At 37.6% G+C, this 143,454-nt stretch overlaps 1 protein-coding gene and 1 pseudogene across 1 annotated transcript; one reads left to right on the forward strand and one right to left on the reverse strand.

Moving 5' to 3' along the window:
• The first annotated feature begins 2,803 nt into the window (after window positions 1-2,803).
• Window positions 2,804-97,408, forward strand: FZD3 (frizzled class receptor 3). The gene is made up of 7 exons (XM_061199461.1): window positions 2,804-2,930; window positions 11,822-12,350; window positions 36,071-36,267; window positions 42,372-43,389; window positions 86,756-86,904; window positions 90,754-90,987; window positions 97,128-97,408. Exons 2-7 carry the CDS (start codon window positions 12,162-12,164, stop codon window positions 97,339-97,341), a joined length of 2,001 nt encoding a protein of 666 aa, XP_061055444.1. The 5' UTR covers window positions 2,804-2,930; window positions 11,822-12,161; the 3' UTR covers window positions 97,342-97,408.
• A 14,061-nt stretch (window positions 97,409-111,469) lies between these two features.
• On the reverse strand, window positions 111,470-112,074 carry LOC133097544 (ubiquitin domain-containing protein 2-like; annotated as a pseudogene).
• Between the last annotated feature and the right edge of the window lie 31,380 nt (window positions 112,075-143,454).

A 143,454-nucleotide genomic window follows, 5' to 3' on the forward strand; every position in this document is an offset into this window, starting at 1 on the left:
GCCTTAATAAGAATCGCTCCAAATTTGGGAAATTTTAGGATCGGTCTAATTTAATTAATTAAATTTGTGGAGCATCCACCATGTAATGAGAGGCGGAGTGAGAATGCAAGGATAAAAAAAGAAATCTAATGAGGAAACCTGGAAAATACAATGTAGAAATAACTACCGTAAGGACCACAGTGATAACTACTGTGATAGAACTATAAACAAGTGTTAGAGGAAAACAGAACATTCAACATTTCAGAACGGAGCTCCTCTGGTAAATGTAAAGCAGTTCTTATCGGCAGCAGCTAAACAAATTAAAAAAACAAAAAAGACTTTCTCACTATCTAATATTTCCTAAAATAGATAAAAATGTACTCCTGTGCAAACAAATGTAAACTCTATGTTTGTATCGTTTCATAGTTTTGAAATAGGCAGCATTTGTGTATCTCCCATTTAAAAAGAAAATGAAAAGTGAAGCTCATAGAGGTTGTTGCTTTCCGTGAGTTGACAAAGGATCAGTAAGTGGCCAAACTGAAATTAGAACCTAGGTTGTCTGAATTCCAGCCTAGTGGTTTTTCCACATGATCAGGTTGTATGTAAAATGAATAAACAAAGCCTTTTCGCAGGGGCATAGGCCTGGGGGAGGTAGGTAGATGCAATAATAAATTACTGTGTATTACCAGTTAACATGTATGGTTTCAAGATGGGTTCATCCAGAAAGAGACCAGTTTTAACAACATGCTGGGAGAGTGCTGTGTCTCTGTGAAGTTCTCGCTCATTAAAGATTTTCTACTGGTGGTTACAGCATTGAATGAAAGAGAGATGGGTTTAAAGAGAGCAGAACATCTTATCCCTGTTAGAGCTGAATATTTTTATCCATGAAAATAAGGTCCCTTTCTTCGATCCTCTCAACCAGCACCCTCTAGACGTCTCCTCGATCAGCCCTTCATCAGTCTGACTGCTGACCCTCCAAGGCTGAACACCACCATTCACGCTGTGTTCATGGTGAGCGCATTGGCTCAATATCCTTGATAATTCAACATTACTTTTAAATGAAACATTTCAACATTTCAACCACAAAGAAAAGTTTAGAGACTTGCCTAAGAAACACCCTTGTCTCCCCACAGAGATTTTTAAAAATGTTAACATTTTTGCTTCGTGTGTGTGATTAACAGTTGAAGCTCCTTTTGCATGCTTCCCAGATCTCATTCCCCACCCTGCTTGCCTAGAGGCAACCACTATCGTGACATTAGTGCGTAGCTCATAGTCCACTTTTTATGCTTACTGTACATACATGGTTGACCTCATAAACAATACGGCGGTTTTAGAGAGCTATCATAATTTACATATCTTGTAGTTTGGTTTTTCCACTCAGTGTTCTATTTCTGAGATGTGATCATGTTGCTACATTCAGTGATAATTTCTACATCATTCCCACCTCCCGGTGTGAACCAAGATATGTTCTATGCCCGACAGCTTCAATGTGTCCGTGTGTAAATTGCATAAAAAATGTGCTAGCAGCACATCTCCAGAAGATCTGCAGGTACAAGGGATCTGGAAGTACATGAAGCAGGTCCACACAGATTTTCACAGACGCTCTTAGCTGCTTCACTCACCCTAAGTAGAGGCAGTGTTGGCTCCACAGGACACAATGACTTGCTAAGAATCAGCCTAAGGATCAATACTACTTTTTTTTTTTTTTTTTGATGTTACTGCACGAGTAGTTATTTGTTAACTAAATTGAAAATATCTCTACAGATCTCTTTTATGGCACTTTCCCATAGCTCATCTTCTGACGTTCAACTGTATTTATGGCTGTCTCAGCTCAACATTTATTTATCATTTAGGGAACACCTTTAAAAAGATTATGTTAAAATATACGAACCAAAATTTACCATCTTAACCAAGTGTACAGTTATGTTAAGTACATTCATATTGTGTGACAAGATCAAAATATTACTTTGTCCTGTGTGCTACCACAGATCAAAATGATGCCTGTGAAGTCTAGGTTGAAAACGGACGAAAAGGAAGAGAAAGGTAGGTAAAATAATGTAGGCAAAAAGAAGAACAGTTTTGGCTTGAAGTGAATCCAAACTCAGCCATTCAAACGCTGTGTGACTTTGGGTAAGTCATTTAACCTTTCTGGACCGTTCTTTTCCGCGTCTGAAAAATGAGAGATTGGGTTTAGATGACTTCTAAGAAATCTTTCAGTTCTAAAATTACTTATGTAGAAAAAGTGAGGAGAAACGTTTCCTAAGGAGCAAAAGATGGGGGAATGCCACCAATCAACCACAAACCCCACCTGCTCACTAAGGTGCTGGTAAAGAAGATATAAACTGTTCACAGGCAGGTATCCTGTCTGCTCTGTTGTTTCAGCCTGGAGCTCTGCAACAGGCCAGTTGACTACCTCCACCTGAACCCAGTGCCACCCTCAGCAGCTGGTGACCCGCCTCTTAACCATCTCCAATTCCCGGGTCCCCGGGGGCACACTGGTTCTCAAAACAGGTCCTGGTAGTCTCCCAATACTAGCATCCCAGGCTTGAGAGATGAGAGTCGGCGCGCTGTCTCAGCAGGGAAGAGAGGGATGGCTTTGCAAAGGGGTTTATTTAAGAAAAACGCTTCCAGAGCTCGGAACGACTCCGCGGGGGGGTTGGAAGCGCCAGGGATCACCCGCGGCTCGAAGCCGGGAAAAACGAGGCGAGCGGAGCGGGTTTCAGGCAGCTGGGCTCAAAATGGGAACGCTCGGCCGCGCGTGCGCAGCGCGCCTGCGCCGTGCGTGCGCGCGCGCGCTCGCTCCGCTGGCCGCGCGCCCCGGCGCTCGCGAAAGCTCGGGGTCGCTCCGAGGCGCGCGCCGGCGGTCCTCCTTCGCTCCGTTTACCTGAGGGACCCGCGGCCACGTACAGCCGGCGCCGCAGCCCCGCAGGAGCCCGGCCCCGAGGTGTGAGGTGAGTCCCGGAGCGTGCGGCTCCCCCGTCCGGCTCAGCGGGAAGAGGGCTCGGGGAGTGTGGGGACTGAGGAGGTGCCGCCGCGGCTGCCCGCTCCTCTGTCTAACCCTATGCCGAGGAGCCACCAGCAGCCCCGGCAGCTCCTCCTCAGGGATCGTTATTCTCGTCGCGGCCAAAACAAAAGCCTTGGGTGCCGGGCTGTGGCGGGGTGTCTCGGGGCTTCTCGGGGTGGGCGGCGGGGCGCGGGGGAGCGGGGTTTGGGGCTGGGGGTTGAGGCGGACAGATGCTCGCGGACAGGATTAACCCTCTCGGCCCCGAGCTCGCGCTGCGCAACCTGTGCGAGTGTGGCCCGCGTTCCCTCCGCGCCGCCCCCGGCCCAGCCCTCCGCCTCGGTGGGCGCCGCGGGGGCGTGTGGCGCTTCGGGGCCGCCTGGGGCGTGGGTGGAGGACGCGGCCGCCGGCGGGGAGGACAATGCACCGAGGGCTGCGCGTCGGGGCGCGGGGGTCCGCCCGAGACCCGCGTCGAGGCTTCCCCGGGCCCGGGCGGCGTCTCAGCATCTGACCGGCCTCCTGTTTCCAGTCCTAAAAGTTGTTCCCTCCCCTCCCTCCCGTCAGTTCGCAAAGTCTGCTGCTCCGTCCCCGAGGCTTCCCCCGCTGCCCGCTTTGATGCTCCGTGTGTTTGCCCTGGGGTACCGCGGGGCAGTTCATCCATAGCCTCTGAAATAAAGCTGCTGTTAAAATATTTCAAGACGTTTTAGCAGCTTCCTAGAGGCTTTTGAAGAGTTAGGTGCCTCCTCAATAAGAGAAAGACGGCTGCTTCTTTTTTTTTCTTTTCTTTCTTTCTTTCTTTTTTTTTTTTAGAACAAAAAAGCACATGCCACTAATTCAGGCATAGGAGTCAACTTAAAGTTGCAAAATATCTGCTGTAGGAAAGAGGTCCGGTTTTTGGCCCAGAATTAAAATGAGAATTTGAATTTTGGTTCCCTTCTAAATTTAAGCGGTTGGAGCAGCAGAGCAGACTAGCAGCTATGGAAATGAATAACTGCTATATAAAAACAGCCAAACAAGATCTTATTTTATAGACGTAGTTCTCATAGACCTGTCATGTTTATTTTCAGGAATTGGGTTACTTGGCAAAGCCAGTACCGCAAGAGCACGGAAACAAAGACCTGACTTTGGGGATGTTACCTCCCTCTTCAGCCTTCTTTTAGCCTTTAGTGGTGTGCTGACAGTCAAAGGAATAGATAAATCAGTTTTGTTATTAAGAAGCATTTACTCCTCAAGATAATGCTTTCCATCCGTACTTTTAAGCAAATCAATACCATCTTTTTCCTCCAGGGGAAAAAAAAAAAAAGCATTTACTTGAACTACCTACCAAACCACAACATAGAGGTAATAAGACAGGAAAGTGGTGTAAAAGCTTAAGGGGGCAGGCTTGCAAGGATAGAGCTGAAGATAAAAGATAATTGAGATGCAGCCCTTCTCTTACCTGGTTGCCTTTTATTTAGTGGAATAACGTGTTCCTCCTCTACCCCCCAAGAGCTTTGAAACTATCAGGAAAATAAGAAGGTAATTAGTAAAGCCTACCATCCTACCTTCTCTTTCCTCCTACTTCTTTTTTTTTGTTTGTTTTCTCATCCACTAATATTCTCTACCTCCACATCTCTCTTGAATCTACCAGTGTCCCATTAATAAAAGAAGAAAGGACCGTAGGCTCTTTCATTCCTTTTTTCATCTTAGCTACTGTATTCCTCTGAGCTTTATTCTGTGCTGTGAACATTTAGGTGGCTTTTTCTTGGGAGTCCCAAAATTGAGATATTTGAAGTAGGGAGGGTTGAGGGGAATATAATAGTAAAGTGCACATTCTTTCTTTGTATAGTACAATGTGAAAGCTTCATCATTGGGCAAAGAGAGGGGAGTTTTTAACTCACAATAAGTCCTCTGTTTCCCATTTGACAGGAAAAAATGTCTCTCCCCAACTTAAATTTCATATTTGTTAGTAAAACTATGAGATTTTATACTGAAAACGTATTCTGAGCATATTAGTTTGTTGATGTTAGGCTGCTATTGACTTTATTTTCTTTAAGAGACAGGTGGTAGGAAACAGTTCTTACCACATCTTTACCTTCTTTCGCAGGGGAGAGCAGTGTTGGCCTCAGGTTTGTTTTTTTTTTAACCCCTAAAACTCTAGAATTAGGGCTGCTTAAAGCTGCAGCTGCCCACATAAAGAGCAATAGTGCAAATGAAAAGCAAGACTTTGAAATATGTACGAGAGATTGTTCAGTGTAGGTTTGCGAAAAGATGTGTAACAGGATCTTGAGGAAAGAAATGAAGGTTTTTAATAGTGGCATTTCCATAAGGCTAGGAATAAATGTTTGAAGAGTAACAACTCTTCATTGGCTAGGAAGCAGTTTTAACTGACTATTGCATCAAAAATGATGGATCTCTCTTTGAATTCCAATTTGTTATACTGAGAACTAGCGACAGTTTTGGTGGATCCAAGGAATTCACTGCAAATGAAGGTTGAGATAAATATAACTAGGCTAGTCGGCTAAAAAAAAATCCTGGTCCCCAAATTTTATCTCACTGAACTAATTTTATAGTCAAAGCATACAACCATGCTAAAGGGGAAAAAAAAAATCAGGGGCTTGATATTAGAGCATTTTCTGAACAAATTTTAATTGAAAAGGGAAGCCAGGCTGGAATGTCACCTGATTTTTTTTTTTTTTTTTTTTAGTCCAGAATCTGGCCATCTTTTAACTTTCCAGTTTTGTTTTTAGATTAGTTTTAAAAGATCTTCTGCTTTCTCTAGTCTTAAAAGTAATGTATAATTTGTAAAATGGACTGGATTTGATGCCTACCATTCATTTTAATTTTGAACTTAGATGTATTTGTTTTTCCTGTGTTTGTTTTTCTTTCTAAGCCCTATCGCTCAGCACACTGGAAGATTAGATTATCTGTTGTAATCAGTAGATGACAAGATGAACTTTGAAAATTACAGAGATGAAGTAGGAAGGAGATACTCTGAGATTAATAGGAATCTAGGACCTATGAATTAAATATGGAGCTGTATAAATTTTCTTTTTGCAACCAGGAAACAGTATTTCGAGAATGAATTTATTTTTTAAGTAATAAGATATGGAAAACAAAAGGCCAAAAACCACATGGGTTTTAGGAAAAGGAACCTAACACTTAGAGCAGTGAGTATGCTCTGAATGTATATTTTGCTCTCCAACAAGCCAGTAATTTACTTGAGAGAAGAAACTCTTTAGAGGTAGTCATTGCTAATCCTTGTAATGCATTCTTGGAAAACTCCTCTGAAAGAAGACAAGGAATATTTCTCCTGTTCCCATTGTAGCCACTGTATTTGAGGCAACCTTTAGATGGTATTTCTGAATTGGAAATGCAAAATGTTATCTACATTTATAGAGTGTCAAGAAAATTAAATCTAAGCTGAGAATGATGAACCAGATCACTTTCTGTACAGAAAGTGTGAATTGGAATAGAATTGCTGAACATAATCTTTTGTTGCAGGACCCTCTTGACAAGCCCTCAGGGCCCACTGTTGTCATTGTTTCTTCTGGGATTCAGCCTGCTTTCCTCTTCACAGTTGCCATCTCCTGCTTTTCCCACTTGAGTTCTTTGGGTCTGGCTTTGTAGCCAGCCTGGGAAGACAGTCTTCCAAGATTGCATCCCCTTTATTGCTGTTCTTCAGGACAAATACTCAGCTTATTTTAAGGGCTTTTACTTTCTATCATCAAAAGAAAACTGGTAAATTGGGTAATACCAGATTCCTGATGTTACACATTGATAAAAATTGAAGTGTATGTTTAAATGTATCTATTCCTTTTTGTTTTGTGATGAAATGATAATCAAGTAGCTTAATCTGAAATCAGTTTTCCATGTTATCTTATATTGCTCTGTAGAGAAGGGAATGTGCCTCTTTTCTCAGGGTTAGGGCATGAACAACTGTTGCCATATCGCTCACTTTTTACTGGGCCCTGCCTCCTGAGGCTGTTCACTCCAGTTATGTTAATCCAGCAGTTCCCTTTATTCAGCGGAGATTCTGCAGATTCTTATAGTAAAAACATACAATATCAGTAAGAATGCCAGAAGGACTTTTAACCTTTATTTAATGAGTTGCTATATTTTGGCAGAATCTCTTGGGGTCCCGAATCTTCTCTGTGTCCTGCTGTCTGGAACTTCAACTTACAGCTTTTCCAAGGATGATTCTACCTTAGGAAAAATGACTGTTGCTAGCCATACTCACATGATCCTGATTAGAAGCAGGTATTTCATTATGTTATTTAAAAGCAGTTTAGAATACATATCAAAAGTTTTTTTTAAAACTGTGTATAACAACATTTGATTCAGCTGATAAGTGATCTGATTTTTTTCAATATTGAAAATCAGTTTTTGACTCATACTATGTTGATCATCAGTTTTTTGCTTTTCTTACTACCTACAGTAGGACAGTTTTGTGTCCCTTGGCTTGTTGCTTAATTAGCAGCCAATAAATCAGTGATTCAGCTAGTATTCTTGTCAGCTAGTCAGCACACATTTATAGATATAGCAGAGTTAAATTATCCCATACACAAATAATATACGACAGATTTTTAAATAAAATTTTAGCATTTATAATATTTTATTTATTTATTTTTTGTTTTCGTTTTTTGGCCACGTGGCATGCGAGATCTTAGTTCCCCAACTAGGGGTGGAACCCTGTGCCCCCTGCAGTGGAAGCGCGGACTCCTAACCACTGGACTGCCAGGGAATTCCCTATAATATTTTATTTTTAAACAACTGAAATAGTTTTATTCTGTTCTGTGTATGTATCTTTTTGACAAAAGTGGGAGATATATATATATATATATATATATATATATATATATATATATATGCTGTTTTGCAAACCATTTTTAAATTTTATTTTTTACTTATTGTTACTGTCTTACCATGTCAACATATACAGATCCTGCTCATCATTTTTAGTGAGTATATCATGTATTGGTTGTACCATAGTTTAACCAGTTACTTATTGGTAAACTTATAGGTTGCCGCTGGTTTTTATTTTATAAACAATGTTGCACTAACATTTTGGTTATACACCATGTGTACTTGTGTTTACTTTTTTTTTTTTTTGATTTATTTTTGGCTGCATGGGTCTTCGTTGCTGTGCGCGGGCTTTCTCTAGTTGTGGCGATCTGGGGGCTGCTCTTTTTTGCGGTGCGCGGGCTTCTCATTGTGGTGGCTTCTCTTGTTGCGGAGCACAGGCTCTAGGGCGCGCAGGCTCAGTAGTTGTGGTGCACGGGCTTAGTTGCTCTGCAGCATGTGGGTTCTTCCCAGACCAGGGATCAAACCCATGTCCCCTGCACTGACAGGCAGATTCTTAACCACTGCGCCACCAGGGAAGTCCCTGTGTTTACTTTCTTAGAATAAATTATAGAATAGGTTTGCTTTATCAGATTGTACACATTTTAAGGGCTTTTGATGTACGTAGCTGTTTTTTTTGAAATACCAACTAGTTTACATTCCCACCAGTAGTATTTGAAAGTGGGGAATTCCCTGGCAGTCCAGAGGTTAGGCACTTTCACTGCCATGGCCTGGGCTCAATCCCTGGTGGGGGAACTAAGATCCCGCAAGCCACACGGCCAAAAAAAAAACCATAGTGTTTGAAAGTGTTGGAATGTTGAAAATGTTCTTTTCCCTGCGCCCTCTCCTATACTGTGTTCTATTATTCTTATTTTGCCTATCTGATTGGCAAAAATGTTATATATCATGTTCACATGTTTTTAGTAGTAAAGTTGAATATCTTTTCATGTGTTTGTTGGCTATTTGTATTTCTTTTGTAAATTTATGTCTTTTTCCCATTTTTCTATTAAAGTATTCTTTATCTGCTTTTTAAAAAATTCATTTTATGTATTACTTTTGCTAAGCACACAATTACGTACAAATATCCTATACTCTTACTCTATTTTAGGATAGCATTTCTCAAAATATGACTTATAGATCACCTGTAACAGAACCTGAGATAATCATTAGAATGCATATCATTTTCCAGAGGTTCAGATTTCTTAGACTTATGGGGGAATCTATGAATCTGCTACACATTAAATTAGGGCACCTCTGATTTGGGGGAAATATAAATTCTTTAAGATTTTTACTGTTCCTATTTTCTTTTTGTCTCATGGCATTCCACTGTTTTTTTTTCTTATTTATTTTAATAATCATAAACTACTCTTGATGTGTTAAGATTATACCCCAGCCTAACATAATAATTTTACAAAAATGTTTTGATATGTGGAAATATTTTTTTTATTTTTTGGCTGCGTTGGGTCTTTGTTTCTGTGCGCGGGTTTTCTCTGGTTGTGGCGAGTAGGGGCTACTCTTCGTTGTGGTGCGCAGGCTTCTCATTGTGGTGGCTTCTCTTGTTGCAGAGCACGGGCTCTAGGCGCATGGGTTTCAGTAGTTGCAGCATGTGGGCTCAGTAGTTGGGGCACGCAGGCCCTAGAGTGCAGGCTCAGTAGTTGTGGCGCACGGGATAGTTGCTCAGTGGCATGTGGAATCTTCCCGGACCAGGGATCAAACCTGGTGTCCCCTGCATTGGCGGGTGGATTCTTAACCACTGTGCCACCAGGGAAGTCCTGATATATGGAAATTTGAATGTCGTAGTACATAAAGGAAAGCACTTTTGTAAGGTGGTGGGAAGCCTTGCTTGTAAATGAGGCAAAAGGATTAATTGAGAGAAAAACAAGTAAATAGAGTAGGCAGAAGTATAAGGGGGTTTCTCATCTAGTTTCAAAAACCCAATGAGCTATTGCTTAGTTTCTTCCTCAAGTTTTATGTGGTAGTCTTCTTTGAACCATATATTTGAAACCCATACTGCTTGAAAAATAGATAAGTCTAAATGAAATTTTTGAAATTCTTATTGTTATATACATATTCAGTAGGGAGCAATGTTCCCTTTAATTTTTTTTTTTTTTAGATGCAAGCAGATGAACATGCTGCATAAGCAGCAAACTACAAAGATGGAACTTACGTGGATGTTTTAATACTGTAACCAAATAAAACTTTCAGTGGTTATTTGACACATTTAATGATATGCATAATTGTTACTGTGCTGCATGGTAATTAAGCTTAAATATGAATGACTGTGTTTATTATCAGTTTTCTATAGCCAGACATCACATTTTTGGGACCAGCTTGAAGGAGGAAAATATATGGCAGGCCAAGAAGCTTTTGCAAATATTTCTTGTTTAGAGATTTCAGTATTAGAGAGATTAGATGTTTGGGGCCGGGATTGCTCGTATCTTTAGTGTTCCTAATTCTGGAGGCCACAAACTTTCCTTTTCCCTTCCACTACTCAAGACCATATACTAGGGGGAGAAATTGGGAAGATTCAGCCATTGCTTTACTTTCTCCAAATAGTTTTTCCTGCCTAGTAATTAAAGCTTGGGTTGCAGAGGTCCCAGTCATCGATAGTCAGTGCACAAAGGACAGTTTCCTTCCCTGCTTAAGCCAAACCAGTTCCAGGTCTCAAGGTCTAAGCTGTCACGGGCCGTAGTATATATTTAAGTTGTCTGTTAACCCGGGTCTCTGAGAATTTCTGAACGTTTCTTTTTCATGTTTTCCCAATCTAGGCTGTCTACCGCAAACAGAAATATCTAATATCTATGAAACAAAATGAAATAAAAGCAAATTTAACATCATTATGAAACCAAATGAAAGTATGATAGCTTAGAATATGCTTTTTTCCTGCCAGACCTGCCTTCCACTCCACCTATACCCTTCCAGCCCCAAATGAGACGCATATTTTTGCCCTGGAAAAGTAGTATCAAGTCAAAGATTCTAAAACTTGGAAGAAACTATAACTGGGAATCATTCCTGTTCCTGCTATAACTTTCTAGGGATGATTTCTATTCTCTGCAACTTGGCTGTGTGTAATGAAGCATTTGTTGGTCAAATGTTTCTACATCTATGGTACTAAATTTTTGTACTGTCTAAAAGGATGAAGTAATGTTGGGAAAATGTCCTGATACTACTTTTAGAATCTTCTATTTGCCAGTTCAGTATTGGTTGATAGTAGTCTTTGTATCAGCTGTTATTCAGCAATAAAACTACCTAATGTTTGATGTTGCTTTACCTTTATAGAGTACTTTTACATTCATTACTTCATAATTCACTCATAAATCATCTTTGTTTGGGAGGTGCTATTTTCAGGAAGGAAAGTTCTGAGTTCAGAGAAGTTAAGCGACTCAAAGAGCTATAAAGAGGCTTGAATCCATATCTTTCTATTTATTTATATTTTACATCTTTCACAGATACCATCTGCCAAATCATTTAATGTAAAAACTGCACTATTAATGATTAAAACACATATAATAAAATTTAAATTAAATAACTTAGGTTATAAGTGTGGCAGATATTTAAATAAAATTTAGGACAACAGCATACAGATTTTTCAAAATGGATCAATTATGTCTTGTGACAAATGAAAAATTGCCATCATAGATGGGAAATCTCCCATCATAGATGGGAAATTAAACTATATGTTATATAGGCAACTGAGGGAAGAAAATTTGCCTTGGTTATGTATTATGTTAGTATATCTATACCATAAATGATAAAGTAGAAAAACTATACTATATCTTTATGAAATACCCATGTATTTTATCTGTTAGGTCAGTATTATATCTCTCATCAAAGATTTTTTTTTTTTTTAATTTCTCTTTCTGGTAGTTCATTGTTAGTGTATAGAAACGCAACTGATTTTTGTGTACTGATCTTGTATCCTGCAACTTTACTGAGCTAATCAAAGATTTTAATATCAAGTCCATAATATTTTGAGAGGAAATGACTAATTTCTCCCATTTAAAAAAAATTTCTTTTCAGATATTTCAATCAAAGGAAGAAATAGCTCTTCTCCTAAGATGGAATCTGTTGTTTGGGAATGTGGTTGATCAACTTGATATGTTGGCCAAGTGGTGCCCTGTGTAATAAAATGAAAAGAAGAGGCAAGATGATGTCATTTTCCCATATTGTGAAACCAAAAACAAATGCCTTTTGTGAGACCAAGTTAACAAACCTCTGACGGTGCAAAGAGTATTTCTGTTTGAAGAACTTAACAGAAAGATAGAAGAAGTACTTTCAAGCTGAGACCTGCAAGTGTATAAAGATCTAAAATACATATTGAGAAGGCCTGATCATCTGAGTCTCATTCAGTCGAGGAAGCATGGCTATGAGTTGGATCGTCTTCATTCTGTGGCCCTTGACTATGTTTGTGGGGCATATAGGTGGGCACAGTTTGTTTTCTTGTGAACCTATTACCTTGAGGATGTGCCAAGATTTGCCTTATAATACTACCTTCATGCCTAATCTTCTGAATCATTATGACCAACAGACAGCAGCTTTGGCAATGGAGGTAAGACTTGATCTATTATTTGACATGTCATAGAAAATGATTCTTGTATTGCCCTGTTAAACCAATCTAATGAATGTGTCTGATAGACAAGAGGAAAATAATGTTGTTTTTAACTACATCTTGTACATTAAAAAGTTATGTATTTAGGTTCAAACTCTAATGGATTGAAAATTTCATATTTGGGGAATGTTACTCATCTTAGTTTTCAGACATTATTCTTTTATAAAGAAATTTGAAACACTGGAACTTGGGAGATAATAGCCATTCAGAAGTTTAAAATTGTCCAAGTTATGATATGATTACATCTTTTCTATTATTTGATAATAAAACATTAAAGAACAGACTATACTAATAGTAGTCGTAATTCAGTTACTAAACATTGAAGGTAACATGATTTTGAATATGGGTTCTTTTGTTCAGCCTTAAGGCTGGTGGTTTACAGTATCTGAATTTTCTTAAATACTTAAAATGATTTCCTGGTCTTAACATGTTCACATCAATTTAAGAACAGTAACTTCCGAGCAACGAAAAAGGTTTTCTTGTGTGAATTATCTGTTCTTGACCCATCAGGACTTTATGAAAATTGGTTGCCTTACTTGAATTTTTCTAATGATAATTCTTTAGGCACTTTTTAATTATTTTACTTTAGAAACTATGACAAATTAATGGATATAGTTAATAATAGGTTTAAGTAAGTACATATATGTTTCAGTAGTGGTTTTAGAATTATGGACAAAGATACGTTTACCAGATAAGAACTAGGAGGCAGTAAACTGTGGCAATAAGAGGTGAAGGCTTTGGTGTTGTACAAACCTGGGTCTGCATTCTAACTCTGCCACTTTCTATCTGTATTACTTTGGGCAGGTTATGTGAACTTCCTTACCATAGTACTTTGCTTGTAAAATAGAGTTAACACTTTGTAAGGTACAAAATGAAGCATGTATAACGTACTTGGCACAGTACTTCTGGAGTAAGTTCTCTTAAAAGTGATAACTTTTACCATTTTCCCATATTCTAATATTAATGTGGCTACATAATACATAGAATTTACAGAGAATGTTTTTTGTACTTTAGTCTTTAATCCATTGTTACAGTGCTTTTAACAAATTGAAGACTACGTGTTTTGGAATTCTTCATTTTATAGTAAAATTCAAAGGTTCATTACATCCAAGTAGAGTAACATAAATCTGTCTGGGAAATTTTGTAGAAAGATTATTATTCATAGATTTTGCAATGTGGAGGGCATCTTATATATTCCAAATATTTGAAAATATTATAGAGGTTGAATAAAACATTTCTGCTCTTCCTCTGACCACACAAAGTCTAACTGGTAAAGAGAGATTTGGTATAGACTGTCCGATTAGGATATATGAAAATGGGTATTGGTTTAATATAGTAATTCGGTTCCAGGCATGGTAGTCCCTGTTGGGTATTAAAGCTATCAGTTCTCTCACAAAAAAACTGAAGTAGGAATACCTTTGTTTCTAGTATCATTATCAGTCAGTAGAACTCCTTTGGAAGGCAAATAGAGTTGTAAGAAATAAGTCATAAAGATATATGTACTGATTTGGGTTTAACTTTTGGCTCTGCCATGTAGTAGCTTTCAGCCTTTGGGCTTAAGTCACCTAACATCCCTGTGAAAATCATTTGTGAAAAGGCACTAATAACAGAAATACTTTCAAGGGCTGTTAGGATTAAATGAGAGATTTAAGTAGCTAGCACAATGCATGACACACAATAGGTGATCCACAAATGTTAATTCTATTCCAAATTTCATTTCTAAGTGACCCTAGAGAGAAAGTACTAGAAAGATGATGTATTTGTTTCAGATGAACTTGCATCTCTAGTTGTGGGCTCCTGGGACATTCATAATGATGGCATGGTGAGCTGTCTCTGCTCTCTTCTCAAACATGCCCATATAGTCTAGATATTTTACTGGCAGTGAGATTGCATCTGTTTGAATTCCACACATTCTAGGGAGAGAGCCTAAATGAGTAATAATTTGTAAGAGAAGGCTCTAGTGATATGAAGTAATTAATGTCGGGGATAGTTACTTGGTTGTCACCTCAGGACAGTGATGCCACTGACAGAATCATCTGACAGTTTGAGAGTGTAAAGTTTCTGTAACTGCAAAGGATGTGGAAATTCAGTCAACACAGCATACTTCCAAATGGAAGGAAGGATTCTTGCGTCCTTACAAGGACTTATATCTGCTGATGACACCCTCCATCTCTGATCCAGGAAATTGGATCAGCTTGCCAACTTTTAGTGGGAGTGAGTAATTGGAACAAGTAATCCCAGCACATTCTTGAGTGTTTACTGTGGGAAAGGATGAATTGAAAGACAGTTTCCTAGGTGTAGCATCTTTCAGCAGACCTAGGCTTCAAGCCTGCCTAGCGTCCATTCCTTTACTGATGTTTGGTGAGTCAGAATGAGTGCTTGGAATGAGACAGCATATGGTATTGAGCTAGGGATGCCACAGATGAGAGAAACTGCATAATTTGGGTTATTTCAAATTTGCTTATTATTTTTCACAATCAACAAGTTAGATGTTCTTTCATTGTATACAGAGAATTCCTAGTCTGTACTTTCATTGAAATTGGGGCATGTTCAAATAAATGGGTTTATTAAGTTGTAAAAGAAGATCCTTGTTAGTATGTTTATTTCTCTACCCTACCTTACAAAACATGTACATCTGTACACAAACACACACATTAAATTTTTGTAAGTTCTTAACTTGATACCTCTCTTTTCCCTCTGAGTATTGTGGCTTTTGATAGAAAAAATATCTTCTCATTCCTGAGTTTCCCAAACCATTTTGAACTGTCCAAATGGCTAAGTAAATTTTTGGGAGCTGTCCAGCATGGACAACGAATTGTCAGCAGATTGTCAGTAACTATCTTTACGAACCTACACGTTACCAGGTATTTATGACTTTAGTGGTAATAAAAGAGATCTGAGCAGCTTTTTCTCCTATATTGAATAATTAAACCCAGTTGAATGGGAAAGAACAGTTTAGTGAAAGAAGCACTAAAACAGGGATAGAAGACTTGTATTCTGCCACTAACTAGTTTTGTAACTCCTTTGTGTTAGTTTCTTCTAGGAAGTGAATATTTTCCCTGTCCATTTCTCAAAGTTGTTTTAAGATCAGATGGTACAAGTGATGTGTATATTAAAGAACTTTGAAAAGTTAAAGTGCTGTGTGAATGCAGAGCATTTTTCTTTGTTGCTTGTCACCCTGTTTAATTTCAGTTAGATTGTGGAATAAGCAATCTTTAATTTCTTTGGGAGGGGTTGATTGCTTGTCTTTTTTTTTTTTTTAATTGAAACTAAACCGCTGTAGGATAATCAGAGGAAAAACTCCTGGATGGTTCTTGCTTGCCTCCATTTCCTGTTTTCTTTTGTAATTCTCATTAAAGATTTTCTTATAGCATGGGAAACTGGCAGGGGCATGGATCCTAGTGGGAACATACAGCCTAAAAGCCCGAACATTCTTGGTATCCTTTATGGCTCATTAAGAACAAAGCATGTTTGAACCATTCTCCCAGTTATCCAAGCTCAAATTTTAGCCTTTTGTTTCCCCCTAACATTTTTTTAAAAATATGTATTTATTTATTTTATTTTTGGCTGCATCAGGTCTTAGTTGCGGCATGCGGGATCTTCGTTGTGGCACGTGGGATCCTCCGCTTTGGCGCGCAGGCTCCTCCTTGTGGTGCGCGGGCTCTGTAGTTGTGCGTGGGCTCCAAAGTGCTTGGGCTCTCTAGTTGTGGCCCGTGTGCTCAGGAGTTGTGGCGCATGGGCTTAGTTGCCTCTCTGCATGTGGGATCTTAGTTCCCCGACCAGGGATCAAACCCGTGTCCCCTGCGTTGGAAGGCGGATTCTTAACCACTGGGCTGACCACCAGGGAAGTCCCTCCCCATAACTTTTTATTATGGAAAATTTCAGTTATATATTGATAGAAATGTATGGAGTGATATAATGAACACCATATACCCATCATCCAGCTTCAAAAATTATCAACACAAAGCTAGTCTTGTTTCATTTATGACTGCACACCCACCTGGGTTACTTTAAAGCAAATCCCAAACACCATAATTTCATCCATAAATATTTCCATATATATCTCTATAAAGTAAGGACTCTTTCAAAATATGTAAACATCATACCTGTATCAGTTCCTTGGTATCATCAAATATACAATTAATGTTTAAATTACTCTTAGAATTTCACAATTTTTTTTATAGTTGACTTTTCAAATCAGAGTTCATGCAATGCATTCAATTGATGTCTCAGTTTATAGTTTCTCCTTCCCTTACCCCTCTCCCTTTTTTCTTGTAATATGTTTGCCCTATTTCTCATAGTTTTTATTTTGCAGATTGCATCCCTGTGATGTTATTTACCATGTTCCTCTGTCTCTGTTTTTGTTTTTGTTTTTGTTTTTGTTTTGGAAGAATACTTCGTAGGCACATAATGTCTGCTTGTTACTCTTTGTAATTTTAGCAGCCATCGATCATTTCTTAGGTCAATAATTTTATTACGGGTTTGCAAAATGGTGATATTCTAATTCTGTCATTCTTTATTTCTCAGCCAGACTACTTTATAAACAGAAACTTCCTCTTTTTGACTATTGGACTATTAAGTTAACTCTTGTGTTCAGTTTTTATAAGAAAGACAGGATAAATATTTGATTGTTTTCCTTTGTTTATTAGTTTTTAGGATAATAAATTGATTCACAAGAATCTTTCAAAAGTGACTAATGAGGTCTTTTTTTTCTTTTTAAGTATCATTATGAACTCATGGATTTTTACCATATTTCATGTGTTTCAGTCCATTGCAATTATTATTTTATTAGAGCTCAAATTGTTCTGTCTTTGGTAGTGGGAGCCGCTTCAAGGTAGCTCCTAAGTGTATTTGACACTACCCTAGTGGTTTCTAATAGCTTCCTTGCTTTCTGGTATGATCCAACCTCATTTCATAAAATTCTGCCTTAGACCTTGAATTATCAGTTTTTTTAGGGAGCACTGGTTCCTTTTAGTTGGAAAGGATTTTCACGGACTGCTATCTGGGTGTTACGCTGATTGATACTAGGTTAGTCATTTTTAGGCCTTTTCATAGACAGAGCTAGGAAATACTTTTTTTAAAAAGAAAGTACAGGGCTTCCCTGGTGGCACAGTGGTTGAGAATCTGCCTGCTAATGCGGGGGACACGGGTTCGAGCCCTGGTCTGGGAGGATCCCACATGCCGCGGAGCGACTAGGCCCGTGAGCCACAACTACTGAGCCTGCGCATCTGGAGCCCGTGCTCCACAACAAGAGAGGCCACGATAGTGAGAGGCCCGCGCACCGCGATGAAGAGTGGCCCCCGCTTGCCGCAACTAGAGAAAGCCCTCGCACAGAAAATGAAGACCCAACACAGCCATAAATAAATAAATAAATAAATAAATAAATTAAAAAAAAAAAAAAAGTACGTCATGAGTTTATACTGATACTTGCAATTAAATAATATTGCAGAGTTTTTATTTAACAGTTTTAAATTTTATTTTTGTTTCTTCTCTTATACTGAAACCTTATTATATAGAGACATTGTATAATTTCAGAATAATAGCAATATTATTACTAACAGTGTAATTACTGAAACGAGTTTTAGATTTCTTTCTACTTCTTTTAGTCCTTAGGGATGTATTTCACCAAGGATGTACAGTCAAATTACTGTGTTTTAAGTTACTTAAGTACTTCTCTGTTTGGTTTAATTCAATGCGCAATTTAGGTTTGTGTTTCATTTTGATTTTAAAGAATGACTTAAAAAAATTTTTTTTGCCTAAGTTTGTTTTATAATTATGTTTCAGAACTTTATATATAGGACAAGGTACAATCAGAGAAGTCTAGTTTCTGGCCCTCTCCCCTCTACCTTATTCTTTCCTTCCCTTAGGGAGTAGTCTTTTTTTTAAAGATTTTTTTGTTTATCCTTCCATTAAAAATTATAAATATAACAATTATATAAAATGTTTATACAGTATCTGTCTATATTTATATATTCTTTCACTTTCCTTTGATATAGTGTCATACTGTTTGTTTTCTCTACCTTGCTTTTTTCACTTAACAATATATCCTGGATATTCCATAGTAGCGTTTATAGATATTCCTCAAAAAGATTTCTTTAATTATGACAAAATATACATAACATAAAATTTACCATTCTGATCTTTTTTGGTTTTTTTTGGCTGCACCATGTGGCCTGCGGGATCTTAGTTCCTGACCAGGGATTGAACCCCTGCCCTTGGCAGTGAAAGCACAGAGTCCTAACCACTGGACCGCCAGGGAATTCCCCCATCCCAACAATTTTTAAGTGTACAGTTCAGTGGCATTAAGTACAGTTGCCTTGGTATGGCATCACACTATCCTTCTCCAGCACTTTTTCAGCTTCCAAAACTAAAATTCTGTACCCATTAAACGATAATTTCCCATCCTCCCGTTCCCCAGTCCCTGGCAACCACCATTCTTCCTTTCTTTTTTTCTTTCTCTCTGAATTTGACTACTCCAGGGAACTCCCCAGGGGTCCAGTGGTTAGGACTTTGTGCTTTCACTGCTGCGAGCCCAGGTTCAGTCCCTGGTCGTGGAACTAAGATCCCACAAGCTGGGCCGCTTGGCCAAAAACAAAAAAAAATTGACTACTCCAGTACCTCATTTAAGTGGAATCATACAATATTCGTCCTTTTGTGATTGGCTTATTTCACTTAGCATGATGTCTTCAAGATTCATCCATGTTGTAGCATGTGTCAATTTCCTTCCCTTTTAAGGCTGAATAACATTTCATTGTATGTATATACAAAACATTTAGTTTAACCATTAATTCATCAGACACTTGGGTTGCTTCCACTTTCTTGGCTGTTGTGAATATAGCTGCTATGAATATGGATGTATAAATATCTGTTTCTCTGCTTTAAACTTTTTCTGGGTATACACCCAGAAGTGAAATTTCAGGATAATATGATAATTCTATGTTTAATTTTTTGAGGAACCACCACAGTTTTGCATAGCAGGTGCTCCATTTTACATTTCTACCAACAGTGCACGAGGGTTCCAATATCTCTATATCCTTACCAATGCTAGTTATTTTCTGGGTTTTTTGTTTGTTTGTTTTGTTTTGGAATAATAGCCATTCTAATGGGTACGAGATTGTCCTCATTTTTTTTTTTTATAAATTTATTTTATTTATTTATTTTATTTTTGGCTGCATTGGGTCTTCGTTGCTGCACACGGGCTTTCTTTAGTTGTGGCGAGCGGGGGCTACTCTTCATTGCGGTGCGTGGGCTTCTCATTGCAGTGGCTTCTCTTGTTGCAGAGCACGGGCTCTAGGTGCGTGGGCTCAGTAGTTGTGGCTCGCGGGCTCTAGAGCATAGGCTCAGTTAGTGTGGTGCATGGGCTTAGTTACTTCGCGGCATGTGGGATCTTGCCGGACCAAGAATCGAACTCGTGTCCCCTGCATTGGCAGGCGGATTCTTAACCACTGTGCCACCAGGGAAGCCCCTGTCCTCATTTTTTAAATTCAGTTCTTACTGAAGGACATTTGCTTTTGAAAGCAGAGCTTGCTGTTGATGTCCTTATTCATCTTTGTAGGGCCAGCAGCTAACATAGTGCCTAACACATAATAATTGCTAAAAAAATGTTTGAGTGAGTTAATGAACTTTATAAACTGTGTCTTCCGTAAGAGGTGTTGGTAGTCATGGTTGTGGTTATAGAGCTGTACCTAAGCACTTAATCTCTTGGAGTTGTAATTGATAAATAGTGATGGGCTTTTTGGTGATGGTAATGGTAATCCTCATACCAGTACCAAAGATACCACTTTCCTGTGAACACTAGTGTTTTACTTTGCCCTTCTTTGGCGGGGGAGTGGAGATCAAAATGACTTGAAGCTCTCAACATTGTGTTTACACTTATAAGTGGGGTAATTAAGAAAAAAATAAAGCAAACCAACTCTCTCATCTCTAGACCTCTCATGTTCTTTCTGCCTTAATAGTCTCATCTCCATCTTTGCCTGTCATATTCTAATGGTTGTACTTGATACATTAATAAGTACGAAAAAAAGGAGTGGATAACAAAACATTTCGTGTAGTATCATCCTGTTTTTGTTGAAGAAAAACATGTTCATGTAGAGTAAGTGATCTGGAGAGATTTTTTGCCAAGGCCAACAGTGATTATTCCTGAATTAGCACAATTTATTTGTGTTTTCTATGTTTTTCATTTAATGTTTGTATCAGTATTTTATGATTTTTCTGTAAGAAACACATTGTGTTTTCAAAATAGTAAAATTAGTACAGAAACTTTATTTTTAAAAATCTCAGCTGTCCTTTTTTGTCTAGCTCCCAGTTGCAGTGTCTAAGACTTAGTATTTATTAAGTGTATTTTGATTGAATGACTGAAACTTAAGGAAGAACTTGGCAAATGCCATAAATAGGCATAAAGTGCTAAGAGGATTCAAAAGAGAGAAGGATCATATGTGGAAGAGATTAGCTGCAGATCATATTTGAATTGACCTTGAAAGACAGGTGGATTTTTTGTTTGTTTTTAAGAGAATAATATACCCCTTTGTACCAATAATTAACATTTTGTGGATAGGCTTCTTAGGAAATGAAATTTCTTTGATTATGTTTATTCTTGAAATTCATTGCTTATATCTTTAGAATATATGCATTATCCAGCAGATTTACCTCTCTTATTATCTTTTGTTTAGGTTAATATTAATAAGGTGGTTTTCCCTAAGCAAACAACAATCTAGTGAAGTGGATTGAGAAGCCTATTGTGTGACAGGGAAACCAACCAGGAATTAAGAAACTTCTAAATTGAAAAATGTACACACAAGTAGTGGAGAGTTAATTGCATTTAGTTATTTCTGACTATAGCAAAAAAATAGCTTTTAAAATTTTAATTGATTTTCTTGTGTGACAAATCCCTTTAAAGGAATGCCTTAAAAATACTTATTTTAAATTAAATTACTAAGTGTGATGGAATTTGGTTTGTAAAGTTTTATCTTTTGAGACAGACGATAATTCACAACTGTTCATGATATTTGAAAAAAGTTTACTTCCTGAAGAAAAGTCAAATTTTATGGGCTGCTCTGGCAACTCCCCTTTGACTTAAGAAGATAAATATACGCCTGTGATAATGTCATCTTTCTGCAAACCAACGCACTGAAAGAGTATTGGAAAGTATTTAATGTGCTGTCATAAGACATTTAAAAAAAGTAAGATTTGTAAAAGAAAAGCAAATCTGTGGGATTAAAGGTATTTTATTGCAAACCTAGAATTTTTTTAATATGTATATATAAAGTATAATTCTTAAAGTTTTAGACCTTTTCTCATTAGGAATTTTATTGTTACAAAAAAGTTTTTAAAAGGTCTTATTTTTAATCACTTAAAATTATTCTAAAAAGTTTTTTTTTTTTTTAATTAATTTATTTATTTTTGGCTGTGTTGAGTCTTCGTTTCTGTGCGAGGGCTTTCTCCAGTTGTGGCGAGCGGGGGCCACTCTTCATCGCGGTGCGCGGGCCTCTCACTATCGTGGCCTCTCTTGTTGTGGAGCACGGGCTCCAGACGCGCAGGCTCAGTAGTTGTGGCTCACGGGCCCAGTTGCTCCGCGGCATGTGGGATCCTCCCAGACCAGGGCTCGAACCCGTGTCCCCTGCATTGGCAGGCAGACTCTCAACCACTGCGCCACCAGGGAAGTACCTAAAAAGTTGTTTTTTAATAGTTTCTCACTCTAATTTGGATCTGAAATAGAATGAATACCATTGTTGAATTTTCAATGCCATTCCACATTTGGTTTCACATTTAGTAAATTTAGTCATAATATTCCCAAACCTAGTAGGATACAGTTTCTATGGTTATCAGACCCTTTGTAGAGTGACAAAGATTGGAATTCTGATTCTCTTGAGTCAAATTTTGGCCTTTGACTCTGTCCCCTTTTCACACTCCTTGCTAAGCTTAGGCTGTTGCTATGCTTGAGGGCTTGTCAGCTAGCAGGTTCCTATGGTAACAGGAATGGAAATTTCAAGGAAGAAAGAGAATGAGAGCACAAAGGCTTGGTTGATTTGAATCTGAACAAAGAATAGAAGGTTCCATGTCTTGCACCTTTGTTGAAGAAAGCAGAAATTTAATTTTAGAAAGTTACTTTTCAGTTTGTAAACTTTGTATACCCTGGTCTTAATTTAGTGAATAAAAGTATTACTGCTTAGGAAAGTACTCAGTAAGAATCTTTTAAAAATTTAATCAGCTGTAGTTCCTTTTTTCTCCTTTAGAGAGCTTTGATAGTATTCCTTATCATAACATATTCTCAACTTTGCAGTATTCAGGCTAGCTCATTTAGTCTTGATTTTGCTGAGGTTAAAAATTGTTAGGGTTAAAATCAAGGCAGTTTGCTTATTTGAAAAATATTAATTTTTTTTGTTTTTACGTAACAGCTTTATTGAGGTATAATTTGTGTACAATAAATTGCACCCATTTAAAGTGTTCAATTTGATGAGTTTTGACAGATGTATATATCCATGAAACCATCACCACTATCAAGATATAAAACATTTCCATCACCTCAAAAGCTTCCTTGTGTCCCTTTGTAGTCCATCTCCCTGAGTTGGCTCCCTGCTCCAAGCAACCACTGATCTGCTTTCTGTCATTATGGATTAGTTTTCATTTTCTGAGTTTTATATAAATGTAATTAATATAGTATCTACTTTTTTATGTCTGGTTTCTTTCACCCAGCATAGTGATTTAGAGATTCATGCATGTTTTGTTTTGCTTTTTAAAAACACCATTCCAATTGACAATTGACTTTCTCACTTGGGAGTTGAGAATGGGAAATCAGCAGGGTTCCTCATGCCCATCAAATAGGCCTTCTGCAGCTTTATTAATTTGCGACTCTTTCCTAATCTCCTTTTAAAATGTCATTTACTGGGTTCTGTACTCTATTTTATATGTATATTTTAAAATTTAATTTAATTTTTAAAAAATTAAAAAAATTTTTGGCTGCATTGGGTCTTTATTGCTGCACGCGGGCTTCCTCTAGTTGCGGCGAGCGGGGGCTACTCTTCGTTGTGGTGCACGGGCTTCTCATTGCGGTGGCTTCTCTTTGTTGCAGAGCACGGGCTCTAGGCGCGCAGGCTTCAGTAGTTGTGGCACTGAGGCTCCATAGTTGTGGCTTGCAGGCTCCAGAGCGCAGGCTTAGTGGCGCACGGGCTTGGTTGCTCCACGGCATGTGGGATCTTCCCAGACCAGGGCTTGAACCCGTGTCCCCTGCATTGGCAGGCGGATTCTTAACCACTGCACCACCAAGGAAGTCCCTATTCTTATTTGTATGTAATAAGACCATTTTACAGAGGAAAAACCTGAAACTTACAGAGGTTACATAGAACAAATTGGTTAAGCTCAAGGGTTCTGGATAAGAATGCAGAGGTTTAACTCTTGGGACTGTCTTTGTAGTTATGTGATCTTGGGCAAGCTACTTAACTTTCTGTGTCTCATTGTTTTTCACGTGTATTATAAAATGGGATGACTAATGATAGTACCTACCTTATGGGATTGTTGAGAAGATTAAATAAGATGTGTGAGGCACTTACAACACTGCCTAGCCTGTAGTAAGTGTCAGTAAATGCTAGCTGAGATACAGCACAAGGTACTTATAGCTAACAAGTGGCAGAAGCATAAACTTATAGCTTTAGACTCAGTGCAAGCAGCACAAAATAGTCACTCAAGTCAATTTTATAATTCATGATGGGGCTCACAAATGGAGGTTTTACTAACATAGTAACATCACGATATTGGATTAGTTGGTATTGTATGCATTGCTGAAGACCAGGCAAGTTTGAGACTTACTTAAGGCATACATATGCATATATGTATGATGTATGTACATACATCAAAATAGTGCAGAGAGGTTCTTTGTACTGTACCTAGTTTTCCTCCAGTCTTCCTATCTTATATAACTATTATACAGTATCAAAACCTGGAAGTTAACATTGGTACAATCTATAGCCCTTATCATATTTCACCAGTTTTTTTTTTTTTAATCTTCTGCCTATTTTTTTTAAAACTTTATTTATTTATTTATTTATTTATTTATTTATGGCTGTGTTGGGTCTTAGTTTCTGCGTGAGGGCTTTCTCTAGTTGCGGCAAGTGGGGGCCACTCCTCATTGCGGTGCGCGGGCCTCTCACTATCGCGGCCTCTCTTGTTGCGGCGCACAGGCTCCAGGCGCGCAGGCTCAGCAATTGTGGCTCACGGGCCTAGTCGCTCCGCGGCATGTGGGATCCTCCCAGACCAGGGCTCAAACCCATGTCCCCTGCATTGGCAGGCAGACTCTCAACCACTGCACCACCAGGGAAGCCCCATATTTCACCAGTTTTTACATGTAGTCATTTTTGTGTCTGTGAATGCACATGTACTTGTGTGTATATTGTCTTTGCAGTTTCATCACACGTATAAATTCGTGTAGCCATCACTTTGGTTAAGATACAGAACTGTTTTAGCGCCACCGAGGAACTCTCTTGTGCTTCCTTTCTCCCTCCCCCCTTTCCTATTTCCAAGTAACCACTAACTTGTTCTCTAGCCCTATAATTTTGTCAGTTCAAGAATTTATATAAATAGAATCATACAGTGTATATAGTCTTCTGAGATTGGCTTTTTTTCATTTAGCATAATACCCTTGAGATCCATCCAAGTTGTTGCATGTATCAGTAGTCATTGTTTTGTTTTGTTTTGTTTTTTAAATTATTTATTTATTTATTTATGGCTGTGTTGGGTCTTCGTTTCTGTGCGAGGGCTTTCTCTAGTTGCGGCAAGCGGGGGCCACTCTTCATCGCGGTGCGCGGGCCTCTCACTATCGCGGCCTCTCTTGTTGCGGAGCACAGGCTCCAGACGCGCAGGCTCAGTAGTTGTGGCTCACGGGCCTAATTGCTCCGCGGCATGTGGGATCCTCCCAGACCAGGGCTCGAACCCGTGTTCCCTGCATTGGCAGGCAGATTCTCAACCACTGCGCCACCAGGGAAGCCCTGATATGTTTGGATTTTTAATAAACTGCTCAGCTATTTTCCATAACGGGTGTACCATTGTACATTCCCACCAGCAATGTATGAGAGATCTACTTTCTCAGCATTCTTAGCACCATTTGCTATTTTCACTATTTTTTGTTCAGCTTTTATAATGTGATGTATCTCATGTGGTTTTAATTTGTATTTCCCTCGTGGCTAATGATATTGAACATCTTTTCATGTGCCATTCATATATTCTCTTTGATAAAATGTTCATGTCTTTAGTTCATTTTTCAATTGATTTGTTTTTTACTTTTGAGTTTTGAGAGTTCTTTATAAATTCTAGATACAAATCTTTTGTTGGATATATGGTTTGTAAATAGTTTCTCCTAGTCTATAGCTTGCCTTTTCATCCTTTTAACAAGGTCTTTAGGAAAACAGAAGTCTTAAATTTTAATGAAGTCCTATTTACCAATTTCTTTTTCTTCTTATGGACTGTGCTTTTGGTGTCATTTCTAAGAACTCTTCAGCTTAGGTCTGGAAGATTCTCTCTCTCTTTAAAGTTTTATAGCTTTATGTCTTACGTTTAAATCCATGATCAATTTTGAGTTAATTTGTGTAAAGTAAGTTTCATTTTTTTGGCTGTGAATATCCACTGGCTTTAGCACTATTTGTTGAAAAGACTATCTATCCTTCCACCATTGAATTGCTTTTGCTTCTTTGTGAAAAATGAGTTGGCTATTCTTGTGTGGATTTTTATCTGTGTTCTCTATTCTGTCCTGTTTTATCTTTTTGTCTATTTTACCACCAAGACCACAGTGTCTTGATTACTGTTAGCTATATAGTAAGCCTTAAAATTGGAGAGCATGATTTTTCCCATTTTCTTTTTCAAAATTGTTTCAGTTATTCTACTTCTTTTGTTTTTTTAATATAAATTTTAGAATAAGCTTGTCTTTAGCTACTAAAAGCATGCTGGCTTTTGACGGAAATTTCATTAAGTCTAGGGATCATTTGGGGGAAGATTGACACCCTTACATGTTGAATCTCCAGTCCATGAACAGTGTTGTTATGGATTGACTTGAGTCCCCCTAATAAGCCCTAACCCCCAGTACCTCAGAATGTGACCTTGTTTGGAAATAGGGTCTGGAGTAGTGGAGTACTGAGGGACTCCTATTCCAGTATGACTGGTGTCCTTATAAAAGGGAATTTTGGACACAGGCACACATAGAGGAAAGATATGTGAAGAGGCACAGGGGGAATGCTGTGTGAAGATCGGATTTATGCTGCCACAAGCCAAGGAACTACTAGAAGCTAGGAGAGATACCTGGAACAGATCCTTCCCTAGCACCTTTAGAGGGAGCATGGCTCTGCCAACACCTTGATCTCAGACTTTTAGCTTCCAGAAATGTGACAATGAATTTCTGTTGTTTAAGCCACACAGTTTGTGGGACTTTGTTGCAGCAGCCCTAGCAAACCAGTATAACTGTGTATCTGTCCATTTATTTGTATCTTCCTTGATTTCATCAGCATTTTATAGTTTTCAGCATACAAGCCCTATATATGTCTTGTTGGATATATACCCAGGTGTTTCTTTTTTAAAAAATAAATGTGATTATAAATATATTGTTTTAATTTAGTTTCTACATGCTCATTATATATAAAAATGCAATTGTATATAGAAATACAATTTTTTGGTATGTTTTTTTTGTATTCTGCAACCTTGTTGAACTTATTAATTCTAGGACGAATACATTTTTTATTCTTTTTTTTTTTTTTTTACTAATTTAAAAGTGTTTTTTGGGATTCCTTGGGATATTCTATGTAGACAGTAATGTCATCTGCAAATAGGGACAGTTTTCTTTTTCCAATCTCTACACTTTTTATTTCCTTTTATTGTTTTATTGTGCTGATAGGACTTCCAGTACTATGCTGAGTAAGAGTGGTGAGAGCAGGCATTCTTCCCTTGTTTCCAATCTTAAAGGTAGGAATCCAGTGTTTCACCACAAAGTATGATGTTAACTGTAGGGTTTTTGTATATGTACTTTATCAAGTTGAGGCAGTTACTTTCTGTATGTAGTTTGCTGGAAACTTTTAAAAATCATGAATGCTTTTTCTGCATCATTTGGTATGATCATGTGATTTTTTTCTTTGTTATTAGCCTGTTGATTTGGTGGATTACATTGATTGATTTTTGAATATGGAACCAGCTTTGGATTTCTGGAACAAACCCTACTAGGTTGTGGTATATAATGCTTTTAATATATTTTTGGACTTGATTTGCTACTATTTTGTTAAGGATTTTTGCATTTTGTTCACTGAGGGTATTGGTCTGTAGTTTTCTTCCTTTGTATTATCTTTGGCTTTAATATTAAGTAATCCTGACTTCATAGAATTTGTTGGGATTAGTTCTCTGCTATTTTCTGGAAGAGATTGTGTAGAATTGGTATTCTTTTAAAATTGTTAGTTAGATTTTACCAGTGAAACCATCTGGCCTGGATATCTTTTTTAGGAGGTTTTAAACTACAGGTTCAATTTCTTGAATAGTTAGAAGACTATTCAGATTATCAGTTTCATCTTGGGTGAGTTTTGGTAGTCTGGCTTCTGAGGAATTGGTCCACTTCATCTAAATTGTCTAGTTTACGTGCATAGAGTTGTTTGTAATATTCCTTATTGTATTTTTAATGTCGGCAGTCTCTAGTGATATCCTCTTTCATTCTTGATATTGGTAAGTTGTGTTCCTTTCTCTCATTCTTTTTTTTAATCATTGTTACTAGAAGCCTATCAATTTTATTGATATTTTCAAAGAACCAGCTCTTGGGTTGAGTGATTTTATTTATTTTTTTCCTATTGCCCTTCTTTGTTTTCAGTGTCATTGATTTCTCTTCTTTATTATTTCCTTCCCTTTGCTTACTTTTGGTTTATTTTTCTCTTTTTGGTTATTATGAATAATGTTCCTCGGATACGAACATTCATATACAAATTTTTGCTTGAACATGATTTTAAATTATTTTGGGTATATTCCTAGGAGTGGAATTGCTGGATCATGTGGTAATTTTATGTTTAACTTCTTGAGGAATCGCCAAACTGTTTTCTCCAGTGGTTGCCTTATTTTACATTCCTATCAGCAAATGTATGGGGGTTCTGATTTCTTACCAACATTTGCTATTTTCTGTTTTTTAGATGGGGTTGTGGGTGTGATGTTGTATCTTATTGTGGTTTTGATTTGCATTTCCTAATGACTAATGACATGGATCATCTTTTCATGTGCTTATTTGGTCATTGCATGACTTCTTTGGAGAAATGTTTGTTCAAGTGTTTTTGCCCATCTAAAAAATTGGGTTGTTATTGTTGAGTTACAGGAATTCTTTATGTATTCTGGACACTAGACCCTTATCAGATATATGATTTGCAAATATTTTTCACTGTGTGGATTGTCTTGTTCACTCTCCTTCTGATAGTGTCCTTTAATACACAAGAGCTTTTAATTTTGATGAAGTCCAATTTATCTATTTTTTCTTTTGTGCTTGTGTTTTTGGTGTTTAAGAAACCATTGACAAATCAAGGTCATGAAGATTTACCCTTATGCTTTCTTCTGTAGGTTTCATAGATTTTGCTCTTACATTTAGGCCTTTGATCCATTTTGAGTTAATTTGGATATGATATGAGGCAATCAGCCAATTTTATTCTTCTGCATGTGAATACTCAGTTGTCTCAGCACCATTTGTTGAAGAGACTATTTTCCCCCCATTGAGTGGTCTTGGTACCTTTGTGAAAATTAATTGACACACATGTGAAGGTTTATTTCTGGATTCCCAGTTGTATTCCATTGGTCTGTATGTCTAGCATTATGCCAGTACCATACTGTTTTGGTTACTATATCTTTGTAATAAGTTTTAAAATGGGAACGTTTTGTTCTTTATTTTCAAGGTTGTTTTGGCTGTTCGGAGTTTCTTGCATTCCATATGAATTTCAGGATCAGCTTCTCCATTTTGGCAAAAAAAGACCATTGGGCGTTTTGAAGAGATTACATTGAATCTGTAGATCAGTTTATGGAGTATTGCCATTTTAACAACATTAAGTCTTCCAATCCATGAATATGGGAAGTTTTTATGTTTATTAGGTCTTCTTTGATTTCTTTCAACAGTATTTTGTAGTTTTCTGTTTTGCATCACATTGGTTAAATTTATTCCTAAGTATTTATTCTTTTTAATGCTCTTATAAATGGAATTGTTTTTTAATTTCCTCTTCTTTTGGCTTTTTTTGAAGTTTATTTTTAATATATTTACTCCTGGAATGTAGAAATACAGTTGATTTTTTTTTTCTATATTGACTTTGTATCCAGTGACTCTAAATTTATTTATTTGATGGTTTATAGATTACTTTAGATTTTCTTTGTAACAACCATGTTTTGTTAGTCTGGTTCAATTAGGAGACAGAACCACTCAGTGATTTAAACAAGGGAAGTGTAATATGAAGAATTAATAAACTATTAAAGAAGAATAATTATAAGATATGTAGAGAGCTCTACAGGGTTCTCTAGGGCTGAGGGACAGTCTTAGAAGGGGCCCCCACCCCAAGGCTAAGACCTTAGTTGTACAAGATATACTTACAGCTCACTAGGTAGCAGAGAACATCACAGGGTTGCTTGGGCCAGAGCTGGTCCACAGTTACCAGGCAAGCAGGATGCAACCCTTCAGGGCATAGGCAAGTATTGGGTAAATAGAGAGAGTCAGGGCACTGCTGCAGGCAGGAGGCCTTGAGCCTACAGTGTCTATTTTGGGGGGGCTACAGGAAGGTGTTTACTAGGCTGGGCTGGGACTGTGAGGTTGCTGAAGGATCATTCTAGGCACATGGGCATAGATTTCCTCACATTTACACTGCCGACTATGTAGCAGCCCCAACCAACAAGAGAAGCCCCCTTCATCCTGCAGTATTTCTCCAACACTCTATTGAGAAAGTTTAAAATCATGCTCACTGTAAAGAAGAAATGGTGAAAGGAATCCCATCCATTATCACAGAGCATGTGTTGAAGGGTGAGTTTGGAACTGAGAGATACAAATTTGGTAACTGGAGCACATGTCATCTGTGAATAATGACAGTTTCTTTCCAGTTCAAATACCTTTTATTTCTTCTTTCTTTCTTTCTTTTTTTTTTTTTCTCCTGACAAAGCAAGAGACGTTATTAGGAAGGGGCTCCCGGGTAGAGAACAGCAGGGTAAGGGAACCCAGGAAAACTGCTCTCTGTAGTTCTTTCCTTCTAATCCTTTACCTTTTATTTCTTCTTGATGCCCTAGCGAGGACCTCCAATACAGTGTTTAATAGGGTGGTGATAACAGGTACTTTTTGCCTCATCTTTGATCTCAGGGGACGCTTTCAGTCATTTACTACAAAGTATGAGGTTTGCTGTGGTTTGATGTATATGCTTTCTATAGGATTGAGGAAATTCCCTTCTTAGTCTGTTAAGAGTTTTCATAATAAATGGGTGTTGGATTTCATCAAATACTTTTATTGCCTCTGTTGAATAGATTGTGTGATTTCCCGCCCTTTTTCTGTGAATGCCATTAATTGCATTAACTGATTTTTCAAATGTTAACCAGCATTGTATCCTTGGAACAAAACTTTATTTGGTGTGGTATATTATTCTTTTTTATATTGTTCTGGATTAATTTACTAATTTGGGATATGATTTTTACATCTATGGTCATGAAATGTGATTTTCCTTTCTTATATAGTCCCTGTTGGGTTTTGTTATAAAAATTATGCTGGTTTTGTGAGGTGTGAGGTGAGTTGAGAAAGTTTCCTTTTTTGGGGAAGAGTTTGTATATAATTGCTGTAACTTCTTCCTTAAACGTTTGATAAATTTTTTCTAGTGAAACCGTCTTGGCTTGGAGTTTTTTTGGGGGGATAGTTTCTAATGGTGGCTTAAATTTCTTCATAAATGTTGATAGAAAACTAGATTTTATATTTTTTCTTTTATGATTTTTGGTAAATTGTGATCTTTTTCCAAGGAATTAGGTCATTTCATCCTAACACGTCGAATTTATTATAGTATCCTCATTATATTTATAGTAATTTTCTGTCCTTCATTCCTGATATTGGTAATTTGTGGGTTTTTTCCTCTTTTACTTGTTATTGCCTTTTTTCTACTTTCTCTAGGTTTGATTGGCCATTCTTTTTCCAGCTTCTTGAGATGGAGCTTACCATTGATTGTTTTTCAGGCTTTCTTATTTTCTGACATATGCATATCAGGTTATAAATTTCCTCTGAGTATAGCTTTTGCTGACATTTTATTTATTGTCTTTACTACTTAATTCTATATGTAGATTATACATATATGTATAAACATTAAAATGTAATACACATGGTATATAATTATATACAATTTAAATTTCAGTTATGATTTCCTTTGTTGATTATGGGTTATTTAGAAGTTTTTTTGTCTAATTTCCAAACAGCCAAACAGTTGGGGATTTTCTAGGGTTCTTTTTGTAATTGATATCTACCTTAATTCCATTTTAGTCATAGAACAGTCTGGTTTTAGTACTAAGAAGTTTTTTGTGGCTTATTTTAGGACTTACAATATGGCCAGTTTTGGTAAAGATTCCATGTGTATGTTAAATAGGTTCCACTCATTGTTGGGTGCCATGATTATAAATATGTTGTTTAGGTCAAGTTTGTAATTGACTTGTTTAGATTTTCTGTATTCTCATAGAATTTTTGTCTCACTCTTCTTATTGAGAGAAGTGTATCAAACTTACTCTGATTGTGGATTTGTGTATTTCCCCTTTTACTTATGTTTTTTATTAAAATAATTTAAATCTGTGTTAAGTGGTACATACATGTTTAGATTTACTTTTTAGTCGTGGTGAATTGATTCTTTTATTTTGTCTTTAAGAAATGACCTTCTTTATCTCTGGGAACACTCCTTATCAAAGTGTAGTCTTGTTTTCGGTTGGTTCTTTCATTGTTTATTTGCCATCTTTTTAGTTTTAATCTACCTCTGTCCTTATATTGAAAAACGTGTCTTTGTAAATGGCATAGGGTTTTTTTGTTTTGTTTTGTTTTTATTTGTACCTAGTCCAACAACCTTACTCTTTTACATAGTCTTTAGGCCATTTATATATAATGCAATTAGTGATGTACTTGGGTTAATATCTACTGTCTTATTACTTGATTTCAATTTTTCCAAACTGTTTTGCATTCTTTTTTCTCTCCTATCTTGACTTCTTTTGTATTATTCTATTTCTCTCTTTATTACCTTGTTAGTTGTGCATTCTTTTATTGCTTACCCTAGAAATTATATGTACCCTTGACTTATAATATTCTAGTAAAATAATAACTTTGATCACTCTCCCATTAGTGTTCCTCTGACCCCCATCTTTATCATTTTATTACACATATTAATTTACATGTATTTTGTATGTATTTTAAGACATTATTTTTGTTTGTTTTTTTAAACTTTTCATATTTTTGTCTCTGCATAGGGTTTTTTAAAAATTTTATTTATTTATTTATTTATTTTTGGCTGTGTTGGGTCTTTGTTGCTGCACGCGGGCTTTCTCTAGTTGCGGTGTGCAGGGACCATTCTTCGTTGCAGTGCATGGGCTTCTCATTGCAATGTGCGGGCTTCTCATTGCAGTGGCTTCTCTTGTTGCAGAGCACGGGTTCTAGGTGCACGGGCTTCAGTAGTTGTGGCTTGCAGGCTCTAGAGCGCAGGCTCAGTAGTTGTGGCGCATGGGCTTAGTTGCTCCGCGGCATGTGGGATCTTCCTGGGCCAGGGCTCGGACCCATGTCCCCTACATTGGCAGGCGGATTCTTAACCACTGCGCCACCAGGGAAGCCCCCATTATTTTTTGTTTATACAGAGAATATTTATTTATATTTTCCCACATATTCACCTCTTTTGTTGCTTTTAATTCCTTTTGAATTTTCATCTTAGATTATTTTTCTTTTGTCTTCTAGTACAGGTTTGCTAGTGACTAGTTTTCTCAGTTTTTTGTCTGTCTGAAAATGTCTTTACTTTGCTTTCACTTATAAAGGGTGTTTTTGCTGGCCGTAGAATTATGGTGAGCAGTTGTTTTCTCTCAGCTCTTTAAGTAAGTCATTCTATTGTTTTATAGTATTCAGAAGTCCAACAACAGTTGTTCTGTTGAAGGTAAGGTGTCTTTTTTTCCACTGGCTGCTTTTAAGAAGTTTTTCTTTGGTTTTCAGCAATTTAAATGAGATATGCTTAGGTGTGTTTTTTTAATTGTATTTATTCTTCTGGGGATTTGCAGAACTTTTTGAATCTGTGGGTTGTTGTCTTTAACCAGTTTTGACAAATCCTTGGCCATCATCTTTTTATATATTGCCTCTTCTCATTCCCTCTTTCCTCTTTTGAGGTTCCAGTTATGCATATTTTAGATTTTTTTCATGTGTTTTACATGTCTGTTATGCTCTTTTCTGTATTTTTTAGTATTTTTTGATCTGTGTGCTTCTGTTTGGATATTTCCTATTGCCTTGTTTTCCATTCTGCCAGTTCTATCTTCTGACATATCTAATAAGTTCTTAATTTCAGCATTTATGTATTTCACTTATAGAATTTCTCTTTGGTTCCTCTTATGATAGATTCCAATTTTCTGGAATTCTTCATCTTTTATTTTCTTGAACATATTTCTTATATACAGTCTTGTCTACTAAGTCCAATAGCTGGGATTACCAAAACACTGTAATTTTTTCTTTTGTTTTTCAGCCATATGGTCCTGTCTCTTGGAATGCCTGGTATTTTTTATTGAGTAGTAGACATTACAAAATATTGGTGAGGTTCTACATGATGTTATATTATTACTCCAGAGAAAGCTCACCCATTCTTCTGCTTAGCAGGTAAATGGGGGCTGATCACCTTAATTCAGTGAGGGACTGAGCTGAGTTGAGGCTGGGTTTCATTTTTCATAGGTCTCTGCCTCCCTGTCATTTGCCCCTGCTACTGAAGTGTAGTCACTCAGGGGCTTCCAGCTGAGAGTGTGGTATGTTCATTTCCCATTTCCCCTGGCAAGACTTGAACCTCTAATTCACGTTTCCTCATACTGATAAAACTTCCAAAATCTCCACTCTGCTTTTCAGAGGCTTTCTTCTTAGCTTCCTAGCCTCCTTCCCTGTGTAGCTTCAGAATTTTCAAATATCTTGAAGGGAAAACTGGCTCTTTGTCAGGCCCAATTCTAGGTACTTCCCCTTTCACCCATCTGTTCCTTTTGTTTCTGATTTTGTCTGTAGTCTTTTTTTTTTTTTTAATTGGAGCATGGTTGATTAACAATGTTGTGTTAGTTTCAGGTGTATAGCAAAGTGATTCAGTTACACATGTACATGTATTATCTCTAGTCTTGCAAGACTACCAGAGCTCTGCTGGTTTCTTGGTTCTCTAGCACCAGCCTAGGCAAAGCTTGATTCTCAGCCTCTTGCCTTATACCCAGATTCAACAGATACCTCCTTGGAAAAGTGGCTGCACTTATCAGGGCACCACTCCATGCTTCCGAGCTCTCTAGATTCTTGGTCTCTCTAGTTCTTTTCCTTCACTACTTCTTTAATAACTTTAAATAGGTATTTTTAAAACTTTCTTTCTTGTATTTTGAAGTTGTTCTTGATGGAAACATTGATTTAACACAAATTATCTCTTCATACTTGGAAGTGATAGTCACATATAGTTTATTGTTATATATCAGTTATCACATCCATTATAGTTAACTTCTTTGACACCAGTTTCTTTAAGAGACTTGGTTTTCTGACTGTGTTGTGTATAGAAGGACTCTGGAAAATGTTTTATATCGATGTAGAAATAAGTTGATTGAGTCTTAATGGAAAGGCCTGGTGGTGAGAACATCTGTTATCAGTTCAAAATCAGCAGTGACTCTGAAACTGTTATATAAACAAGTGGAAAAAATATTTGGTAGTCAAAAGCCCAAATGCACATTTCTTGGGATAACTGATCTATTCCTATGGTTATAATGATGATTTTAGTATGGTTTTATGTTTGGGGCCACTGTTTTTTCTTTTTGTTTCCTTAATATCAGCTTAACATTGTGAGCTCTGTTTACATCATGTGATTTCAGAGTTGAAAGAACTCCATTTTTTTTAAAAAAATTTTTTAATGTAAAAAGAAAAAGAAAATGTAAGACCAAAGTGAGATCTCTTCCCTACCTCCCACCCTCAAAATATGTACTACTGTGTATAACTACTTCTCTTCCTCCCCCACCCTTTCCTTTCACTTCTTGTCCTCTCTCTCCTATTGATACACGTTAATTGAAGAAAATATAGAAATTGAAATACATAAAAAGAAGAAAATTTAAATCTCTTGTAATCCCATCACCAAGCACTAATCACACTTCTGAGCGTTTGACACATATCTTTTGTGGATTTTTCTATGTAAAATGGATCATATTGTTGTTAGTGGTTCTCAGCCAGGCCTTTTCGTTAATATCACCTGTAACAATTAAGATATACGTGTAGATTCTGGGATACACCTCATACTTAACCAAATCAGAATCTCCAGGGATAGGGCTAAGAGGGTTTTGTTGAAAAAAACAAAAACTCCCCTTTAGAAAATTTTAATTGCCTTCAGAAATCTTTTAAAACAGATTTAAAAAAAAAAGAATATTGCCGTATTATATGTAGAAAACTTTAACTTGTATGCAACTCTTTATCTAATGATTTGATTTTAACTTTCTCCTAGCCATTCCACCCTATGGTGAATTTGGATTGTTCTCGGGATTTCCGGCCATTTCTTTGTGCACTCTACGCTCCTATTTGTATGGAATACGGACGTGTCACACTTCCCTGCCGTAGGCTCTGTCAGCGGGCTTACAGTGAGTGTTCGAAGCTCATGGAGATGTTTGGTGTTCCTTGGCCTGAAGATATGGAATGCAGTAGGTGCGAAAATCATAGATTTTCATGGACCATTAGTTATGTTGCAGTATATTTAAAATTATTTGTCTTCTAGTTCATCAGTTTTTAAGAACTTTTTTGAAGTGTGTATATTAGTCATAATTGTGAACAGCAGTTTCATGGCCTCAGAGCTGTTCATTTCCTTAGGAATTTGGAAGCACTAAATGAAAAAGGTGGGAAAAGAAAAACGTTCTGTGAAATTTTTTAAATAATCAAATTAAGAAAAACATAATCAAGATATTGATTGTTGATTTCTCTCCCTTACAGATTTTTTCTGGTTATAAAAGTAATGCCATTTATTAAAAAATTAGAAAATATAGAGAACATAATCGTTTGTTACCTCATTATTAAATATGTTTAATGATTTTAATGGGACTCAAATATCTTTATGATTTAAATGTGTTAATGAATACAGTAGTCCTGTCAGTTCCATTTTTGTCATGTATTAACATACCCAGACCCAGAAAATGTCAGATACTTTTCAAATCACTTCCAATATATAGATTGTAAGCATTTCCTAAAGGTTTGAGGATATTTACCAGACAGTGTTATAGATTTGTACGAGAGAACATTATTATTAGCAATAACATATACAGTAGTAATACTGCATTTCTTATATAATAATGTTGTGCCTTTTGTATTCTTAATGTTTCAAGGATAAAGAATTAGATGAACACTTATATAACTCTTATTACCTAGCTTTGTCCAATCTTAATTTTTTGCAATGTTTGCTTCAGATTTTCTTTTCTTTTTTTTTTTTTTTTTTGGCTGTGCCACATGGCTTTTGGGATCTTAGTTCCCCAACCAGAGATTGAACCCAGGGCCCTGTCAGTGAGAGCACCAAGTCCTAACCACTGGACTGCCAGGGAAGTCCCCAGATTTCTTTTTTTAAGAAATAAAACAATACAGGTAGAGTTGAAGGTTCCTTTCTTAGTACCCATCTTGATTTCATTTCCTCCTTTTCTCCCCAGAGATGAGATAATCATTATGTTGAATTTTTTGTTGATCATTCCTATCTTTGTTTTTATACTCTTACTACATATATACATATCCATAAACAACATTAAATTTTTTTTACATGTATCTGTGTTTATATCTGTAACTCTGGTTCATTCCTCTTAATTGCTATATAATGGCCAATTGTATTACCATCCTATAGTTATTTAGCCATCTCCTACTGATGGTCATTTAAGTTACTTCCAGGTTTTTGCTATTATGGGCAGTGCTGCACAGAACACTTTTTTCTCCTTCATGTTTAAAATTAATTTGTTTATCATATGACAGTAGCCCTTGGAGACAGGTGAAAGGCAGGTGTTGTTACTCTCATTTGACGGATGGAAGAACTTAATAAAACATGTATTAGTTACTTGTAGTCAGTTCACTGGCATTATGGCTTTCTCATATTTGTCTCCTCTATTTCCCACCTATTTAACATACTCTCTTATCTAGCCCCATCAAACCATTCATCCACTTTCTCCCAAAACCTGGTAATATTTATAGTCCCTCTTTCAGAAGTTTGTAAATTTCTTGGTATTTATAACAACAGTTATGAATTACCTGGGCAGGAACCCTATTTTATGTTTTTTGTATCTAACTCCTATTGTTTAGTGGTCTTTTTATTTTAATAGGTTATATACAAGTATAGAAGTGTCATTATGATCTATCTTTGTTTGTTTTGATAGGGTTAAATCTGTTTTATGTCCTCAGTATTGCCTGGGATTGTCTAACTCTTAAATCTTAAATTCTGGCAAACAGATCTTTCATAATCTTTCATTCTTCCACATCTCTCATATCCTTGTTCCTACTGTACCTGTTTTTCAACTTCATGGACACCCCCAGACTTTTGGGTTTTTTTCCCCCCCCTCTCCTAATAGCTCCCTTCTTGATCTTATTTATTTTCTTACTTAGGTTAAGCTTTGTGGTCCATCACATAAAATAATACTCTTGCTAGCAGTTTCAACTCATTCCTTCCACTGTACTTGTTCAGATCTCCAGCTCAACTAATTTCTTACAAATAAATTATGCTGCATATTTAATGATTTAAACCATAGCAACTTTTTTTTTTAACTATCACCCAGATTTCTACCATTGTTTTATTATGTTTGCTTTTCACATTTGTCCATCCCTCTATTGATCCATTAATCTACCTTATTCTTTGTGTGTATTTCAAAGTAAATTAGAGACAACAGTTATTGCCCTCACAAATATTTTATCAGATCTTTCACTAACTAGAATTCAACATTTGTCTACAGTTTTTTCTTTCAGTTTAAAACTTTACAAGGAAATGCACAAATCTAAAGATATCTGAGTTTTGACAAGTGCCTGCACCTGAGTAAGCCAAATCCTCAGAAAGATGTAGAACATCATCATTCCCATTACCTCATGCTCTCATGCTCCTTGCTGGTCAGTCCTTGTCTATACCATCCTCTGGAAGGAACTCTGGAAGGAACATCCTCTGGAAGGATGTTTAACATCCTTCCAAAGTATCAATAATTACTTTGTCTATTCTAGAACTTCATACAAATGGAGTCATACAATATGTACTTGTTGTGTAACTCTTCTTTTGCTCAGGTTGAGATTGCCCTTCTTTGCTCTATTTTCAAGACTCATTAATGTTTTTGTGTTCATCAGTAGTGCTTTTTCTTGCTGAGTAGTCTTCCATTGTATAAATATACTGTATTTTGCTTATCCATTCTCCTATTGATAGACATTTTAAACCATAGCAACTCTATTTGCTCTTTGTCTTTCGTCAGTTTCCAATTTGGTCAACAGGAAAATTTCTGTTCATTCTCCTCAGCACTTATGCCAAATCTATGTCACTCATTTCAAACCCATATTTCACCTTTATTCTGTATTTGACCCTTATTCCTCTCAACCTTAGCCTGTCCTCCTTTCCTGAAAATCCGTTAGGCCATTTTGTGCGAACTGTTGTGGTCTGCTACATCTCAGACCAGTCCTTCTCAATTTCTTTTCTTGCATCCTCTTCCTCTTTCTGGTGTTTCTTAGAGTTCTGTTCCTATTTTTTTTGATTCTGCATGCTTTCCCTGGATAATCCCATCTCACTGATTTTAGTTCTTATTCATATGCTGATGGCTCCTAAATCTAAATCTGTAGCCTTGGCATCTTTCTGCTAAATTCCAAATCTGCATATCCAGCGGCCATTGGTAACCTGAATTTGTCTCAAATACCTCAATTTTAACATGTCTAAAATTGATTTTACTCCTTGCTCATTTTTTTATTCCTGGAAGGCATAGTCCTCCTTCATTGACCTAAGCTCCCACATCCAGTCAGTTATAAATTCTGTTGCTTTTATCTAAATAATTTCATAGCTGTTTCATTCTCACTGCCTTACCTGGTTTTAGTTATGGCTCAACTGATATCTCTGCTCTCATTTTTGCCCAGCTCAAGTGTCTTCCACACTCCTTCTAGTCATCTTTCTAATTACTTGGGTGAGGGCTATATGAATATTTATTCAACTATATGAGGGCTATATGATAAATGTATTCAATTTATCATCAATTCAGTAAATATTAATTGGATGTGTTCTGTGTGCTAGACACTATTGTAGATAGTGAAGGTGAGTAGTGAACAAAACGTAGTCTCTGTTCTTATGGAGCTAAAATTCTAGTTGTGGTGGTAGTGGTAGGAGATAAATAAATAGATAATGTCAGATGATAATGAATGCTAATAAGAAAGAATAGAGTTAGGTGATAGTGATACAATATGGGGAAGCAGAAGGACTCTATTTTCTATGAGGAAGTCCTTTTTAATAAGGAGGCAGTGGGACAGGAATCTGAATGAAATGAGAGAACAGATTATATAGATATCTAGGGAAGAACAGTCCAGGCAGAAGAAGCAGAGCAACAAGTGCAAAGGCTGTGAAGTGGAAGCATGCTGGTATATTCACAGGACAGCAAAGAGGCTGGAGCCAAGTTGAGTAAGGGAGAAGGGAAGGAAATAAGATCAGAAAAGGACTGGGGGTGGGTCTTTAGAGCTCTCTTAAGGAATTTGGATTTGACTGAGTGAGAAGGGAAGCCATTAGAGGATTTTGAGCAGAAGAGACATGATCATGAACACAGGAGTGGCATGTCTTTAAAGGATCACTCTGGCTCTTGTGTGGAGATGGAGATAAACTGGAAGCCACTCCAGAAGTCCAGGGATGAGGTACTAATGGCTCAGACTGGGTGGCCGCAGTAGAGGAAATGGAAAGTGGTCAGATTCTGGATACATCGCAAAGTAGAATGACAGGAAGTGCTGGTAGGTTGTGAGGTGGATATGAGGGAGAAGGGATTTCAAGGAGGACCCTAAGGTTTTTGGCCTGAGCAACTAGAAGAATGGGATTACCATTTGTGGAAATGGAGAAACTAAGGAGTGGAAATCAAGAGTTTGGTTTTGGGAAGGTTAAAGAGTGAGGGGTGTGTATATGGTGAATTGGCAGTTGGATATACAGATACAGCCATTGATACATTTATATCAATGTTTATACATACATACATACATACACACACATGCACATATATTTCTGGAATGTGCTTACCTCTCCAAACCTTATGTCCTGTCACAATTCATGCACTCTTCATGCCCCAGCAATGCTAAACACACCCTGTTCAAACCTCCGTGCCTTTGTTCCCATTTCTTGCTTAGAATACTGATTGCCATACTGCCAATACTGGCAAATACTGATTCAGAGATCCTGTGTTGAGGGACTTACTCTATGAAGTCTTTCATAACCTCTTCCCCTGAAATAATTAATCCTTCCTTATATCATTTATATATTTTATATAGGTTTTGATTGCTTCATATATCACACTGCTGTATTTTGTGTTGTGTTTACAAGTTTTTGCCTCCTTTTGGACTCAAGGATGGAGATCCTGGTTTTTTGGGTCTTTTTCTGTTAAAGCCCTGGCATACTGTAGAATTCCAGTAAATGCCTGCATGCAATAAATTTCTGTCATTTGGCTTTATAATCCAAGCCCTGTGAAGAAAATGGTTTGTATTAGAAAATAAAAGATTAATCAGCTTCAGTGTAAGGTTATACATATATATGGCAAACTTAATATCAGTGATAGTTTCTTAGAAACTATTTGATGCATATAACTGCTAAATATCTAGTTGGTGGGAGTCTGAAGGCTTAGAAACTGATGCTGGCAAGAAAATTGAAGATGCAGGAAGTTCATGAGACTAGTACTCTCAATAGTGTATGTCTGCAGCACAGCCCTGTTTTTTCTGTACTATGGTTATGACGCTTTCCCAAGTCTGGAAAATTGTCAAAATGCAGATTTCTTTGGCCCTAACACAGGCATACTGAAATAGTATTTGAGGTGGTGAGGACCAAGAATTTGTATTTGAAAATGACCTTAAGTTTTTCTCATGCACGTCAGTGTTTGAGAATAACTGGAATAGAGAATGCAGTGGATTGGAGAGACATTAGTAATAGGAGGAAAGAACTAGTTGACATTAGAGACCTTAGGAGGACTTTAATTAACCAATATGGTAAGCAGAGAGTGAATTTAAAATGGGAGGAAAAGATCTAAAACTAAGCCACTTGTAAGGATTTTTAGTGCTAATCTAACTCAAAACACTTTGGGCCATGCAATTAGGGAAGATTTTTAACTCTTATTTTTAAGAAAGTTCTATTTGAGTCTAGGGTAAATTGAGGACTATATTGTAATTAAACTTTAGAAAGAAGTAACTTTTAGCTACTATTCTGTTGGAGCTTTTTTTTTAATGTATATTTATTATATATATATATTTTTTTAATTTATATTTTGAAATCTTACTGTAAACTGTGTGTCCTAAATGAATAGTATATAAATACACTACTTATTGATGGCTATGCCTGATTACTTTAATAAAGAGTAATCTTTTTGAAGCCAAAACAAAATTAAGTATAAATTTTTCTTTTTTTTGGTCAGCTGTGGAAAATCTAGTTTTATGACCCGCAAACAAAATATCACCATTTGCATTATTTCTTCCACTTAATTGTAATGTGCTCCAAGGACATAAGAACAAACCACAGGTGCTAAATTTGGAAATCCAAATCATTAGGTTCCCAATAAGTAAAAATGGTTCTCATCTTGTATTTTTAGGTTCCCAGATTGTGATGAGCCGTATCCTCGACTTGTGGATCTGAATTTAGCTGGAGATCCTACTGAAGGAGCCCCAGTGGCAGTGCAGAGGGACTATGGTTTTTGGTGTCCCCGAGAGTTGAAAATTGATCCTGATCTTGGCTATTCTTTTTTGCACGTGCGTGATTGTTCACCTCCTTGTCCAAATATGTACTTTAGGAGAGAAGAACTTTCATTTGCTCGATATTTCATAGGATTGATTTCAATCATTTGCCTCTCTGCCACATTATTTACTTTTTTAACTTTTTTGATTGATGTCACAAGATTCCGTTATCCTGAAAGACCTATTATATTTTATGCAGTCTGCTACATGATGGTATCGTTAATTTTCTTTATTGGGTTTTTGCTTGAGGACCGAGTAGCCTGCAATGCATCTAGCCCTGCACAGTATAAGGCTTCCACAGTGACCCAAGGATCTCATAATAAAGCCTGTACCATGCTTTTTATGGTACTCTATTTTTTTACTATGGCTGGTAGCGTTTGGTGGGTAATTCTTACCATCACTTGGTTCTTGGCAGCTGTGCCAAAGTGGGGTAGTGAAGCTATTGAGAAGAAGGCATTGCTATTTCACGCCAGCGCGTGGGGCATCCCTGGAACTCTAACTATCATCCTTTTAGCGATGAATAAAATTGAAGGTGACAATATCAGTGGCGTGTGTTTTGTTGGCCTCTACGATGTTGATTCACTGAGGTATTTTGTTCTTGCACCCCTCTGCCTGTATGTGGTAGTTGGGGTTTCACTTCTCTTAGCTGGCATCATATCCCTAAACAGAGTTCGAATTGAGATTCCATTAGAAAAGGAGAACCAAGATAAACTGGTGAAGTTTATGATCCGGATTGGTGTTTTCAGCATTCTTTATCTTGTACCACTCTTGGTTGTAATTGGATGCTACTTTTATGAGCAAGCTTACCGTGGCATCTGGGAAACAACATGGATACAAGAACGCTGCAGAGAATATCACATTCCATGTCCATATCAGGTAAGGGAAACCTTGTTCTAAATTTCAGAATATGTGACAGTGAAAAGAGCTAATCTTAGCTGATTGTTTTTTTTGTTGTTGTTATTTTGGTTTTTTTTAACTCTTCATGAACGACCTGTACATTAAAATTTTAAAGTGAAGATAATGAACAAATTTATTGTAGTAAGAATGTCATACACATGTTTCTATAAACATTTTCCTTTTAAAAGATGACTTTTACAAGTCCAAGCTGTGGGCTTTTAAGCACTTTACTTCTGTTATCGCAAAATAGTTGCTTGTTGATTATTTAGAAGTCTGCAGGTTTGAGGGGAAGTTGTTGATTAAAAGGCAGTGTCTTTCTGTGGAAATTTTACTGATATTCAGAATAAGGATTGTTTTAACAGTTTTGCAAAAAACAAAAAAAGGACACAGTTATACAAACAAGTTCATCTCTTAATTAGTCTTGGTTTTTCTTTTTTGCATACTGAAGTGTTCTACCTTTGAGTTTAAAGAGATCAGATAATCATAGAATCATAGAATTTTAGATCTAGAGAGGACTTTAGAGATCATTTATTCAGGTTCCCTCTATAATTTAGAGTTCTTAAACATCTATCTCATTTGAGGCTTAGAATTACTAAGTGACTTGTTCACACTCCGCTTGGATTTAGTTCTAGGAGAGGAGTGGAACAAGGAAAGCAGTTTAGAGGGATTGATGCTAAGTGTTTCTCTCTCTCATCTTAAAACCTCTCTAGAACCTATGCTCCTAGCTATTACCCTGTCTTCTTTCTTTTAAGACAAGTTTTCTTGAAAGAATTGCCTCCACTTGGTGTCTCATGTTCGTTGTGCTCCAGCTTCCCTGTTCTCGAAGTGCACCAGCCACCCTTTCATCTCCCCCAACCCTTATGTTTCTCTAATACCTTTTAAATACCTTTATTAAAGTACTTATGCGTTATAGATAACTTTTGTTTACTTGTCTCTTTTCCCTACTAGACAGTGAACTCTTTGAAAGCAAGAACTTCTTCTTCATATTTTTTGAAAGCATGTTCTGTAGGTTAGTAGATGATGGCATTGAGAATGTGAATGTGTAGATTGAGAAGCAAAGACTTTTTAAAAATAAATTTATTTATTTCATTTATTTATTTTTGGCTGTGTTGGGTCTTTGTTGCTGCACGCGGGCTTTCTCTAGTTATGGCGAGCGGGGGCTACTCTTCGTTGCGATGTGCAGGCTTCTCACTGCAGTGGCTTCTCTTGTTGCGGAGCACGGGCTCTAGGCTCGCAGGCTCAGTACTTGTGGCTTGCGGGCTCTAGACCCGCAGGCTCAGTAGTTGTGGTGCACGGGCTTAGTTGCTCCATGGCATGTAGGATCTCCCTGGACCAGGGTTCAAACCCATGTTCCCTGCATTGTCGGGCAGATTCTTAACCACTGTGCCACCAGGGAAGTTCGAAAAGACATTTTTTTTAAATACATATATTATTTTTATAAATTTATTTATTTATTTGTTTTCATTTTTGGCTGTGTTGGGTCTTCATTGCTGTGCGTGGGCTTTCTCTAGTTGCGGTGAGCGGGGGCCACTCTTCGTTGTGGTGCGTGGGCTTCTCATTGTCATGGCTTCTCTTGTCACGGAGAGCACGGGCTCTAGACACGCGGACTTCAGTAGTTGTGGCACGTGGGCTCAGTAGTTGTGGCTCGTAGGCTCTACAGCACAAGCTCAGTAGTTGTGGCGCATGGGCTTAGTTGCTCTGTGGCATGTGGGATCTTCCCGGACCAGGGATCGAACCTGTGTCCCCTGCATTGGCAGGCAGATTCTTAACCACTGTGCCACCGGGGAAGCCCCAAAAAGACATTTTTAAGAAATGGTAACAGTGGTACTGCAGACAAGGAGTGTGTGATTAGCACATAGTCAATGCTCATAAATATTTGATGACTGAGAATGCCAATTCCCTCTTTTTTATTCTGTGGTATAAATAGTCCAATACAAAATTATATTTTTATTGTATAAATATTAGCTACTGGCTTTTAAAAAAACCAACTTATAATTGAAAGACCAGAAAAAATGAATAATTGAAATTGTATTACACTTCTTGACAGAATTACTTATTAAAAACTCTTAATGTGAGGTTTCAGACCTGAAGCTAAGTAATCAAATTTTGCCTCTAACGAGAGAGAAAGAGATGGTTGAATTACATTGTGTGCTTCTCCATATAAGGTTTCTAGGATTCCAAATATATATTGTCTTAGGGCTATTGAAGAAATAATGTTTGGCTCTGAAATAATGATCTGAAACATAGCAAACCTCAAACATGTGAATTAGTAAATTAGAGTAGTTGGGCTGCTGCTATTTTCAAGACATTCCTAGAATTCTTTTAGCATCTTTAGAACCAGTTTGAGTTGCACAAAAACGTGTGTGATTGTGTGTATGCATCTCTTTATAGTCATAGGTTAAAAGTGTTTTTTATTTCCAACTTACAGAATTGATGTTGGATTTCCAACATCCTAAAAAGAATAGAGAATGGTATAATAACAGTAGCATAGTTATTAAGCTGTAAAGTCTGGGTTAGGAATCCTTGCTTCATATCTAACTCTCATTGTTTACTAGTTTTATAACCTTAGATCAACTTCATCTCTCTCTACTTCAGTTCCTCATCTGTAAAATGAGTAATAGAATCTAATAGTAATAAAAGAGTAATCGTATTAGATACAAATAGTAGTAGAATTTGTCTCCTAGGGTTGTATTTAGGAGTCTACATGCAAACACTAGAAGAGTGCCTTCTACATAATAAGTGCTCAAATGTTAGCTCTATTATTCATTTTTTTCATTTATTGTTGCTGCTGTTATTGTTATGTATACACACACACATACATACATATATAAATGTTTTTTTAAACCATCCAATACCAAACTTTAGGAAATGCTATATTTAAGTTTTTGAGAATATACATGCCGCTATGTGTACCACTAACTTGTCCATTTTAACTGCAGTAATCTAATGTATAAATATACTGCTGTTTGTTCACTCATTATTTTGTTGATGGACAGACATATAGTTTTCAAGTGTTTTTGCTGTTGTAATACCTGTCTTCCTTGTACATGACCAAGAATTTCCGTGGGCTGTATACCCAAAAGTGTAATTGTGGAATTGTAACATATATGCATCTTCAACTCAAGTGGTTATTTTAATTTACACTCCCAGTATAGAGTATGAATTCCCCATTTCTCCCCATCTTGGTGTTCTCAGGCTTTTAGGTTTTTGCCAACCTTTGAAACAATATCTCAAGTCTATCATGATTTTTATTTCCCTTATTCCTCATAAGGTTCAGTATGTTTTCATATGTTTATTGGCTATTTGGGGTTTCTCTTCTGTGATTTGCCTATTTGTTACTGTTGTCCATTGCTCTGTTAGGTTATTTGCCTTTTGTTGTCATTGTTGTTTTAATTCTTTGTCAGTTGTCCGCATTGCAGGTATCTTATTGTGCTCTGTACCTTGTCTTTTCACTTTGTGTTTTCTTTGCCTTTTGTGTTTTAAGAAATCCTTCCCTGCCTCTCAAAGTCATAAAAATGGTCTGCCATATTTTTTCTAGCGGTTTTTAAAATTTGATGTTTTGATTCATAGCTCTAATCCCTTGAAATTTATTTTTATGTATGTTATGAGTAACATAATTTTATTTTTTCATATGAATAAGCAGTATGCTTTTTGTACCATTTATCAAATAGCCCATCTGAACTGTAATGCAACGGCTATAATATACAAGTTCCATTTTTAGGCTTTCTCTTTTGTGCACTGGTCTGTTTGTATAACCTTGTAACAATTCCACATTTCCTCTACCTTATTCTTCTTCAAAATTATTTTAACCATCTTGGCACTTTTCTATATGAATTTTAGAATAATTTATCCATGAAAAACACTGTTTGGATTTTTATTGAAATTGTTTTAGGTTTTAAATGAATCTGGGAGAAATTGCTATCTTTGTAATACTGAGTTTTAGTATCTTTTAGTTTCTTTCTTTATGTATGTATTCATTCATTTGTTCATAGGTACCGTACAGTTTTTGTTGCAATTGTGAATGAGGTCTTTTCTGTATTACACTTTTCATTTGGTTATTGCTGGTGTACAAGAATGCCACTGATTTTTGCATATTGACCTTATATTGAGCATCCCTGCTACACTCTTCTATTAGTTCTAACTGCATATCGGTTCTCTTAGATATTCTTTGTAGAAATCCTGTTGTCTTCAAGTAAGGACAAATTCGTATCTTGCTTGCTTTCCAATTCTTATGTTTTATTTAAGATTTTTCCATCTATACTCATGAGTGAGATAGATCGTGATCATTTTTCCTTTCTTGCCCTGTCCTTTTCCTTTTTGGTGTCAAGGTTATAATAGCTTCATAAAATGAGGTTTTTTTCTTCTATTCATTGAAACAGTTTTTACAATAAATAGGGTCTGTCTGCTCTTTGAAAGGGCTGGTATATCCTCCTGTAAAAACCCTCTGTCATGGTATCTTTGAAGTAAGGAGAGAGAAGTTTCATCTTTCTGAACTGAAATTCTGCACCCATTAATCAGTAACTCCCCATTCCTCCCTGCCTCCCCGCCTTTGGCAACCATTATTCTACTTTATGTCTCTATGAATTTGACTACTCTGGGTACCTCATATAAGTGGAACTCAAATACTAGAATTTTTTTAAAAAAATAAATTAATTTATTTATTTGTTTTTATTTTTGGCTGTATTGGGTCTTCGTTGCTGTGCGCGGGCTTTCTCTAGTTGTGGCAAGCGGCAGCTACTCTTCGTTGAGGTGCACAGGCTTCTCATTGTCGTGGCTTCTCTTGTTGTAGAACACGGGCTCTAGGAGCGTGGGCTTCCGTAGTTGTGGCATGTGGGCTCAGTAGTTGTGGCTCGCGGGCTCTAGAGTGCAGGCTCAGTAGTTGTGGTGCACAGGCTTAGTTGCTCCGCAGCATGTGGAATCTTCCTGGGCCAGGGGTTGAACCCGTGTCTCCTGCATTGGCAGGCGGATTCTTAACCACTGCGCCACCAGGGAAGCCCTCAAATACTAGAATTTTAATACTAACTTTCATTCAGAATTTTACTTTAGGGGAATCTTATATAGACTTGTGAATTGCGCATTAGAGATGTTAAATTTCTATTTGAAGTAATATCCATACATAATTGAACAAGATTTGCTGTTACTGAGCATACCTAAAAGAATGCTTAGCAGGTTCTGATGATAATTCCTAATGAGAAGTTTTTAAAATGTGTTAAGCAATGATGTTATACTTGAGGTAGCCTCCTCAGGTGACTTAGAGAATGTAATATTTGAATATATATTCACTTGAAAATCAGTGAGGTTGCTTTATAGTCATTTCTTATATTACTGAAACTTTAAAACATTTGAAAAATCAGCTTGTGAGGTAGTTGATCACATTGTTTCAAAATACCAGTTGGGTTTAATGTAAATTGCATGTATTTAAGTCCATAATTTGAAGAAAAATGGGCTTGTGTAAAGTATTTTAAAATATTTAAAATGAGTGTCCTTGCTGAAAACAGAAATTTGCTCTTTGGATTTTAAAATACTTTATACCAACTGTTTTTTCAAGAACAGTCTATTTAAAAAATGCATATTAAATGAAACTTGAGAAAGTAATATTTAATGCCTGAATCAAGAATTAATTGTGAAATATAGCTTGAGTTTTCAGAATAATGTATATTTTACAGTTTAAAATCAGTAAAGTTTATTCCTAGACTATGTTTCATCTTATGTGTTAATCATTTATTTATGTATTTATTTACTTATTTTTATGTATTATTTAAATAACACATTAGTAATTTTCCAGGTACTTAGTGTTTTTTTTTTGTTTTTCGTTTTCTTTATAAGTAATTCCCTTTATTTATTTCAGGGGCTTCTAAGAGGCTCAAAGCATTTTATGAAAGAGTTTACAAGTTTCAAAGTTTGTTGATATTTCTGGAAAACCATTCACATGTAAAATACTGGTTAAAAACATGGGCTTTAAAGTCCTGTCTCTAACATTCTGAGCCTCAGTTTCCTCGTGTAAAATGTAGGAAATAATATGTTAAATATAGTAATATCTACCTCATGGGTGGCAGAGAAGATTAAATGAGAAAATAAACTTAAACCTCCTACTAGAGTGCCTTGCACAAAGGAAAATTTCAGTATTCTGTTGTTACAAGTACATAATTCCTGAGGTTTAAAAAAGGATTGTTCTTAAATTCTGTACTAGAATCATCATTTTTTTCTTTAAACATTGATTTTCAAAAAAACATGTTTCCTTTCCTAAAGTGCCCCTTCATTTTTTTTTCCATCTCTTTTCATCCATCTAATCCAATGCTGTATGTCTCAAGGAATTTTGATACTAGAACCTGTGTTTCAAAATATAAATAAATGCGTTAGCATAATAGAAGCAGCCTAGCTAAGACTGTCAAATTCACATTAGAGCCATTTGTAGAATTAAAAAAAAATTATTTGTGCAGAAAACAAAAAAACATTATTTGTATTCTTTCAGCCACACAAGGCAACCCATCTGTTGTTTATCTAATCTTGATTCAGAAACATACAAAAATAGCAGAATAACATCAAATCTAACTTAACGATTTTAGCTTCATTTTCTGATAAGAGTGTTTCCTTTTACCAGACAATTCCAAAAGGAATCAGCATTGTTTATGAAAGGACCATAAGGAAATGGGTATGTTTTGCAGTTCCAACATTACTGGCAACAAATAATTCTGTATAAAATATATAGTACATACTACTAATCTTTTTTTTTCTGCTACTAATCTTTAAAGTGGTAAATATCCTGCCTGTGACTTCCTAGCACCAAATTGATTTTTCCTCAAAAGTTTTTAGTGTCTGTAATAGAGGGAAAGAGTGAGAATTCCTGAAAAAATATTCTAAGTCTCTTGTAGGAAAATATTTTAAAATATTATATTTTAGAAATATAGAATATTAAATTTATTTTTAAAACTATTCATACTATTATGTACAGGTTGTAAAATGCTGTCAAATGGCACTTTTGGATAAATATTAATATTTTCAAACATACAAGTTGCTATTATTTTGGCGTCTGCTAAACAGAATAAATAGCCTAAGCCATGAGTTCAATTTAAGTCTTAACTGCAGATATATCTGGTATAAAATGGTTTATACATGTTTAGGAAAAAATTCAATGTACTTTCCACAGTCTACAGCAGGGCACAGCAGACTCCCTTTGTAAGGTCATATAGTAAATATTTTAGGCTTTGCCAGCCATGTGGTTTTTGTCGGAACTACTCAGCTCTGCTGGTGTAATGCACAAGCAGCCATAGACAATATGTAAACAAATGGAAGTATTCCAATAAAGCTTTGCGTACAGTAACGTAATTGGGGCAAATTTGGTCTGTAGGTTGTAGTTTGCCAACCCGTGAACTACAGCAAGCATTATTCTCTATCACCTTTGAGAATTCCTTCATGCCAGTGGTTCTCTATCACTTTTGAGAATTCTTTCATAACCTCTGGCACTTTTCTGTCCCATGGAAATTGTCACTGTTTCATTCTTATTACAGCGTTCTGAAGATCATCATTTTACTCTATCACATAATAGTATTAAAAATATTCAATAAAATCTGGTATTATATCATGATAATAAAATAAATTCTAGTACATCACTGTAATAAAGACATGCCAATAAATCTTATTTCCAGTTGTCTTTGAAGTCATCACCACACCAGTTTAAAGAAATAATTTGAGTAGTTTATGGGAATAGTAAAATAGAAACAATAATCTGAGAAGCTTCTAGTTATTAAGTATGTACTATGTATCAGGTCCTGTGCTTAGCAAATTTATATACATTATTTCCTTTAATCCTAACAATAACCCACTAAGTTAGATTGTATTCAGTTTTATAAATGAGGAACTGGGTCTTATAATTATATACAACCTATCCAAATTCGTTTTTTTTTTTTTTGGCTGTGTTGGGTCTTCGTTGGTGCACGCAGACTTTCTCTAGTTGCAGCTAGCGGGGGCTCCTCTTCATTGCGGTTTGAGGGCTTCTCATTGCAGTGGCTTCTCTTGTTGTGGAGCACAGGCTCTAGGCGCACGGGCTCAATAGTTGTGGCATGTGGGCTCAGTAGTTGTGGCTCGTGGGCTCTAGAGCGCAGGCTCAGTAGTTGTGGCGCACAGGCTTAGTTGCTCCACGGCATGTGGGATCTTCCTGGACCAGGGCTCGAACTGGTGTCCCCTGCATTGGCAGGTGGATTCTTAACCACTGCACCACCAGGGAAGCCCCAACCTATCCAAATTCTTACAGTAAGTGCTAGAGCTGGGGTGTGAATTGTATTTCTGATTCCAGAGACTACTAACCACCTACCTGATCATGTCAAATGTGAAATCTTCCATTTTATTTCCTCTACTGAATCACAAACATTCTGTCAGTGACTTTTTAAGCTGTGTTAAGGTCATTGAGTTCATTAATATTGTAAGTTTGCTAAAGAAAGCTAAGAAGTTTGTCTTAAAGTAGAACATTAGGAAAATAATAAAATACACTCAGGTTTCTTCAGACAATATGACTTCTGACAATATGTCTGAATAGGAGCATCAGCAATTAAAGTCTGAACCAGTAAAATCTGGAAAGAACACACTCTTTGAGACATCACAGGTCTTACATATTTGGGGAGATCTCCAAAGAGTCCCCCAATTCAAAAATTATTATGAATTGGAACCAGCACAATAAGGGACTAGGGCTCGTCAAACAGAGTCAATTAGGTGGATGAGACGGGAAAGGTAACCTAAGTGTGGTTGCTGTTGGCGGAAGTTGAGACTTGGGCCAGCTGGGAAGTTGAGAAAGGGAGCCAGAACTCCCTTGCTAGCCTAAATCATCAGGGTCATAGGCTGAAGTGTTTGCAGGTTAGTTGTACCTCCTGGCAATCAGCTGGAGCAAATTCTTTCTCCAGGATTCCCACTGACTGATTAACCAAATAGCTCACAATATAAAGACACCAAACACATGAGAAAACAAGCCACTATGACTGAGAGTCATTGGATATAGCAACATCAAACTTAGAACTGTAGATACTGAAATTGTCAAAACTGAATAATAGAATAGATAAGTGTTTAACATTTATGGAAATAACAGATACAGTCACAAAGATTACAAATCTACAAGAAATTACGTGGAATAGAAGATTTTTTTAAAATTAAGCATCCAGAAAGATAATTTTTGAAATAGAAACTCAATTGATGAATTTCTGAAATATAAAACAGCAGTTTAGACTGCTGTTTGAAGAGAAATTTAATGAACTAGTAGTAGGTGAAAATAAAGGTATCCAGAATGCAGTAAGAGAGACAAGGAAAATATGAAAGTGATGTTAAGAGAAATGGAGGACAGAATGAGAAGGCCTAATAGGAATATAGAGTCCCAGGAGGGAGTTTCAGGAGGAGGGAATTGAGAAAATGTAGGAGAGACAATATTTCAAGAGATAATGCTGCAAATATTCCACAACTGCTAAACATGCACATTCACAGACCAAGAAGGTTCTATATACCACTAGCAGGATAAATACAAAGAAATCCACACTTTAGTGAAACTGTAGAACACCAAAGACAGGAATCTTGAAAACAGTCTCAAAAAAGGACATCATCTAAAAAAGACCAACAGGTAGAATGACAGCAGAGTCCTTAACAATAACAGTGAAAGCCAGAAGACAATATATTATCTTTTAAATGTTGAGAGAAAAAAACTTTTCAGGGACTTCCCTGGTGGCTCAGTGGATAAGACTCTGCGCTCCCAATGCAGGGGGCCTGGGTTCGATCCATGGTCAGGGAACTAGATCCCACATGCATGCCGCAACTAAGAGTTTGCATGCCACAACTAAGGAACCTGCCTGCTGCAACTAAGACCTGGTGCAACCAAATAAATAAATATTTAAACAAAAACAAAAACAAACTTTTCAACCAGAATTTTGTACCTTGTAAAACTGTTGTGGTAGACCTGGGGATGCATTACCAGATGCCCTTTAAAGAAAGGCATGCTGCTCAGCTGCAGGGAGTGGGGTCAGCAGACACCCTTCAGGTGCAGAGAGCTGCTTTATCTGAGGTCAGGCCGTATCTGGGGTGGCCTGCAACCAGCGATTGTTAGGTGGGCTAAGAAGGCCTGGCCATTGGCCCAGCATGGGACCCTCTGAAGGTCCTTATTCACTCCACAACTCCCTACCAGTTTGGCAAAAGGCTTTTCTGAGAATGCACAGCAGGTCATTTTCTTCTGCCCAATCCTGCTTCCACTCTTTCCTTCACAGATACTGTTCCCTAATAAAGATCTTGCACCGCAAACTTCATCTTTGCATGTTCTGGAAAACTCAGATTTGTTCTCAAAAACAGAGATGTAATAAAGCCATTTCCATATAAACAAAAACTGTGAGTATACCACCAAAAGACTTGTACTAAAAGAACTTCTAAAAGTTATATTTCAAGAAGAATGAAAATGATCTCATAGATAGTAGGAGATGCAAGAAGGAATGATGAGGAAATAAAGTTGTGAACATATATATACAACTAAACAAATATTGTTTCTATAAAATACCAGTAACAATGTGTAATTTGGAAAGACATCTAAAATCCTGTAGAAAAAAAAATACAGCAAAATGTATATATAGACCAGAATTGGGTTAATGCTATAATCAGCTGCATCAGATATCAATTGATGATCTAGAACTCCTGACAGATGCCCTCCCCACCCCCCCTTTTATTGCTCTTCTCATAGGCCTCTTGTTCTTTAGGGTTTTTTAAAATTCTGATTCTGTTTTTTAATTTAATTTTTTGAATAGGTGACTTGTAATGTTTATAATGTTAAAAATATATATTGTGAAGCATTATTCCTACTCCTGTTCCTCGTATTCTCAATTTTCGCCCCCTCTCCATCTCTACCAGTAACCACCATATATGGTTTCTTGTATGTATTTCCAGAGTTTGTTTTTCCATAAGGTTGTTTTGAGAAGTAAGTCACAATATACTTAAAAGAGCCCAGCACACACTAGGAGGTCACCAAATTTAATTCCCTTCTCTCCATAACCATCTTATGACCTTAAGACCCAGAAAGGATAGTTGTGCAATTATTTTGCTGCTGAATGTCATATTTTTCGGTTTATGTCCGTAAACATAAATTAGAACCATAAAACCATGTTTTCATACATGTCATATCCTTAATGAAAAGTTCATAGAGCTTTCCTAGCCTTGGCCTAAACTGAAACTGAAAAGGCAAAATATTTTTTAAAGTGAATATGATTAATAGAACCTTGTGTGTTTTCTGAAAAGTGATTCTGGTGTTTCAGAATATGATATTCATAAAATTAGAAAGTTTGGTTGTGCCTATATTTCCTAAGATGCAAATTGTTTTATTATTTCAAGTATTGTAGAATGTGCGATTAGTTTTTTCTTTTTTTTTGATTGAGGTATAATTGACATATAACATATTAGTTGCAGGTATACAACATAATGATTCAATATTTGTATATTTTGCAAAGTGATCACCACAATAAATCTAGTTAACATCCATCACCATACATAGTTAAAAAAATTTTTTTCCTTGTGATGAGAACTTTTAAAATCTACTCTCTTAGCAACTTTCAGAAGTGCGATATAGTATTATTAACTACAGACACCAAGCTGTACATTAAATTCCCATGACTTATTTATTTTGTAACTAGAAATTTGTACCTTTTGACCACCTTCACCCATTTCATCCATCACCCACCATTTGCCTCTGGCAACCACCAATCTGTTCTAAGTTTGGTGAGTTTTTTTGGGGGGGGTGGTTAAGATTCCACATATAAATGAGATTATAAGGTATTTGTTTTTCTGTGTCTGACTTAATTTCCCTTAGCATAAGCCCTCTAGGTCCATCCATGTTGTCACAAATGGCAAAATGTCATCCTTTTTTATGGCTGAATAGTATTCCATTGTATATGTATACCACATATTCTTTATCTATTCAACCATCAGTGGGCACTTAGCTTGTTTCCATGTCTTGGCTATTGCGACTAATGCTGCAGTGAACATGAGGTGCATGTATCTTTTCAAGTTAGTGTTTTTGTTTTCTTCGAATAAATTCCCAGAAGTGGAATTGCTGGATCATATGGTGGTTCTGTTTTTTATTATTTGAGGAATCTCCATACTCTTTTCCATAGTTACTGCACCACTCTTCACTCCCACCAGCAGTGCACAAGGGTTCCCTTTTCTCCACATCCAACACTTGTTTTTTGATAATAGCCATTCTGACAGTTGTGAGGTGATATTGTGGTTTTGATTTGCATTTCCCTGATGATTAGAGATGTTGAGCATCTTTTCAAGTACCTGTTGGCCATCTGTATGTCTTCTTTGGAAAAATGTCTATTCAGATCTTCTGCCCATTTTTTAATTGGATTGTTTGGGGTTTTTTATTGAACTGTTTGAGTTCTTTATATATTTTGGATAGTAACCCCTTAACAGATGTAAGATTTGCAAATATTTTCTCCCATTCAGGAGGTTGCCTTTTCATTTTGTTGGTGGTTTCCTTTGCTGTGCAGAAGCTTTTTAGTCTGATGTAATCCCACTTGTTTATTTTTGCTTTTGTTACCTTTGCTTTTCGTGTCAGATCCAAAAAATCATTACTGAGACTGATGTCAAGGAGCTTGCCACCTGTGTTTTCTTCTGGGAGTTTTATGGTTTCAGCTCTTATGTTCAACTCTTTAATCCATTTTGAGTTTATTTTTGTGTATGGTGTAAGATAGGGGTCCAGTTTCATTCTTTTGCATGTGGTTGTCCAGTTTTCCCAACACCATTTATTAAAGAGACTGTTCTTTCCCCATTGTGTATTCTTGGCTCCTTTATCAGAAATTAATTGACCATATATGCACTGGTTTATTTTTGGAGTCTCTTCTGTTCCATTGATCTATGTGTCTTGTTTTTGTGCCAGTACCATATTGTTTGATTAGTGTAGCTTGTAATATAGTTTGAAATCAGACAGCATGAATGATGCCTCCAGCTTTGTTCTTCTTTCTCAGGATTGCTTTGGCTATTTGGGTCTTTCGTGGTCCCATACACATTTTAGGATTTGTTCTATTTCTGTGAAAAATGCCATTGGAATTTTGATAGGACTGCTCTGAATCTGTAGATTGCTTTGGGCAATATGGATATTTTAACAGTGTTAATTTTTCCAATCTATAAGAATGGAATATCTTTCCATTTATTTGTCTTCAAATTTTTTTCTTTAATATCTTATTTTCTTGTTGTAAATCATGAGATTACAGGACAATTTTGTGGAGTTTCAAAGAACTCATTTCTGAACATGGTCTATCTCCTAAATAGTTTTTCCGGGCTGAGGAAGTTGATCTTTTGTTGTAATGCTTAGGAAAGTCTAAGCCATGTTTTCTGTTTCATTATTCTATACTTAATAACAAACTAATTTTTAAAATTTTTACTGGTTATTCTTCAGTTCATATATAGAAGAAAGAATGGAACTTTTCAATATGGTTTACCTTTAATTTGATTTGGTTTGAGAAAAAAAAAATAGTTTATTACTTTAATCCAAAAAAAAAAGGTTATGCTTTTCACAGATGAATGAGCATCATTATCCTGTGAATTCTGATTAAGAGTTTTCTGCGTGCATCAAGATTAAGCATAAATTCTACGGAGTTTTAAATTATTTGTTTCCCAGTTATTGCATCCATTATTGTAAAGTATATGTGTGCAGAATACTGTTGCATTTTCTAGCTATTTCTAGTTCTTAAGATTAAAGTGACATAAGAGTAATGATCATTTTTTCCCTCAGTATAATTAGGATGAAAGTTCAAGATGTTGTCCTTTGCTTAATCAAATGTAACTTCTGAAGAAGTAGAATTTTCTGTTTCATAATGTCATCAAAGCAAAGGAATAGAATTGAGATAACTGTTATTTCTGTGTTCATTTTAAGTTCTTGAGTGAATTTTGGCTTTAAGCCTTTTCTTACCTAATTTGTGAGTTTTCCATGAGGTTAATTAAATAATAGGCACAATATATCCAGATGTCATGATAAATCTTTGAGATGTTAATATTCTATGGTTATTCTTCTGAGTATATGTGCTCTGTACCAATTCCTTTCTAATCAGACATGCTCTCCTTTATTTCCTGTCAGTTTACTGAAGCCATTTTCTCATCTTTTTCCCTGACCAGTCTGTCACTTGGAAAGTTGTGTGTCCCTTAAATAATGGGATAAACATTTGTTCTTTAATCATTAAATTTTATTTTTTATTTATCTAAAAGTTGACATCACCCAGAGTTTTACAGCAGTCATTGGTAAAGTTAATTAGGACCTAAATTGTTTACCTTTCCTCATTGCCATTAGCCATTCTTGAATTTAGAAGAAAGCATTCTTTTAAGGTAGTCTTTGTGTTTGGAAAAGAAAATGAGATTATTTGCAAAATATTTGAAATGTGGAGTTTTATCATTTCCTCTATTGATTGAAGGAAAGCTTGGGAATTGAAATACCAGCTTACTATACATATTTTTCACAGGGTTACAAATAAATCAGTGGGCCAAGGATGGCAGAAGATAAACTTAGAAGTAAAAGGAAGATAGCTTGATAAAGATCTAGTTAAAGGGGTGAATTACTAATTAGTTCTCTACCCTACCTAGTGCTGCTTTAATTTCAAAATTATTGCCTCTCTGAAAGGAACAAAGTATTTTGAAATTATAGGAGCCTTGACTTCCTTTTTGTCCTTTATTTTTAAAAGGTATTATAACTGTTTCTGACATACAGGTATTTATATGTATTTTTGTATGTCATATACATGTATATTATAAAGAATAATACATTGAACAACAATAGATTTATCACTCATTTAATAAATAAAACAATAACAAAACACCAGGTCCCCCTCCCTGATTGAATCTCCCTTCTAAACTATCATTATCCAGGATTTGGTGTTATTGTGTATTTACTTATATATTTACTCATATATATATTTACCTAAACAATATATTAGTTGAAGTATTTAAAAACTTTACAGTGTCAAAACTGTATGTATTTTTGCAGCTTGCTTTTGTCATTCATTCTTTTTGTGAGATTTATCTATGGTAATATGTACAGTATGTGTTGATTTGCTGTCTTTGCTGTTCAGTATTCTATTGTATGAATATATCACATTTGTTTATTTCACTCTTAATGTATATTTAGGTTGCACATTGTTTTTACTCTATTATAAATAATACTGCTGTGAATATTGTGCATCCATGTGAGTTTCTCTAGAATGTATAACTAAAAATGGAACTGTTGGATCTTGTGAATCTTCAGCATTACCAGATGTTGCTAAATTGTTTCCCAAAGTCGTCCCAATTTAGAACCTCATATGAAAGTACAGTGAGTTCTCATTGTTCTACATCCTCACCATCACATTGATACCAATTGTCAGACTTTTAAATTTTTGTCAGTCTTATTGGCAATCCTCTTTGCTATTTTAATTTGTATTTCCCTGATTACTAGTGAGATTGAACTTCTTTTCTTATATAACTTACAATAAGTTAAATAACTTATTAGCTATTTAGATTTCCTCTTCTGTGAATTGCTTGTATATACACACATATATTCTGGATTATAATTTCTTAGTTTTGTGCATTACAGATACCATATAACTTTGGTTTTTCATTGTTTTAATGGTGTCCTCTGATGTGCAGAAGTTTAAAATTTTAATATATATATTATTTATTCTTTTTCTTTTTTTTTTTTTAATTGTATCTTATTTAAGAAATCTCTACCCAAAGGTTGTAAATAATATTCTCCTCTGGGACTTCCCTGGTGGCACAGTGGTTAAGAATCCGCCTGCCAGTGCAGGGGACACAGGTTTGATCCCTGGTCTGGGAAGATCCCACATGCCACGGAGCAACTAAGCCCATGCGCCACAACTACTGAGCCCACGTACCGCAGCTACTGAAGCCCCCACCCCTAGAGCCCGTGCTCCACAACAAGAGAAGCCACCGCAATGAGAAGCCCACGCACGGCAACGAAGAGTAGCCCCCGCTCACTGCAACTAGAGAAAGTCGGCATGCAGCAATGAAGACCCAACACAGCCAAATAAATAAATACAAATAAATAAATTTTTAAAAATAGATGGTGGGTTAGCTTACCTTGTTAAAAAAAAAATTCTCCTTTGTTTTAACAGTTTTAAAGTTTTGCTTCTTCTCAGATTTGGATTTTTAGTCTATAGAATTTATTTTCAGATCTGGAGTGAGGAGGCAATATCATTTTTAAAATATGTAGATGTCTAGTTAGCACTATTTATTGACTAGTCCATCCTTTCTCCTCTGATCTGTAATGCTGCCTCTGTCAGACAGTATCAAGTTTCCATCTGTGAAACGTATTTTGCTGTTCCACGGTCTGTTTTCTATCCTTGTCTTGATCTTCTGTCATTGTCTTAGTTACTGTAGGTCTTAATTCTGATAGGTCTTTATATCTGATAAGGTGAGTATGTGAGTTTTCAAAGCAGAATAACAGTAAAGGCAGATAAAGCCTATGTAGTGTAATAAGGGCACAAAATTTGGAATCCAAAGACCTCCATTCCAGAACTGTTGTCACTTATCAACATGACAGACTCTGCATGAGCCCGATCAATAGTTTATTTTTATGTGGGCTTTAGATGACCACAGCCTCAATATAAGACAACATTTTGTAATGAAAAATTTTTTTAATGAAAACAAATCTAATACAATATGTGTCTCCATTAGTAAAGGAGAGATTCCACTTGATAGGGAAAGAAGCCAGGGACTCTGCTGACCTGATTCAAAGCCAGAGTCTCAGAAACAATAATTGGGGCACCACAATAACCATAAATATGCCCTTGGTGGTTTTCTTCTTCTGCAAGGCTTTTTTTTTTAATTAAAAAGAATTTAAGCCCCAGGGTCTTTGGTGGATTATGGATCTAAATTGGGAAAACAAAATACAGGAAAATATTTTCCATGTTGTGATCGAATAAAGTCATATTGCAAAATTCTGTTGATTAAAATTAGTGGTGTTAGTGAAGATCCGTTGTTCAGAAGATAGTGAATATAGGCTGTTCACAGCTAGCCAGGCTGTTGTAGAAAAAGGACAGTGATCAAGTATAGGGCTTGCAGTGGATGCTGATTGTCTCCTTTCTCTGCCTGGGATTCTCCTTCAGTTCCCAGTAAATAGAGCAAAAAAATATATCAGATGAGTTTTTTCAATTGTTAAGGTGGTATTTTTTTAATTTAATTTTTATTTTATATTGGAGTATAGTTGATTTATAATGTTGTGTTAGTTTCAGGTGTACAGCAAAGTGATTCATTTATGCATATACCTATATCCATTCTTTTTCAGATTCTTTTCCCATATAGGTTATCACAGAATATTGAGTAGAGTTCCCTGTGCTATACAGTAGGTCCTTGTTGATTATTTTTTATATAGTAGTGTGTATATGTTAATCCCAAGCTCCCAATTTATCCCTCTTTCCCACCTTTCCCCTTTGGTAACCATAAGTTTATTTTCAAAGTCTATGAGTCTGTTTTGTAAATAAGTTCATTTGTATCATATTTTTAGATTCCACATATAAGTGATATCATGTGATACTTGTCTTTCTCTGACTTACTTCAGTTAGTATAATAATCTCTAGGTTCATCCATGTTGCTGCAAATGGCATTATTTCGCTCTTTTTTATGGCTGAGTAATATTCCATGGTATATATGTACCACTTCTTCTTTATCCATTCCTCTGTCGATGGACATTTAGGTTGCTTCCATGTCTTGGCTATTTTAAACAGTGCTGCAATGAACATTAGAGTGCATGTATCTTTTTGAATTTTGGTATTCCCCAGATATATGCTCAGGAGTGGGGTTGCTGGATCATATGGTAGTTCTATTTTTAGTTTATTAAGGAACTTCCATACTGTTCTCCATAGTGGCTGTACCAATTTACATTCCCACCAAGAGTGTAGGAGGGTTCCCTTTTCTCCACACCCTCTCCAGCATTTGTTGTCTGTAGACTTTTTGATGATGGCCATTCTCACTGGTGTGAGGTGATACCTCATTGTAGTTTTGATTTGCATTTCTATAATAATTAGTGATGTTGAGCATCTTTTCATGTGCAAGGTGGTATATTTTAACATCAATAGGAATGTAGTATTTTCAAAGGACAGTTACAAAAGAATACTTCGAAGTTTTTCGTTTGTCCATATTAATTATACAAGGAACTAAGATATTTAGTGGATTCCGCCCCCTCCCCCCCCCAAAAAAGGTCTGTAGGCATTCAGTTCATTATAGGGATATTTTAAAATAAAAACTGAATGTTGTATTCCTTTTCCTTTATTTAAATATTTTTCTTTAGTGGGTTTTGCCTTTCTAGCTAGTACATGTTCTGTTTTACATACTAACTGCCTGCATTTTTGTGTGCTCCTTGTGTGACTTACAACCAGATAATCATTCTCCTTCCTCTTTCTTTTTCCTTATTTATAAGGCAAAACTCCTTTCCTTATAGCAATAACTTGCATTCTTCCCCAGTATCTTGGCCTTCTGGCTCCAACACTCTTTACCAATAGCACATTCACAAAATAGGTGTTGCTTGAGTTGCTTTCTCACTGTATCCTTATCATGGCAGGTACTGACTTGTCTTCCCTAGGAGTTTGACTTTAACCAGAACCTTATAATACAAAATGTTCCATGTTGCAACCCTGTGTCCTCCAATTCTCCTCTGTACTGTCTTGTCTAATTGATGGTTTTGGTTGTTGCTGTTATTACTGATTTTGTTTTTAGCACTCCTTCCCTGTAATTCAAGCATTTCTGTTATGTGGACAGTATTTCTAATTTATGAAAGACAATACAATGCAGTTTAAAAGCACTGTAGAAGTTACAAGATGCGGTTTTTCCCTAGGCTCTCTTTTTCTCCCCTCCTCCTTTTCTGGGTAAACTTATCCAGTCCCATATTTTAGATTATATAGCTCAACTTTGTTTCTGAGCTCCAGACATACATCTATTTATGTGACATTTCCAACTTAACATGTCTAAAATAGAATTCTTAATTTTTCTCCTTAAACCTGCTTCCTGCATCCTATCCCTAGTTCTTTCCATTCAGTACATGGTATTACCATTCATGAGTTGCTCAGACTCATATTTGGAGCCATCTTTGAGCCTCCCTTTCTCGCATACCTCATCACACTCAATCCATCAATTTATCACCACCTCCACTTCTACCTTAGTCCAAGCTATCTGATACTTCCACAGTGGCCTTCCAGTTCATCTTCTTGCTTCTATTCTTGTTCCTTTACAATTTATTTCCAACACAGTAGCCAGGGCGATCTTTTAAAAACATAAATGAGATTTTGTTGCACCTTCAAACAAAACTCTCCAATATTGGGCTTCCTATTAGTCTTAGAATAAAACCCAAAATTCTTAATGTTGCCTGCAGGGCCATATGTAATTTGGCCCCTTCCTACTTCCTTGACTTATTTTGTACTGTTCTCCTTGCATCCTCAGCTCTAGTCACGCTGGTTTCCATGTTATTGTTCTTCAGAGACAACAAATTTGTTCTCTCAGGATTATTGTTATTGCTGTTCCTTCTTGAAATACTCTTACTGCACAATATAGTTCAAATCCCTGCTTAATTGTTAAGTCCTTGGAGAAGCCTTTCTAACCACTTTGATACATGCCCCATCTACTATACTGCATCCTAAATGCTATTCCCTACCCTGCTTTAGTTCTGAGTTTATTACTACCTGAAATTAAAAGATTTCTTTATTTCCTTGTTTATTGACAACATTCCATCGTCACCCTGCCCCCATCCCTCCCTAGAATGTAAACTCTAAAGGACGGGGAATTTTCTGACTCATTTATAGTTATATCTCTTTACCAGGACATTGTAGGCACTCAGTATTTAAGTGACTAAATTAATTAGCTACGTGACCTTGAGCAAATCAATTCACTTCCCTAGACTTTGATTCCACGTATATAAAACAAAGGGATTTGACTGTATCTATAAGATCTCTGAAGAAGAGTGTTTTAGACTACAGATGATCAATAATCTGGAATTGAAGGCAACCCCGAAGTCTTTAAGTTCAGGCCCCCTATTATATAGAGGTCACATTGCTCTGGCCAGTGCTCTTTTCACATTACACAGTACCTCTAATTCAGTGCTCAACTCTGATTAAATCTCCCTCTGTACTTCTTTGATTACAACTTTACTAGCTTTAATTTTTAGATTCTTGACGTTCCTTTTCATTATATTGTTTCTGCAAGCCGCATCTTTACATTTACAAATAATTGTTTTTCTTCATTCATTCATTGTTTTATCACTGTTCATTGAATATAAGCAGATGTGATTTGAAGAATGCTTCTCAATGGTCACATTCTTCCCCTTACCTCCCTCCACTTTTTTTTTTTTTTAGTATATATTTGTTTATTTATTTGGCTGCGCTGGGTCTTTAGTTGGCGGCATGCGGGATGTAGTTCCCTGACCAGGGATTGAACCCCAGCCCCCTGCTTTGGGAGCCTGGAGTCTTAACCGCTAGACCACTGGGGAATTCCCCCTCCCTCAACTTTTATAGGAACTTTTTCTTTTTTTGTGAGTCAAAAAAATGTTTACAATCAAAAAAAAATGTATATAATCATGTTCACATGTACATCTTAGCTAGTACTGTAGGTTTTTAAATCATGGAAAAGGAAAATAACTTTTGGAGTAAAATCGGACATAATAAAAACTAGTCTTTAATTCCCCTAGAAACTTTTTCAAGATTAATAGGATGAATGACTTTGCCTATTCCAACCCCTTAATTTTCAGATGGGGAAATTTAAGTGTATAGCGGCATAGGAAACACTAGGATAAACAAAGATAAACAGTTCCTTCAGCACTTCTCAGAGCCTTTAATATTATATGAATGTACATGTGAATCTCCAAGAGGGGGTTATAATATCCAAATTTTATTTTACCCCAGACTATCTTATTATGGATTACCTTTTAGTATCTTCTGGGACAGTAGTGCTTCATGTAGTACCACATGTTTGAGCATTTATGAGGTGTCAAGCATAGTTCTAAGTACTTTACATGTTTTAACCCATTTTACATACTATATGTATTTGTTCTTTCTTAACACTATGTGAAAATTTATCTTTAAGAAGCAGTGTGCCAAAGCAGAGAATGCAAGAAATCGCAAGAAGGTGTGTGTGTGTGTCAATGCAGAATATAAGTCCTGTGCGTTGATTCATTTACAGTTAATTCATCATGTTTTCCATCTAGTTGATCATTGATCTGTTTATATAGCTTACTTTAAATATTTGTGATACTCACTGTATACTGTGTATTAAATATCAATATAATTTTTTGATAGTTTTAGGGTGATTCATCTGCAGAACATTTATTGATATCTGCTAATCCAAATTTACATTGTATCATAAGCTTTTGGCATTCTGTTAATATGATAAAAGTTTTCCTGGTTAAATATGTTTTATAAATGTTGATTATATATATATGGTTTTCTCCACTTTAAGAAATTTCAAAATATCAGGAAAAATTATTGTAAGAACATGCTCAGAGGAAAAACACACTTCCCCATCACTGTTTACATTTTCCTGTATATTTTGGTATCATTTTGGTAGCTACTGTTTACATATGCACCCCACCCCTTGCCTCTAGCCAGTGAACCACACTTCTTGCTCTTGTGTGGTCCCTTTCCTTGAATTGGGCTGGCCCTGTGACTTGCTTTTGATTAGTAGAATGCAGCAGAAGTGATTCTGCATGACCTTGAGACTAAGTCATAAAAAGACTTCGGCTTTTGCCAGGTCTGTTGGAATGCTTGCTCTGGGAGAAACCAGCCTCTAGTAAGAAGTCAGACTGCTCTTAAACCACAAGATGTATGGACTCCCAATCTAGTCATATATGGAAAGGCTGCATGAAGGGAAGGAAGGATGGAGAGAGATCCCTAGCCAGCTCCCACCTTTCCAGCAGTGCTAGTTAAGATGCCAGACATTTGAGTGAAGAAGTCATCTTTATATGTATGTCCAGCTCTGTCTTACATTCAGATGATTCTAGCCCCAGCTGTCGTCTGACTGCAACTACATGTGAGAACCCAAGTGAAAGTCACCCAGCTGAGCCCAGTCAACTCACAGAACTGTTAGAGATAATAAATTTTTGTTTTAAGCCATTAAATCCATTTTGGTGTGGTTTCTTACACAGCAATAGATGACCAGAACAATGCATGGTGGTATGTAACAAAACACACCAAAAAGTCATATTTGATATATGTATAAATAATATGTTGTGTTATGGATATTATGTATAATCTTAAAACAAAAATGTGATTATATTTGATGCAGTAGTCTACACCTAGTAGCATACTAGGGCTGGCTCACAAGAGACAGTTGTGCACATTTCTACATGACTTCACGTTCAGTAATATCACTTTGGTAGCTTGAAATAGCCATGGTTGGTGTATTTATACCACAGAAAGTGGCAGATGCTACAAACCAGGGCTTCCCTTCATCTAGAAAGCCAGTTAAACATTTACCAGCACACCACTGTCTGTTACTTCCTTTTTTCACTTTACATTATCATTTCTGAATGGCTACTTATTTGGTTATTTGGATGCACCATATTTAAGTAATCCCCTATTATTAATCTATTATTTCTTTAGGGTGTATTTCTTGAAATAGAATTTCTGGATTAAATGGTGTACACATTTAAATTTTTGATAAGTATTACAAGATTATGTGCCAGAAAGATTATACCAATTTGTATTCCCCCTCCCCAACAATGAAGGTATTTCCTCATATGCCACCCAACTCTTATTTTTGTATTTGGAATGCTCATACTTAAAAAAAAAATTAAGTTCTCTGTACTTCTTTTATTCTTAAAGTTTTTAAAAAGATAATATATTCATGTGGTTTAAAACCCCAAAGTTACATAAGTATATGGGAAAAGGTCTCCCCTCTGTTTATACCTGTATTTCCCAGTTTCCCAGTACCCTTTTCAAGGGTAACTTGAATGTTACAAGGAATTTGTGTATCATTTCGGAGATGTTTATTTATATAAAAGCAAGTAGGTTCTTTTTTTTCTTATTTATTATACAGCAGGTTCTTACTCTGTTTTATACATATTAGTGTGTATATGTCAATCCCAATCTCCCAATTCATCCCACCACCATCATTGCTGCCCCCCCGCTTTCCCCCTTTGGTGTCCATACGTTTGCTCTCTACATCTGTGTCTCTTTCTTTTTTTTTCTCTTTTTTATTTAACATCTTTATTGGAGTATAATTGCTTTACAATGTTGTGTTAGTTTCTGCTATATAACAAAGTGAATCAGCTATATGCATACATATATCCCCATATCCCCATATCCCCTCCCTCTTGTGTCTCCCTCCCACCTTCCTTATCCCACCCCTCTAGGTGGTCACAAAGCACCGAGCTGATCTCCTTGCGCGATGCAGCTGCTTCCCACTAGCTATCTATTTTACATTTGGTAGTGTATATATGTCAGTGCTACTCTCTCACTTCGTCTCAGCTTACCCTTCCCCCTCCCCACGTCCTCAAGTCCATTCTCTATGTCTGTGTTTTTATTCCTGTCCTGCCCCTGGGTTTGTCAGAACCATTTTTTTTTTCTAGATTCCATATATATGTGTTAGCATACAGTATTTGTTTTTCTCTTTCTGACTTACTTCACTCTGTATGACAGACTTTAGGTCCGTCCACCTCACTACAAATAGTTCAATTTCATTTCTTTTTATGGCTGAGTAATATTCCATTGTATATATGTGCCACTTCTCCTTTATCCATTCATCTGTTGATGGGCATTTAGGTTGCTTCCATGTCCTGGCTATTGTAAATAGTGCTGCAGTGAACATTGTGGTACATGACTCTTTTTGAATTATGGTTTTCTCAGGGTATATGCCCAGTAGTGGGATTGCTGGGTCGTATGGTAGTTCTATTTTTAGTTTTTTAAGGAACCTCCATACTGTTCTCCATAGTGGCTGTATCAATTTACATTCCCACCAACAGTGCAAGAGGGTTCCCTTTTCTCCACACCCTCTCCAGCATTTATTGTTTGTAGATTTTTTGATGATGGCCATTCTGACCAGTGTGAGGTGATACCTTATTGTAGTTTTGTTTTGCATTTCTCCAATGATTAGTGATGTTGAGCATCCTTTCATGTGTTTGTTGGCAATCTGTATATCTTCTTTGGAGAAATGTCTGTTTAGGTCTTCTGCCCATTTTTGGATTGGGTTGTTTGGTTTTTTGATATTGAGCTGCATGAGCTGCTTGTATATTTTGGAGATTAATCCTTTGTCTGTTGCTTCATTTGCAAATATTTTCTCCCATTCTGAGGGTTGTCTTTTCGTCTTGTTTATGGTTTCCTTTGCTGTGTAAAAGCTTTTAAGTTTTATTAAATCCCATTTGTTTATTTTTTTTCCATTTCTCTAGGAGGTGAGTCAAAAAGGATGTTGCTGTGATTTATGTCATAGAGTGTTCTCTATGTTTTCCTCTAAGAGTTTTATAGTGTCTGGCCTTACATTTAGGTCTTTAATGCATTTTGAGTTTATTTTTGTATATGGTGTTAGGGAGTGTTCTAATTTCATTCTTTTACATGTAGCTGTCCAGTTTTCCCAGCACCACTTATTGAAGAGGCTGTCTTTTCTCCATTGTATATTCTTGCCTCCTTTATCAAAGATAAGGTGACCATATGTGCGTGGGTTTATCTCTGGGCTTTCTATCGTATTCCATTGATCTATATTTCTGTTTTTGAAAAGCAAGTATATTCTTTGTCTCCCTCTTTTTTACTCAGTAGTAACTACTTTACACACTTTATCTTGCTTTTGTCATTTAACAGTATATGTTAGAGATCAATACCTAAAGAGAAAAGGCTTCCTTAGTGTTTTTTATGACCTCATAATATGCCACTGACTGAATAAACCACATTGTCTCTAGTATTTTGCTATTGCAAACAATCTGTTTATGTATGAACAGATTTACATATATGTGATATAGTTGTATCATAAATTTTTAAAAGGATTGCTTTATCAATGATTGTAATATTTTACTGAGATATAATTGACATGTATTAGTTTCATAAAAGGTACAATTTTGATAAACATTACTAAATTGTTTTTTATAGAGGTTGTATGAATTTCTGTTACCATCTCCAATATATGAGACTACAGCTGAACCTTGAACAATGCAAGGGTTAGGGATGCTGACCCCCCATGTAGTGGAAAATCTCTGTATAACTTTTTAGTACTGTAGTATGTATTTATTGAAAAAAATCTGTGTATAAGTGGTCTGTGCAGTTCAAACCCGTGTTGTTCAAGGGTCGACTGTATTTTTACCACACATTTGCTAATAAAATGGCCTATGAGACTTATCTGATAGGCTAAGAAATAGAATTAGCATGTAATTTTAATTTTTTTAAACTATGAGTGAGACTGAGCTCTTATATTTAGATTTCATTTTCTGCAAGCTATCGATATCTTTTGCCTATTTTTGTTTACGTGGTGGACTTATATTTACAGTCGGCCCTCCATATCCATGGGTTCTGCATCCGTGGATTCATCCAACCCCAGATTAAAAATATCTGGGAAAAAAAATTCCAGGAAGTTTCAAAAAGCAAAACTTAAATTTGCCGTGCACCAGCAACTCTTTATCAATACATTGTATTTACAACTATTTACATGACATTTATATTGTATTAGGTATTGTAAGTAATCTAGAAATTATTTAACGCACACAGGAGGATGTGTGTAGGTTAAATGAGAATACTGTGCCATTTTATATGAGGGATTTGAGCATCTGCGGAGTTTGGTATCCATGAGAGGTCCTGAAACCAGTCCCCCAAAGATACCAAGGGAGGGGACTATATTTGTAGTTCTTTTTTTTTTTTTTTTTTAAATATATTTTTTTAAGTATTTGTTTTTTAATTAATTAATTAATTTATTTATGGCTGTGTTGGGTCTTCGATTCTGTGCGAGGGCTTTCTCTAGTTGTGGCAAGCGGGGGCCACTCTTCATCGCGGTGCGCGGGCCTCTCACCGTCACGGCCTCTCTTGTTGCGGAGCACAGGCTCCAGACGCGCAGGCTCAGCAATTGTGGCTCACGGGCCCAGTTGCTCCGCGGCATGTGGGATCCTCCCAGACCAGGGCTCGAACCCGTGTCCCCTGCATTGGCAGGCAGATTCTCAACCACTGCGCCACCAGGGAAGCCCCTGTAGTTCTTTATTTATTAACAAAATTAGCCCTTTTATCTGCCATAATTTAACAATATATCTTTTGCAACAATTTTTCACAGCAATTTTATGTGAGCTTTTAAATTGTCTTTTGAGTGTTGTGGCCATGCAGAAATGTTGGGACTTTATGTAGACAGATTTGTCTATGATTACTTTTACAGCTTCTAGATTTTGTGTCATACCTAGAAAGTCATTCTCCACCCCAAGTATATAAGTGCTTTCATCTTGAACTTAATGGCTTCTTTTTTGTTGTTAATTTTTTTTTTTACATTTGAATTTTTGATCTACTTGGAATTCATCTTGGTATGAGATATGGTATGGCTTTAGTGTTATTTTTTTCTAGATGCTTATCTAGAATCCGTTTGTTGAATAATTCATCTTTTTCTGAATGGTTTGAAATATCACATAAAATAAATACTAAAACTGTTTGCCTATGCCCCAGTATAACACAGTTTTATTAAAGCTTAATGATCTATTTCTCTTCTCTTTCAGCATTTTCCTGTTAAGTCTTGCTTGTTTGTTTTTCTGTATGAAATTTAGTATCATCCTGTTTAATTCAGATAACTATGTTGGTATTTTTATTGGAATTATGTTCAAATTTATGACTAAATCAAGGAGATTTTGCATTTTTATGATAGTGATTCTAGCAAAGAACATTTTAAAGGAGATATGTTTTAAAGCTTCTTCAAATACATCACTCATTTTTCTTATTAAGTGTATTCCTAGGTGTTTTATCTCTTTTGTTACTATGGTTGTATTCGTTTGCTAGGGCTACCATAACAAGGTACCACAGACTGGGTGGCTTAAACAACAGAAATTTATTTTCTCACAGTTTTGGAGACTGGAAGTCTAAGATAAAGGTGCCAGCATAGTCCATTTCCTCTGAGGCCTTTCTTCTTGGCTTGTGGGGGGCCACTCTCTTAGTATTTCCTCACATGGTTTTTTCTGGTGGTCTTTTTCCTCATATGATCTTTTCTCACATGGTGCATCCCTGGTATCTATGTGTCCAAATTTCCTCTTCTTATAAGGACGTCAGTCAGATTGGTTTAGGGCTCACCCATATAACCTCATTTAACCTTAATTACCTCTTTAAAGGCTCTATCTCTAATAAATCACGTTCTGAGGTACTGGGAGTTAGGGTTTCAACATGTGAATTTTAGGAGGACCCGTAACAATGGCAAATGAAGACTTTTCTTTCTTTTATCTACTAACTGATACATATATGATCGTATATATGTATATATGATTTCTGTATTTTACTTTTTACCTAGTGACCTTGCTTATGATATATAATAGTTTTTACTTTATTCTCAGCTTTTTCAGGAATAAAATTATTATTTATAAATAATAATAATTGTATCTCCCTCTTTGTAGTTTTTATACCCTTAATTTATTTCTTTTGTTTAATTGCAGTCTGTTAGAACTGTTGAAACAAGGTTAAGAGTGGTGGTGGTGACCTAAATGGGAAGGAAATCCAAAAAAGAGGGGATATGTGTATACATATGGCTGATTGACTCTGCTGTGCAGTAGAAACTAACACAACATTGTAAAGCAACTATGCTCCAACAAGAATTTTAAAAAGGAAAAAAAAAATAAGCTCACCAGAAAAAAACGAAAGAGTGGTGGTGGTAAATACTCTTCTTGTATTCCTGACTTTAATGCAAATATTTAGTGCCTTTGGTGTTCCCGTTAAGCATGATAGAATTATTTTGTCACCCTAAGAGCTTATTCATCATCTGTATGTATTTTATTACAGTATTTAAAAGCCAAGAATAGATTCTTAATTTTATCAAACGCCTTTTTGGCATACGTGAAAATGATTGTATATATTTTCCTGGTGATCCAACAATGTGTTGAATTTATAAATTAGTTCCTAATATTGAACTGTTCTTGCATTTCTATATTTGGTCATGACTTATTCTTTGAATTTGCTGTTGAATTCTGTTTGCATACAAGTTCATAAATGAGACATATATAGTTTTATTGTTTTATAGAGTATGTTGAGTTAGGTGCAGTGTTCTTGCTTCTGGAATCAGTTTTTTAAATATTTTTCTGTCATTTGTTTTCATTAATTTTTAAGTTTATTGAAATGGAATTGAGCAAAGTAATCTCTTAAGATTATTTTAGTTTTGTTCTCTTTGTAATTTTTTACTTATTATCATTTCTCTGTGTGTGTGTGCGTGTATATGTGTGTGCATGTGTGTGTGTGTATTTGCTGTTTTTGTCCCTTTGTTGTTTTGATCAGGCTAGAGAATTTTTTTTTCAAATATTGAAGTTTGGGGTTTATTAATTTGTTTTTTGGTCTTGAAATTACTTAATTTCTTCTTTTATCTTCATTAATTCCTTCCATTTCTTTTTACTTTATTGATGGATAACGCAGTTAATATCCTTAGTTTACTATTAGTCTATTAATTTGACTTATGGTTTCTTGTTCTGCAGAAGTTTTAAGTTTTTAATAATCAAAACTGTCCATCTTTTCCTTTTTTAACTTCTTTATTTCATATTACTCTTTAAAAAGGGCCTTCTGCACCCATTATAAAAATGTTCTTAATTCTTTTCATACTTTTATAATTTGCTTTTATCTGTCTAGATTTTATTTTTCTTTATTGTGTGAGGTGGCGTCTAAATTGTTTTGTTTCCAGGTAGACTGCCAACCATTTCAACGTCACTTATTAAATAGTCTATCTTTTCCCCATTTATTTGAAATACTTTTATCATATACTTAACTTTCCATGTTCTGTGAAAAATCCTACTGATCTTTTTGGATTGCATCAACTTTATAGGATTAATTTGGGGGATAATTGAATTGACATCTTTAAATCATTGAATATTTCCATATAGAAATATGGAGTATTTATCCATTTACTTCAGTTTTTTTCTATGTCCTTTGATAGCGTTTTATTATTTTCTTTTTCTTTCTTGTTAGGTTTATTCCTAGGTGTTTTATAGTTTTTGTTGATATTATAAATGAAATGGTTTTCATTATGTTTCTTTTCTGGTTATTGGTGGTATATAGGAAAACATTCAATTTTTGCATGTTAATCTTGTCCAACTTAGTTACTGAATCCTTTGTTTCTTTTTGTTTTTCAGTTTCTCTTGGATTTTCTGGATAGTCCTTTTGTCTCTTTGTTCCCAGTTATTATACTAGTGTTTTGGTTTTTTTTTTTATTTTCTTTCTTTTAAGGGTATCTTATTAAATTGACTAATTTTATTCTCTATAGCTCCAGAGGACAGAACTAGGACAGATGGGCAGAATGGCTAGAGCTGTTTGAACATGGAAGAGACAACTTTGTATTTTATCATAACCACTGTACTGATTATATTCATAGAACAACTAAATTAAAAGCAAATTAATTTGTTAGGTAAAGAGTAAGACTAGATGACTTCTAAGTCTAAATGATAAGTTGAAAGTATAAAGAGAGAGAATCAAAGAGTGACTTTAAGAACACCTATATAGAGGGTAGTGGGGGACAAAAGGGTAGTAGAGCAGGAGTAAGAGGTCAAGAAGAAAGGGTAATGCCTGATTAGGAGATTAAACCCGACTATGCAGTATCGTAGAAGCTGGGAAGATGAAAGTTTTGTAAAGTATGAGATGGTCATCAATAACTGATACTATGTAGAAGTGTTTAAAAAAAAAAACAAGCCAACAAGAAGCCATTGTATTTGTTAATGAGAAGGTTATTTGTGATCTGCTTTAGTGATTCTTTTTTTTTTAATTTTTAATTTTTTTTTTATAGAAGGATAGTTGATTTACAATGTTGTGTTAGTTTCTGCTGTACAGCAAAGTGAGTCAGTTATACATATACATATATCCAACTCTTTTTCATTTTCTATTCCCATATAGGTCATTACAGAGTGTTGAATAGAGTTCCCTGTGCTATACAGTCGGTTCTTATTAGTTATCTGTTTTACATGTAGTAGTGTGTAGATGTCAATCCCAGTCTCCCAATTTATCCTTCCCCCACCTTTCCCCCTTGGTAACCATAAGTTTGTTTTCTACATCTGTGACTCAGTTTCTGTTTTGTGAATAGGTTCCTTTGTACCATTTTTTTAGATTCCACATATAAGTGGTATCATATATTTGTCTTTCTCTGTCTGACTTGCTTCACTCAGTATGACAATCTCTAGGTCCATCCATGTCACTGCAAATGGCTTTATTTCGCTCTTTTTTATGGCTGAGTAATATTCCATTGTATGTATGTACCACATCTTCTTTATCCATCCTCCGTCGATGGACATTTAGGTTGCTTCCATGTCCTGGGTATTGTAAATAGTGCTTCAATGAACATTGGGGTGCATATATCCTTTTGAATTATGGTTTTCTCCAGATATATCCCCAGGAGTGAGATTGCTGGATCATATGATAGCACTGTTTTCAGTTTTTTAAGGAATCTCCATACTGTTGTCCATAGTGGCTGTACCAGTTTACTTTCCCACCAACAGTGTAGGAGGGTTCCCTTTTCTCCACACCCTCTCCAGCATTTATTGTTTGTAGATTTTTTGATGATGGCCATTCTAACTGGTGTGAGATGATATACTTCTTTGTAGTTTTGATTTTCATTTCTTTAATAATTAGTGATGTTGAGCATGTCTTCATGTGCCTCTTGGCCATCTGTATGTCTTCTTTGGAGAAATGTCTATTTAGATCTTCTGCCCATTTTTTGATTGGGTTGTTTGTTTTTTTTGATATTGAGCTGCATGAGCTGTTTGTATATTTTGGAGATTAATCCCTTGTCGGTCACGTTGTTTGCAAATATTTTCTCCCATTCTGTGGGTTTTCTTTTCATTTTGTTGATGGTTTCCTTTGCTGTGCAAAAGCTTTTAAGTTTAATTAGGTCCCATTTGTTTATTTTTGTTTTTATTTTCATTACTCTCGGAGGTGGATCAAAAAAGATCTTGCTGCTATTTATGTCAGAGAGTGTTCTACCTGTGTTTCCTCTAAGAGTTTTATAGTATCCAGTCTTACATTTAGGTCTCTAATCCATTTTGATTTATTTTTGTGTATGGTGTTAGAGAATGTTCTAATTTCATTCTTTTACATGTAGCTGTCCAGTTTTCCCAGCACCACTTATTGAAGAGACTATCTTTTTTCCATTGTATATTCTTGCCTCCTTTGTCATAGATTAGGTGATCATGCTTTTCGTGACTCTTCTTTTTTTTTATTTATTTATTTATTTATTTATTTTATTTTTGGCTGTGTTGGGTCTTCGTTTCTGTGAGAGGGCTTTCTCTAGTTGCGGCAAGCGGGGGCCACTCTTCATCGCGGTGCGCGGGCCTCTCACTGTCGCAGCCTCTCTTGTTGCGGAGCACAGGCTCCAGACGCGCAGGCTCAGTAGTTGTGGCTCACGGGCCCAGTTGCTCTGCGGCATGTGGGATCTTCCCAGACCAGGGCTCGAACCCGTGTCCCCTGCATTGGCAGGCGGATTCTCAACCACTGTGCCACCAGGGAAGCCCTTCGTGACTCTTCTTAATTTTAGTTCTTAACTATTCTATGGTTTCTTTAATTTGTATTTTCATCTAGATTATCAGCTTGGTGTGAACACTTGTCAAACCTTTCTTCTGTTTATAAGTCTCATGGGACTTTTTGAATAGCATTATTCTTAGACTAGTAGATAATCCATAAATATTTGTTGTTTGACTTTTATGTAAATCCTAGAGGACTTACACCTTAGCTGCCGGTTATGACTGTGGTTTAAGTTCCATGTTTTGAACTTACTAGTCCAACTATAATCATGTGCCAGTTAGAGATAAAATGTAATAAGAAAAAATTTTAAACAGAGTCAGGCTGAAAGGCAAAATAAACTAATTTGTAGAATAGAAATGCAAAATGATGACTAGAGATAAAAACAGGGGCTACTAGAATCTAGGTCTGAAGTGGCTGGAGGTGGCTAGGGCATTCAATTTCTGTGGGATATAGAGAGGTAAAAGTGTCACATGGGAGTCAGGACCAGAACTAGGTGCACTGGTTAAAAGTAGGAATTAGAAATGGGACTCTCCTGCTCGTGAAGGGAAGTTTGTTTAAAAGGTACAACTGTTCCCTGAAGCTGTATTTAGTATAAAAATACTTAAAAAACTTATCTAGAGATGTGGGAGGGCCAAACTGCAATGACTCAGTACCTGAACCTGCAGTACCTGATAACGTCTGGAGTGTGCAGTCACGAATATTAGACTTGGTTTTTAACTAGGGCCTCATGGGTACTGGTGAAGACGAAAAGGAATGAAACAGGTGAGATATATGGAGGGAGTGAGAGAGAGAGAAAGACAGAGGGAGAACTCCCTCATGCAAGATCTGTAAACTAAAATTCCAAAGCACAATGAAACAAAAAAGCGAAACCTAGAAAGACGTCCAATAAAAACAATCAGAAGATGGATTCACTCCCAGATGAAATAAAAATAATAAAAAAAAATTTTTAAAGACTTATTTTTAAAGTAAGTATGTTTAGGATTCTTCAAAAGATAAATAATAAAAACCACTTTAAAGGAATAAGAAATTATGATAAATTAGCAGAAATGAAATAAGAATAGACAAATATAAAAACCAATTAGCTTAGAAATGAAGTTATAGGAATTAAGTCAATAGATGGAATGAACTCTAAAGTAGACATGACTGAAGAGTGAATTAGTGAAATGGAAAATTGTTCTGAAGAGATCACCAGAATGCAGAATGTAGAGAGACATAAAATACTCAAAATTATCTAATTATGCCATCAAAAGATATTAAAAAAATTAGGTTGAGGGACTTCAGTATACATCTTATGGGAGTTCTAGAACAGGGGGCCATAAGAATGACTAAGAAGTGATAACTAAAGCGCTAATAGCTGAATTTTTCAGAATTGAAAACTTGAGTTCTCAGATTAAAAGTACAGTCTGCATACTAAGCAGGACAAATAAAAACCAATCACAATGAGAAACATTCATTGCAACTATAAGACAGAAGGGTAGAGACAAACTTAAAAGCTACCAGAGAGAACAAATAAATCTCCAAAAGATTATCAATTAACACAAGCTTTTCAACAGCAACCATAGAAGCTAGAAGATAATGAACTAATGTCTTTAAAATGCTGAGAGATGATGAGTTTATCCATCTAAACCACCATTCAAGATTGAGGACAAGATAAAGACATTTTTGGGCAGACTAAAATAATTTATCTCTGGCATACCCTATCTGTAAGAATTTCTAAAGGGCATCCTTTAGCAAGAAGAAAAGAGAACCCCAAAGACAGGAGTGGAGTGTACTTTTTGGCAAAGTTAATTAACAATAATAATAACAGAACCAGTTCTTTTTGTAAAGGTTGTTCTGAATGTCTGGAACGTAATAGCAAGGAGTATAGGTAGCTAACGTGTGCTAGGAGCATAATCTTGTTCAAGGAGATGGAGATGCTGAATAATTTTTTTTTATACTACTCCACCTTGATTTTTATTTATAGCACAAACAAAATAGTACATTAGAGCAAACTTTAAAAAGAAATGAAAGCCTCAAAATCTCACTCTCTAACCATATTGTTTTTAGTTTTCCTTTTGTCTCATTTTGAAAACATAATTTAAAATAGTTGAATCATGGTGTATGCATACATATGTATCCTGGTTACTTCAAGTAACATTACCCTATAAGCTATTTTCCAAGTTGCTACATAGTTTCCATATTTACGATCTTTAGCGGTTGCAAAATAATCCGTATTTACTTGTCCCCTTTGCTGTTGTTGCTCATTTAGACTGGTTTTTTTTGAATTTTAGAATTTTATTTATTTTTTTATACAGAAGGTTCTTATTAGTTTTCCATTTTATACATATTAGTATATGCCAATCCCAGTCTCCCAATTCATCACACCACCACCACCACCCCGCCGCTTTATCCCCTTGGTGTCCATACATTTGTTCTCTATATCTGTGTCTCTATTTCTGCCTTGCAAACCAGTTCATCTGTACCATTTGTCTAGGTTCCACATATATGCGTTAATATATGATATTTGTTTTTCTCTTTCTGACTTACTTCACTCTGTATGACAGTCTCTACATCCATCCACGTCTCTACAAATGATGCAATTTCGTTCCTTTTAATGGCTGAGTAATATTCTATTGTATATATGTACCACATCTTCTTTATCCATTCGTCTGTTGATGAGCATTTAAGTTGCTTCCATGACCTGGCTATTGTAAATAGTGCTGCAGTGAACATTGGGGTGCATGTGTCTTTTTGAATGATGGTTTTCTCTGGGTATATGCCCAGTAGTGGGATTGCTGGGTCATATGGTAGTTCTATTTTTAGTTTTTTAAGGAATCTCCATACTGTTCTTCATAGTGGCTGTATCAATTTACCTTCCCACCAACAAACAGTGCAAGAGGGGTTCCCTTTTCTCCACACCCTCTCCAGCATTTGTTGTTTGTAGATTTTCTGATGATGCCCATTGTAACTGGTGTGAGGTGATACCTCATTGTAGTTTTGATTTGCATTTTTGTAATAATTAGTGATGTTGAGCAGCTTTTCATGTGCTTCTTGGCCATCTGTATGTCTTCTTTGGAGAAATGTAATTTGCCTCTAGGTATTTCTTCTTTGGAGAAATGTCTATTTAGGTCTTCTGCCCATTTTTTGATTGGGTTGTTTGCTTTTTTAATATTGAGCTGCATGAGCTATTTATATATTTTGGAGATTAATCCTTTGTCCAGTGATTCATTTGCAAATATTTTCTCCCATTCTGAGGGTTGTCTTTTCGTCTTGTTTGTAGTTTCCTTTGCTTTGCAAAAGCTTTTAAGTTTCATTAGGTCCCATTTGTTTATTTTTGTTTTATTTCCATTCCATTTTGTTTTTATTTCCATTAGTAGGTGAATCAAAAAAGATCTTGCTGTGATTTATGTCAAAGAGTGTTCTTCCTGTGTTTTCCTCTAAGAGTTTTATAGTGTCCGGTCTTACATTTAGGTCTCAGTTAGGTCTCATTTATTGAAGAGACTGTCTTTTCTCCATTGTATATCCTTGCCTCCTTTGTCATAGATTAGTTGACCATAGGTGCTTGGGTTTATCTCTGGGCTTTCTATCTTGGTCCATTGATCTATGTTTCTGTTTTTGTGCCAGTACCATATTGTCTTGATTACTGTAGCTTTGTAGTATAGTCTGAAGTCAGGCAGTCTGATTCCTCCAGCTCCGTTTTTTTCCCTCAAGACTGCTTTGGCTATTCGGGGTCTTTTGTGTCTCCCTACAAATTTTAAGATTATTTGTTCTAGTTCCGTAAAAAATGCCATTGCTAATTTGATAGGGATTGCATTGAATCTGTAGATTGCTTTGGGTAGTATAGTCATTTTCACAATGTTGATTCTTCCAATCCAAGAACATGGTATATCTCTCCATCTGTTGGTATCATCTTTAATTTCTTTCATCAGTGTCTTATAGTTTTCTGCATACAGGTCTTTTGTCTCCCTAGGTAGGTTTATTCCTAGGTATTTCATTCTTTTTGTTGCAGTGGTAAATGGGAGTGTTTTCTTAATTTCTCTTTCAGATTTTTCATCGTCAGTGTATAGGAATGCAAGAGATTTCTGTGCATTAATTTTGTATCCTGCAACTTTACCAAATTCATTGATTAGCTGTAGTAGTTTTCTGGTGGCATCTTTAGGATTCTCTATGTATAGTATCATGTCATCTGCAAACAGTGACAGTTTTACTTCTTCTTTTCCAATTTGTATTCCTTTTATTTCTTTTTCTTCTCTGATTGCCATGGCTAGGACTTCCAAAACTATGTTGAATAATAGTGGTGAGAGTGGACATCCTTGTCTTGTTCCTGATCTTAGAGGAAATGCTTTCAGTTTTTCACCATTGAGAATGATGTTTGCTGTGGGTTTGTCATATAGCCCTTATTATGTTGAAGTAGGTTCCCTCTATGCCCCCTTTCTGGAGAGTTTTTGTCATAAATGGGTGTTGAATTTTGTCAAAAGCTTTTTCTGCGTCTGTTGAGATGATCATATGGTTTTTATTCTTCAGTTTGTTAATATGGTGTATCACATTGATTGATTTGTGTATACTGAAGAATCCTTGCATCCCTAGGATAAATCCCACTTGATCATGGTATATGATCCTTTTAATGTGTTGTTGGATTCTGTTTGCTAGTATTCTGTTGAGGATTTTTGCATCTATATTCATCAGTGATATTGGTCTGTAATTTTCTTCTTTTGTAGTATCTTTGTCTGGTTTTGGTATCAGGGTGATGGTGTCCTCATAGAATGAGTTTGGGAGTGTTCCTTCCCCTGCAATTTTTTGGAAGAGTTTGAGAAGGATGGGTGTTAGCTCTTCTCTAAATGTTTGAGAGAATTCACCTGTGAAGCCATCTGGTCCTGGACTTTTGTTTGTTGGAAGATTTTTAATCACAGTTTCAATTTCATTACTTGTGATTGGTCTGCTCATAGTCTCTATTTCTTCCTGGTTCAGTCTTGGAAGGTTATACCTTTCTAAGAATTTGTCCATTTCTTCCAGGTTGTCCATTTCATTGGCATAGAGTTGCTTGTAGTAGTCTCTTAGGATGCTTTGTATTTCTGTGGTGTCTGTTGTAACTTCTCCTTTTTCATTTCTAATTTTATTGATTTGAGTCTTCTCCCCTTTTTTCTTGATGAGTCTGGCTAATGGTTTATCAATTTTGTTTATGTTCTCAAAGAAGCAGCTTTTAGTTTTATTGATCTTTGCTCTTGTTTTCTTTGTTTCTATTTCATTTATTTCTGCTCTGATCTTTATGATTTCTTTCCTTCTGGTAACTTTGGGTTTTGTTTGTTCTTCTTTCTCTAGTTCCTTTAGGTGTAAGGTTAGATTGTTTATTTGAGATTTTTCTTGTTTCTTGAGGTAGGCTTGTACTGCTATAACCTTCCCTCTTAGAACTGCTTTTGCTGCATCCCATAGGTTTTGGATCGTTGTGTTTTCATTGTAATTTGTCTCTAGGTATTTTTTGACTTCCTCTTTGATTTCTTCAGTGATCTCTTGGTTATTTAGTAATGTATTGTTTAGCCTCCATGTTTTTTTCCCTGTAATTCATTTCTAATCTCATAGCGTTGTGGTCAGAAAAGATGCTTGATATGATTTCAATTTTCTTAAATTTACTGATGTTTGATTTATGACCCAGGATGTGATCTATCCTGGAGAATGTTCCATGTGCACTTGAGAAGAAAGTGTAATCTGCTGTTTTTGGATGGAATGTCCTATAAATATCAATTAAGTCTATCTGGTCTATTGTGTCATTTAAAGCTTGTGTTTCCTTATTAATTTTCTGTCTGGATAATCTTATCTGTCCATTGGTGTAAGTGAGGTGTTAAAGTCCCCACTATTATTGTGTTACTGTTGATTTCCTCTTTTATAGCTGTTAGCAGTTGCCTTATGTACTGAGGTGCTCCTGTGTTGGGTGCATATATATTTATAATTGCTATATCTTCTTCTTGGATTGATCCCTTGATCATTATGTAGTGTCCTTCCTTGTCTCTTGTAACATTCTTTATTTTAAAGTCTATTTTATCTGATATGAGTATTGCTACTCCAGCTTTCTTTTGATTTCCATTTGCATGGAATATCTTTTTCCCTCCCCTCACTTTCAGTCTGTATGTGTCCCTAGGTCTGAAGTGGGTCTCTTTTTGTAGACAGCATATATACGGGTCTTGATGCTGAATTCTCTTAGCTTTTGCTTGTCTGTAAAGCTTTTGATTTCTCCGTCAAATCTGAATGAGATCCTTGCCGGGTAGAGTAATCTTGGTTGTAGGTTCTTTCCTTTCATCACTTTAAGTATATCATGCCACTCCCTTCTTGCTTGTAGAGTTTCTGCTGAGAAATCAGCTGTTAACCTTATGGGAGTTCCCTTGTATGTTATTTGTTGTTTTTCCCTTGTTGCTTTCAGTAATTTTTCTTTGTCTTTAATTTTTATCAATTTGATTACTGTGTGTCTCGGTGTGTTTCTCCTTGGGTTTATCCTGCCTGGGACTCTCTGTGCTTCCTGGACTTGGGTGGCTATTTCCTTTCCCATGTTAGGGAAGTTTTCAACTATAATCTCTTCAAATATTTTCTTGGGTCCTTTCTCTCTCTCTTCTCCTTCTGGGACCCCTATAATGTGACTGTTGTTGCATTTAATGTTGTCCCAGAAGTCTCTTTGGCTGTCTTCATTTCTTTTCATTCTTTTTTCTTTATTCTGTTCCACAGCAGTGAATTCCACCATTCTGTCTTCCAGGTCACTTATCTGTTCTTCTGCCTCAGTTATTCTGCTATTGATTCCTTGTAGTGTATTTTTAATTTCAGTTATTGTATTGTTCATCTCTGTTTGTTTGTTCTTTAATTCTTCGAGGTGTTTGTTCTTTAATTCTTCTAGGTCTTTGTTAAACATTTCTTGCATCTTCTCGATCTTTGCCTCCATTCTTTTTCCGAGGTCCTGGATCATCTTCAGTATCATTATTCTGAATTCTTTTTTCTGGAAGGTTTCGTATCTCCATTTAGTTGTTTTTCTGGGGTTTTATCTTGTTCCTTCATCTTGTACATAGCCCTCTGCCTTTTCATCTTGTCTTTCTTTCTGTGAATGTGATTTTTGTTCCACAGGCTGCAGGATTGTAGTTCTTCTTGCTTCTGCTGTCTGCCCTCTGGTGGATGAGGCTATCTAAGAGGCTTGTGCAAGCTTCCTGATGGGAGGGACTGGTGGTGGGTAGAGCTAGGTGTTGCTCTGGTGGGCAGAGCTCAGTAAAACATTAATCCTCTTGTCTCCTGATGGGTAGGGCTGGGTTCCCTCCCTGTTGGTTGTTTGGCCTGAGGCTACCCAACACTGGAGCCTACCTGGCTCTTTGGTGGGGCTAATGGCGGACTCTGGGAGGGCTCACGCCAAGGAGCACTTCCCAGAACTTCTGCTGTCAGTGTCCTTGTCCTCATGGTGAGACACAGCCACCCCCTGCCTCTGCAGGAGACCCTCCAACACTAGCAGTTAGGTCTGGTTCAGTCTCCCCTGGGGTCACTGCTCCTTCCCCTGGGTCCTGAAGTGCACACTACTTTGTGTGTGCCCTCCAAGAGTGGAGTCTCTGTTTCCCCAGTCCTGTTGAAGTCCTACAGTCAAATCCAGCTAGCCTTCAAGGTCTGATTCTCTAGGAATTCCTCCTCCCGTTGCCAGTCCCCCAGGTTGGGAAGCCTGACGTGGGGCTCAGAACCTTCACTCCAGTGGGTGGACTTCTGTGGTATAAGTGTTCTCCAGTCTGTGAGTCACCCACCCAGCAGTTATGGGATTTGATTTTATTGTGATTGCGCCCCTCCTACCGTCTCATTGTGCCTTCTCCTTTGTCTTTGGGTGTGGGGTATCTTTTTTGGTGAGTTCCAGTGTCTTCCTGTCGATGATTGTTCAGCAGTTAGTTGTGATTCCAGTGCTCTTGCAAGAGGGAGTGAGTGCACGTCCTTCTACTCTGCCATCTTGAACCAGTCTCTAGCAGTGCTGAATAATTTTCAATGTAACTTTTTTCTCATAAAATGAAGTATAAGTATATATTGTAATGTATGTGAGTATTGGGCACTTAACTACGTGCCAGACACTGGACTAGGCTCTGGGGATAAAACCATTGGGGAAAAAAAATCCTCATGGAGTTTATACTTTAGAAGGAGTAAACTATATATTGTTTAAAAGCAGCAGTATAACCCAAACAGACTTGAAAGAAATACATTGGTAAATAGGAAAAGATATACCTTGAAGATGTGCTGGTATGATGAAGTAAAAAGCTGATGTGGCAATGTTAACATCACATAAAATACTGTTAAAGGTGAAGAGCACTAAAAAAGTAAATTGGGCAGCTAGAGCATTTATATAACACCTAACATAGGCTTAAAAGTGAAACATGACAGGATTAGAAGGAAAACTGATGAGCCCACAGTTTAGCATACCTCTATTAAAATGGATAGGTAAACAGAAAATTAGTCAAGAAAATATGTGTACCTCGTTTTATTGCACTTCGCTTTATTGTGCTTTGCAGATACTGCATTTTTTACAAATTGAAGGTTTGTGGCAACCCTGTGTTGAGCAAGTCTATTGGTACCATTTTTCCAACAGCATTTGCTCACTTCCTGTCTCTGTGTCACATTTTGGTAATTCTCACATTACAGACATACCTCAGAGATATTGCAGGTTTGGTTCCCGACCACTGCAATAAAGCAAATATCACAATAAAGCAAGTCACACAAATTTTTTGTTTTTCATGTGCATATAAAAGGCTCTCCTTGGACCTCCCTATTAGCTTAGACACAACAATATTGAAATCAGGCCAGCTAACCTTACAATGGTCTGTAAGGGTTCAAGTGAAAGGGAGAGTTGCACATCTCTCACTTGAAATGAAAAGCTAGAAATGATTAAGCTTAGTGAGGAAGGCATGTTGAAAGTCAAAACAGGCGAAAAGTTAGGCCTCTTGAACCAAACAGTTAGCCAAGTTGTGAATGCAAAGGGAAAGTTCTCGAAGGAAATTAAAAGTGCTATTCCAGTGAACACACTAATGATAAGAAAGTGGAACAGCCTTATTGCCAATATAGAGAAAGTTTTAGTGGTCTGGATAGAAGATCAAACCAGCCACAACATTCCCTTAAACCAAAGCCTAATCCAGAGCAAGGCCCTAACTCTCTTCAATTCTGTGAAGGCCGAGAGATGAGGAAGCTGCAGAAGAAAAGTTTGAAGCTAGCAGACGTTGATTCATGAGATTTAAGGAAAGAGGCCATCTCTATAACAAAAGTGCAAGGTGAAGCAGCAAGTGCTGATGTAGAAGCTGCAGCAAGTTATCCAAAAGATCTAGCTAAGATAATTCATGAAGGTGGCTGCACTGAACAACAGATTTTCAATGTAGATGAAAGTCTTATATTGGAAGAGGATGCCACCAGGACTTTCATAGCTAGAGGGAAGAAGTCAGTGCCTGGCTTGAGAGCTTCAAAGGACAGGGTGACTCTCTTGTTAGGGGCTAATGTAGCTGGTGAGTTTTAAGTTGAAGCTAATGTTCATTTACCATTCTGAATTATGCTAAATCTACTCTGCCTGTGCTCTCTAAATGGAAAAACAAAGTCTGGATGACAGCACAACTGTTTACAGCATGGTTTACTGAAGCCCACTGTTGAGATCTACTGCTCAGAAAAGAAAAGATTCCTTTGAAAATGTTACTGCTTATTGACAATGCATCTGGTCACCCAAGCGCTCTGATAGAGATGTACAAGATTAATTTTGTTTTCATGCCTACCTACCCAGCATCCAGTCTGCAGCCCACAGATCAAGGAGTAATTTCAACTTTCAAGTCTTTATTATTTAAGAAATATACTTTTTTTTTTTTTTTTGCCACACACTGCTCAGCTTGTGGGATCTTAGTTCCCCTACCAGGGATTGAACCCAGGCCACTGCAGTGAAAGCGCCAAGTTCTAGCCACTGGACCACCAGGGAATTCCCATAAGAAATTACACTGTTTGAGGCTATAGCTGCCATAGATAGTGATTCCTCTGATGGACCTGGGCAAAGTCAATTGAAAACCTTCTGGAAAGGATTCACCATTCTGGATGCCATTAAGAACATTCATGATTCATGGGAAGAGGTCAAAATATCAACATTAACAGGAGTTTGAAAGAAGTTGATTCCAACCCTCATGGATGACTTGGAGGGCTTTAAGACTTCAGTGGAGGAAGTAACTGCAGATGTAGTGGAAGTAGCAAGAGAACTAGAATTAGAAGTGCAGCCTTAAAGATGTGACTAAATTGCTACAATCTCATGATAAAACTTTAATGGATGAGGAGTTGCTTTTTATGGGTGAGCATGAACAAACTGATTTCTCAAGGTGGAATCTACTCCTGGTGAAGATGCTGTGAAGATTGTTGAAATGACAACAGAGGATTTAGAATATTATATAAACTTAGTTGATAAAGCAGTGGCAGGGTTTGAGAGGATTAGCTCCAGTTTTGAAAGAAGTTTTACTTTGGGTAAAATGCTATCAAACAGCATTGCCTGCTACAGAGAAATTGTTCATGAAAGGAAGAGTCAATGGATGAGGCACACTTCACTGTGGTCTTATTTTAAGAAATTGTCACGGCCACCCAGCCTTCAGCAGCCACCACCCTGATCAGTCAGCAGCTTTCAACATCGAGACGAGACCCTCCACACAAAAAGTACGACTCACTGAAGGCTCAAGTGATGGTTGGCGTTTTATAGCAATAAAGTATTTTTTAATTAAGGTATGAACATTGTTATTTAGACACTTTTGAGTAAATATTGCATACTTATTCAACTACATTATAGTGTAAACATAACTTTTTTTTTAACATCTTTGTTGGAGTATAATTGCTTTACAATGGTGTGTTAGTTTCTGCTTTATAACAGCATAACTTTTATATACACTGGGAAACAAAATTATCCCTATGACTCACATTATTGTGGTATTTGCTTTATTGTGGTGGTCTGGAACTAGACTTACAATATCTCTGAGGATGCCTATATAGAAGATTTGAACAACACAACTAATAAAGTTGATCTAATACATATAGAAAATTTTGTACCCAACAAATAGAGGGTAAGTGTTATTTTTGAGCACACGAGGAATACTTTAAAAAATGGACTGTGTCCTAAATCACAAAAGAAGTCCCCCAAATTTAAGGTAACCAGAATCAAATAGACCACATTCTATGACCACAGTAACTAAATTTGAAATCAACAATAAAGAGAACTTAAAAAGACTCATCTGAATAGAAGCTAAAAAACTCACTCATAGGTTAACGAAGAAGCTTGAGAACAGCCAGCAAAGTAAACATGAAAGTAGGTAGAAGGAAGAGCATATTAAATATAAAAACAGAAATTAATAAAATGGGGGGGAAAGATGAACACTTTCCTAATTGTATATTGTGATGACCAATGATAGGATGAGCGAAATTGGCCAAGAAGAATATAGGTGTAATTTGAGCCTCTATTCCTATTCATGGTTTATTTTCTATATTAGTAATCTTTTTCTTCAGAAGGTATCCAATATGAGCTAATAAGAAGACTATAGAACTCAAAATATAGAACATAAATTTGTTGTCAAATTTTCAGTAGTGTGTCTTTTCCATACAACAAGAAAATTAACTATAGAACTGTGTAAGTGAAAATATCAGACTTGTAGAATTATTTTACTATTTATTTTATTTAGAAGATTTTATAATGGCCTTTAATAGAAAATTCTATTTATATATGTAAGATATTTTTCTTTCCCTTCTTATAGGTTACTCAAATGAGTCGTCCAGACCTGATTGTCTTTCTGATGAAATACCTGATGGCTCTCATAGTTGGTATTCCTTCCATTTTTTGGGTTGGAAGCAAAAAGACATGCTTTGAATGGGCCAGTTTTTTTCATGGTCGTAGGAAAAAAGAGTAAGTTGAAGTAAATTATCATGGTGTCCACAAACTTCACATTTACGCAATTTTTTTGTGTTTCCTGTGTTAAAATAATTTGGATTTGGAGGAAGTATTCCAAAAAGATTGTAACCTCAGCTTCCAACAGTTATGATTAAACCTTAAATCACAGTTAAAAACTTATTCAGAAAAGATAGCCAAGTAGAACGAGGCGTAAGGCCTATTCCTTATTAATTCAGAATATTTGAGGGAAGACCAATCTTTATTTTAAAAAATCCAAATTATAATCTTCTTAAAATTAAAAACAAATTAATGATTCTATATATATTCTTATTTGATCTTCTTGACATTTCTCTGAGGACTGGTGTGTATTATCATCTCAGTGTTACAGATGAGAAAACTGAGGCACAGAGAGGTTAAGTGCCTTGGCTGAAGTCACATAGGTATTAGATTAGACTTCCATTTCCAACTGTCCATCATTTTTCCAGGTTATACCATAAATTATTTAAAGAGATAGCATGTTATTCCATTCTCATGTAGTACACGTTAAAGCCAAAATAGTAAAATGATATTAGTAGATAAAATGGAATATGTTAAAGAAACTATTTTAATTCATAGTTGGCCACATTGCATATTAGAGTGTCATGGTAAAATATAAGATTTGCCAAAGTAGTCTTCTCAGGGCATATTTGAGGAATCTTGAATTTTTTGACCCCATAATTAATAAAACAAAACAAAACAAAATAAGACCCTGCAGTATTCACAAAGGAACAAATGACTTCAAAGTTTTTACTAAGTATAAGTATTATATGTATACTGTATTTGAATTATCACAAATTCTAAGTTAGTGGAGTCTATATTCTTATGATTTTACTTAACCTAAGTTCCATGGAAAATGGATTTGGTGGGATAGTCTGTAAAACTCTTAAGATTATATTTAAAATGTTATTGTGTCTTGTATGGGTTAATGTACTTTTTTTATACAACTTAAAGTACTGCATTAGCAGGATCTGTATTTTCTAAAATACCAGTAATTAGCAGCTTCTGTTACACGGATTAGATTGAGATTTTTAAAAATCACAGTTTTAAAATGTACATTTCTTATTACCACATCTGAGACTACTGCTAGTAATATCAGATAATGCATTACCCCTTTAAATACAGTTTCATAGGGCAGAGAAGGAAAGAAGGGGAAAGATGAATTCAGCAACAAAAATGTATTTCCTAAGAATTCATCCTTTGAGAAAGTCTTTAATGAATGTTTACTGTGTGCGTTGAACTATATTGGGATGCCAAGGATTCAGTAGCATACAAAACAGGCCAAGTCCTTGCTTTTTGTGGAACATCCTTCCTTGGGGGATTTATCTGTATATTTTTTGAAATTTTTAAATATATTTTAATCACAGTAAAACATAATTCTGAGGGTTTGAATTAAACATTCCTGGTCACCTCCGGACCATACACAAACAATTCTGTAATACAACAATTCTGTTGTACTAGAAACTCCAGATAGAGCTAAGCCCAAGCTACCCTTTTGGGGAATCTTCCTAGTTATTTGGGGGATCCTGGTTGGGTCAGAAGCCTTCTGAAACTAGTTAGAACTCCCAAAAACCCTTCTATTTGGTTTTCTGGAACCATGGACAACCCCGCCAGCCCAACAAAGTCATTGTGACCCTCCAAGCTGGGACTGTGCTCTGGGCTAGAGTGCCACTCTTCAAGAATGTGAGCACCCTACAGCCATTTCTAGCATTTGTCTGGTTGAGCCTTTGAGAAATGACTATCGAGTAATCATAATAATGGTTACCAATTAATTGAGCACACTTAATACTCCAAGCACTGTCCTAAGCATTTTACATATTATTAAATCATTTAATCCTCTGAACAGCCTTGTGAGGGAGATCGTCATTTTACAGATAAGAAACTGAGGCATAGAACCAAGGTTTAATAGCTAGTGAATGGCAGAATTGAGATTCACACCCAAGCAGTCTGACTCTAGCCTCTAGTCTGCTCTTAACCCCTCTGTTATACTGTGTGTCAAAAGACTGGCTTCTAAAATTATGCCAATCAAATTAGTGTTCTTCCTCTGAGTGAAGCCACATTTAAGACTGTGCTTATGCTAATATTTCTGACACTGATTGAAATATTTTTAGAAATCTTCTTTTGGAATTATCTGGGTGACAGCACTTAATTTCTCTGGACCTCTGTTTTCTTATTTGTAAAATGAGGGGACAGACCTTCACCATTTGAAGGTGGATTAAATTTTTGGAATGACCAGAAGTCAGTTTGAACCAATTTTTAAAAATAAGTTTAGAAAACAAAGTCAGCAATCCAGAGTGACTTGGGATGTATGTATATATGAATAGGGCCATTGATAACACAAGAACAAATGTTGTTTTAACTATCTTTGAGTTGTTCTTTTTTCTATTTAGTTTTTGACATTTTGTTTTTATCATATACGTAAACATTGTTTTATCATTACTTTATGATTGTCTTGGAAGCCATTTAAACTTAAGTTTGATCCCCAACTGCTGTTTTTTTTTTTTAAACATCTCTATTAGAGTATAATTGCTTTACAGTGGTGTGTCAAAGTTTCTGCTTTATAACAAAGTGAATCAGTTATACATATACATATGTCCCCATATCTCTTCCCTCTTGCATCTCCCTCCCTCCCACCCCCAACTGCTGTTTTGTTGTATGACTGCTGGAAAGTCCTTTAATCCCTTAGAACCTCAGTTTCTTCATCTATAAAATGGGGATCACAATATTTATTCTTAATGGATATCTAATATCTTTTTAGGACTTAATCTCTATAATAAAAACATTATTAAGAAAGATTAAAGGAGAGTATATGTAAAATACCTGGCACAATGCAGGTTCTCAACAAATATTAGTCTTCTTTCAGCCCTTCTACCCCAGCACTAAAACAACAACGGCAATAACAACAATGATCTTTTTCTAATTCGAAAACTTAGAATACATGCACTTTCGCAATTTATGATCCAGTCTTTACATGTTGGAGGGTTTTTTTTAAATGAAATTGTCTAATTTTAACTTTATGTATGATTCTCATAGTCATTATTTACGCAAACTGATACACTGACCTTTGCAACTATTTAATTGGCTCTTTTATTAATTACCACTTTGTTCATCATCATGAACATCTGTCTGCTTTTAACCCTTTCATAGCAGTTAAAAACTTTTGCTCTGGACATAATTCATCCCCTTAATTCTTTTTTCCTAAGCCGTTAATGTGTCTGGGACTTAATTGTATGCTTGCTTAAATTAATTTTTCATATGTTTTGTTCTAGTTATGATCATTCATGTTTATTCCAGCACTAGACAAATGCTCTATCATAAAGTCAACTTGTTACCTTAAAACAACTGCTCTTACAAATTAAAAAATGTGTCTATGCCATGATGAGGCCTCTACTACTTCCATCAACCATGCAAGAAAATAGTATTTCTACTTTATAGTAGTACCTTTGTAATATTTCAGTGTCCTTGAGAATGATAAATTTCTTTAGCTGAAAGGGACTTTCTAGAAACGATGAAATTGTATATCTTCTTTTTATAGATGAGGAAAATTAAGAAAAGGGGATAGTGACTTGCCTAAGATTACATATTTATTGACAGAGTTGGAACTAAAATTCTGATTACCTTATTCTAATACGAACCTCTTTCTATCATACCACTTTTGGGAACAGATTTACACAGATTTTTGTTATATTCTCTCTTCGGTCAACAATGTTACTTTATATCTGTCCTAAAGACATTATTTGGGAAGAAATTAATTTCAAGAATAACATCAGTTTGTCAAAAAAGTAGAGATGTTAGTCTGTATCTTAAACTTAGTATTTTGTTTTCTAGGATAGTGAATGAGAGCCGACAGGTACTCCAGGAACCTGATTTTGCTCAGTCCCTCCTGAGGGATCCAAATACTCCTATTATAAGAAAATCAAGAGGAACTTCCACTCAAGGAACATCCACACATGCTTCTTCAACTCAGCTGGCCATGGTGGATGATCAGAGAAGCAAAGCAGGGAGTGTCCACAGCAAAGTGAGCAGCTACCATGGCAGCCTCCACAGATCCCGTGATGGCAGGTGAGTTTTATTGGTAGCTTAGTTTATTTCATGTGCTGAATTAGAGTCACACGGCGAGTAGCCAATGTGACTACTACTATTGGAAGAGTAGCCAATTCTGAAAAAGAAGTTGATCATTATTAACGTTTTTGAACTTTCCTAGGTACAGTTGTCCCAGATTATGGTCAGACTTAATGCCAGTCAGAGGAGTTTAGAGTTTAGACTTGATGCAGCAAGCAGTATGGAGTCATTGACGGGTATTACTGATCAGGGAGAAGGCAGGGTAAAAGTGGTTATTTTAGTAAGATTAATTTGGCAAACAGTTATGGAATACCTACCATGTCAGGCATTGTGCTAGGCTCTGGGAATACAAAGATGATTTAGGCATGATCTTTGTTCTTAATAAGCTCAAGAAAGATAGTGTAGTCATTATTCATGTTGTGGTTAAAAGCATGGAGTCTGGAATGATAAGCCTCAGTTTCCTCATCTGTAAAATGGAAATAGTAATAATATTTACCCCTTTAGCAATGTTGTAAAAAATAAATGAGATAATGTACCTAATTGTTTGGAACAGTGCCCATCTCAGTAAGTGCCTGATATCACTTTTATTATCATTATTATAAGTTAATAATTAAAGTAAAATGCAAATATAATGGTATAGTCCAGAGGTTGGCAAACTTTTTCTATAAAGAGCCACATAATAAATAACTTTAGTCTTTGTGGGTCATGTGGTCTTTGTTGGCAACTATTCATTTCTGTTGTTGTAGCATGAAAGCAGCCATGGACAATATGTAGTCAAAATGGGAATGGCTGTGTTCCAGTAAAACTATTTACAAAAAGAGCAAGAGGCCTCATTTGACTGGCAGACCATAGTTGGCCAACCCCTGTTTAGTAGCTTGGACGAGGGGGTGATTAATTCTGGTGGGGAAGGGGATGGGAAAAAGCTTCACAGAGAATGTTTGAGAGTGGGCTGGATGTGCTTTCCTGTTAAATTTGATGGTGGAGACACTAGAATTAGAAACTTCTTAGGAGCTTTGCATTAATTCAGCTGAGAGATGATGAAGGCTTATGGAAGAACAGTGGCAGTGACAAGAGAGGAAGAGCTGATCTGAAGGATATTTAAAAAGAAGAAATGAAGTGATAAGAGTTGGAGATGGATTAAAAGCAATTGGAGAGAAGGAATGTGCCAAAGATTTTTTTTTTTAAGATTTCTAGTTTGGGAAACTGAAAGAATGAAAATTATAATGCCTGAAATTCTTTGTTCACTTTGAAACATCTCTGTTTCTACAGCTGTCCTGTATCCTTCCAGTCTCATTCCAGCCTTTCTCTCAGTGTTCCCTGTCCTCCTAGTATAGGATATGATTCCTATGCTTACTGTCTTTTTAGTCCTTCTGGTTTGTCCTCTCAACTTGCTTTCTTTCGCCTTCTAACTTGGTCAGCTACCCTGTGTTTTAAAAAGGAGCAGCCTTTCTTTGACTATCATATATTTTCTATCTTTATCCATTTCTTTTTCTTTTCCTTGCCAGATTTTTGAAATGAATATTTTGAATATTTCCATTCTACCAATTGCATCCTTCATTCCTTGTATTTCTAGTCTTTTTCACCTTCTTGCCCACTTCTAACATCACCAATGACCTGTTTTTTTTTTTTTTTTTTTTAATATTTTATTGATTGATTGATTGATTGATTGATTGCTGTGTTGGGTCTTCGTTTCTGTGCGAGGGCTTTCTCCAGTTGCGGCAAGTGGGGGCCATTCTTCATCGCGGTGCGCGGGCCTCTCACTATCGCGGCCTCTCTTGTTGCGGAGCACAGGCTCCAGACGCGCAGGCTCAGCAATTGTGGCTCACGGGCCCAGTCACTCCGCGGCATGTGGGATCTTCCCAGACCAGGGCGCGAACCCGTGTCCCCTGCATTGGCAGGCAGACTCTCAACCACTGCGCCACCAGGGAAGCCCAATGACCTGTTTTTTAATCACATTCAAAGATCTTCTCTTTCTTGCCTTTTCCTTCCATTCAGCACTCCTAAATAAAAAACATTCTCCTAAGTGCTAGGGACACAGAGATGGAAGACAGAAGAGTAAACAGTCAGTTATAATATACTTTAATGGGTATGATAAAATCATGTACAAGGTGCTTTGGGATTCCAGAGAAGAAAACCATTTAAGTCACCATGGAAAGTCTTGTTCACAAACAGGATACCATTTTAATTTGAATAGGATTCAGAGGAGGCAGTTGCAAATTTCAGACAAAGAAACAGCGTATGAGGAGGGAAGGAGGACAAACGGGCAGTTAAGTACCAGGGCAACTGTAGGAGATGAAACATGCTGGGAAGTTTGGGGTTTTTTCCGTTACAGCAATGAGAAACTATTAGAAGACTTTGAGCATTGGGGTGATAAATCAGATTTGTATTTTAGGAAGATCACTTTGACAACAGCATAGGAGAGGAGATTGTAAGTAAGCCCAGTTGGGAAGTTTCTAGAGTAATTTAGAGGTCTTAACTTAAGACATTCATAAAGAGGGAGGAAATCAGAGAATCTTTCAGAGTACGTTTTGTCAACACCACCGTCCATGAACTGACTCTCAGCATTATTTGATGTTTGACGTTATTAGCCTCATCCTTTTCAATAAGGAATGAACAGTTAGAATACAGCTCTTATGCATGTGGCATTCTGTGTGTAAAGAGATATATAGAAGAAAGCTAAAGTATAATTTCTGCGCTCTAGGAGAATATAACCTTATGAGAAAGATAGGACATATACATAAGAACCACTAAAAAACAGTGCAAGCCAGCATATAATTAAAACAGTGAGTATTAGAGATGATCAATGTTATATAACTTCAGAAAAGGGGAAGATCAGATTGGCCCATGAAAATATCTCAGAGGAGATAAGTAGGGTGAGTGAATGGTAATACAAGATAAGTTCATATTGAGTAGAGAATTTCTGAAGGCAATTAGATATAGGGGGATTTCAGCATCAGTAACCTGAATGGAATGGGAGTTTAGATAAGAAAGTTTATAATCTTTAATATAAGGTAGTTGGTAATTAAAATTGTGAGATAGAATTCCTTGAATCTTAATAAAAAAAAGAACAGACCAAGAACAAGACCTTGGTAAATACAGTAATGATAATAATACAATAAGAGGGACTTCCCTGGTGGCACAGTGGTTAAGAATCCGCCTGCCAATGTAGGGGACACGAGTTCGATCCCTGGTCCTGAAAGATCCCACAAGCCGCAGAGCAACTAAGCCCGTGCACCACAACTACTGAGCCTGCGCTCTAGAGCCTGCGAACCACAACTCCTAAGCCTGCGTGCCGCAACTCCTGAAGCCCATGCGCCTAGAGCCTGTGCTCCGCAACAAGAGAAGCCACTGCAATGAGAAGCCTGCACACCACAACGAAGAGTAGCCCCCGCTCACCACAACTAGAGAAAGCCTGCGCGTAGCAGCGAAGACCAAATGCAGCCAAAAATTTTTAAAATTTTTTTAAAAAATTAAGTGCCTTTAAAAAAAAGTAATAATACAATAAGAATAGCCTAGCATGTGATTCAGAGAAAGTGCTTATAGACATATGAAGGAATCTATGAAAGTATAGTGTCATGGAAACTAGGGGACAGACTGTGACCTCCTGTAATGGCCTTTCTTATCTCTGATTAATTAAAATCATACTCATCCTTTAAGGCCTGCTTGATTCCCATATCCATGGCAGTTAATTAATTGCTTTTTAATCATTCTTTCGGTGTGACCTATTTTTCAATACAGTTGTTTTTCCTTGGCTAAGTTTGCAGTTTCTGGAGGATGTGAACTTGGTGACAGACATTTGTATATTCCCCCACAGTATCTAGCCCGGTGCATATTAGGAGACAAATAAATCTATCAAACAACTTTAGAAATAATGTGGGCATGCCATCTCATGGCGATTTCTTTCTGCATCAGTGTTTAAGTTTACACGTGAACACTATATTTTGGCCATGGTTTTCTCATCATTTCGTGGTATCTTGGCTGTGAGATCACACGTATACACACATTCCTGCTTCTCAGTACTCACTCTAGTCCAGACTCCTTGATGGATAATTACTGATCTCAGTGCTACGTAAAATAAAATAGACTTGGGTAAATATACCTTCACATGTATGTCAACTTCAAAGAATAAGTAATTGGTAGTTAGATGAGAGGATATAAAAAAGGAAGTGGATGAGTAGGTAGGTGGAGGTTTGAAAAAGAGTGGTTAGTTTGGTAAGTAGGTGACATTTTACTGTGTAGTTGAGTCCTAGTTATCCATGGGCAGGTGGTTCATATTCTAGAATTTTGTGGATAGCCATATATTTCACTTAAATAATTAGACATAAGAACTCAATTTTTTCTTTGAAAAAAAAGTATTCTTTTAGTCTTATTCATTAAATTAAACTCAAAGACAGATTTCATTTTAGAAAATACTCAATTCATATTTTTAATTACCTTGATATCATTCCTAGAACACTGCATCATATTTTGCTCTTTTTCATTTGCCATATTTGTTTGAAATAGATACTTATGAAGTCATTGAGAGGTGAAAGGTCTCCAAATTGGCTGGCAAATCATATTTGGAGAAATCTTTCACTCAGTTTAGGGCAATGATTATTATGTAAAATAATTAACTAGAATAACAGGCTTATTATGAAATATTTTCATTTGCAAACATTGTAATTATTTTACCAAAACTTGCAAACCAAAGTTAAAACCTTTGTGTTCTGAATGTGAATTCTTTTAATAAATAAGAATTAAATGCTCTTTTATCCATTCTGTTAACATGAGGAATTTAAAAAATATTTTAAATGTAGCTTTTTATTCTTAAATGTTCTTTTTTGCTTTATGCAAACTGGAAAAAAAGACATGCTTTCTTTCATAATTTTAAAGGACTTAATTTTTAAACTCTGTGATCTAATGAAAACATTATTTGACAAGCACTGCTATAATACTAGATCACCTCAGTAGTATATGAATAATCTTTAAAATCTTTAAATTTTACAAATGATTCATAGTCATGAAATTTGTTATAATCATTAAATGAGGGAAATGATTAATGCTTTTTGACAGCCAATAGGTCTTCAGCTGCTTGTGATTAGTTGTTTTGATGACTATTTGAAAAAGGAATGGCCTGCTACCTTTTTATTTTTAGAAATACTACTTAAAATTTAATGTATTAATTAAAATTATAAATTATTTTCCGTTGTTTTCTTTGATCTTTGTTATTCTAAATTAAATATTCTTTACAAAAAGTGTATAGTATGTTTGAATGTTAGTTTTCTTACCTCTGATGGGGGGCTCAGTGAGTCAGAATTGCAACAAAAGAAAATTTAACAGCTCCCACTGCTGCCTTTCAAGGTAAGTAGAATGACAGAGAAGACAGCCTGCAATAAGCAATGTAGCCCAGTTGACATACTCAAAAGCTGTGTCTTGGGCTAGGGTTAAGGAGAGAATTTGCTTTTGCAGGAATATGGGTTACAAAGTGTTAGGCATTTGTTACTTGTGTATTTTAGTTGGTGTAGCTTTTACAAAATAGCATTCTCACAGCCTGAAGCCCTAATGAAAAGTAATTAAGACCATTTACAGGTAGTTAATTCAGCTGTTAGCTGGGCTCTCTGGAAAGAAGCTGTCAGCACCTAGTGTCATCACTGCTTGCCAATTCCCTCACTTTTTTTTTTGAGGTCACGGTAATTTCTCCTCTAATTTCATTTGCTTGCTTTTCCAATGCTACTCTTTTAGTAAAATTGGAGTTTGCTGTCCTACTGATTATAACCATTCTTCTAAACTCCCTGGGACAATGCCATATTTCTTCTATTGCTGTTCTTCCTCTCCTGGAACCCACCTCATAACCCAAAACTTATTTGAATGAGAAAAGTATCCTTACTTAGCATAGCTCCAGATCTGTCAGCTCTGCTTAACTTCAGCTTCTGTCCTTTTGCAAAGCATACCTTAATTCTGAGCCTAATTAGTAGATTTTCTCTCCCTTCTGTTTGGCCACTTGAATAATTCAAGAGTGTAAATCATCAAAAGTTGGTTGTTACTTTTTCACTTGTTAGTTTCCTAATTATTTCACTTGATGAGGTATTTTCATGAAAATTTTTAGTGTTATTTTCTAGTGTGTTCTGTTACCTACTTCAAAATAAACTCTCCTATATTAGGTACACTCCCTGCAGTTACAGAGGAATGGAGGAGAGACTACCTCATGGCAGCATGTCACGACTCACGGATCAATCCAGGCACAGTAGTTCTCATCGGCTCAATGAACAGTCACGACATAGCAGCATCAGAGATCTCAGTAATAATCCTATGACTCACATCACACATGGCACCAGCATGAATCGGGTTATTGAAGAAGATGGAACCAGTGCTTAAATTGTCCTAAGATGGAAAACTTGTGTTGTTTAAAAAGCAGATTTTCTTCTTTGCCTTTGCATGACTGATTGCCATAACTCACTGTTATGATGCTTTCAGTCAGGTGCAGATTGTGTCCATTGAAAAGTAAATTTTTGCTTTTTATATTGCAACAAACTTGGAACATCAAGGCATCCAAAATGCTAAGAATTATATCATCGCATAAATAATTCTTATTTCTAGGTTATGAAGAAATAATTATTTGTCTGGTAAGCATTTTTATAAACCCACTTGTTTTATATTTAGAAAAATCCTAAATGTGTGGTGACTGCTTTATAGTGAACTTTCATATAATATCAACTAGTTGTGAGATAACATTCTGGTAGTTCTGTTAATAAAACAAAATTTCAGAATTAAAGAAATTTTCTATGCAAGGTTTATTTCTCAGATGAATAGTAGGACTTTGTAGTTTCCTTTCCACTAAGTGAAAAAGAACTGTGTTTTTAAACTGTAGGAGAATTTAATAAATCAGCAAGGGTATTTTAGCTAATAGAATATAAAATCAACAGAAGAATCTGATTAGTCTATTGAAGGCTCTTTTGAAATTCTATCAAAATAATCTTTATTCAGAGAAATACAGGAGCAGGATTAGCGACGGAGTAAAAGCGGAGATGGGCATTTTTCCCAGTAATTGTACTGTTTTTATTACTTTTGTAAATATTACTTTTACTGGCTGTGTTTTTATAACTTATCCATATGCATGATGGAAAATTTTTACTTTGTAGCCATGTTTTCCCATGTAGTAGTATTGATTCATAGAGAACTTCATGTTCAGATATGTTCTGTGAAAGCATGTAATAGAATAAGCATCACACATTATAAGGTTTTTTGTGGTAACCATAATTACAAAATGGCAAAATGTTTCCTCTGTATTTGTTGTTGTATTTTTCTACAGTGAGATTTGATCTTACCAAAGCCACCAGATCTTGGTATCCAGGCCCCTCCTATCAGTGAGTTGATTGTCTGCACTTGCATTGCCCAGTAGCCAATAGGCTACAGCTTTTGCCCCACACCCTTATTTTCAGATTCTGGATCATTCTTGTTTATTGCTGAAATATATATAACCTAAGTCCAAAGAGGTGATTAATTTGGGGTATTTGAAAATCATTGTAGCTAAATGGAGCATGATTAGTCCTGCTGTGAAGTATCTTTTAATCTTAAAAATATCAACTCAAAAATGTTTGACATTTTGTCTTGTAAAATTTAAATAATTTATAATAAAAACTGTGAACTTTATTAGGCATGAAATTGATCGGAAAGGAAAGAAAAATTCTGGAAAATGCTGGATGTGTTTTATAGAAAAGTATATTTAAACAAGGGATCCTCAACCCTGACTACAGATAAGAATCACTTGGGGAACCCCTGATAGCCGACACCTTCCTCTCATTCAGATGAGAACTGGTAGTTTTTTAAAAAGCTTTCCAGGTGATTCTAATCTGCAACCTGGCTGCAAGGTGTTTTAAGCTGACTTGCCCCTGATGATGATGTGATGGCATCATGTTGTATCACGTGAAAATCTAGCTGGATTCAGTGTTATGCTTTTATATCATTACCTGATATACAACTGGAATTCTGGACCCCACTTCTAAGGATTCTTACTCATTAAGTCAAAGGTGATGGTAGGCCTTTAAAATCTGTAGTTGTAAAAAAAAATACCACAGGTGATTGTTATGCTAGTATCCAAGAATCACACTTCAAAAAATATTCTAGACTCTAAAGAGGCCTGGCTTTGCCATATGCTAATTTTTGACCTTTAACAGGTCAATTTCTCTGAGCCTCAGTTCCCTTGTTTGTAAATGAAGACAGAAGATAAATACCTACCTCACAAAGTTGTCAAATAGATATCAGATGAAAAATCATATGAAAGCTCTTTGAAAATTTTAAAGTGTTATGAACTATAAGGGATTAAGATTATTGAGGATTTAAGAGGTTTGTTTGAGGGCTACCATAGTACATTCCTTGACATGTGTTTAATTCATGTGTACTTTTTCCTCTCCTTCTTTAAAACAAAAAGTACCAAGAAATTAGGTGTTGACAGAAGCTTTCATCAGGCACAGAAGTCAGTTTTCTGATAATAATAATTTGTGTATCATGTTTTTTCTTTCAAAGTATGTATTTCTTAATATTTATTATTAATTCTTCTTAAGATATAGTTGAACATTTGGCTCAAATGCTTTACTTTTTCCTCCATCTTCACTGTCTTTTCCCTTGAAACTGGAGTTAATATTCAAGACAAGTAGAGTCTGAATTCCCTCACATCTGACAGTTAGTAAACCTTTACTCTGAAAGCCAAACTTATAACAACTCATTTATAAATAAATCAGTAATTCTTGAGGCTTTTGTCTGAGGATTTCCCCTGAGAACAGCATGAGAGACCAAAACAAACATTCAGACAGAAAAATAAGAAGTTAACATAGAAGGTACCAGTTTCAGCTCAAAGATGTTGTCATCCATCGCCATCTACATTATATTATCAATTGCCAAAATGTTAATTGATTTCTTTGTGGGCCAAGTATAGACAGTTAAGTGAACATCATTATGAAAATCTTAACTTTGTGCTTCCTGATTTTTATATTTTCATTTGTATCTTCTCTACTAAACTGTTGATGTATTTGTAAAGGCTATATTGGCCTTTCAGTTACTTTCAGTATCTTAGTTTCGCTCCACAAAATTTACTTAATATTGTTAATCTATTGTTTTAAATAACCGTATTTCGTTTGGGTTGTGTTATTTATCAAACTAGTGCTCCAAATTAAGATTTTTTTCTTTAAAGAAACAGTTGAAGAACTATAGCAAAACAACAATTTCAAGTCTCAACTAGCTTAAACCAACATGAGCAAGTCTGGACAGCTTTCTTACCATATGTTTAATTTGTGTTGTGATTGGCATATGATAATGTTTAGTATTTTATTTGTTCAGTTGACAACTGAGAAAATAATAGTTCTCTCTAAAATGTTAATATATAACTGAAAGGTTTTTGAGAAGTACTCTGATTTCAGCAATATTGTATTGAATTTTTTCAGTGATTAAAGCAAACAATTCAAGACAATATTAAGCTCGAAACAGTAGTTAGTTTCAAAGAACAATTGATTAATAACTCAACAACTAGCAAAGGGCATAGTACATAGTAGGTTTTCAATAAATATTTAAATGAATGAATAACTCATGTTATGCAACTCACTTTTACTCTAGCAGTGAAGTCTCACTTCAAAGAAATTTGAAGAGTCTAAATTTAAACTAAGTGAAATGAAGTCTCTGCTTTACCAGAATTATATGTGGCAATTAGTAATATGTGAATTGCACCAAATAAAGTGTATTTCTCCTAGAGTAACAGTCCATATTACTATTTTAATTAAAGAAATATATATACAAACTTGTACCAACACTTTATATTAATTTTAAAAGGTGATGAGCAATTCTTAGAAGTAAGTATTTAGATTCTTGTTGGTTTTATATGAAGTTAGATCTTTGTGTAGTAGTTGGGTAAATGAATATTCAAGTAAACCTTGATTAATGATGATTTTCTAAAAGCTGTTTCTTAGAGCAGATTTATGAAAATTCTAAGAATCTCTTCAAATTAGAAAAATTTACTACATTTTAACCTACCTCATTAGTTTCTTTGTGATAATAGCTGGCAATAACTGAAGTTGTAACTGTATTGGTTTAGGCTATATCCCCATGAAATAAAAGGAACTACTTAAAATTTTTTGATAAAATAGTGGATCATTGGCTTGAGCTTAGAAAACATTAATATACCAAAATTTCACTATGATGATATTTATATTGCTTTTGACATGCCAAAGGTATATTTACATATTATCATACTTGGAATCAAAAGACCCATAATTATGATGTAAACTAGACAGCTCATTTAATTTCTCTTTGTCTCAATTTCTTTGATGTAAAATAAGGATAAGGTAATTTGGGGCCCCGAAACTTACCTAACTGGACATTGTGAGGATCAAATGAGATAACAGGAATTATAGTGCTCTTTAACCTGTAAGTTCCCCTACTGATAGTATTTGTTTTTGTTAGAATTTTGGGGTTACAGAAAGCAAGGATAATGGTCTTCAGTGGTATTTAGCAGTAACAACAGAATAGGCAATTAGACCAGTATTCATTTGGTATAACCTTTAAATCAGCAATCCAATTAATCCTTTAAAAATGAGGTTCTTTTTCAAGAGTGGCTATGCCCTTAGATTGTATTGGTTCTTTATTATATGTTATACCAGAATATGCTTTCAAATTTTTTTTTTTTTAAACATCTTTATTGAAGTATAATTGCTTTACAATGGTGTGCTAGCTTCTGCTTTACAACAAAGTGAATCAGTTACACATATACATATGTTGCCATATCTCTTCCCTCTTGCATCTCCCTCCCTCCCACCCTCCCTATCCCACCCCTCTAGGTGGTCACAAAGCACCGAGCTGATCTCCCTGTGCTATGCGGCTGCTTCCCACTAGTTATCTATTTTACATTTGGTAGTGTATATATGTCCATGACACTCTCTCACCCTGTCACATCTCACCCCTCCCCCTCCCCATATCCTCAAGTCCATTCTCTAGTAGGTCTGTGTCTTTATTCCCATCTTGCCACTAGGTTCTTCATGACCTCTTTTTTTTTTTTTTTTCCCTTAGATTCCATATATATGTGTTAGCATACTGTATTTGTTTTTCTCTTTCTGACTTACTTCACTCTGTATGACAGACTCTAACTCCATCCACCTCATTACAAACACCTCCATTTCATTTCTTTTTATGGCTGAGTAATATTCCATTGTATATATGTGCCACATCTTCTTTATCCATTCATCCGATGATGGACACCTAGGTTGCTTCCATGTCCTGGCTATTGTAAACAGAGCTGCAATGAATATTTTGGTACATGACTCTTTCTGAATTATGGTTTTCTCAGGGTATATGCCCAGTAGTGGGATTGCTGGGTCATATGGTAGTTCTATTTTTAGTTTTTTAAGGAACCTCCATACTGTTCTCCATAGTGGCTGTATCAATTTACATTCCCACCAACAGTGCAAGAGTGTTCCCTTTTCTCCACACCCTCTCCAGCATTTATTGTTTCTAGATTTTTTGATGATGGCCATTCTGCCCGGTGTGAGATGATACCTCATTGTAGTTTTGATTTGCATTTCTCTAATGATTAATGATGTTGAGCATTCTTTCATGTGTCTGTTGGCAATCTGTATCTCTTCTTTGGAGAAATGTCTATTTAGGTCTTCTGCCCATTTTTGGATTGGGTTGTTTGTTTTTTTGTTATTGAGCTGCATGAGCTGCTTGTAAATCTTGGAGATTAATCCTTTGTCCGTTGCTTCATTTGCAAATATTTTCTCCCATTCTGAGGGTTGTCTTTTGGTCTTGTTTATGGTTTCCTTTGCTGTGCAAAAGCTTTTAAGTTTCATTAGGTCCCATTTGTTTATTTGTGTTTTTATTTCCATTTCTCTAGGACCTGGGTCAAAAAGGATCTTGCTGTGACTTATGTCATACAGTGTTCTGCCTATGTTTTCCTCTAAGAGTTTGATAGTGTCTGGCCTTACACTTAGGTCTTTAATCCATTTTGAGTTTATTTTTGTGTATGGTGTTAGGGAGTGTTCTAATTTCATACTTTTACATGTACCTGTCCAATTTTCCCAGCACCACTTATTGAAGAGGCTGTCTTTTCTCCACTGTATATGCTTGCCTCCTTTATCAAAGATAAGGTGACCATATGTGCGTGGGCTTATCTCTGGGCTTTCTATCCTGTTCCATTGATCTATATTTCTGTTTTTGTGCCAGTACCAAACTGTCTTGATTACTGTAGCTTTGTAATATAGTCTGAAGTCAGGGAGCCTGATTCCTCCAGCTCCATTTTTCGTTCTCAAGATTGCTTTGGCTATTCGGGGTCTTTTGTGTTTCCATACAAATTGTGAAATTTTTTGTTCTAGTTCTGTGAAAAATGCCAGTGGTAGTTTGATAGGGATTGCATTGAATCTGTAGATTGCTTTGGGTAGCAGAGTCATTTTCACAATGTTGATTCTTCCAATCCAAGAACATGGTATATCTCTCCATCTATTTGTATCATCTTTAATTTCTTTCATCAGTGTCCTATAATTTTCTGCATACAGGTCTTTTGTCTCCTTAGGTAGGTTTATTCGCTTTCAAATTTTATATAGCTGAATTTGTAGGTCACTTTCATCAGAAATTTGGGGATCTCCATTATATGTTTTCTTTGATACAGAATGATATAACTACATTAGCTTGGTTTCAATGAAATTTATAAGAAAAATATAAAGAGAAGTGTAAGCCTTATTTTTCTTTCTTTGAGGACTTTCATGTGCCCAGTTCTTTCCAATTAAGAACAATTTTTAAAATGTGATTACTGTAACTTGTTGGTTTTCATCGTAGCAAAACTTTACATTTTAAGTGATAATATTATCTTGTTTGTATATTTGCATATATCATTTTTAAACCTGCATAAAGTAAGGATTTTTCCATTCTTTTCCACACATAAGCACACAAAAGAGCATTTTTATAGAACCTAGATTTACAAAGGAACTCATGATTCTTTTAAACTTCTTTTATGCCTTTTTTACAACTGATTAAAATAAGACAAAGTGTTTATATTTAATTCAGCTGTGTTTCTTCGTAGCTGTATGATTTTATACATTATTCTTATATCATTTTTATCTATTTTATATGAAAAAATTATGTTGACATCTCTTAATATTTTAATTCTCTTCCCTTCTTTTTTGTTCCAATTATATGAGTTTTGAGAAAGGAGTAGAAAGACTAAGCAACCTTTACCTTCCATCTGACTATAATTAGTCTCCTGGGTTTTTTTCTAATGTAAATTCTATATTTCTTTAATAGCCAAATTGATATAGGATTATAATTTTTCTCTCAGGATCCAAAGTATTCTGAGAAAGAAAATGTTAAGGTCTATCCAAAACCAGCCATCTTTGCAGACATTCCTATTTGGTTGATTTATAAAGATTTAATATAATAAGTTAATAAGCATCTTTCTTATTCTGTGATCTCTAATTAGAAAGTAAAAATTTTGTTGCCATAAAGATAAAAGAAGGTAAATTTTCACTTATAGTTTAGTCAAATCCCATACCAGTACAACATTATTCCTATAAGTGAGAGTCGTTCAGTCTATTTAAATGTATTGAAGGTTGGTTTCCTTCAGAGTATTTTTTTTTAATAATCACTTTTCTCAGAAAATCTATTATGTCCTTTCTTGGACATTTTCATTGGTATGATAGCATTGTTCATAATTTTTTTCTCATTTTATTGGCCGCTGTCACCAGTTTTCCCCGATCAAGAGAAACAAGTTTTTTACCTTGTAGTAATTCGGGTTTTGAAAATTGTGTTCCATTATTTTGGTAATTACCATTCACTAGTAACATTGGTATTTATAAAACAGTGATATTTTTCAAGCTTGTTATTTTATCATATTTCCTGAAGTAGGGTGAACTACATTATCATTATTATTATTGTTATTATTATTATTATTGCCCTGGGGTTTTTGTTATATAAGTCAGCTTGTTTGTATTGCTAACTTGCAAGTATTTCTTTACCTGTGTTGACATGCTTACTGACATAAAAGAAAAAACTTTAGAGCTTAATAATTTCTTTTTTCTAAATTGGCAGATTTTTTTAATGCTTAGTAAAAATGCATTATGTTATTTTTAAATACCACAAAACTTTGTGTCAGAAGACCTGATTTCTAGTGTTGCCTCTGTTTTCAATGAGCTGTGTAACTTTGGAATTCTACCTCTTGGGACCTCAGTTTTCTCATCTGTAAATGAAAGAAAGGAACAAGGGGATTAGATCAGGTAGTGTCTCAAATTCCACCTGTCTCTGATTTGGTTATCCCTTGACTATTTCATAATCATTATCTAGGCTTACTTTTATTCTTGTTATTCTTCCCATGAACTATATTTACGAGATCAGCCTGTACTGTTAATGCAAGTTATACTCAAATTAATAGGATTCAGATATGTTGCTAATTTCGTTTCCCATTCATGATTTTAAGTAATTTTATTTTATTTTATGTTTTTCGGCCACACTGCGCGGCTTGTGGGATCTTAGTTCCCCGACCAGGGATTGAACCCGGGCCATGGCAGTGAAAGCGCCAAGTCCTAACCACTGGACCGCCAGGGAATTCCTGCTTTTAAGTAATTTTAAAGGAGGAAAGTTATATTACAGATAATAAAAGTAAAAGAAAGGTTACAAATAATTGACATGACCTTTTTTTCTCCCAAGGGAAAAGTCTCCTAAAGAACCAGCATAAGCACCTTAAAATTGAGTTCGGAAAAAAATAACATGTAAAATTCTGTGATCTTTGTTCTCTTAAATATGAATGTAGCTATTTAGGCTAAACTTTTAACAAAATGTATTCAAGGTAAAATTAGTAAACAAAGCAGTGATAGCACTGGCCCATATAGCTAATTAAAAAGCTATTAGGTTTTACTGACATTAAAATGATTATAAGATGTAAAAGGAATTTAAGAGGAATGGATTGAAATTTTTCTGTTCAATAATTATTCTTAAGCTGTATTCTTAGATTTCATTGCATAAATATAGTTGCAAGATTGCCATGGGCAAGTGGATGTCCTGCTTTAAAATATTGTTAGAGATAAATGTGGTGTGTTATTTTTTTTTTTTTTCTGGCTCTGCAGAAGATGTTTCTCTAAAGCCTCCTTCTGTAATAAAATGTGGAGATTCCATTAGTTCCATCTCTCAGCAGAGTTCTCTTGTAGATTTAATTACATTCTCTGAGAACCAGGCCAAGGAGGTTCCTGTTACTTTTAAAGATCATTGTCTTTCTTCTAATTGTCTTCATTAGCTCATATCAATCTCTTGAACCCTTGGTCTATAGATTTACAGTCTAGGTATTGGGTTTGGTGTCTGATGGGTAGAGAAGAATAATGGAAAGTTGTTGTAGGAAGGTGTACTGGTTTCTGGTGTGATTTCTTTGGCTGTACTTGATTCCTTGTCTTTGGTCAGTTCACTGGATCAGACAACTCTCCTGACTTCCAGAAATTAAATTAGATGCCCAGCTTCTCTCATTCAGACATGCCTGTATTACAATGTTATTTTAACTGCCTGCTAAAAACAACAACTTTATTTTCAGTTCTCTGTCTCTGCATGTTTTGATATTACATTTGTTAAGCTTGAGTCTGAGGTCTAAACATTTCATTGAGTATTTTCTGGGTTTTGATAATCGGATATTCTATAAGATAAAACAGATAATCCTAGGGTGATTTAATTTATATTTAAACATCCACTATTCTTCTATTTCTCTACCTACTTATCCCCTCCCCCAGTTTTGAAAAGGAAGTTTATGTCTTCCCTGTCTCCCTCCCTTAGTCCTGCCTCAGATAATTTTTCTTTGAACTACTCTTGTTGGCAGAAAGATTTAATATGAAATAATTCTATATATCTGAGACAAGATCAACACAGTAGTTCTTTACACTGAGCTGAGGTGTTTATGTACTTGAAAATATTGTGTTTTCTTTATATGTGAACTTAAAATTATTTTTTTAATCATGAAAAGGACTCTGATTTGAAAATATTAGTCTGGAAATTCTTGTCATCAGATGCTATTTTTACCTTAGCTTGTGAATTATCATAGTAAATCTGAATTCTTTATCATTCATCTTTTTAAAAAGTTAATTTCTCTAAAATTATCCCATTTCACAGATCTTTAATACCAACTTAAAACAACTTTTCTGCTTTTATTTTGAGAAATGCCAAATTCTGTTTTCGAGAGTTTTATTTTTTCATTGCAGTTTAAATGTATTGCATATGTGAAGGAGTGACTGCAGTTTAGAAATTTACTTTGGCATGATAAAGATAGCAACACCACAATCCCTTACTCCCAGTCCCAAAAAGAAAAGTTCATTTGACACTCAAAAGCTATTAAATTGTCTTATTTTTATTTGAAAGAGCTATGGAAACTGTTTCTTCTAATTTAAACTTTTTAAATTAGAAAAATACCAACTTCGCTGTACTTTAATCTGTTAGTGAATTGGGGATATTATTTATGTAAGTATATATGTCTACAATTTATTATAGTTAATAGTTATTTCACTTTCTGTAATATACGATACCTGAAGCTCACATTTATTTAATGTGAGCTTTTTTTTTGAGACTTTTTTTGTTTTGTCTTATTTTCTTAATGTTGTACAGTATTGTATATATTAGGTTATCACAGTCATCTCAGCAGAAAAGTCTTCCATAGATGGACTGTTCTTTCTGAGAATCAGCCCAAGGAGATTCACATTACATGGTCATAGTTGGATAGTATTATTCTGAGCTGTGTGAAGTTGCTGGTTTTGTTGATCAAATGTTAACAATTTCATAATATATATTCAAGAAACAACCAAACAAAGATCCTTTAGAACAGATGTAATGACTTCCCATTTCAACTCTTTTAATCAACCTACCAGAGGCTTTATGAAGGAAACTCAAACTACAGATAACCATAGGTCTATCAAGAAAATTCTGCTTTGTTTTGCTGTTAAATTGCCCAGTTTTCAAAGATGTTTAATCAAAATGACTTCAGTAATTGAAGCAAATATCTTTTGGGAATACGTAAGTTACATACGCCTTTCATTAAATCTGTATGTCGTTTTTAAGCTTTCATTACTGAAATATTGTCATACATCTAAATATCATTTAGAGGCAAAATAACTCCCCTCCCCACCCAATATCTAATATGGACTCAAATTTTGCCAGCTATAGAATTTTATCTTCTTGATAGGCATTCTAAAATAATGAATACTATTATGTAGTCAACAAATTTGCCTTAAAGTGCCATTTAAAGATTTTCTTTATGCGTAGGTTTCAGGTTGTAAGAATTAAAATATATGAGTATAAAAAAGCATATAAAATTAAGAAGCTCCTACACAGGAAATCCCCAATTTTAAATAGAGCTATGTTCTAGAAGGTTGCAGATTGCGTTGTTCCAAAGTCATACTACATCTCCTCATATAAATAATATTTTTGTGAATAATAAGGGTAACAGATAGCCAACAAGAGCTGACCTAGTGCACTCCAGTATTAATCTAGGGGTCTTGGTTTGGCATAAAGTGTTAGTGACTATAGCCCTTTCACCTCTCTTAAAAACAAACAAATACATTGTTGTTAGCACAGATTACTATCAGTTAGTAGAATATTAAGCTTTAAAAGTGGAAATAATTTAGTGTTGGTGGAACTATTTTGAGACAGGAGATATCATTTAAATGACCTAACTTGGGAATCTGCTCCTCTTTCCCTGAACCCATGTGATGACTGAAAGTGCTGTATATTTTCAGTGACCTTGAAGAAAGGAGCTAGTCATTTCTTTTTTATGCGTCATATGAAGTCGGGGCCTTGCTGATCTCATGTTTTTCAGTTCAAAGGCTGTGTCTGGAACATCCTAGATATCCTTCACCCACGCTCTTCTAAGGCTGTCTGTGTTTCAGGCTCTGTCTACCCTACCTTCAGCTAGGCCTGTCTTCCAGCTCTGCTCCTTGATATTAAATTTACAGATGGGCACTGTCCATTCTTGTTTTAAAAAAAAGTCTTTCCTCATTTTACTGTTATCAGCAATGACCACCACCTTCTCTTTTTTTCAAGAGATATAAAGGTAGAAAGGATATTCGTTTTTCATTATTTTCAAAAACTATTATTCTTAAACAGCTGGCACTTAGCAATTTAGTTTTCAAACCCTAATCTGAATTAAGTTGATGAGGTGATTCTAAAATTGATTCTAAAATTTTAATCTTGCTTTATCATATAAACATCTAGTTAGAAACTGTTTATGCTAATAAAGACTTGTATTTTGTGGCATTAGTTCTTCATGTTTCTTTTTTATGTATTTAAAATCGTTCATTCTTTTCCAGATGAGTGGAGAAGTTACTGTTGAGCTCTGTATAGGACAAGTGCGCTTGATTAGAGCATGAAATGTACTTTCACATTAGCTGGATGTGCTTTGCACTCTGCTCTTGTAGATTTATTTTGTTTACAGTAGACTGATGTCAGTTTTTGTAAGTGTTTTTACTTAGCACTTTAACTGTGAGTGTATAAACTGATTTTAAATGTAGTGGTTGTATATTTTGGTTATAAATTGGAAATTTGTAATAAAATTAAATGATTTGTTCTGTATTTTGTCATTAGTACCTGACTGAGTATAGTTTTCTACCTCATCTTCTAGACTCTATTTAACATATTACACTGCTATTTTTATTTTTCTTTATTATATTACCAAATTTACTTAAGAAAAATAGATTTGAACACTTTTTTTCCTCCAGTTGACAACCTTTGAGAGATGTTGCTGTTCAATGTGGCACACAAATTAATAAGGAAACATTGTGATGACGGGGCATTATATTGAAATACCCTCGCATACCTCCACCTCCATGTATAAAAATACTCCTTTGGAATTAATGCTGTTGTCGCCTCTTGAATTTAGATTCAATTGTCAGTAAACCTAAATTAAATGTAGCCACAATCTTTAAAATGATTGCATAAAAAAGAGAGGTAGTTAAAGCTCTCAGAAACATGATATGTTACAATTATAGATATGTGTAATCAGGCTATAGGAAATGCAATACTATTTTAAACATTACATTTAAACTAAATAGCAGTTTCATTTTGCCATTAAAATTAATAATGGTGCTTCACATCCAAAATAGGTGTGGAGGTTTGATTATTTCTCATTTGAGAACAACGTAAATGCCTTCTTGCCTCTACTTTTCCATCTCATGGATTCTCAGGGGTTCAGAGGTCATGTGGTAGCCCCTTTCTCACTTATGGAACCAGCTTTGAAAAGGCTCCAAATTAAATATAATCCTTGGCAGCTTTATTCCAGTCCTAGTACAGAAGAATCAGGTTATCTCACCAAATTTTTCGTCCTCTGATAAAATCTGCAGATGCTTCTTAATTTGCCTTTTTGCTAGGAAAGATGAGAGAGGAAAATTCTCATCCATCACAACTGTAGGTAACAGTGAACTATGGAAAGCACTAAAGTATAAAGCAACGTATCATCATTTGGTCTCACTGCCGATGTTTAATTGATGTCAGTAAATCTTTCACACTAGCAAATTATAAGTTGAAATTTTTTCTAAAAGATTGAAGGTAGCCACAATTCTCCCAGGCACAGATAGAATGGGTTTTCCTTACACCCTTCCTGCAAACTGGGGGAGAAGAGATAATTACTTTATTATCCTACAGTGGGAACAGCTGTACTTGATTCTGTGCATTTCCTGGCCTTTGTATCCACGCATTTGTGGGTACAGTTAGCTCTGAGAAGTTCTAAACAGAGTAGGTAGATCAATGAAGGTATTACATAGTAGTGACCTTCTAAGCCTGGATATGAAACAGCTTCATTATATAGACATTTCAAAATACCTATGCAGCAAGAGGAAAATAGACTTTTCAACTAAGTATCAGTTGGAAGTCAGAGATCTGAATGCACTGACTAAATTATTGCCTAGTGTTCCAGAAAGGTGCCTGCCACCAACGTGCTGGAAGGCACCAAAATTTAGTGTGAATGTAAATAAGGAGCTCAACATATGGGGATAGGGAAAGCAATACTGAAACACAATTTGCTGGTCTCTACTCCTTTATGGCTAAATATTAATCAAGCAAGGAATTAAGACCAGAAAAGAAGCGAACCTCAAGTACTGCTCCTTTCAGTTTCCATTTTAAAAAGCTCAAGTTTTATAACTTATTGATGATTTCCAGAAATTTGATTTATTTTTTAAGAATTCTGTATTGACAGGTGCTTGGTGTGCTGTTCTTCATGAATGCAGTGTTCTATTTACAGTCCAAATCATTTACAGCCATTACATAGTTGTTGGGTATTTTAAAATAAATGGTTATCTATTTCTTAAGTGCCTCTCGAATTAGAAACTGTAATTACATGAGTCTCAAAGGCTGGCTCTTTATGTTTTATTAATTATTTTTGTTGGTCTCCATCACAGATGGAATTTTTCACTGGTAATTCCTCAGAACTGAATCCATTCATATGGAATTCAGAGCAGTGAAAATAAATTTCACACCGTAGAGTAGGAAATGATAACGACAGCAATAAAAAGGAGCAGGAGGGATCTGGGGACAGCCAACAGGACCAGTTCAGTTCTCAACTGGTGTTGGGTTTTGCAAAGGTTGGCTCATTATAACCTGTACAACATAGTCCTTTGCGATCTTCAGGTCTTCCAACTTCATTTTGTCAGTGAGAGGTCTGCCAGAAAAGAACCACCGCTGACTACCCGGTTCCACTCTTTCTGCTTGCATGTAGCCGCCTCTTCATGTGGTACAGTGTGTCTGTGCCGTGGACCACAGGGTTGAGTCCTTGCTGGTGGAACGGTGCAGACGGAGCTGAGATTCATACCCAGAATTGGGTGGTGGCTCAGGAATATCCAGAGTCTCTGTGTTGCTCTTTACCTCTATCATGTTGATTGGTGGTGCCACGCAATAGACTGGAAGCTGGTGCCTATTCCCCAGTTCATCATAGCACTCTGTAAGCGCACCATGTGGTAACGTTATGTTCGCACCATCAGTGATTGCCTGTGCCAGGTTATGATCGTTGCTTTCAAAAGCATGTGCTGCAGCCTTCAAGGCATCCCAAATCTCTTTACAGCCTTCAAAAGCTGGTGCAGTATCCCAAAATTCATCTCTCTTGCTGAGCAGTTGTCCATCTGTCATGGATAATCGCTTTTCCATTTGGGTTTCTCCTTTTTCAAAGGCTGGTCACGACCTGAAGCGACTCAGTCCCAGGGCCGCCCGCCTGACAGGCCTGGCCCCCGCGCCGCCCTCGCCTCTGGCTCGGCCCCGCCAGACCAGGGCTGGCCCATCCCCGGCGGGTCGCAGAGCCCGCTTCACCCCCTCACAGCCCAGCACACCCGCGTCCAGGCGAGTCCAGCCCCGTCGCAGCCTGTCCGCCAGGCCCCATCGGCCCCCGCCCCTACGCTGCTATTTTAAAATTAGGTTTCATATTTTATGTTCTTCTAATTACTAATTTTTTCATTCATAATAACAGGATCCACACTAATCTGGAATATAGAAATATATAAACACACCATTCTGTATTGTATCTCTTTCACACTTATCTTGTTGATATACATGAGTCCCATCTCTGTTCATTATTATATTCTCAATATATACCGCCACTAGGCACATAATAAGGGAAAAAATGAATACATTAAAGTATCTGTATCAATTTCCCAATAGAAAATCCTACGCACGTAAGCAAATCAGTTGATTTTTTTTTTTTTTTTCACACACAGGACAGCAGATCAGGATTTAAACTGCTATTAGAGTTTTTTGCCTAGATCGTACAGTGTTTAGTTGGAAGGGACCTTAGAAATCATAAGGTCCAACTTCCAACCCAGTGCAAAAATCCTTCAGCACCATCTTTTATAAGCCTCGGCTTGAATGATTTCAGTAACAGGAAGCTTACTACTCTGTAAGGCCTTCCATGTCATTTTGAAGTCGGCCAACAACCAAAATGATCAAGGAAATTAACACTCCCCAAAAGTCTTCCTAAAGGAACTGCTGACATCTTCATTTTAGCCCTGTGAGATCCATGTCAGACTTACAGAAGATAATAAGTTTGTGTTGCTTAAGCCCCTAAATTTAGGGTAATTTGTTAGAGCAACAATAGAAGACTAATATATTCAGCCTCACACTTGCACATCTGCAAAGTGTAAGCAATGAACAAGTGAGTAATGGAAAATGGCCCAAGGAGTCCATTAGGGACGAGAAACGTTTCAGAGAGCTGGCCAGTTGCCATGGAACAGACAGCTGAGGTGGCTGGGATAGGTTGGAGGTACTGAGATTAATAAGAGCAATCAGTCCCTGGTGCCCTTCTTCCAATTTTATTCTTCATTTATTTTCACCATTATTTTCCAGTTTTCTTTTTATTCCCATTTCTCCTTTTATCCTCTCTTCCATCCTACTTTCCTCCTCTTTTAAACACTGCTCTTCATTTTTCTCTGCTAATCAAGCATATGTTTTTATCAACCCCACACTCCCACCAGTGTACCCACCCGTTTGTCAGAAGGAGATAAGGAGCAGAACATGAGAGGAGCCTCGGGAGAATGTCGAGATTTTCAGGTGTGCCAAGAATTAAAAAGGTAAGGAACACAGCTTTACCACCTGGTCTCTGGGTACTCCACATGCATTCAAAAAAGAGCGTTATATACAAATCCATTTATTTAAAAAAAGAAATCAACACAAAACTAAGCAGGCACTCAAAAGTATTTTGAAAATAGCAAAAGGTTTTTGCTAAGGTACTGATTAGTCACTATCTTCTATTTTGCTGCTGAAAAATTATGTTGAGCCCTTTTCACTATCTCTTAGCGCAAAACTAAAGGCCCTAAGGGGCTAATGGAAAGTCTTCATCAACTTCAAATAATATTAGGTGAGCTACTGAACAATAATAAATACAATAGAAGCATTTAAACACTTCACATGAAGTGAATCAATGAAGCATGTACAGTTTTATTTTAAGAATTTTTTGGCACCGGATTTGCTAGAAAAGTGTTTGCTGAATACAGGGACTAGATCCATGACTAATATCTATATGCAAGCTTCCGGTTTCCCACAAGTCCTGGTGGCTGCAAGGGTAGACGAAGGGACATTGTTCTCTGGCAACAGGTTGGGCTTTGGTTGAGCCAGTTTAAGGGAACTGTTGGTAAGAATCCTGAGGACAGGGGTAATACCTGTGCCCTTAGCCATCAATATAGTAGATTCCAAATGAACCCTTACCACAAAGCAAGGAGAGATTCCCTTAATGATAAGCATTTCTGAAAATTCCAAAGATTATGTGGGCCATGTGGCTGCCAGAAATTGGCTTGTTTCTGGAGCCATTGCTGCAGCACTAAAATTGGTCAGCAAATTCAGAGGAGAACAAACTACACCTTTAATCCAGAAGTCCTTTTCTTCCTCTCTTTTGTCCTATCCATTGGTAGGAGTTCTTTGGCAGAGACATGGCATATTTAACTATAAACTTGTTTTAGCTGTCACAGTTTTAGTTGTTTTTCCAGAGCCGAGGGTTATATTCATATTGTTTTTCTTGTCTGTTGATGAAAGTAATTTTAGAAAATGATCTTTCAAGTCTCTGTGACCATTCATTAGCATGAATTAATTCATTCATTTATTCAGTAAACACTCATTTGTCTACCTACTCCTTACCAGGTAGTAAGACCCTAGGAACTCAAAGAAGAAAATGTCATGATTTATACTCCTGTAAAGTTCACACTCTAGTAAGGAGATAAGCTTTTCACCACATGAGGACTGTAATACTGATGTGTTCAAAGTGTTATTTGAGCACAAATGTGGAAGAAGTTACTTCTGCCACGAAGACTGGGCGTTCAGAGAACTTTATAGAGTATGAAAGATCCAATCGATAGGAATTTATTAATCACCTATTAATTGCTGAGGTTATGGCAGGGAACAAAACAGGCAGTTCTGTTTTAGTTCTGTAATCAAAATTTTGAATCTAAAGGGGGGAGGCAGACAATAAATAAGTGAAGACATTAATGGATTAATTTCAGATAGTAATAAGTGTTATAAGACTAAGACTGTCCTGGAGGGAGAGGCTTAAAGGTCTTGGTAAAGAATATGGATTTTGTTCAAAGTGCAAAAGAGTGCCATTGAAGCATTTTAATTAAGTGATTAACACGACCTAATTTTCCTTTTTAAAAAATTATTCTGGTAGCTCTGTGAAGATGGATTATGAAAATCAAGAATGCACACAGGGAAACCAATAAAAAAGCAATTGCATTAGTACAGGTTAGAGATAATGATGACTAGGACTCAGATGGTAGTTGTAGAGATGGACAGAAAAGGGAAGATTCAGGATGTCTTAAACATTGGATGTGATAGTTGAGGAAAAGGGGACGATGAAAGATGACTCTTAGTTCTTTGGCTATAGCAGTGAGGTGGAGTAGGGGCCACTTCCTAAGGTGGAGAAAACTGGAGGAAGAATAGATGCTGAAGGGGAAAATCAAGAGCTCTGTTTTGGACAGATTAGGTTTAAAGTGACTATTAGTTATCCAAGTGAAGATGCCAAGTAAGCAGTTGGATATAAGTCTAGAGCTCAGGTTGAGATTTTGGCCTGAGATAGAAATGTGAGAATCATCAAGATATAGGTAGGATTTAAAGCCATCAGTTTATATGAGATCACCTTGGAGAAGACTGGATAGAGAGGAGAAGTTGTGTAGAAGACAAAAGGTCAGGAAAGGAGACTGAGAAGGAGAAGCCAGTGAAATAAGAATATCCAGGGAACGTGTTAGAGAAGCCAGGAGAGAAGTGTTTTATAAAGGAGGGAGTCGTTAAACCAGTCAAATGATGCTTAAAGATCAAATAAGGTGATGACGGAGGAAGATCATTTGACTTGACAACGTGGAGGTTATTGAAAAGAACAACTTAAATAGAGTGGGAGGGGGGCCAGCATGGAGTGGATTGGAGAGAAAATGGGGAACTTACATTTCCAGCAGTTGGGAGATTAGGTACTTTCAACGACCCTCCCAATGTAAGCAGTTAAAATGCCGGATTATATATAAAAATCACCTTTGTGTTTGTATTGCTGAACTGGCATGATCTTACCAACAAAAGTCAAAAACAAAGTGAAAGCAAGAAACATTGGCGATAAAGCAGCACCAATACCAGCTTCTGCTCTAAGAGGTTTTTTTGCTGAGCCCTGGAGACAGCACCATATTTGGGGGACAAGAGACTAACCCTAAGGTCAACATCAGTTGGAGAATGTAATAGATCTCTGCATAAAGCTGGGACTTCAATGGGTTATACCTTCAATGTAAAGGAGAAGGAAGAAAAGAAAGTCACCCAGAACAGGACATCAAAGAAATTTGAATTCAAATTTAGCATTGGTTGGCAGGAGTATGGTGGAATTTCCTCCTGAGAATGTGTAAAGGCCCTCATGCACATTTTTTGGTCCAAATATACACTGTGTGTGATCTGAACCTTGAGCCAAGAATATAACTCAAAGGGTTCTGGATTGCTTGTTACCTCAGGCAGTTGTCAGAAGCAAATGCACATCTTCTTTAGAGGAAAGCAATTTTAATTTAGGTGCCAAGGAATTTCCACAGAGAAATTTCCAAGGGAAAGGAGCAGTTCATAGTCAAAACTAGCAAAACACACAAAAAAGAACAAGACATCACAAGTGACAGCCTATTCACCAAAGGCTTAAGATGTTAGAGTCAACACACAATTTAAAATAACAATTTAACATGTTTAAAGAAATTAAAGAAGGTATTGGGTATATAACACGATACTATGAAAAGTGACTAGGCAGATTTGAAAAAAGAGACCTAGTTGAATTTCTAGATATGGATGATTTAATAATCAAAATTAGAAACAACAGATTAAGCACAACTGATGAAAGACTACTGAACTAAAATATATGTGGTGATTTTTTTTTAACTTTATTTTTTATTTTTAAAATTATTATTTTTGGCCGCGCTGTGTGGCATGCGGGATCTTAGTTCCCCGACCAGGGATGGAACCCATGCCCCCCTGCACTGGAAATGCAGAGTCTTAACCACTGGACCGCCAGGGAAGCCCTGTGGTGATTTTTAAATGTCCAGAATTCTTTGATATTCTTCCTTTCAAGAGGTGGAGTTTAATTCTCCTTTCCTTAAGTATAGATCGGACTTAGTGATATGCTTCTAACAAATTGAATAAAGCAGAAGTGAAGGTGTGTGATTTGGGGACGGGGTCATAAAAGACACTGTGCTTTCCTGCTGCTGCTTTCCCTCCCTCTTAGACCCCTGGCTTGGGGAAGCCAGCTGCTCTGTCACGAGAACACTCCGGCAGCCTGCTGGGAGGCCCCGTGGGGCAGGACAGAGGCCTCCTGAGTGAGCCCTCTTGGAAGCAGCTCGCCGGCCGTAGTCCTGCCCTCATTTGATTACAGCCCCAGGGGCAGCTTGACTGCCACCTTGTGAGAGGCACTGAGCGAAAACCACCCAACTAAGTCACTCCTGGATTCCTGACCCCCAGAAACTGTGTGAAGCAATAAATGTTTGTTTCTTTAAGCTGCTAGGTTTTGGGCTAATTTGTTATGCAGCAATAAATAATACAAGATTAATTTGAAGAAATTACCCTAAAGACAGCACAGAGGAAGAAAGAGATAGAAAATATGAAATGAGATTAATCAACATTCCAGAAAGAATAATGGGAACAAAGAAATATTTGAAGTGTTAATTGCTAGGAAATTTCTGGAATTGTTGAAAGACAATAATCATTAGGTCCATGGAGCCCAGCGAATCCTAAGATGAATACTTTTTTTTTTTTTTTTTTTAACAGCACTTAGACATCTCATAGGAAAACTGATGAATACCAAAGGGGAAAAAATCTTAAAGCAGCCAGAGAGGGGAAAGATCAATCTCAAAGGAATGGTGATTACACTGAAAGCTGATTTCTCTATAGCAATAATGGAAGTCAAAGCCAGGAATATATCTTAATTTACCGAGAGCAAAAGAACTGTAAACCAAGAATTATCAGCCAGCAAAACTATCTCTCAAGAATGAGGTTAAAGTAGAAGCTTCTGGGTTGGTGAACACATAGAGATTTGGGGAGAGTTGATCTCGGGTGGTCTCAGCCTGTGGCAGCTTGAAGCAGAATTCCCCTGCCAGAGATTCAAGTCAGGCCGTGGCAGTGAGAGCTTTGAATCCTAGCCGCTAGACCACGAGGGCCAGTAACCAGTGACAAGGCCCTGGCCTGTCGGCTTTTTAGAAATGAAATTCCACAAAGAGACGGAAAGTAGTGAAACAAGTGTTTATTAGGAGGAAAAAGAGTACGTGTGAATAGACTCACGTGGGTGGGCTCAGAGAGAGAGTCACGCCCTCGTGATAGCTTGAATCACTTATATGGGGCATTTCTTCCGGGTTTCCTCTGGCCAATCATCTTGCTTTGCCTGGCTCTGAGCCCACATTTGGTACATCTCAGGGTCCTCCCATGTGTGCACGTGCATCTCTGAGCCAAGATGGATTCTAGTGCAGAGGCCTATGGGTAGGCTGACATCACCTACTATGGGGTGGCGCCCCCTCCCTTTTTGACCCCCAAGGAGCCTTTCTGCGCATGTGTAGTCAGGAAGTTCTCCTTGACCTCGAGAATGAGAAATACGTGGTCTCTTGATCTCTTATCTGGGCCGGATTCAGCCCCTCCTCCCTCCTGTTATTCCCTTCATCTTGGAGGATCTGTCCACAGGGGACAGACTCCAACTGCTCAGGCTGGGGCCCATCTGTCTCCTGCCTCAGAGTGGCGTGCTCGGAGGAACACGGAAGCTCTGCACTGTCTCCCCATACTTTGCCCTGTGCATCTCTTCCATCTGGCTGCTCCTGAGTTATACCTTTTATAAAAAGCCAGGAATCTAGAGGCTGCATATGAAGATGGTGGCATCAAATAATGGAAGGAGACCCTTGATCTGCATTTCCCTGATGATTAGCGATGTTGAGTATCTTTTCATGTACCTGTTGGCCATTTGAATATCTTCTTTGGAAATATGTCAATTCAGATCCCAGACCAACCAGCACTATAGGATGTGCTCTACCGCTGCCCAGGTTCTCTGGCCAGGTTTTCCGGATGGGCAGGAACCGAGGCTGTGTATTTGCTTTCCTGCTGAAGTGAGGCGGTAGAATGAGCTGGTGGGGGCCCTTGACTGGTGACTCAAATCAGGCAGAACTGCCAAACAACCGTATTCCCTGGCCAGACAGGACCACAAGCAGAGCCACTGGCTGGGATCTCTGCACCAGCGCACGGCAAGTAGTAATGCGGTCTGCGGAGGTCTGAGTGCTGGCTGCTGCAAGCCTGGCCCTCTGTCTCCAGTGGTGGAGCCCAGCCGGTTCCCCAAGTGATCTCTTTGAGGCGAGACCCGAATGGGCCTCCCTGGAAGCGCGTTCCGCGATACTGGGAAAGCTGAGTGTCCACTTTGGGTTCTCTTTTTCCCACTGGAGAAACTGTAGGCGAGGGGCCCTCTTCAGGTAGTGCGGTGCCGGCCTGGGGGAGAGGCAACGTGGTCAGAGTGTAGCCACTCCTCCTGCCTTCTAATGTGGTCCTTCTCAGTCTCTGTGGTCCAGGGGGGTGCTTCAGCGTCACCCCTACTTTCTGGGATTTTCTCAGTGGTGTCTTGTCTATGGACAAATGCTAATTGATCTTCTTGTGAGGGGGACTGAAGTGGATTGAGGCCTGTCTCCATCTTGATGATGTTATTTTGGGGAGGATGCTGCCACAGGCCCAGCTGGGGCACAGGTGGCAAGCTCTCACTGGCCCAGAAAGCTAGGTTGGAGATGGCAGGATCTGCTAGTATTGGAGGGTCTAGTGCGGAGGCGCGGGTGGCAATGGCTGTGGCTCACTGCGGGGACGAGGACACTGGGGACGGTAGTTCTGGGGAGTACTCATTGGTGCGAGCCCTCCTGGAGCCCGCCATTTTCTCCCCAAGACCTGGCGCTACCCAACAGCCTGTAGCCCCTCAGAGATTTAGAGACAGTAGGTCCGAGGTAGGGCCCAGGAAACTGAATCTAGAAGCACATATGATTCCGATGCCTGTGGCCTGAGGGCCACACTTTGAAAAACACTCCCCCGCATCATGGATTCTTGAATCCCTTAGGCAACAAGTAAATCCCCTTTATCACCGAAGGACAAATAAGCAGGGGATGGTGAGTTGTTCTGAATACTTCCTGAGATTTTCTCCTTCCCTTTGTCCCCGAATTCCTCTCTCTGCAGCAGCTTGCCCGTGCCGTGAGGTGGGCATGTGTGAAGTAGGCAGACACCTGCCAGCCAGCCTAGTGGGCGCAGTACAGCTCCAGGGAGTGACAGGGCACTTCTGAGTCAGCTTTCCTAATGAGCATCGCTTGTTGACTGACTGGAGGGGAGGAGCTCATTATTCACGTTTGGCCCAGAGCCTCCTCTTGTAGGACTGCAAATGAATGGAGGCCATATGGCTCCCACCACGTTCACCTCCATGGAAAAAAGTGGAACGATCATCAAAGCAACACTTTAGTTCACCCTTCTCATTGAAAAGGGTCAGATTAGCTGGAAGGAAGCTCATGAGGCTGTTTGGCACAGACTTTTCACACTTGATCTATTCCTTTCTTCCTCCATCCATTACCCCTGCCCAGCCCACCTTGATCCCTTGAATAGGGACATTGTCTGCTCCAAGTCATCCAAAACAAAGCCTCTGTTCTTTTGAGCAATTCCTGCCTCCAGCCCCCTAGATACTTCGGAAATATAACCCCTAAGAAAACAACGTGAGTTTAAGCATATCATGTCAGTATCCCTATTCCTGTAAAAGGGCTGGCCTAATCCAGAAACTTCATTTCTTATATTATCCCTGCTTCAAACCCCCTACAGTACCTTTTTCTTGGAGCTCTTTATCTCTTGGTAGAACTCTAGAATAAAAACCCTAGAGCCAAAAATATCTATTTGGAGTTAAAAATTAAGTTGGAAGACAAGGTGGAATTTGTGGCTTTCCTGGGTCAGCCCCAGCCAACACTCCAAGGAAAGGGAAGAAGCCTGGGGCAAAGGTCAGCTTTAGACACTTCAGGTTGATGGTTTCAACACAGACAGCCACCTTCTTTAACCATGAGCCCACTCTATACAGAAGTGCAAAGGGAGGCTCCTCCCCCACCCCAGAAAAGGGAGGTTCCCTTCATTCCTACCCCCATTTCTGTAGCCCACGGGTGCTGAAAGGGAGGGAAGCCTTAGCTCGTCTTTCTGCAGGCTTTGCTCCTGCTGCCCATCCATGGCATCCAGGACTCCTACTGGTCCCTGGACAGCTTCTGAGCTGACCTTGTATTGAGTCAAAAATGTCCGTTACACCTATGTGAGTCCCTTCATCGGGTCTTGAGGGTGAATAATTTGCTAAGATAACACTGCTCCGGAGGGTGGCTCCCTTTTGATGTTACTCTAGAATGACTCCTATCAATAAGTTTTAGGACCACGGTGCTCCCTTTTAACGTGGGGAGTAAGTTTAGATGAGAGAGAAGATGGGATGGGGAGAAGAATGCTCATCTTCCTTTCTTCCTTTGGGGCTCTTTCTACCCATCTCTCCATCTTTCTGCCTTGCTGGATCTTTCTCTTTGCTTTTGCTACTCTGTAGCCCTGTTTAAACCAGGAGTTGGTTTTTTTTTTTTTTTTTTTTGGCTGCGCCGCTCAGCTTGTGAGATCTTAATTCCCCAACCAGGGATTGCACCTGGGCCACAGCAGTGAAAGCCTAGAATCCTAACCACTAGTTCACCAGGCAACTCCCTTAAACCAGGAGTTCTTAACCTATGGTTCATAGATCCCTTGAATATACAAGAATAAGTCTATTGTATGGGAAAATGCCCATAGTTTTTCATATTGTCAAAGTGGACTGTAATGAGAAAAAACTTAAGAACGATTATTCTAGACTTTTTCTCCCTTTTCCTTTCTCTGACCCTCTTGCTGCCCCCTTAGAATTTTGACTATTGTACTGTTAACACCCTTCCTCCCTCGCCAATGTCTCTCCTGTCCCTTCTCTCATGCCTTCTCTCTTTCTCCATCTATCTTTGGTTTATTGCCCCATGCCATCTTTCTTTTTTTTTTTTTTCTGAAAATTGGCCATAATACAAAAGTGAATACGAATAATTGTCACATATTGAACAGTGTTCAGTAAATAAAGGTTTAGTTTCCCTAGTTATGTTCCTAATTTTAAAAGCCACTGAGTTGGATCTTTCATATTTTTCTCTAAAAAAAATTCAGGAGGGGTAGTTGTTGGCTACTTTTTTTTTTTTTAAGTTCTTTTAAAAAATATTTTTATTTATTTACTTTTGGCTGTGTTGGGTCTTCGCTGCTGCACGCGGGCTTTCTCTAGTTGCGGCGAGAAGGGGCTACTCTTCATTGCAGCGCGCAGGCTTCTCATTGCGGTGGCTTCTCTTGTTGCGGAGCTCGGGCTCTAGGCGCGCAGGCTTCAGTAGCTGTGGCTTGAGGGCTTTGTTGCTCCGAGGCACGTGGGATCCTCCCGGAACAGGGATTGAACCCGTGTCCCCTGCATTGGCAGGCAGATTCTCAACCACTGTGTCCAGGGAAGACCCTGTTGGCTACTTTTTTGCTCATCTGTGACAATTAATTTTACCCCCTATGAACCTCCAGCTGTGAATGAGAACGTAGCTTCCTGCCCTTGGTCTAATCAGATGTCGGGAGCACAATCGCTCCCCCTAGTGTCACATTTTTACATTGCATGCTGCGTTAGATGAGGAAGGAACGTCAAAAGGCAAGAAACCTAATAGAATTTGAATCCGTGAACAAGATTGGTTTCAGAAACTTGCTGGTCTGTCTGAACAGGTGGATACAGATAGAAAGAGGCAGAGGAAGCAGGGAAGGGTCAGACTCTATGTCATCTGAGCAATACGAGACTCTCCTCAACCATTGGATAGAGCAGATCTTTGATCTTCAATAGTACAGACTGCAATCCCACCTTTAATCGTGAGCCCACACTATACAGAAGTGCAAAGGGAGGTTCCTCCCTCCACAGAAAAGGGAGGTTCCCTTCATTCCTGCTCCCATTTCTGTAGCCCACGGGTGCTGGAAGGGAGGGAATTCTTAGCTCGTCTTTCTGCAGCCTTTGCTGCCCCTGGACAGCTTCTGAGCTGACCTTGTATTGATGCAAAAATGTCCGTTTTCACCTCTACGAGTCCCTTCCTTGTACCTTCAGAGGTGAAGGATTTGCTGAGGAAACACTGCTCAGGAGGGTGGCTCCCTTTTGATGTTGGTCTCTAGGGAAGCATTTTCCCTACTTCACCTTTAGCAATTGGCAACATGCTGCCTTGACATGCAGAGACCGAGTGATAGCCCAGGTAGCACACCCCTCATTTGTTTGTCTGAGGCCCATCTTTATGGGTAGATAGGTTTTCCCTGCATTAACACATGTTTTCTCCTCCAATTCTCTGCCCCAAACGCTCTCCCCGTTCCTCCACCCTAAGTCACATCCACCGGCCTTTGGTTTCTCTGAACCTTCCCGTCTTCCCTACATCGCTCCCAGCCTCTCTATCCCACAGACACTCCTCGCCCCTCACACGTTTCATCCAGCCTCCGCCAACCCTCCGCTCCTCTCCCCAGATTGGAGGTCCCAAGTCTACTGACCGCAGTCCGCCCTTCTCTTCTCCCGGCCTCTCCCTCCCACCTTCCCTCTGCCTGGCTCTAACGTCTCTCCTCTTGGGTTCTTTCTGGGGTATGAAACTGCTCCTGAGAACTTGGGATTGGGGATCTTTGGTCTAAAAATCCTGGCATAACCCTGCCCTTAAGATCCAAGTCACTGGGACTTCCCTGGTGGCGCAGTGGTTGAGAATACGCCTGCTAATGCAGGGGACACAGGTTCGAGCCCTGGTCCGGGAAGATCCCACATGCCGCGGAGCAACTAAGCCCGTGCACCACAACTACTGAGCCTGCGTTCTAGAGCCCGCGAGCCACAACTACTGAGCCCATGTGCCACAACTACCGAAGCCTGTGCGCCTAGATCCCGTGCTCCGCAACAAGAGAAGCCACTGCACTGAGAAGCCCGCGCACTGCAAGGAAGAGTAGCCCCCGCTCGCCACAACTAGAGAAAGCCCGCGTACAGCAACGAAGACCCAACGCAGCCAAAAATAAATAAAATTTTTAAAAAAGATCCAAGTCGCCTTGGTTTGAATGCCTACTGCAAAGCTAGGGGGAGTCCAGAAGTTTGCCTGCATTTCTGTGATTTCCTGACTCTGAGCCCTGCCTCCACCATTAGTGTAGCTTATGGGTCTCATCCTCACCCCATAAGCACTGTCTGTGTTCTGCACTATATCTACCCAGAAATGACATTCAGCCTCACCTCCAATCCCACCTAAAACTGACGTACAGGAGGCATCTGTGTGAGGAACAGACTTAACTGAATGTTCAGGAGTAGGTAGTGGTCACAATGCTCCAAGGCAAACAGCTTCAAAATGGCCATCAGAAATTTCTGGTTTTGAGAGCGGATGGGTGGTTGCCAGGGGTTGGGGGAAGATGGGTGAAGGTGGCTGAAGGGCACAAACTTCCGGTTATAAGATGAATAATGTCAGCATGGTGACTGTACTTAACGATAGTGTATGTGTATTTGAAAGTTGCTAAGAGTAGATCTTAAAAGTTCTCACCACATACACACACACAAAAAGGTAACTCTGTGAGGTGAAGGATGTGCTAACTAACCTTATTGTGGTGATCATTTCACAGTATACACATATGTCACATCATCATGGCAGACACCTTAAACTTCACGTTATATATCAATTGTATCTCAGTAAAGCTGGAAAGAAAAAAAATCTGTTGTTAAAAGTCCCTTAGCCAGGTTGCCTGCCAGTGACTCTTGGTCATTTTTTCCCCTCATTGTTCTGGTCTCACGACATCTTCATAGCTCTTTTCACTTCCCTTTCTTCTCTCTCTCCCTCACAAGCTTTTTCCCAGTTACCGGTGGGAACTACACATTTATTCTTCTCTATTTGACAGAGTAGTTCAGCATCCTAGCCCACTGTTTTTCAATCTATGTCAAAACCCATTCATGGTAATAGAATCAATACAGAGGGTCACCACCAGGCTTTCTTTGAAATGAAATAGAATAGAAAATATGAATGTGTGCATGGTAAGAATAAGTACTGTTTTGTGAAATGTTTCAATCATAATATAAATAATAAGTGTTGTGATTTTTTAATGGATTTAAAAAAATTTTTATTTATTTATTTATTTATTTTTGGGTGTGTTGGGTCTTCATTTCTGTGCGAGGGCTTTCTCTAGTTGCGGTGAGCGGGGGCCACTCTTCATCGCGGTGCGCAGGCCTCTCACTGTCACGGCCTCTCTTGTTGCGGAGCACAGGCTCCAGACGCGCAGGTTCAGTAGTTGTGGCTCATGGGCCTAGTTGCTCCGCGGCATGTGGGATCTTCCCAGACCAGGGCTCGAACCCGTGTCCCCTGCACTGGCAGGCAGATTCTCAACCAGTGCACCACCAGGGAAGCCCCGGGTTGTGATTTTTTTAAAAAAGAAAAGAAAAGAAAGTCTGTAAAACACTTTCTGGTCCTAATGGGTGAACTTAGCCCTGGGCCCCCCTTTGCGTGACCAAAACCATCAAAGAGCTCAGCAGAATCAAAGGACCTGTCTTTGAACATGACACACTGTTCCTGAAGGCTGTTTGTAAGATGATTTTATTTTATTTATTTGTTTTAATTTAATTTTATTTTTTAAATTTTACTGAAGTATAGTTGATTTACAATGTTGTGTTAATTTCTGTTGTACAGCAAAGTGACTCAGTTATACGTACATATACATATATATATTCTTTTTCATATTCTTCTCCATTATGGTTTATCACAGCATATTGAATACTGTTCCCTATGCTATACAATAGCACCTGTTGTTTATCCGTCCTATATATAATAGTTTGCATGTAAGATGATTTTAAAATACACCCTACACAGGACTCACATTTTCCGAAGTAGTGACTGCTCAGCTGGTTTCTGAATATGATTGTCATAATGCAGAACATTTTGGTTGCTACCTATTTTAGCAACTGATTTGACGCTGCTGTTTGACTTAGGAACTTTGTGATATAATTGTTGCATTCAGTAGTGTCCAAATGTAAAATTGTTGTTTGCTGTTTGTTTTGTTCCTATGTCATGTGCAAAATTGACATCCATCCGGGGATGGGTGATGGACGGCATCCATGGGAGTCTCAGGGACCGAGGGAGGATATGTTTCTGAAGGTGAAAAACAATGATGGCATTAGAGGCCGAATCAAAATGCTCCTACATCAAAGCAGCTGCACCAAACTCTCACAAACCTAGTAACATATGCAGTTACCAAGAGGCGGGGAGGCGTGAACGAAGTCGGCCCTGCCCATATGGGGGCGGTTTATCTTGATTGCAGGCCAAGTAGTAGGAGGAAATGAACTTACAAACTCACCTTTTTTTTTTTTTTTTTTTGGGTGCGTTGGGTCTTCGTTGCTGTTGCTGCCCTGCAGGCTTTCTCTAGTTGCGGCGAGTGGGGGCTACTCTTCGTTGCGGTGCACGGGCTTCACATTGCGGTGGCTTCTCTTGTTGCAGAGCACAGGCTCTAGGTGCACGGGCTTCAGTAGTTGTGGCACGTGGGCTCAGTAGTTGTGGCTCGTGGGCTCTAGAGCGCAGGCTCAGTAGTTGTGGCCCACAGGCTCAATTGCTCCACAGCATGTGGGATCTTCCCAGACCAGGGCTCGAACCCGTGTCCCCTGCATTGGCAGGCAGATTCTCAACCACTGCGCCACCAGGGAAGTCCCCACCTTTTTTTAAGGGCTGTGGGATGAGGTGGAGTGGGATGGGAGTGGAAAGGAACCAACATTTACTGAGCACCTACTATATGCCAGCTACTGCCGCTCATTTAACCCTCAAAAAAGCCCTGGGTGGTAGGTATTATCACCCCTAAGATTCAGGAGCTGAGAATCAGGTTAAATGGCATGAGTTTTCCTTGTTCCTACCGTGGATTTTCTAAAGGGTCCCTCAATAACTCCTTGCAGAGCTGAACCAAAGGTGGGTCCAGTTATAGTTGCCCAGACGTCGATCTCTAAAGAGTGCCCATACCTTGCTGGAAATGTAGTGAGGTGGAGAATGCTTTATTTCCAGCACTTTCTCTTGGGGAGAGTAGAGTAAGAAGCTTTAAGAAATAGTCGATGGGCTTCTGGGGGTGGGGTGGAGTTATAACCCCTGGCTCCTAGTCGGCCTTCTGGAGCGTGGAGGAGGCTCTGGCTAGCTCAGGGTTCTGGTTTGCCGAGGTGGTGTGCAAGGTTAGAGAGAGCTGAGTGCTTTGGGACCGACCGTGGGGGGAAAGGCGGAGCGGCTGCCAGCAGAGGGCGCCCTTCCCTCCTACCCGGCACCGCAAAGTGTCCGCACCCACCGTGCAGTTCTTGTTCCCCTTCCCAATACTGAGCAGGCAGCTAAAGACGACTGCGGGTTGAAAGGCGAGGCTAATGGTTGGTCCAGCCCTGGCTCCATCTGTGCCTTCCCTGCCTGGCCTCCAGCCACATCCGTTTCATTTCTCCAGTCTTTTCCTTTCTCCCCACTCTCCACCCTCCATGCACACCCCCTCCCACTCTTTTCTCTGAGGATCATAAGGTAGCAATGAAGCAAATCTCCCGTAACTGCTTTTCCACCGCGAGGCACTTTGTCAATTATCGTGTCTATAAACTGAGGTCATGTAGAAATTCTATGTGACTTCCACTTTGAGTAAATATTTTCGGTCCTTAATAACAATGTTGCTGGAAATTGTTTTCCTCAGGGGAAAACAGCAAGCCCCTCATACTACAATTCCAACAGGCTTTGTTTTTTAACTTTTAGAGTAACAGCTACTTTATTTTTATTTATTTATTTATTTATTTTTGGCTGCGTTGGGTCTTTGCTGCGTGGGCTTTCTTTAGTTGTGGCGAGCATGGGCTACTCTTGTTGCGGAGCACGGTCTGTAGGCGTGCGGGCTTCAGTCGTTGTGGCGTGTGCGCTCAGTAGTTGTGGCTCGTGGGCTCTAGAGTGCAGGCTCAGTAGTTGTGGCACACGGGCTTAGTTGCTCCGCGGCACGTGGGATCTTCCCAGACCAGGGCTTGAACCCATGTCCCCTGCATTGGCCGGGGGATGCTTAACCACTGCACCACCAGGGAATTCCATGAAAACTACTTTAAAAAGCAGATTTCTATGTGATCATGTACACGTGTGTCTAACAGGAAAGATGTTTCATAAAACAAAATCTAGCCTTTTCCAAATTCCTTTTTAAAATTAAATAATCCGGAATGCTGTAGAAAATTGTTAGATCTTCTAAAAGAAAAGAAAAGAAAAGAAAATTGTTAGATCTTTCTCCCACATTATAGAGGAAAGACGAGTGGGAAGATTGGGAAGAGAGAGGGAATCACACAGAGGGATGGGGTAGAAAAAGAAGTAGGAGGCTTCCCTGGTGGCGCAGTGGTTAAGATCCACCTGCCAAGGCAGGGGACACGGGTTCGAACCCTGATCCGGGAAGATCCCACATGCTGCGGAGCAACTAAGCCCGTGTGCCACAACTACTAAGCCTGAGTGCCACAACTACTGAAGTCCGCGTGCCTAGAGCCCGTGCTCCACAACAAGAGAATCCACTGCAATGAGAAGCCCGCGCACCGCAACTAACACCAGCCCCCGCTCATTGCAACTGGAGAAAACCGCACGCAGCACGAAGACCCAATACAGCCAAAAATAAATAATACATAAAATAAATAAAATTTTTTAAAAAAAGAAAAAGAAGTAGGAAGATAGAGAAGACATAGTAGGAGGAGGGCACAGAGAATGATGTGATGAAAAGGATGAAATAGGTGATGAAGAGGAAAGGGAAAGAAGAGAGGCACGATGGGTCCTGTACCACGTGTCCAGAGTGAATTAAACGGGCAGAAATTAAAGCCCGGGTGTTAGCACTTTGAGTTTTCCTTGACTATGAGGTGGAGCGTGAGGGTGAAATTCGGGGAAAAGAGTCATAGAGAAACTGCTAATTCCACCATCTTTCTCGGGGCATATGCTCATCTTCTCTATCCACAGCTGAGGAAACTGCAGAAGGAAGGTCCAGATCTGTTCCCCTCACAAGGTGTGTATGCTTCCATCTGCCAGGCTGTCTGCTTGCTTTGCACATCTCCCTCACATCATATGCTAACAGCACCCGTCGTGTGCCATCCTGGCACAAACACAAGAGGATGCAGCTAAATTAAAATGTGGGGGAGAGGGATAGAGCACAGCTTGTTTTCTGTTCTGAAATTTGTGGTAATTCACGGGTTACTTTATTATTTTTTTATTTTAATATATTTTCTTACTTTTTAATTGAGGTATAACTTATATAGAGTAAATTGCATTAATCAGGACAACTTTTTACATGTATTGGGTTGGCCAAAAAGTTTGTTTGGGTTTTTCCATATCTTACAGATAAACCTGAACAAACTTTTTGGCTAACCCAGTATGTTAGGATTAGGTAACCACAAACCAGATTAAGATATAGGATGTTTCTGGACTCCAGTAGGATCCCCTATGCCCCCTCCGAGTCAGCATCCCCCCAAAGGTAAGCACTTTTCCAGTCTCTATCACTATACATTAGCTTTGTCTGTTTGACGTGTACATATGGAGAGACAGATAGATAGATAGATAGATAGATAGATAGATAGATAGATAGATATTTGTGTGTTTGGCTTCTTTCTCTCATCATCGTCTTTGAGATTTATCCATGTATGGTGTTGTATATAGCAATAATTCATTCTTTTTCTTTGCTGTGAGTCATTCCACTGTGTGACTATATCACAATTTATCCATTTTGCTGTTGATGGGCATTTAGTTATTTCTAACTTTTGAAGAAAGCTGCTGTGAACATCCTTGTGTATGTCTTTAGTGGCCATAGACACTCATGTCCCTGCTGTAAACCCAGGGGTGGGATTACTGAGTCAGAAGGATAACATATCCTTTAGCAAAGCATCTAGCTTTAACAGGTACCCAACGTTGGTTACTTTAATCAAAGTGCTTGAAAAGAGAAGAATCCTCCATGGAGATTTGTATCTGTGGTTTTCAGAAGACCCAGTAAGTCGCTAGAGAGTGAGAAGTAGCGAGGGATGTAAGGAGTAAACTGATAGGAGATTGTAAAAGAAAAGAAACAGAGAAGGGAAGAAAAGAGAGGGAGGAGACAGGGCTCCAGCACGAGGAATGAACTTGGCCATGGGATATTGAGGTCAAGACAAGTGAGGGTGGCAGAGAGAACACTGTAGCTGTTTTGGGGTGGCTCTTCAGCATTGAATATTCTTTTGCTGATCACAAAAGAGAAACAAATGGAGAGGACAAAGCTTTTAAAACGGGTTAAAATCGTTCAGAATGATGTCATTTGCCTGTAAAGACGAGTGAATTCATTTTCCTGAAGACAAAATCAAAAATAAATACCCCTGGAGTCCCATTGCGTGGCTGTCCGGTGGGTGTGATGGGGGCCTTGGTCATGTAGATCAAATCTGACATCTGTGACAGTCACAGACCATGAATTGTCAGTGTCTTATTTACTGAAAAATGTGTGTTTATGAAAACGGTTTAACTTCATTATTTTAGAGATCGCATCGTAGAACAACTTTAGAAGCACATACGCAAGTAAAATCAGACATTTTCTTCATTAACCTAAAATTTTCATCTGTTAACTCACTCCTGTCTTAGCAGTTAATCTTCACCTATCAGGATGACTTGGCATCACATGTCGCATATATTGGGGGTGCCTGTTTGGGGAGGTCTCTTCCTCTTTTCTGGGTTACTGGAGCAAAGCACAGCAAAGCCTGGGTTTGTGCTGGGAGGTGAGAAGGTAGCTGTGAATATATGTAAATGCTGTCGGAAGTTTAAGATCCACACCCCGCCCCTCCCCCACCCCCCCCTCACTCTTCTGAGCCATAAATTGGTTTAGCCACCTGGGTAGGAGTCACACTGCCCTCTCTTATTTCCTTTGTTCATTTCACTCATTTATTGAACACTGCCTCTGTATAAATAACTGTGATCATTGCTAAGAGGAGATTTAAAAAATGAATGACATGATTCTTCTTTCAGGGAACTTATAATCTTCTAGGGTAACTCTAGATGTAAAAAGTAATTATAAGATAAAATAAAATAAGTAATATAATGGATTTATGTACAAAAGGGTAGTGGAATCTGGGAAAGCCTTGGCTCATCTCAACTGGAGGAGATCACGGAGTTTCTGAGCAGCTGTAGCACTGTAGCTGTGCCTTAAAGATGAAGAAATAGGATTTCAGGAGGTGTGGGATGGGAAGGAGCCGAAGGAAAGGCAAAAGATATGAAAGTGCGTGGCATGAGGTGAAAATAAGGAAATTTCACATTTGCTTTAAGGAACTGGCTCTTCTTAACAACATCTGAGCCCTGGCTTGAGATAACCTCTCCCTTCCAAAACGCCTCCCATGAAAGAGGCCGTAGGACTTACGTAGCAGAGCATTTGTAACAAAATTCATCTGTCTGAAAACAAACATTTGGGCTGGTCTCATTACAGAAACACATAGAACTCCATTTCCAGAGGTCTCCTGGTGGAGAGGCCTTTACATGTCCAGACAGTTGGGATCCTCTAGAAAAGGATTCAGGGTTTTGTGCTGAACCTGCCCACTCTCTTCTCATTTCCATTAACCTGGTGAGCTTCTGAACATCACCAGATTTCTGTGAGACAATCTTGGAATTCAGTTAAAATGAACACTCCCCCAAGATAAGGCTCTTTAGTTCACTTTTGGTGGTTTGGAGTTCTTTCCTTTTTCTATTCAAACAATAAGTATTTGTTGCGTGCCTTTCCTGTGCCAGAACAGGAAACAGCGTGGATTGAAAGATTCCCGCTTTCTCACAGAGCTTCCCTTCTCACAGAGTGAGACAGACAGTAACGAAAGAAATAAACAAGAAAACTATCAGCAAGTGATACGAGCTACGCAGAGAAATAAAATAGGGTGCCAGAATAGTGAGTGAATGGGCGGCTTCTGGCACAGATCGTCTGAGATGGTGACATCATGCTGAGTTCTAGAGGAGACCACCAGGCAAAGGTATGAGGGAAACACATTCCAGGCAGAGGCACGGCTGGTACAAAGGCCTTAGCACAGGACCAAGCTTGGCACATTTGAGGAACAGAGACAAGGCCAACTTGTCCTGAGCCCAGTGACTGAACAGAGAGAGCAGGCATGAGATGAGTTAGAAAGGCAGTAGGGGGTGGGGGTAGGTCATTGAGGATTTTGTGACTCAGAAGAAGGAATTTAGAATTTTTTTCCAAGTGCAATGGGAAATCATTGGAAAGCTTTTAAGCTTTGGGATAATTTGATCTGGTCTATATTTTTAGAAGGTCACTCCGGTGGGTTTATGAAGAGGGGGCAAGTCTGGAATCAGGGAGATCGGTTGGGTGGATACTGCAATGCTAAAACAAAACCTGATGGTGGCCCGGACTTGATGGTGGTGGAGTCAGAGCAGAAGAAACGGAGAGAAGAGAATGGATTCGGGTGCATTGCGAACGAAGGTCCTACGGCGCTGAGGAAGATGAAAGAGAGAGACCCAGGAAAATCCCTAGATTTTTGGCTTAAGCAACTGAGTGGATTGTGTTGCCTTTTTCTGAGACAGGGATGGTTGACAGAGGAGCTGGTTTGAATGTGGGAGGGTAGAATCAAGAGTTCTCTTCTGAGCAAGCTCATTCTAATGCCTGTGAAACCATTCCAGTGTTCGTCTAGAGTTCTGGGCAGAGGTCAGGGCTGAAAATGTAGATCTGGGGAGCCATGAGGCTATAGGAAGAATCCCCTAGTGCTCTTTGTTAAATTGCTATTGCGTTTGTCTTCCTGTGCCAACATTCTCTTCTCTTTCCACAGCCCTAGAACCTCACTCTCCCAAGACCATGCAGCCTCCTTTTCTTGGCCTACTGGCTCTTTCTCTTTGTATGTATGAGGACCTGGGCTGACCAAAGTCCTTACTGACCCCGATCATTTTTCCATTTAGAATAGGACCACCTTTCCATCTATTCCCATCACCCTCTACCAACCCCAGTCATACACACACACACACACACACACATACACACACATACACTTCTGGCTCTTGCAGCAAATACAGATGTAAATACAGATTAAGAAAAGCTCATTGAATTGAGCAGTTGGGAAGGCTTCCAAAATATCAGATAATATCAATTTTTAATGACCTTTGCCCTATTTCTCAGATGGAAAAATTGAACTGCAGGTGGATCTAGGTTTTCATGTATAGCTTATCAGGGACAGAGGCAGAAACTAAGCCCCATTCAGTATCTCATTTGCTGGAGAGCAGAGCTACAGAGCCACTGGAACACACCCAGGGATCCCTTTCATCCCCATCTCGACCTGATACCTGCAAATACTCTACCTGTTGCTGTCATTTGGACCAGAGGAAAGAGGAATGAACTGTGATTCCAGAGGCCAGGCATTGAGTTCTGGCTCTGACCCTGGGAACCAAAAGAAAGGAAAATAATTATTGAGGACTTTTATGTGGCAAAAACTATGCCAGTGCTCTGCAGGTTTCTATCTTAATTTTCACACCAATCCTGTGAAATGATTCCTATTATGCCCATTTTACAGTTGAAGAAACAGGGGCTCAGATGGGTGCAATGACTTCACATTTGGGAATCAAGCCCAGATCTGTTGGAGGCTATTGTCCTATATTGCTTCTCCTTGTCATGTGTCCAAGGGCCAGACTTTTAACCTCTCTTGGCTGGGGTTTCTTCATTTATTAAATGGGACATTAAAATTTTAATTTATATGGTCTCATTCAGCTGTAATATTCTGGATTTTAAATGCATTTCAATGTTTACTTTTTCAGTTTTCTCAGCAAGATTTTTGAATCATACCATAACTGAAATGCTTTAGCCAGAGTATGATTTCCACCCTTTCATTGCAAGAGAGGGTAATTGACCTCGCCTTTGGAGTGAATTTGTTACCCTGACACCCAGGAGTGAAAGGCCACTTAGACACATAAAGGATACTGACATAGCTTCTTTGTTACCCTTGTTTACAGCTCTTGGTTTCTTCTTTTCTTTCTTTATGTCTGGAAAATACTTCTCATTTTCTAAATCCTTGTGCTTTGAAGACCAAGATTGCCAGAGAAATGTCAAAGGAGACACGGGGTTAAATACAGAATTGATTCTTTTCACTCCTAGCTGCAGAAGCCCCAGACACACTGTCACCCCAGACCTTGTCATCATTGTGAGAGCAGAGGCTTGGCATTCTGGGATCATCACTTCCTTTGCCAACAGCAAAGGGCAAAGGGCTCTTCCTTAATTGATGTTTGACTGTCTAGGTCCAGAGGAGCATTCTGATGGGAGAAAGGAAAGGCATCACCAGTCTGGCAGCATGATGTTTTGGTCAAAACCTATCTTCATTGCAAAAGTTATCTTGGCATTTTAATCTCATCCCTTTTGATGGTTGTCCATTTATAACATGTTTTAAAATTCTAGCAAGGTGAGTGTTCTCTTAGTGTTCTTGACAATAATTTATTCATTTAAAAATTGTTATTATCTTATTAATTTTGTATAAAAGCTATTATCATGAATGGGTGTTGAATTTTGTCAAGTACTTTTGCTGCATCTATTGATATGATAATATGATTTTTCTTTTCTAGCCTGGTATGCTGGGTTCCATTAATTGATTTTTTTTTTTTTTTAAGATTTAATTGTATTTATTTTTGGCTGCGTTGGGTCTTCGTTGCTGTACGTGGGCTTTCTCTAGTTGTGGCGAGCGGGTGTACTCTTCATTGCAGTGCGTGGGCTTCTCCTTGTGGTGGCTTCTCTTGTTGTGGAGCATGGGCTCTAGGCGCGCGGGCTTCAGTAGTTGTGCCTCGTGGGTTCTAGAGCACAGGTTCAGTAGTTGTGGCTCACGGGCTTAATTGCTCTGTGGCGTGTGGGATCTTCCCGGACCAGGGATTGAACCCGTGTCCCCTGCATTGGCAGGTGGATTCTTATCCACTGTGCCACCAGGGAAGTCCCTCATTAATTGATTTTTAAATGTTGAAGTAGCCTTGCATACCCAGGATAAATTCCACCTGGTCATGGTATAAAATTCTTTTTATATAATGTTGGATTCAATTTGCTTATAATTTGTTAAGGGTCTTTGCACCTATGTTCATGAGAGATATTAGTTTGTAGTTTTCTTTTCTTGTAATGTCTTTGTCTGGTTTTGGTATTAAGATAATGCTGTCGTCATAGAATGAGTTAGGAAATGTTCCCTGTGCCTCTATTTTCTGGAAGAGATGGTAGGAAATCGATATAATTTCTTCCTTAAATGTTTGTTAAAAGTCATCGGTGAAACCATCTGGGCCTGGTGCTTTCAGTTTTAGAAGTTTATTAATTATCAATCCACTCTCTTTAATAGAGAAAAGCCTATTCAGATTATATATTCCTCTTTGTGTGAGTTTTGGTAGAAGAGAGTTTGGAAAAATCCCTGCATCTTCGAGGAATTGACCCATTTCATCTAAGTTATCAAATTTGTAGGCATAGATTTGTTCATAATATTACTTTATTATCCTTTTAATGTCAATGGGATCTGTTATGAAAGCCTCTCTTTCATTTCTGATATTAATCATTTGTATTTTCTCTCTTTTTCTCTTGATTAGCTTGGCCAGAGGTTTATCCATTTTATTGATCTTTTCAAAGAATCAGCTTTTGGTTTTGCTGATTTTCTCTATTGATTTCCTGTTTTCGATTTCATTAGTTTCTATTCTAATGTCTGTTATTTCTTTTCTTCTGCTTACTTTGGATTTAATTTGATCTTCTTTATGAGTTTCCTATAGTATAAGCTTAGATTACTGGTTTTAGATATTTCTTCTTTTGTAATAAATGTATTCAATGCTATAAATTTCCGTTTAGGCACTGCTTTCACTGTATCTGACAAATTTTGATAGTTGTACTTTCATTTAGTTTACATTTTTAAAAACTTCTCTTGAGACTTCTTTGACCATGTGTTATTTTGAAGTGTGTTGTTTAACCTCCAAATATTTTAGAATTTTTCGATGATCTTTTTGTTATTGATTTCTAGTTTAATTCCACTGTGGTTTGAGGGCATACTTTGTATGTAGTTTTTTTTTTTTAATTTGTTGTGGTGTGATATGGAAGCAACCTAAGTGTCCATCAACAGATGAATGAATAAAGAAGATGTGGTATATATACACAATGGAATATTACTCAGCCATAAACAAGAATAAAATAATGCCATTTGCAACAACATGGATGGACCTAGAGATTATCATACTAAGTGAAGTAAGTCAGACAGAGAAAGACAAATGTAATACGATACTGCTTATATATGGACTCTAAAAGAATGATACAAATGAACTTATTTACAAAACAGAAATAGACTCACAGGCATAGAAAACAAACTTATGGTACCAAAGGGGAAAAGAGGAGGAGAAATAAATTAGGAGTTTGGAATGAACATATACAAACTACTGTATATAAAATAGATAACCAACAAGGACCTACTGTATAGCACAGGGAACTATACTCAATATCTTGTAATAACCTATAATGGAAAAAGAATCTAAAAAAGAATATATATGTATATATATGTGTATATGTATAGAACCGAATCACTTTGCTGTATACCTGAAACTAACACAACATTGTAAATCAACTATATTTCAATTTTAAAAAAAGGAAAAAAAAATTTTAAGGTGTGTTTATGGCCCAGAATGTGGTCTGTCTTGGTGAATGTTCCATGTACACTTGAGAAGAATGGGTATTCTATTGTTGTTAAGTGAGTTGACAGTAGATGTCAATTATATCCAGTTGATTGGTGTTGAGTTCAACTATATCCTTACTGATTTTCTGCCTGCTGGATCTGTCCATTTCTGATAGAGGGCTGTTGAAGTGTCCAACTATAATAGTGGATTCATCTATTTCTCCTTGCAGTTCTATCAGTTTCTGCCTCATGTATTTTGATGCTCTGTTGTTAGGTGCATACATGTTAGGTATTATTATGTCTTCTTGAAGAATTGACCCCTTTATCACTAGATAATGCCCTTCTTTATCCCTGGTAATTTTCCTTGCTCTGAAGCCCACTTTGTCTGAAAGTAATATAGCTACTCTAGTGTTCTTTTGATTAGTGTTAGCATGGTATATCTTCATTTCTTGGATTAAAAAAAAAATTATATCCAATCTATCACTGATGAAATTATTACTCTGAAAAATGTGACTACTCTTGCAAAAGGCAGTATAGTAGGCTATTTTCAGTCATTCATACCTTAGTATGAATTAGTATATAAGATCCTTTCAATAAAGAGGTCAAGATAATTTTATGTGGACGGAAATGGGGAAGCTGTAAGAGATGAAGAGTCAGTAATGGAGACAGCGAGACGGAAGCCCCACAGAGAGAGAGATAGCGAGATGTAAAAGGCAAATCTTGTGCTCCTTAAGATTTTTGCACAAGGCCGATATTGCCTGAATGCATAGGAGCTTTCCTTTCTAAGTGAATTCATTAGCAGCTGTGTACTGAGTGCGGACTTGGATATGGAGCAGGAGCTAAGAACACACGAGGGCTCCCAGGAACACCCTGGTGACCACAGTACCTAGTGGCTCCGCACAGTCTGTCTTAGAACTGGCTGTGGTTTCTGTCTCCAGGCTTAGGAAATGGAAGGGAAACAAAATTGATTTACAGGGCTTATTCCCCAAGGTTCTTTTTGCTTCCTTCTTTTAGCCACATCCTCTTTTATCATCTCAAGCCCTTTTTACTCAGACTACATCAAGGTAGCCTAGTGTTCCCGGTTATGCTCAACTCCAGGAAGCAGGATGTTCTTTCAAAGCCCACTTCCTGTCAGAGTGTCTCAGTCTTGAGAGGATCTGTCCAGGTAGGACTGGCCTTTCAGCCAAGCTGAGTATGTGGTGTGTGCGATGGTGTGATTTGAGGAGTGCCTGCAGGGTTGTCACATCTGAAAAATTTCTTTCCCACTCATGCCTAAAATTCTACCCTTAATTCTACCAGTTATCAACACCTGGTGCCTGGAAGGGAAAGACACAAAAAGAAGATGCTGGCTGTTTACTTCCTCATTTTGCCTGGCAGTGGCCCATGATTAGGGTCATAAAGCGACTTCTTTTTTTTTTATTTTTTTATTTCTATTGGAGTATAGTTGATTTACAGTGTTGTAAGTTTCTGCTGTACAGCAAAGTGAATCAGTTATACCTACACATATATCAACTCTTTGTTTTAGATTATTTCCCCATATAGGTCATTAGAGAGCACTGAGTAGAGTTCCCTGTGCTATACAGTAGGTCCTTATTAATTATCTATTTTATTTTATTTTTTTAACATCTTTATTGGAGTATAATTGCTTTACAATGTTGTGTTAGTTTCTGCTATATAACAAAGTGAATCAGCTATTTGTATACATATATCCCCATATCGCCTCCCTCTTGTGTCTCCCTCCCACCCTCCCTATCCCACCCCTCTAGGTGGTCACTGAGCTGATCTCCCTGTGCAATGCAGCTGCTTCCCACTAGCAATCTATTTTATATTTGGTAGTGTATATATGTCAGTGCTACTCTCTCACTTCATCCCAGCTTACCCTTCCCCCTCCCTGTGTCCTCAAGTCCATTCTCTATGTCTGCGTCTTTATTCCTGTCCTACCTCTAGGCTCATCAGAACCATGTGTTTTTCTTTTTTAGATTCCATATATGTGTGTTAGCATACAGTATTTGTTTTTCTCTTTCTGACTTACTTCACTCTGTATGACAGACTCTAGGTCCATCCACCTCACTACAAATAGTTCAATTTCGTTTCTTTTTATGGCTGAGTAATATTCCATTGTGTATATGTGCCACATCTTCTTTATCCATTCATCTGTCGATGGACACTTAGGTTGCTTCCATGTCCTGGCTATTGTAAATAATGCTGCAATGAACATTGTGGTACATGTCTCTTTTTGAATTATGGTTTTCTCAGGGTATATGCCCAGTAGTGGGATTGCTGGGTCATATGGTAGTTCTATTTTTAGTTTTTTAAGGAACCTCCATACTGTTCTCCATAGTGGCTGTATCAATTTACATTCCCACCAACAGTGCAAGAGGGTTCCCTTTTCTCCACACCCTCTCCAGCATTTATTGTTTGTAGATTTTTTGATGATGGCCATTCTGACCAGTGTGAGGTAATACCTCATTGTAGTTTTGATTTGCATTTCTCTAATGATTAGTGATGTTGAACATCCTTTCATGTGTTTGTTGGCAATCTGTATATCTTCTTTGGAGAAATGTCTATTTAGGTCTTCTGCCCATTTTTGGATTGGGTTGTTTGTTTCTTTGATATTGAGCTGCATGAGCTGCTTGTAAATTTTGGAGATTAATCCTTGTCTGTTGCTTCATTTGCAAATATTTTCTCCCATTCTGAGGGTTGTCTTTTCATCTTGTTTATGGTTTCCTTTGCTGTGCAAAAGCTTTTAAATTTCATTAGGTCCCATTTGTTTATTTTTGTTTTTATTTCCATTTCTCTAGGAGGTGAGTCAAAAAGGATCTTGCTGTGATTTATGTCAGAGAATGTTCTGCCTATGTTTTCCTCTAAGAGTTTCATAGTGTCTGGCCTTACATTTAGGTCTTTAATGCATTTTGAGTTTATTTTTGTATATGGTGTTAGGGAGTGTTCTAATTTCATTCTTTTTTTTTTAAACATCTTTATTGGAGTATAATTGCTTTACAATGGTGAGTTAGTTTCTGCTTCATAGCAAAGTGAATCAGTTATACATATACATATATCCCCATATCTCTTCCCTCTTGCGTCTCCCTCCGTCCCACCCTCCCTATCCCATATCTCTGGGCTTTGTACCATACTGTCTTGATTACTGTAGCTTTGTAGTATAGTCTGGAGTCAGGGAGCCTGATTCCTCCAGCTCCGTTTTTCTTTTTCAAGATTGCATAAAGCGACTTCTGAGTGTACAAATTGGAGTGTCCTGCAACTTTGCATGAATGCTGACAAAATTCAGTACAAGGTCTCAAGGCTTTGGAGCAGGGAGAGAAAATCAAAGAGGGCTTCAGTGACTATTTCTTAGGAAACAGGTTAACAGCAATGGGCTGGGGTTGACCAAATTTAGGCTAGATTGTGGCGTTCAACACATGCCCAATTGAATATCCTTGTTGTATTCAGGTCATGTAAAAGCATGTGAAATAAAGTTGCATGATGGCATCTGACTATTCCACTCTGTCTTTATTGGACCAAATTTATTATTATGGTAGTGATTTGGTAGCTTGACTAAAGTTCTGCTGAGTATTCAAATGACCACTTTCTCTAATCTCCCTTCTTTCCATTTGTCTCCCATTCTTTTCTACTCTTCTCCTCTCAACCCATTCATATATACACACCCACAGTGATCTCCACATCATGTTACTTTCTGAGAATGGCTGCATGTGGACATTTATGGGTATCAAATGTGGACCCATTTTTATCTCCCTTGGGCCAGGCCCTACCTCTAACTCCAGGGTTACTGGAGCCTCCTAACTAGTCTCTTCAGGCTCTGCTACTTTCAGTCCTCCCACTTTCATTATGATAGTCCATCTGGGAAAGCCTGTAATTCAGTGGGGCAAAGTGGAAACATCCCTGGACACAGGCAGGAAGTTTGGGCTTGGGCTCCTGTTGCACCATTTTCTGCTTGCAAAGGATTCTGTAAGATAAATAGAAGTTAGCCAGTTCTACAGTAGAAATAAGATCAGAGGTCAGGTCCCCTCTGACCATATGGAGGGGAAAATATGTGAAGTGTATGCCAATGTTCAGAACAGAATTATTCACAATAACCTAAAGGTTGAAACAACCCAAATGTCTATCAACAGATGAATGGTTAAACAAAATATGTTATATCCATACGATGGAATATTATTCAGCCATGAAAATGAATGGAATTCTGACACGTGCCACATCATGGTTGAACTTTGAAAATAGGCGAAGTGGAAGAAGCCAGCTACAAAAGGACAATTATTGCATGATTGCATTTATAGAAAATACCTAGAATAGGCAAATTCTTAGAGACAAAGTAGATTAGAAATTAGATGTTAGTGGAGGTTGGGTGAAGGAGGGAGTGGGGAGTTATTGCTTAATAGGCTCAGAGTTTCTGTTTAGGGTGATGAAAGATTATGGAAATAGTGGTGATGATTGTATAACATTGTGACTATAATTAATGCCACCAAATTCTACACTTAAAAATGGTTCAAATGGCAAATTTTATGTTACATATATTTTGCCACAATAAAAGATAGTAAAAAAGAAAACCCTGGGGGTTTAATAATAAAACTATAGATGTGACGCAAGATTCCTGGCATGGGAAGAGACCCATAGAGCTAGGAAAAGAGTCAAAACACAGGAAAAACAAGTATGAAGGCCTAGAATCAAGCAAACATAGCTTGTTTGGGAATCGTGACTTAGATAAAGTGAAGTTACCAGGAGCAGGGCAGCAGATAAAACTGATGAGTAGATGTCAGATCAGGAAAAGCCTGTATCTTGTGCAAAAGTGAGTGAACGTGACTCAGGGAAGGATTTTTAAGCAGAAAGGAGCGTACGTATATGAGCTTTGCTCGTGGGAAAAATCACCCCAGCAAGGGTGGAACATTATTTGTACATGAACAACACTGAAAGCAGAGTCAACTGCTGGGTTAGGCTGTAGCCCAGGTGCACCACTAGTTTGCACCATATACAGGGCCCCTAAGATCCAGTTTAAGTGACAGGAGACCCAGCAGTTTCTCTTGGTTGTGTTACCTGCCTTCACATACGCTTTTACTGGCTCTAACAGGAGCCCACAGGTGTCTTGCACTGGGCTCAACTGGGAAAAAGCTCTTGTGGGATTTAGCCCAGTGGCAAGACATCTGTGTGAGCCCTGGAAGCTCTAAACTAAATGTCTCTCTTCCTGGAAAGGTCATCTCAGGGAGAATGCCCTGATAAGGGAAATGAAAGAGGAGTGTTTCCCTTCAGCCTGAGACATTCTGATTGCTTCACTTGTGCCCTGAAGCTGCCTGTCTATTTCTCTTACCTAGACTGGGTGAGCCTCTCTCAGCTCTGAAAGAATGCACTTCCTCCTGCTGTGTTTGGTCTCCTCACCCGATCCCCATCCCCGCTGCCCTGGAGGCTGTGTGTGGTCCCCGATTCTCACTGGGCCTCCCCACTGCCCATGGCTCCCTGCTAGCACGGCTGCCCAGCTGGAGGCTCTGCTCCACACCCACAAGAGCTGCCCTTCTCTCTGCTCCTCACTGGGGTGCTCCCAGAAACGGCTCCCTGGCCACCTCCTGGCTTTGAGACTCTGAAGCCAATTACCGGGGCTTGATGGCATGCTGGCACTCCAACTCTGTGTTCAGTGACCTTATGTTGGTAGCTTGAAATCAGCCACGGTGGAAGTATTTATGATGCTGAAAACTTGGCCTGTCTGGGCCAGAGCCAAATCGAATCTCAGCGACAAGAGTTTTTGGTGAAGTAGAAAAGAATAACTTTATTGCTTTGCCAGGCAGAGAGGGACACAGCAGGCTTGTGCCCTGAAAAACTGTGTGTCCCAACCCGGGAGGATTTGGTGAGGAGTTTTATAGCTATGGTTCATGGGCAGGGTTGCTGATAAGGATCAGGGTGTGTGCAGGGCCTGCATTCCTTTAATCTGGCCTCAGGTGGTCTCCTGATGAGCTTTTTGTTGTTCTCAAGCTTTTGTTTTTGTGACCTTCTCTCTGGAATGAAGAATGCTTCAAGTAGTTAACATCTTCCATTTGTTGGGGGTTTTAGTTCTGCAGAAGAGCTCAAAGATATTGTTATGTGTATCCCTTGAGGCGAACCAGGACCCTGCCCCAAGGCTGCACTATTGTTTCTTGACAGCTCCTTCCTTGTCTCTGCATCCCCTCCCTTCCCTGATTAGCAACTGTTTGAACCTGCCCTTTGGAACTCAGGGAAGGTCATGGAGGCTGAATGAAGCCTATTCCCTACAAACAAGAAATGGGGGACACGGACAGGCTTCCATGCCCAGGAGCCCCACAGGGTTCTGCTCAGTTTTATTTACACCACAGAAATCTGCAAATAGCACGAATCAGAGCTTTTCTTTCTGGAGAGCCAGTTATTTTTATCAGCACACCTCTAATTGGGCTTCTGGTTCTTTCAGAAGAATTAACAAACAAACAAATGGATCTGGAAATATTAGGCAGGGCTTCCTTCTCTCAAGAGATCTTCTGGGTCCCCATCACCTCAGAAGGCAGGGCTCAGGGATGATTTAAAGCTTCTCGTCCCACCCATGTGGTGAGGTTACTTGGGAGAGGCTGGCTCGGCTCCGGAAGACTGGATTCCACCTTCGCAGGGCACCCTCCCCAAGCTGAGGCTCTTATCGGCTTCTTGAACTAAAGCTGAGTTCTTCACAGGAGGGTGTCTGTGTGTGCTCTACAATGACAGGATCCTGCTTCCTATAATTCTCCACCCATGGCCTCTCTGCCTTGTTCTCGAGGCTCAAATGTAAGAGATGCCGCCCTTCTTCTGGGCACTTGGACACACCCTTCTCCAAGCCCTTCCTGCAGGAGGCCAGACACATCAAATCTACTATCTGTGAAGCTAGAGGCTACCTTATTCCATTAACATCTCTGGTT

Source organism: Eubalaena glacialis, chromosome 9 (assembly GCF_028564815.1).
Source record: "Eubalaena glacialis isolate mEubGla1 chromosome 9, mEubGla1.1.hap2.+ XY, whole genome shotgun sequence".
NCBI lineage: Eukaryota > Metazoa > Chordata > Mammalia > Artiodactyla > Balaenidae > Eubalaena > Eubalaena glacialis.

Coding starts and splice junctions, on each gene's coding strand:
- FZD3 (XM_061199461.1), top strand. CDS start 12,162: ATGGCTATGAGTTGGATCGTCTTCATTCTGTGGCCCTTGACTATGTTT. Junction 36,268..42,371: donor GAAGATATGGAATGCAGTAG/GTGCGAAAATCA, acceptor TTGTATTTTTAG/GTTCCCAGATTGTGATGAGC. Junction 86,905..90,753: donor CATGGTCGTAGGAAAAAAGA/GTAAGTTGAAGT, acceptor TTTGTTTTCTAG/GATAGTGAATGAGAGCCGAC.